Source organism: Sinohyriopsis cumingii, chromosome 3, assembly GCF_028554795.1.
Source record: "Sinohyriopsis cumingii isolate HCF-2022 chromosome 3, ASM2855479v2, whole genome shotgun sequence".
Taxonomy (NCBI): Eukaryota; Metazoa; Mollusca; class Bivalvia; order Unionida; family Unionidae; genus Sinohyriopsis; species Sinohyriopsis cumingii.
In genome coordinates this window covers 146,189,065-146,324,834 of record NC_142963.1, presented here as the reverse complement: position 1 = coordinate 146,324,834, position 135,770 = coordinate 146,189,065, and the positions used below count along the sequence as shown (strand labels likewise).

Genomic DNA, 135,770 nt, shown 5'->3' with positions numbered 1-135,770 from the left:
TATCAGTCACGGCTGCGCTGTATGACGAGTATTATCGTAGACTACATTTTATCGTTCCCATCCGAAACGGTCCTTTCTATATACGGTGGTCTGGGTGGAACGTAAAAAGATTATGAAGAAATTAGACTTCCCTTCTTCCGCAATTGACTAGTCAATACAAAATATAGCTGAAGAACTCTTCCCTTTTAGAAACATAGTCATTTAGATTTTTCTGTTTGTGCATTCGTCTGTGTGAACACACCAGGAAAAAACTAAACTCCTTAATGAATGGTTTGACTATTTTGAAAATACATACATAGAATTTTAGTCTGACGAATTTTTATCAAAACGTCGGTGATAAGGTTATTCTCCATATAGTTGATATTAATACCTAATACATGCAATTCGGAGGTGGGCGGGAGCGTTGCTGTTCATATTACTCCGCGTCAAGGCGCGGAGTATATTAATTTTAGAAAGGAGATAGTTTTTAACCGACGACTCATGCCACGGTGTCCTGATGTTTCGGTAGATATTTTATCCATATTAATACCGGTTGGAATATCTTATTTCTTTTGTAGAAAATTCCACATAGAAATTCCTTCAAATCGCGTCAGACTTTCAATGTTTCTGATAATGCAGATAACTTATAACCCCCATCGTGGCGAAAAGCACAAAAGTTTCGTACCTTCTATCCATTATGCACCGCGCGGATGTGAAGCTACGAACCAGTTATTGCAGTTGTGAGGAGAGTCCAACTCATTAGTTATTGTCCAACTCATATCACTGATTAAATAGTCTTGAGCCAGAGATTTTACGAGTTACAGACTCATTATAATGGCTTACCGTTTTAGAACGGTACCAGCACGCTCCCCGAAGCTCTTTTGTTGTTCTTGTTGTTGTTTTTGTGAGAATATATCGTTGCTGTAAGACTATCTTGACCGTGGGTCATATAAACTTAAGTAAAGCATAAGTAGTCTAGGGGGCCACTGTGGACTCTCTTGAAGCAGCAGGGAAGTTGTACAGACCATGGTGAACAGACAAAATAAAGCTTCCTACGCGAACTTTCTCCGTAGAAGCCTCGGATTTCACTTTTACAGCCTTCTACGGAAGCTAATTTTCGTGCATTTCAGACCAAGTGCATCGGGTGGTCGCGCCGGTGTGTTAGTAAATATAGCGTCCAGGACAGGAAAAAGAAAATTTGGGATAGATTTTTGTGTTAATTTTTTTGTTGCATGGTTGGGCTGCTTTGGCCAATTTTACGTCGCATTAAAATAATATACTTGAAAATAATATGAGTCGGAAAACTAGCACAGTTGGAGAGCCTCATTCTGCTAGATTAGCGCGAGAAGAATTAGCGGCACTAAAGAAATTTATCCCGGCAAAACAATTATTTAAGAAAAAAGTTCGAGAGCACGAAGACACGCAATATGGAATTACCGAGATATCGTCGAAATGGCTAAAGCCAGTCACCGAAACAGCTGAGCGAATCGCATATGGCGATAAAAAGGACGATAAAGAACTCAGGAAACGCGGAATTGTTCCCATGGTGAAAAATATTGAGGAACACACTCGATTAGTACCAGAACAGCTTGGTCAAATTCGCCAAGAACAAGCACAAGAACGAGCGCAAGCAAGGGAGCGGCGGGAAAGGTTTCAAGAAGAATTACGGCGTGCAAGGGAACAAAAACAGGCACAAGAGCAACAAGAACAACTGCAAATAGAAGAAGAAGAAGAAGAAGAAGAAGAAGAAGAAGAAGAAGAAGAAGAAGAAGAAAAAGAAGAAAAGAAGAAGAAGGAAATAGAACCTCGAGATGAAATAAAAAAAAAATTTACTGATAGTGGTTGGGTTGTGATGTTAAAACAATTTGATATTTTTGGTAATGATATTGATGCTCTTGGCGTGTTTGCGGAAGATTCTTTCGACAGTAGGTCGAGTTTTTTAACAAAAAATGGATTAAAAAAAAATTAATACACGAAATCTTTGGAATAGAATAATATTTCGAGCTAAATTTAATTTGAAAAAGATAAACAAAACTAACCCGTTTTATCCTCAATATTGGGAATCTTCACATAAAAGATTTTTGGATAAAATAAGTAAACCCGGGACAAAAGGAAGATCTAAATTTTTGGTAACGCCACAATCACAGGAATTGGAGGAAATATCAATAGAGGGATCTTATCCTTTCGCTCATTTTACCGATGACGCGATTAGGTATTTTAAAGTAGGAGATAATTTGATCAACGTTGCCAAATCTGGCTTCGGTGATAGAGAGAATTTTTTGCTTGGTAGAAGAATCGATAAATATACCAAAGAGGAATGGCCTTCCGCGGTATATTTTGCCACAAAGAAAAAAACTGTCGATTTTAATGATCCAGGTTATCTAAAATTTCTAGAAAAAATAAAAGAAACAGAAAAACCGAGGGAACCAAAAGAAGAAGAGGAAGAAGGCATATTGTCGTGGGATAGTAATTCATCGCCATCTCCAAAACCAAAGACAGGAACCGGATATACCGTTTGCCCTGACAGCGTCGTCAACGATGTGTCTCGCCTCGAAATATTAATCGGAGGAAAACGAGCCGGAAATAACTCTCGTGAAATAATCAACGAGGCCTCCGATATTTGTCAGCGATTATTCCGCGGTGGTGTCATCGACTCCTACATTTACAAGGAGCTCATTGATGAACTCATCGATTAAAACAACACAATTGAAATAACATGATTGTTCACAAACATCAGCGCAGACCTAGACAGGTCCGCATAGTTAACTCTCGATTGCCTGTATATAAATACATTCACGGCAATGGACTCGGTGACATCGTCAAAAGTCTCGTTACGCGAGTAGTCCCTAAAATCGGACCCACAGTTAAGCAATTCGCGTCAAAAGCAATAGGAAAGATTGGCGAGACTGTCATTTCTGGTATCGGCAATTTGGCCAGTAAAGGCTTCGATTTTGTCAGAGGTAAAATATCAAATTTAACACGTAAAAAACAACCCGTCAAATTACCTAGCACCAGCGAAATGCCCCCCGAAATCAGTAAAGCTATAAACGACGCAGCAAATAAAAAATTAAATGATCTAGCGCAGGAAGTTGCTAACACAAATCTAGCACAGGAAGTTGCAAATACAAGTTTCATATCGGGTAGCGGTCTTCGTTTTAGATGATATTCTTAATAATAAATGTTCGCACAAGTGTCAAACGAAGTGTTCGACATGGACGAGCCTGTAGGTAGAGATATATCCGTGCGAGATTTCCAGTATTTTTCGTATATTGCAGTTGAACCAAATACACCTAATCGCTTGGAAATTCAAGTCCACGATACAACAAGATATTTTCTTCCATCTGAGGCATATATCGAAGTTATCGGGGAAGTTGTTAAAACGGATGGTACCAATTATGGAGCAGATTTTAGAGTCGGATTCGTCAATAACGGTATTATGGCATTATTCAAGAGCGCCACTTACATGATCGACGGAAGAGAAATTGAGTCAATTACCAACGATATTGACTTAGCAACAACGATAATAGGCCTAGCTAGATACTCGGATGATTTTACTAGATCAGCTGGCCCTAGTATGATGTTTGCCAAGGATAATTCTGATCGTCCGGAAAGTAGACAATTTGATATCAGACAACCCAACGATCGCACCGCTCCTAATGTTGCTCCCGCGGATGTCGAAGATATGATCATTAAACCTTATCCTGATTATAATCTCGGATTTTACACGCGAAGATCTATGCTAGCACCAGGTAACAGAAGATTCTCTTGTGCTATTCCGTTATCCCATATATTTGGATTTTGCAGGCATTTCAGGAAAATTATCTACGGAGCAAAACACACCGTTACGTTTGTTAGAAAGGAAAATAGCAACGATGCTATCTGGCGAGAAGGTGCCGTCGATTACGCTACCGGCGTGATAGGTCCCAATGATGCCACGAATAATAACGGCATAGTAAGATTACTAAAATTTACCCTGTGGATGCCAGCGATAACTCCATCAATAATCGAGGAAGAAAAATTATTATCATTCATGAACCAAGGCGGTAAATCTGTCATGTCATGGCTGACAACAACAACAGATTCCACAACTACCAATATTAATGGTGATTTTACCTGGCGTATTGCATCGCAGCAAGGTACCTCTGCACCTAGGCATATCTTTATCGCGTTTTTGCGTACCAATAGATATCATCAATTATACAGTCATATGATATTTGATCACATTGGAGCGACAAATGTGTCGTTGAGAGTAAATGGCCAACAAGAACCATCCGAGGAAATATCAATTGATTTTGAAAATCATTCGACGGCTCGTGCGTATCATCGCTTGCTAAGTTTCATGGGTCGCGATCAAAATATCGATACGGGATTGCAAATATCGCAGCTAGATTTTAATAAATTTTATCCTATCTATTACTTTTCCCTGGAACATCTCGATTTGGTAAAACAATCTGTCGTTGATATCCATTTCAAAGCCAGAATTAACACAGGTGGACTTAATCACAAAGCAGTCGCGGTGATTCTCAGCGATAGAACAATGATCTTGGAAGGAATCAGCGGCAGAATGAGAATCATCGACGCTCCTGTTGAGAAAATGTAACTTTGAAGATTTTCTAAATTTAGATTAAACGATTATTAATATGCCATACGAACACGTCAGCGTAACTCTGACCCCGGGTCAGATGAAAAAGCTCCAATCAGCGATATCAAAGCGATGCGGTTTGAAATTAACCTTGAAAAACGATCAAATTCAGGGAGGGCCTAACAAACTATCGTTAACTAAGAGTCAACGTGAACGTTTCACCAAAGCCAAATCAGCGAATTCCGGCGTTCATGTGAATCTTAGTATAGGTGCCATCAGAGACATGGTCAAAACGGGCGGAATTTTCCCTTTCCTAGCTGCTATTCCTGGATTATTATCCGGGGCTCTTCCGGCAATTGCAAAAGCGATAGGATTAGGTGCGGCCGGAGCTGTAGGCGACAAACTAGTACACAAAGTAATGGGAGGGCGATACGGTAAAAAAAAGGGAAGCGGCCTCTATCTAAGACGCCCCCCATACCGATCCGGCCTAAGATTAGCACGGCCTATTCAAATTTAGATTTATTCAACGAAGCAAAGAATAAAAAAATAAAATTTTTCAGAGGCGTATTTATGCGGGATCAACTACCAGAAAAACCAAACCCTACCGAGACAGGAATAATAAATCTCGATTCAAATACCGGCCCTGGCACACACTGGGTCGCCTACGCGATTAATCCTCGCGAAGTTGTTTATTTTGACTCGTACGGATTAGCTCCACCAAAAGAATTCGTCAATTACGTGTCAAAGTTAAATATTCCAATTTGGTATTCGACACTTCCAACGCAGACGTTAATGGATCCACCGATATGCGGTCCTGAATCAATTAATGTCCTTGATGCAATTTCAAAATCATCCGGTCCGTATCATAAAATCGTATTTGAATATGCCATAGATAAATATCATGGTTGATATTTACGGTAGATTTATCTACAGGAAGAAGGAAGCAGAAGTGACTGACGTCGATCTATCAAAATTCGCAACTAGGGATGATATTAATAATCTTCTATCGCTGTCAGAAGTGGATCCTGGCGAAGTTGCTACTTTTCAGAGCCGCGAAGGAAGATTACAAACCAGCAACGTCAAAATAACTGATATAATCAAGCGAGACGAATATAACGATCGCATTAATCAATTTACTAGCCTGTCAGATTCGGTATCAAAATCCATCGCTGATATCGCCGATATTATAGCGAAGTTACCCCTGAAGGCTAATATCGCGGATGTGGAAAAAAAGGACAACGAGCTATCAGCAACGTTGCTTCTAAAGGCCGATAAAACATTACACGATGATCTTCAGGACAAAGTGACAAAAAGACTTAACAGGCTAAATAACGATCTTAAAAAACTCGACGATACTTTGACTAAATTTAGCAAAAAAATCGAGGAAGATATAAAAACATCCAGCGATATTTCCTCCGCCGCAAACGAACTAGCAAAGAAAAAAGCCGATCAAGCATCGCATGACGATCTTAGCGATAAAGTAAGAAAAATCAACGAGGATATTACTAATATTCTCGCCGATATTACCGAAATAAATATCGTAATGAGTCAGAAAAGCGATAAAACATCGCACGATGATATCAGCGAGAAAACGAAAAAAATCAACGAGGATATTACTAAAATCAACGAGGAAATTAACGTGGTACGTGAATTGGCGCTTCAAAAAGTCGATAAAACATCACACGACGATCTCAGCGAGAATGTGAGAAAAATCAACGAGGATATTGCTAAAATCAACGATGAAATTTCCAAGACGCGTGATTTGGCGCCTCAAAAGTTTGATGTATCGTCGTATGACGGAGAAATTCGAGATTTAAGTGCGAAACTTCTCGACGCAACTACAAAAATTAGCGATATTAACACAAAAATATCGTCAATGAATCTTGGGAGATCAACGTGTATTTCGATACCAGCGGAGGTAGAAACAAAAAATCTTCCCTGCCATGTACCATTTGTGGTAAAAATACAAGATGTTAGATGGACACCTGAGAATAACACATTTAGCTTTACCTCGCCAATTACTGGCGTATATCGAGTATATGTTATCACCTTTATGACAAAATTCAATGTAATAATGGACGATGATTTTGATCTTTGTGAATATTATCCTGGGTTTTTTGTTATTACTATATTTAAAAATACAACAAAAACTTTTAGGCTAGAACCACAAACTAGAACCATGATGATGGCCGATTGTCAAGTAATTTTCGAATATTTATCCGGAATACACGCAATTGGTTAGATAACCTAACTAATAAATGACTGCATCGGATTACCGATACAATCAGGCGCGTTTATGGCAGGATTCGTTAAGAAAGCTCCTCGACGAATATCAGATAAAAATAAAAAAATACCAGCGTAGATTAGTTGCCATCGATGTTGCTGTGTACGCGGTAAGTGCAATAGTCGCCGGTGCGGCAATAATCTTATCCGCGGTAACAACAATCGCGCCAATCGTAGCAACGATAATAATCTCATCGACAACGACAATCGCCGGTGTTCTCAATATTATCGCAAAAAAAAATATCATCATGCACGAATGAAAAATTTTCTCTATACACGAGTAAACTATCCCAGGTCAACGAAGCGTATTCGAAATTATCGTCGTTGCTTTCTGAGAGTCTCAACGACGGCGTCATATCCGATCTAGAATTTTCTGTGATGGTAAATATCTACTCCGAGATTGAACAAATGAATATCAATAATGTCCGAACTAACTCAAATCGTGACAAACACGACACCGCCGATAACAACGCTGATATCGGCAAGCTCAACCAGGCCAGAATTTAGTATCGATTTTCCAATACCAATCAGCGTCAAGGAAATTGCGCTGTCACAGTTACGCGTCTATAACAGCTGGCCCAATGTTAGGTCGAAATCATTCGGTAGATTATCATCGAATAATTCGCTTGTTTTTGCCAATAAAAACCGCCCCGATGGAACTCCCGATTGGATCGTCGTTGGCATACCAACAAGCAGTTACGAAATTGAGCAACTAGATAAGGAACTTACCAGTAGAATATCAAATATAACCGGCGATGCTACTCCAGGAATAAAAATATCCTCTCACGATCCAACGCTGTCATCGATAATCGAGGTAAAATCGCCATATATCGTTGATATTTACCAGTCATCGATTAGGACAGTTCTAGGTTGGCCCGAAATCGCACCTCTGGCAAAACCAGAAAAATCTGATTTTATTATTCCAGGTTGGCACGAAGAAGCTGCTCCAGAACTACCGGAGCCAAAAAAATCAGATTTTACCACCGACGAAGGATGGTACGGAGATATCAAACACAAGCCTCTGATCCACAGCGCCATCAACCTCATGAATAACCACAAATTTAACCTGGTAATGTTCGCTTTTACTTTTAGGGACGAAAGAATTCTCTCGTGGTTGCCTCTTCCTAAAATTCCCCCCAGTGTGAAAATCTTCGACGCTACCAACATTAACAGGACAATATTCCCCATAGACGGTATCTTGGTAAGAAAAACCCTCGACGAATTTATTCAAGAACATAAATTACAATTAAATTTATTGCGGGAATCCTTTCATGAATGCATCTTAAATAAATCAGGCTCATGTAGCGAAATTATAGGAGGCGTGAAGATTTTAAATCAACTCGCGAATGATGTTGAATATTACCATGGTATGTTCATTTTGGCGATAATCGACGATATATCAATTGCCGATTATGTTCTTCCTATTAGCAAATTCGAGTTGATCAGAAATTCAGGAAAAAAACAAAAATTCATGACAGTATTCGGATTAACCGAGGAAACGCTACCAAATTTCAAATTTCCCGATTATGATGTTGATGAAATGAGAAAATCCGTCACTGATACCATCGATGATTTATTTCCGAAATTACATGCCGCGTGGACTAAAAAAATACAATCAGAATCGATTCTCAAACATAATAATGATCCTGCCGGGCAAGGGCGGCATATCTCGCCGGGTATCGTTAACATAACGGAGGTTATCGCGATTTATCTTCACGCGGATGTTGTTGAAAACAGCTACAACGTTGATTCGTTTGTGTCAGAGCAGGCACAGCAGGGATTTATCTTATATTCGTTTTCACCTAGCGCATCTCCGGGTTTTTTGATAATAAAAGAGCCAGTAAATCCGTTTTACCTGCGATGCCACAATCGATTATTGTCGAGGATAAATTTCAAACTAACGGATCAAAATGGACATTTGCTTGATATACGCGGAGAAACGTTAAGTATCAATTTACTGGTGAGATCGTGATCTTTCCGCCAGAGAAAAACAGGCCAAAAAAATAAATAAAAATCAGGAAAATTTTCAAAATTAGTAAAATTTCTTAATTTTGATGGGGTAAATACCCGTCAAATCGAGTAATTTATATAATTTAGCAAATCTGCTGGGGTATTTACCCGTCAAATTGAGTCATTTATATAATTTCGTAAATCTGCTGGGGTAAATACCCGTCAAAATTAAGAAAATTGCACAATTTCAATAAATAAATTATTTCGGTAAATAATAAAAATAATTAATAAAAATCAGAGAAATTAAGAAATTTGTGTAATTTTATGTTTTTTATGGGGTAAATACCCGTCAAATCGAGTAATTTATATAATTTCGTGAATCTGCTGGGGTAAATACCCGTCAAATTGTGCAATTTATATAATTTCGTGAATCTGCTGGGGTAAATTACCCGTCAAAATTAAGAAAATTACACAATTTCAGTAAAATAATAAAAAAAAATGATAAAATCTTCAAGAATCTTCGATTCTGACTCTACTTTCATCGACCAGCTTTTTCAACTGCCTGACGCGCGAGCTTGTAATTTTTCTTGACTCATATTCGTCGGACAATCTCGATCTAACTTTTTCTACCAGCGTCGATAATTTAACAAAATCCTCAATTTGATCATCGCTGACAGTAGCAAGCGATTGATACATGGCAATTTGGATTTTCTTTATTAATTTATATTCTGACGGTAGCGTGTATCTGTATTCGAGCTTTCCTTGGACGATTGTTTCAAATTCGGACCGGATTTTACCCGCGTCCAAATCCGAAGATAAATTTATATTTTTTTTCTCAGATTTTCGATAGCCTCGATGATGTTATTTACATTTTCCTCGTTCATTTATATTATATTTGTAATCTTCAATTTCAAAAATCTTCGATTTCACTTTCCGAATCAGATATTATCGGAATATAGTAAAATTCGATCCACTCGCCAAATAGATATGAGAATGTCGCGTTGATTATTTTTTCTGTCGCACGTTGCACCGATGCTGGATTAATACTAAAATATTTTGCAGCGGCGTTCATCGATGTAAATGCAAGTTCCTCGCCTGTTTCTCGATTTACCGATTTAACCGCCTTAGATGGTCGCCGTCCGCCACCGGTATTACCAAATCTTGAATTTTCACTCGGAGTGACCGCTCGGAGATTGGATATCTTGTTGTTAAGTTTATTTCCATCGATGTGGTCAATAACAAGACCGATTTCTATTGGTCCGTGGAAACACTCGAATATAAATTTGTGATTTGAATAACTCGTGCATCTTCGTTTTTTGTTTTTGTTGATGGTAAATTTGAGATATCCGTGTTTATCAATTATACCGACTTGATTTCTTGTTCTGATATGTCTGACAATACCATCCGATGATGATTCATATCCCATGATCGTAGGATGAGATTTGAACTCGTATGTAATTGTTGTTGGAGGAATCGTTGATTTCAGATCCATATACAATAATCTATTTGTCTAAATCGTTATTAGCTTGAAATCGATTAATATAATCTTCTTCGCAGGTTATAACCGACGAGGATCTTTTTTCATAATATCGACGCAATTCTCGATAATTTTTTCCTCCACAAGCCAAACACAATCGAGTCTTACCTCGCGTGCCAACTTGACAAACTAAACACCGCTGTGGTCCTTTACTACCACGTCGAATTGCGTGTATGTGAGCGCCGCAATAATCGCCTCTGCAGGATTTGTCACATGATTTTGTTGAGCCGATTAATATCCATTTGCAATGCATTATTATAATTTAAACATTTGTCTAAAATATAATCATGGATGCATTTGATCTTGATGAGGCAGAATATATTATACCTGAAGTTGATCGTGCGAAGAGAGAATTTTTCGACGATGGAGCGATTCACACTTGGTCGACCTGGAAAACGAACTCTGTTGATGCTACGATGAACCTGGAACGAGCCAAGAAAATAATCGAGCACATAAAAACCGAACATAAGGAAGAGCGATTTATCTTTGGAATAAAATTTATCGCACAAATGCCCGATGATACTTGGATTATTCGCGATAAGCGAGATCCTGTGCGTGGCGGTAAGAAAAATGTTGTTCTCGATAAAAATTCTAAGTCTGGATTGTTATTGGGAATCGATGGTCCTTATTACGCCAGGGCATATCCATCTAGTGCAGTTGTTTACGGTATTTATCGGCTAAATAACAACCCGGACGTGAAAAATCTACCTGCGATGAAAGAATCGCCAATGATAAACTGCGTGGCCGAGCGTGTTATCGAGCATATGAAAAACGCCCGACGCGGATCTGGTCTGACCCAGTTGAGGTTGGATAAAATTAACGCATGGGCAAAGACTGTCGCTGATGGTGCATCGGTGGACGATGTAGCTGCGTTGAGCAAAAAACTTAAATTTCCTATTACGGTGAAAATGCTATCGGGTGAAATATTTTATTCATCGCCGTATAAATCTCGAGGAGCGCCAATCGAGATTGTCGATCACAATTCCCATGCGTGGTCGCAGTCGGTAATGATATTCCCGCGGGATCGTGTGGTTAAATTTTATCCTGTAGATGCCGCGAAGGACAATTCCGATGCCATGTTCAGATATATCAAAAAATTAAGCGCATCTGATCCAATATCGATATGGTTGTTCTCGAGCGAAGAAAGATACGATCAATTTATCTTGCCATGCGGTGATATTTACCGGGATGAGATATTACATGAGTCGATGAAAAATCTCGCGGTAAAATATTCATCGAATCCCGATCAATTACTGACAAATTGCTTTACAATTCCGTCTGTGGCCGCTCACGCTGCTAGAGAGAAAAATTCGTGGAAACCTACAAGGAACGAATTTCTCGCTGATATTCAACTTAGCTGTATCGAATACGGCCATGGCGGATTGTGGAATACCAAGTACGATTTCGAAGATACGATCTCCGTTGACATGAGCGCGTGTTATCCTGGAAGTTTTCTTGGACATGGCGATTGTGCAGATTATTTTGCTAAATTCGGCCATCCTACCAGCGAGATGACAAGAGTAGCGATTAACGGGCCGTTGCCTGATTTTGTCATGACCGGATTCGCTTGTGTTACTTCGTTCGAGTTTGCTGAAAATTTACATAAGATTTGCTATATTTGGTTTGGAAGGCATTTCTCCCAGCGTCGCTGGGTCCCTACGGTGTTATTGAGATATATGCTAGATTCATCGATGTTAGTATCGTTGACAGTGAGCGAGGCGATTATATCGTATAGGAAACAAACTAAGGTGTGGTTGCCAACGGATTGTGACAATGCGAAAGATATCGGAAGAAAGATAATTGGTAAATTTACTCAAGGTGGATCTGTTGATCATAAACATCGACACGCTAGATTATTTATCAACGACGCCGAGATGGATTTTATAATCGCCGATACGGTATCGCGAGGAATATTCTGCAATAGAGAGAATATTATCATTGACGGAGCGAAGTTAGGTACCGTAATTAGCTACCTTGACGGAGAATCAGCACAGTATACGCATTTACGGTCGTCGATGCTCGCTTATGTTAGCATAAATTTGCTATCGATGATAAATAAATTTTCTGATATCGCGGTAAGAGTCGCGACGGATTCATTTTATATCGATAAAAAATACCAGTGCAGGCTGGAAAATTTAATCACCGATGGTAGTTCATGGGGAACTTGGAGGATAAAAAATGAAGATATCCTAGATTATTGTGAAGACGCCGATGTCGAAGATTGCAATAAATTTCATCGAGATAAATTTGAGGAATCTTCGGTAGCCGCATCTGCATTTGACCCAATTTCACGCAGTAAATTCGTTAACCTAAATGGACCTGGCGGTAGCGGTAAAACAACGCGAGCAATAAATTTATTTGCAAATTCTGACATGATCGTGTTGACTCCGACTCACAGATTAGCGCGAGAAATAAAGCAGCGCGGAGTTAATTCTTGCACGTATCACAGTTATTTCAAATACAGCGGTGGATCATGGGATTCGGCACGCATGGGAAATAAATATATCAACAAGATCATAATATTTGATGAAATTTGCACGGTGAATTTAGATATTTTAAAATCGATCTTGGCTTGGTTGGAAGGAAAAAATACCGCTATGATAATGTGCGGAGATCACAGACAACCTGATCCTATCGATGGTGAATCGCCTCACGAATGGCTCAGAAACTTCGTTGATTATTATGAAGAAATCGACGCTGATTATAGATCGACTGATATTTTACTGACCGAATTTAAGAAATTGATTCGATTACAACCGAATAAGATTCAGTGTGACGTAATGAGAAGAATAATCGACGAGACTCCGATGAGCGATTTTCTAAATTTGTGGCGTCCCGATCATCTAATCGTTGCTAGTAGAAAAATTATTCGTGATATTATTCAGGAAATGTTATTCAAGCTGCATCGCGAGAAATTTCCAACACTGCAGGTACCGTTATGCTATAGGCCCGCCAATACTAGAAAACAAAATATCAGTGTTGCTTTGCCATGCGGAGAGGAAAAGATTTTGGTCTTGAATGATATTATATTCGTTGATATTAATCTTGTTAATGACGCGATAAACGCAGAAAAATCGCCATGGAAACTAGGATACGCAACAACGATACACTCGTCGCAGGGATTGACCGTAGATGGACAAGTTTGGATCGTCGATGATAGAATTTCCTGGTCAAATCTAGTGTATTTGGCCGTGTCGAGAGTAAGAAAATTATCTCAGCTAGGACGAATTCGAGTAAATCACATAAGTGACGCTGGTGGTAGTTGAGTATCTTCGGGGACTATCTGTAATTCTTCTTTGGTAAATCCGCGTTGAGGCGCTAACGAATCTAGGATATAAATCGCTGGTCTTCCTGACGATCTTGTTACGGCGGATATTTTATGTGTTGTAACGCTCCAGGTTGGGTCGGTTGCTCTTTTTCTGCCTCCTTCAGCGTCGCCTTCTTTATACAAATATCTGACTGTGACGCTACCTAGTACAGGTTGAATAGTGGAATCTCGCTTTAGGGGTATATTCGATTTTGTAATTGCAATTGCGGGTTTCATTGCTATTGTTCGAGTCGTCTCATTATTTAACGCGTTGATTACATGAGGCAATCTTGATACCCAATCGTGAGATCGATTATCTTGAATAAATTCACGCGCGTATTGGTATCCGAATAATCGTTCTGCGAGCGTTTTGTTGAATCTTTCGACGATAGCTTGATTGTGATGAACACCTACAATACCGCGACGGATTTTAACATTATTCTTTTTCATCAGTGAAGTAACCGCACCAAGAAATTCTCGACCCGGATCAACCTGGAGAAGATTCGGCCATGTTAACGGGGATCGTGAATAAATTTCGTTAAATGCCTTGGCAATTTCCGTTGCTGTTTTATTCGATAATGGCTCGGCTTCTTTGTACCTACTAGCGATATCAACGACTGTTAAAACATATTTGTACGTGACACCGTCAACGGTATCGTGAGGAAGAAACATAAGATCCGCTTGATGGACCTCATTAGGGATGCTGACAGTGAAACTTGCGTACGGTATTTTCTTAGGTGGAGGAAGATATATTTGCCAAATTGCCTGTTTCGATAGCCACGATTCAGCGACGGATTGTTTTACTTTAGCGGCTTTGGCGAGTTTGGCAATTGCTGATTTTCCTCGCCAGAATCCACGCTGAGAATAATATATCTGCTCCATTATTATTTACCAGCGCCGAATACTAATTTGCCTTTCATCGCGCCTTTTACCAGCCAAGTTGCCAATTTTTCTTTGAAACTTTTATTAGGAATCGCGTCTAATGCGTGAATTAGCTTGATATCAGCGAGATGTCTTTGTTGTAAATCTCCGCTGCGATACGCGAGGTCGTGATAGTAACAAGCGTTATCGATTGCGTTTACCGGATCTTCACCTTGCTTTGGTTGGTTATTATCGTCGAGTCTGATATCGAGCCTCGTTCCGGGTCCACAGTAATTGTACCCTGGCAGATGCTTCTCTCCGGGATATTTTGCCCAGGGCAGCCCAGGTAGATTTGTCAAGGAGGCGGCAATGTCTCCTCCGGTTCTTCTAGTTTTTTTTTTACAAATCTGAACTTGCGTGTCTTACAAATTTCACATTCTCCTGCAATTGCGTTCCTGTTGTTGCGTGTAATGATTTCGGTTGGATTTATCGTGGCTGTGTGCGTGCGGCACTTAACACAATATAGATCCATGTATTCTAGTAACATGAATGTAATTGATTTTTCAGCCACGAAGCGACGCGAGCAGGTGAAACACAACGCGGTATTACCAAATTCGATTAGAATGATAATTATTGGCCCGTCAGGATCTGGAAAGACGCAATTGTTGCTAAATTTGATCATGCGATGGCTAAAATGGGACAAATTGTATTTGGTTGCACCGTCCGTTGACGATCAACGTTGCTATCAAGTACTAAAAGAATTTAGCGATAATACCGACGAAGGCACAATCGAATTCATCACAGACATCAATGAAGCTCCATCCGTGGAAAATTTGGACGGCGATGTTAATAATCTTGTTGTATTCGACGATGTTATGCTGGACAAGCAGACCAACCCGGCTAGGATATTCTCGCGTGGCAGACACAAGAACACCGATGTTATTTACGTAACACAGAGATATACGCAGATTCCAAAGGTGATCAGGGACAATTGCAATATTTTATCTGTGTTCAATGGCGTGGACACACACACGCTGAGAAATATTCATCAGACCTGGTGCAACGGCGACATGGACATAAATAAATTTAAAAATTTATTCAGCCGCGCTCAGGCAACACCGCACGGTTTTATTACTATCAATCTTCATGATCCACGCAGTCGGTATCGAATTGGTCTCGATCAAATTTACTCATGAAAAAGCAGCCCAACCATGCAACAAAAAAATTAACACAAAAATCTATCCCAAATTTTCTTTTTCCTGTCCTGGACGCTATATTTACTAACACACCGGCGCGACCACCCGATGCACTTGGTCTGAAATGCACGAAAATTAGCTTCCGTAGAAGGCTGTAAAAGTGAAATCCGAGGCTTCTACGGAGAAAGTTCGCGTAGGAAGCTTTATTTTGTCTGTTCACCATGGTCTGTACAACTTCCCTGCTGCTCTCTTGAAGCAGTTAACATTACTGATATTAGTATGTGACTAAAAGAAGTTTAACATTATCGTTTATGCCTCCTTAGGTGAAATGGGACTTTTTACATTGCGCTTGAGATATATGGTTATGTATCTGATTTTAATAGAATGAAGAAAAAGATAAATACAATTACTGACCGAAAAAAAAATACTTGTTAAAAGTGGGATATTCACACATGCACAGACAGAGAGAGAGAGAGAGAGAGAGAGAGAGAGAGAGAGAGAGAGAGAGCAATTTAAATGAATTTAAAATGAAAAATAATCTCGGAAACCATATTTTGTTTTCTTTTGGTGGACACTCCACCAGCCCGGTTCAACTTATTCAATGACTCGTAGATCATGAAGTGTGAGAAATTCGGCAGTCCCCCTCCTCAAATGCAATGCATAAGACCTCACTGTGGAAAAACTGAGAGACATCGTGTACAATACAATGGCAACATTCAACTGTGAACATCTGGCATTAATGAGATGGGTGTCAGCAACATTTCCTACCATATTATTTTTGACTTTGTTCCAAAGTATTTGGTAACACTGCTACATTACAGCATATTAGTGCATATTTTATAAAGCAAGCGTTGTCATCTTTGTTGCAAAGTACTTAGTGACCCTGTTACATCACACTGTATTGATAGAAGTTTTGTAGAAATAGGTACAGATTTTGTAGCCTTTTGTTTACAATGCACTCATTTACCACCCACCCCCATATCATACCGTATTTATAAACGTCCTATAAATTAATGAAAGAAAATAAATTCTTTACAACTTAGGATTTGAAATTAGATCAGTTGATTCATGAAAAGAAATAAATAGCCATTGTTACTGCTGCAAAGAGAGAGAGTTGTTATTGTTGTAGGGTTTAACGCCATTTTTCAGCACACGGCTATACATGGCAGCCAGTATTAATGGTAGAGGAAGAACCCGGGAAAACCCCGGAAAAGAGAGAGAGAGATGTATGTAAAGAAGTCATGCAGTCCACTTTGTATTATTTAATAAGAAGAATATAGGTGCTACGTTTTAAATACCAAATTAAAATTTACTGATATTTTTATAACTAACAATGGATAAACACTTATTTTTTAACTGACAGATATACATCACTGTGGTCTGACACCACATACCTACAGACCAATGTTTAAGAGCAAATTAGATCTGCTGACTCTTATAAACACCCATGCTGACACACAAATAACAAGAGTATGCTATGTTATACTGATACTCTTTCTTACAAACTAACATCCACATTTACAAACCAATGTCTCATCTCTAGAGTGAGAAGTGTATTATATGCTATGATATGAGGCAAGCACTTGTACTTACAATCTATCACCGATATTTTACAGTCCAGCTATCGTTCTTACAAACTTTCAAATTGTACTGAACAGATGAAATAGTTTGGAAATGGGCAAAAAATAAAGGTGTTAAATTTGTCAAAATCCAAAACTAGTTGTATGCACTTATACCAATAACATCGAATTCATGATGACCCAAAGCATTCTCTTGATGGTTGTCTTATTCCTGGTGTGGAGGAGACCATGGGGTGAAGAAGTGCAAATAATATACATTCTGATTAATGCTTTGTCACTCTTATATTTTATAACCTCCTAACCCAATTTATTTTACACCTTATATTTTATAACCTCCTAACCCAATTTATTTTACACCTTATATTTTATAACCTCCTAACCCAATTTACATTTACCTTCCTCCCTTTATCACCCCCTCCCTATGAAAAGACTGGGGGGAAGTGATATGGTCAAAATGTAGAACACATTTTGGTCAAAGGTTTGATTCCATCTTTCATGGTTGGTACACATTTATCTGAATCACTGCAAATTTGGAACTGTATATGACCCCATACTTCTTTTCTCCTTATATTTTTGCTTGGATAGTGCAATGAGTCAATATGGTGCCAACTTTTTGTTATAAATTGCTTTTCTTTTGGTCCCCAAACTCATTTCTTTAATATTTGGCATTTTATATGACTGCATACTTGCTTTCTCCTTGTGCAACAGTTAACCAAAGGACAATTGCCAAAACGTTTTAAAAATGAACAAAACAGAGAATATGTGAAAAGCTTGCCACAACTAATTTCATGTAGCAAATGTTCAAGAACTTGATGTCAAATTCTTCCAGCATCATCCCATACATCATGACTGCTAAAAGAAAATCATCCTAGTCTAGAAGTATATAACAGGAAAATCGTGCATATGTATTGTAGGATTAATCATTCAATCTATTTACAATGGCTGTAAATTAGGTTCTTTAGATATTACTACAGGCAAAATTGAGATTTATGTCACAGGAATGTGGCAGACTTCATCTCAGTCGCCAGTTAGCTTTTGTCAACAGAGGCATATAACACATTGTTCAAATTTGAGACATGTTTATCTCGATTGTTGTTGTTGTTTTGGGTTTAATGCCATTATTGTGGACAGTATAACTGGTGGAGGAAGATCCCAGTAGGAACCATCAACCTACAAGAAGCTACTGGCAAGTTGTCTCAGATAACCACACTAGCCAAGCCCGAGACTCAAACTCATGCAGAGTGATTGGCAAAGGTGAGTGCTTTAGACCACTCAGCCATCCGGGACCTCTGTTTATCTAGAAATGTGCAAGAAATGAAATTCTCTAAACTCCTGAATAGCCGATTGTTCATAAAGTCTCCGTCCCCCCAAGGATATTCCTTATGGAGATTGGTTACATCATGTATATGACATGACAGGTAAGTTGTACCAAGTCATATTGTGTTATTTATATGACATGACAGGTAAGTTGTACCAAGTCATATTGTGTTATTTATATGACATGACAGGTTAGTTGTACTAAGTCATATTGTGTTATTTATATGACATGACAGGTTAATTGTACCAAGTCATATTGTGTTATTTATATGACATGACAGGTAAGTTGTACCAAGTCATATTGTGTTATTTATATGACATGACAGGTTAGTTGTACCAAGTCATATTGTGTTATTTATATGACATGACAGGTTAGTTGTACCAAGTCATATTGTGCTATTTATATGACATGACAGGTTAGTTGTACCAAGTCATTGTGTTATTTATATAATTTGCTCAGATTACTTATATAAACTATTAAACAGCCAATGGAAATTTGAATATGGAAAATGAATGTTGGTTCATAATCATTGTCATTTGTGTTACAATATGTGTTATATGTGGTGGACAAACTTGCTGCTATGATCACTGACAATAATGGGAACAGCTACCTTTTATATCATTTTATTGCATGCACAAAAATATACATCTTATTTACAATATGCAATATTGTTTTTACAAGAAATGACTGTATGTACATAATGAGAAACATGTCAATTACGTTGACAGAATAAGCTTTCAAATTCAATGATCATGTATACTGCAGTAGGAAAATTGGAATAATGGACAATTAATTTAACTAAAAGAGAATACAACTTGGAGAAACGGTTAAGTACAAATGAAAGTAAAATTATAGAGAACATTTGTAAAATAAAGACCCTTGTATGTAGCAGTATTCTAAAAGACCCAAAATTGTTCATTAAATGAAAGAATACTGTATTTATACCGCCTTTCTTGAAAACCTTCTAGGTTCAAAGGATAGAATTACCTATGAAACAACACATACAGCTATGATTAGATCAAAAATATTAACACATTAGAAAACGAGAAGGGCTGCAAATCCTGTTTTCCCATACAGAATACACCAGTGATGAGTAAAACCTTACAGGAAGAGGTAATTCTATTACCCTATCAAATCTGTACCAATATTATTGTATACATAATCCATTATGACCATCAATCAATAAAAATGTCCATTGTGGTTGATTAATTAGTGTTTAATTGCTCACCAGCAGGCAAGGCACTGGCATTCTGACATCTTTCTTTAGAAACTGTGGAACCAATAAACAGCTTAAACAATTATTTTCTGTGTATTTCTGTCTTTATTGAAACCAGTTCTGACAATCAATCACTCAGCCCTAAATTTGTTTTTGTTTATTTCTTCATTCATTATGAAAAGTAAACATTTTAAAATCACTTAATACAAAGAATTGTTTTATGCATTCTTTATTTTCCATATATTTTTCTAATTACATTAAACATTTTACAAACTGAAAATTATTTTACTTCAAAACTGCAAAAGAAAGTCTAGATAATATAAATAGGTTCTCAAACGTAATGTCATGGATGTTGTTTTTTCAATGTTCAGCAGCTGGTTCCATTACCTCTATAAAGGTTAGAATAGTTTATGAGTGAAAGACGAGAGAGAGAGGGAGAGGGAGGGGGGACTGTCCACACTTAAAATCTGCCTTGTTGTAACTTGAGACAGACCCAAATTAAAATTCAGTGTAATATACCCAACACATTGGGAATTCCTCAACTTCAGATGTATTACCATCTATGTTCGTGTGTGAGTCAGGTCAAACTAAGAACAACATAGAGCCTGCCATAATATAATGCACTGGCAGGTCAGGGTCTATGTAGCAAGTTCTACTTATTACTCCTAACCAGATGCATAGACCCAGATCTGCCAGCACATTACCCACTGACAGATCTGGATCTATGTGGTTTGCAGTTGGATACTTGTTACTGTACTTAGCGTAAAACTTAAATCTGCATAACGGCTGCTAGCTCTTTGTGACGAAAAACCTTTAATATGGCATAAATATTGATTTAAAGATCCCTTTAAATAAAGTAAGAACTTTCTGAACAATATGTAGGACATGAAGGACTACTTTTTTCATTCTGTTTTAGGAAGTAATAAAATTTATAGAACAGAAGTGAAATCGCTTACAATAAATATCAACGACAATTGGCATAAAACAATAGATATCAATTATAAGTGGCATAAATTGCATCGCTATCATCCTTCCAAAGCACTTTATTACTCCACATGAATTTCCCCAAATCTCCATTAAAGTTTGTGATTACTTCCCGTGTCTTGAAGTTGTCAGTGATTTCTGATAAACTCTCAACTAATAAAACTACTGGAAGTTCTATTAAATGTAATTTAAGATTGAGTTAAAATGACCAGTTAAACTTAGAACAGTTTCAAAATATATAATAAAAAAGGTCTAATTACAAAAATTCAATTTCACAAAATTAGATACTTTAATGCCCACAATTATTTCATCATATTATATTCACTGCTTTGCCCATTTTTTCCATGTAACTTTGACATAAAAAACTGACTATGTTGAAAATAAAAAAGTTCAGGAAAAACAGGCTTTATACAAGTGAATGTCTGCTCGTTGAGGGTTGAGGCCATATTTAAAGCACAGCCGTCAAACCCGTGACCTTGACCACAAGGCAAAATGGGTGAGCTAGACCATCAATGAATCAATTGTCTTTGTTTTAATTATTATGAGGTTTCTAAGGGTATGAACAGAATGCATACAATCGATGCCTGCCCTATCACTCCACGTTACACATAAAAACAACAATTCGGAACAATCAAACCCCTGTGTATAGTGCAGAACAGCAAAACATGAAATTTCAAAAATTCATTCATGACTAATCAGAGCAGGCAGACAGGGGCATCTATTCAAACAAGACTCTAAATAGCTTCTTTGATCTCATGGAACAAGTTCAGGCATGGGAAAATAGCATGTGTATAAGCACTATAGGACTCTTGCCTGAATTTATTCCACAATATTGCCCAATAAGCACAATCCTGGTAACATAGTGCCGATTGGATGGAACTTGTGTGTGAAGACTGAGAACATAGTTTGGAACAATGATTTAGAACAAAGATTTGAAGAAAGAATCATCATAGAAAAATAATACAAAACCCAAGTTTTAACTAACTTGTGGAATTTATCTTTAAAAAAATAAATAAGATTAAAAAAAAGAATTCATACTGGCATTGTTAAAGTCATACAAAATTTAAATTCTGTAACTACTTTCTTTTTATTATATCTTTTGTCTTTATGTAAAGGATTAGCATTTACCAAAGGTTATTATTCAATTAATTTTCCTTTAAATTAGAATTCATATAAAATAAAAAAGGTTATTTATAGGTAATAGTAACAAGGTGTGGAGATTTTTTTACTGGAGAATCAGACATGGAATGCTCTCTTCCAATAATTACAAAAAGAAACAATGCAAACCAAATATTATTCTCCAATCGATTTAAACCATGAGACATGCAAAGCACAATAACCCACGCAAGTATGCTCTGTCCATATGATATGAGAACATTTTCCATTTAACAAGAGTGAATTGATGTTGATGGGTTCATTCTCCCATCAATTCTATTCATTATCTATTCTTGATGAATTTTATTGATATCATACAGAGACAATTGCCTCCACAGACACACTCACACAGAAAAGATGAGAATTATACAACCACTAAACTAGGATATGTTACAAAAAGTTATTTTTAAAGGAGCTAAATGTGTGAAATGCTAAAATACTTCATATTGGCTAAACACCCTTTTTTAATATGACCAGTGTCTTGAGCGAGTGTAATCGTTCCTTTTTTGTAAGGAAACAATTATGGTAGAGACCAAGATATATGTAGCTCTGTACAATGAATAACATGATGATTGCAAAGCAATAGAACAATACATGTAGCTATAACCCCTGCATTAAGTCTTGGTCCTGTCCCAAATATGACAATACATATAGCTATAACCCCTGCATCAAGTCTTGGTCCTGTCCCAAACATGAAAATTAGGTGAATAATCATGTTCCACTGGCATCATAAATGCTGTTGAAACATGACTAAACCTAAAAAATCTCACAAGTTGACCAATAAACACAATTTACTAGGAAATATAGCCTGCGTATGATAATCCATTCGAGCTGAAATACCTTTGCACCAGTTTCTTCATCTTAGTAGTCCATGGCAGCACTTTCATATCACTGTAAGCTTGGTTTTATTTGAAATTGTAACAGCAATGATGACAAGTCTGTAAATGAATTTTTTTAGATAAGCCTTGGGGGTAAAAAATAAATGCTGATAACACTGTTACCACCATCATAATAGTTGGTCTATGTCCCTGTTTTGACTAAGCTGTACTTGGCAAAAATGACACCTGAATACCTGTAATACACACCTTGATAGGCATTACTGTCATACCTCCAGGTCTCTTTCAAGACAAGACAGATTCAGTTCTATCTACTTGAAGCTAATGCCAGATGAATTTAGAATTGTGTAATGAGATCAAATGTGCTTGTCTATTAAAACTTGAAAGATATTTGACAACTGCATTCAGTATCCAACAATGGTACATTTGAAAATTGCATTCAGTATGCCACAATGATAAAGTCGTCATATGTACATGAAAATGACAATACAAGAAATTGATTAGCAAAGAAGATTTACACTACTGTTATCCTATAACTCAAGTAGCTGCCAATGAATAATGTTTTTAATACTTCTTTGTTATTCATTCTGTTGTTGTTTATTCTAATCTTCGTGATTTATTCTTATTTAATTACTACATAATAAAAGACCCAAAAAGACAAAAATTGTGAAGTGGACCAGATTTTCTACTTAGAAACAAGTCACTGTCAATATTCGCTTATTTGTCAAGTCCAACTGCAAAGAACATAGATACTCACCTGCCATCACACAACACACATGCAGATCAGGACCTAGACCCAAATATGTTGGCACAATATACAATGGTTGATCTGGGTCTATGCAATTTGATGTTGGTTTCATTTGTTTTGTGGAGTTAAATGCTCTTTTTCAGCACTTGATAGGTTACATATAGTGGCCAGTATATCTGACGAAGAAACAACCCAGGAATACCCAGGGAAGAACCACTGACCAACATGTAGCTACTGGCAAGCTTTATCTCATACCCATGTTGGTCAAGCTGAGACATGAACTCAGGTGAGATGTGTGAGTGATCTGTAAAGTCAAGCACCTTCCACTACTCTGTCATGTGGGGCCCCATTAGTCCAAATAAGTACATGTGGTAAAAGTTGCTAAGATATAACACTAGGTATTCATGAGATTGGTGCTGGTTCAATCACGGATGCCAATATAAATCCACTCATTAAAAGCTCTGCAACTGTATGATACTGACTTTTATAAAAAAATATGCTAAGTGCTATCTACTTAAAAATATGAAAATCGATTGGTTTGGTGTTTTATGGCAAACAAACAAAATTAAGTTACTTAGTGCAAAGGTAACCTGAATAGAATGCCTTGCCCATGGGCACAACACGGTCGTTGGCTCAGGCTGATCAGATCATAGGATCTGAACCTGCACCAATTCAGTCACAAGTCCAGCACGCTAACAATAAACCACCATAGTGTCTTTGAAAATGAAAATGGAATCACATTTGTAGTAAGATACAAAGATGCATGGCACACAATATATTGCAAATAGAAATCATATTTATCCACTGTAGTAAATGACATTTCAGCTTTGACTCTCTACAACAAAATTTTGGGGTACGCTTAAGAGCATCAACCCTGAATTCAAGCAATTATAAACATTTCAAAATCAATACCATCGATAACACAGAACAAAAACCCTGTCTATGGAAAACAATTTGTTCCAATTAATAATAAAAAAATGGTATGGAATGAGGATAAAAATCAGTAAACCAAATTTCCTTAGAATGGAAAAATGCAACTGATATTTTTTCACAAACTCATGATGCAGAGATGTATAGGTGATATATAAAGCATGAAAAATGTTGGAACAATACATTACAATCTGATTGACAAACTCAAAATGATCAGACACTTATTAAGCAAAAAGGTTACAATACAAAATTACTTAACAAAATCATTCAAATGATAAACGCAAAGAAGACAATATGTTAGCAAAGGTCAAAATAGGGGGATTTTGACAATAACCTCTCATTTGGAGTACATAAATAGTAATCATGGCAAAACTTTTGACTAAAAAAAAATGATGGCAGTGTTTCGATATATAGTGTATAGTCAAATAATATTAATGCGTTACATACCATGACATGAGGTGTAAAGAAGCAATCTGCACTTATTTTAACATACTAACTTAACATTTAAATGAAATCTAAGAACTGGTCATGATAATGTTCTTTAAACTTTCTCGTTTTAAGAAAATAAAACAGGATAAAAAAGATAAAAATGTTTTCTTTTTATATTTTTAAAAATGATGTGTTTATATGGAACAATGCAAGTGTTTCAAATAAATAGCATAATAAATTATACAAAAAAAGGTCATTGCTAAACTGCAGTCTTTGAAAGATGTTGCCTTACACATTACAGGAGATAATATAATTTAAGCAACAAAATTCCTATAAGTATCACATTTCAGTAAACAAAGTAAGACACTTCTTCACACTATGACAACATATTAATGCAAGATTTCTACTGTCTACTAAAAATAAAAAATAAAATGTATCTGGTAAATGTGAGAAAGATTCTGAATTCATACAAATCTCTTAATAAATATTGTGATTCTGCAAACGCGACTACCAGTAACATCCATAAAGCCATTGGCAGCTTCTCAAAAAGATATGATTGTACAGTTAGTAGTGAAGGTCGTTTCACAAGGTCCCCACTCTACAACTTGCTCTGTAGAACATTACACATATATACTTCTGATGTAAACTAAAAGTTTGGAGATCAGCATTACACACACAGATTTTATATATATATATATATATATATATATATATATATATATATATATATATATATATATATGTAGTTATATAGTTATGAAATGCTACATATTCCAGCTCATTGATGTTCTCATAATAATAACTTTAATAACAGTGGATGCACTGTAACATTCTTTAATACAGTTATGGTTCAAAAAGCAAGGTTAGAAGAACAGGCAATCAGGGGCCAGAACTCTTCCAATTGATATTTTGGAACATTTTGAAATCATCAAGGCTCATCATTATAAAGGTGCATGTCAAATTTGCCTGAAATCCAACAAAGCTAAGTAAAAGTATACTATGAAAACTAAAGTCAGGAGGATGGGCGTTCAAGGACCTTAACTCATGTAATTAATGTTGTGGAAAACTGAAAATCAACTCGCTTGAAGATTTCATCAAGTGATATGACATATCTACTTGAAATTCAAAAGTATTGAAAGCAGTCCTTTCTTGCAAAAGCAAGCAAAGCACAAAGCTATATTCACAAGTTTGCTTTCTTCTCATGGTTCACACAGCAAGTTGTTTAAGACAAAGTTTTTAAGTGCTATCTGGTTGTTGTTGTTGTTGTTGTTGTAGTGTTTAACGCCATTTTTCAGCACACGATAGGCAATACATGGCGGCCAGTATTAATGGTGGAGGAAGAACCCTGAAAAACCCAGGGAAGAACCACCGACCCACGAGAAGCTACTGGCAGGCTTTCCCACGTACCCACGAAGTGCTATCTGGACAAATTTAATAAATAGTTGTTATAGGTAATAAGAATTTCCCCATAACCTACCACATTCCATTTTTATCACTCTGCATTCCACCAATTTGTGCATAAACTCAACAGTATTATAACCCATGACCATTTCACATTAACCCTTTACCTCATACAACCGTCTTTGGACGCCTCTACAAAAGTCGCATCGAAGCGCCTTTTGACGCTTCTACAAAAGTCCCATGGAAGCGCCTTTTGACATCGGCTGTAAACATCAGCCATTTTAAGCCGGTTTTCGTAACGCCACCTTCGGGGAAAACCCCTTACTAGATACTACATTCATTTCTGTGAATGACAATTACGTCAGATCACGTGGTCACTGTTTATGTACTGGTCGATATATGCTATTTAAAGTAACTGGGTCGTAATCTCCACTCTCCAAAATGGCGGTCGCGGATTTCATTCAGTACTTACGAAGTTTTCATGATTAGAATCACAACTATGAAAGATTCAATAACCTAGGTAAAGGCTCTGATATTGATATAGGCTGCAATTAGTTTTTATAAATTATCAAATTTAGATGACTTAGTGATGAAGACACAGACGAAAAACTTGTAAATTTCAAGTGTGAGAAATGGCAGCTACGGTTGGTCACGCGGCCTCACTGACATGACAGTGAACGAGTTCTCTCCAGATTTTAAAGCACATAACAAATTATTCCGTGATAAATAAGTACACAGCTATAACAATCGGACATTACTCTTAAATTGTCAACATATAATAGATGGGAGAGATTTTAAAGCACATAACAAATTCTTCCGTGATAAATAAGTACACAGCTATAACAATCGGACATTACTCTTAAATTGTTCCACATATAATAGATGTGTACCAAAAATGTAAAATGGTTAAAATTGCTGTTAAACGTAACACCACTACATTGCTTAACAGTTCACAGGCAGGCCTATGCGTATGCGGTCGACTAGGTAACAGGTGTTCTATTTATAGTGCACTGCACTTTGTCACTATGCTCTATGAGGTAAAGGGTTAAACACCCTAAAAGTCATATTGTGTAGTAACTGCTTTTCATTGGGTTACTAATTTTCATGGATTTTGTGGTTGCTGCCAACGATGAATTTAAAGACTCAGGGAACATGATCTGTAAAAACAGCAGGATCACCTTCACAAACCCACATATTTAACAACAGACAAGAAATTTCATTGTTCACATGACTACCAAAAAACTTGTACTAATTAAATGAATTTTACAGTATTTCACTTCAAGAGGCTTGCATTCTTTAAATTTTTAAAACACAAACGATTAAATTTTATGTACCCCATCAAATATTAAACAGCTCTCCCCCATTATAGCATGGTAGCCAGGTCTATAGATGCCGATCCCTTTATACTGCAATATATTCAGCCCTGTGATACACTCAGAACAGCATGTACTTTAAGTAAATGTATGTCACTGACATTTAGCATGCAGTTCCAATATTTTCTTGTGCAAAATATGCAGTTGACTGTGAGCAGTGAACTCACCTACCACCTCATAATATACTTGAATATCAAAATCTACACTGTACTAGGTAATTATGCTTTCCAGCTGACAACATTGACCCTAATCTTGCAGTGATAGCATGTATCATAACATTTAACTGTATATCTCAGATTTATGATCGAATGTGAATATCATGCATTTACGTTGGTTGCTTGCTGATTTGTTAGAACCTACACTGCTTCTTCTGTAAAGATAAATTAAATTAATTAAGCTGCGAGGTGTCCTACATGATGAAACCCATTCACACTACAATAAACAATGTACAGATCTGGCCGGAACATAAATGTGATTATTAGCGAGGTTGGACTTACTTAAGGTTTACAGCAGGATATGTACAATGATTCCGATAACTATGACCTCCTCCTAACACTTTTTACACTGACATTTCCAATGGAAAGCTGAAATAGGGAATGATGCACTCCAAAATACTCAAATTCCAATAATTTAATTTCCTCCTACCTGCTTAAAACTTTTCAGATATTCTCCCTAATATGAAATTTATTTCTTAAAAAAAGACAAGAAACAAAAACATAATGTATAATGTATCCCTATTACCATAACTCTGACCCTTTTCTGCCCCTACTAATCAGCAACAACATTTCATGTTCACAAGTTTTGCCCCCACTCATTAACAATATTTCAAATCCATAAGACAATCTAATTGCATAAGTGCTTATTGCCAAAAAATTTTATGAGTCAAGCAAATTTAATCAACTAAAATTTTCCACTTAAAGAAAAGAATATGTTGGACAATTACAGTTTATGACAACTCCTGCAGATGATGAAAAATGTTGGACAATTACAGCTTATGACAACTCCTGCAGATGATGAAAAATGTTGGACAATTACAGCTTATGACAACTCCTGCAGATGATGAAAAATGTTGGACAATTACAGCTTATGACAACTCCTGCAGATGATGAAAAATGTTGGACAATTACAGCTTATGACAACTCCTGCACATGATGAAAAATGTTGGACAATTACAGCTTATGACAACTCCTGCAGATGATGAAAAATGTTCAACAATTACAGCTTATGACAACTCCTGCACATGATGAAAAATGTTGCATAAATTCACAAATAATAATAAGAATGATGATGACAGTAACATTAATAGCAGCAGCAATATTCAGCATAACCTAGTGTCTCAATGTGTCCATGAATAGACACGTCTTAACATGTCTCAATTGTAAAGCATGTCTTACCATATCTGACCTATGTAAGCATGTCTTACTATGTCTCAAATGTAAAGCATGTCCTACCATATCTGACCTATGTAAGCATGTCTTACCATGTCTCACCTTTGTCAACATGTCTTACCATGTCTCACCTTTGTCAACATGTCTTACCATGTCTCACCTGTGTAAGCATGTCTTATCATGGTTATGCTGGTCAGACACAAATAAAATCCAAAGAATATGAATATTTTAGGGAGAAAATGTGAGAAATGTTGAGCTAATGGACCGGAGCTAAATATTTGTGAAGTGCCTACAGCCCATATATGTATTTACCTCACTATACACATTTTACATTATGATGCAAGTATGTAAATTACATTCCTCCATGTACTTGTATTTAAAATAGATTTGGATATATTTTACATGTAATTAATTTAAATATCCATGCATGAGTTGATTAAAACAGCAACTATTACATAAAACTGGCTTAACAATTCAGTATGAAAATTTAAAGATGATACTTCATTGGCAAATAGAATATTATTTCAGCATGAAAATAAAGGGTATATTTTCCTTTTATTTACTGAGTTACTGCATGATAGAGTAAACTATCATACATTTTCAACATAATTTTATCTTAAACTATAAAACTGATTCCAAGGCACACAAGATCCATCAATTAGCATTCCAATACATTCTCAGACCATGCTGAACATTCATTTAAGTCAAATAACTTGTGAATAAAATACACTAAGTAATTCCAAGTTCGACTAACACTTCAGATCAAAGCTGATTTTTATCGCTCATGCAATCAACACCAAGGATGTTGTAGCAAAAACAATTCCACAGGCAGTGCATATCTTTTAAATAACAAGTACTCCCTCAAACCCAAGGAATATTCCTATCATTAATTTCATAAGAACATTGCAAGAACTTCTTATAAAAGAAAAGTAATTTTTAATAACTGTTTATAACTTATATTGTTGTCTTGCTGTATTAATTAAACAGACTCATCTAACATCCATTTATTGCATTATTGGCTTAAACAACGGTTTGCAGATTTTTAATGCTGTTATGTTTATTGACTTCACCATATAAATTACTTTACAAAATATTCCCAGCCACTTCCTATGGATAATAAAAATGTCAGGTGCATGTGTATTTTCTGATTTGTGGTCCTAAACTTCATGTGTCTATTAAAATATATAGCACAGGATATACTTGTAAAATAGGTCATCAAGGAATGAAAATGATATCCACACTTTTCCATTTAAACACACAAACACCTCTTGTCTCTCAAGTAGAATGACACTACTTGCTTATTAGATCATATATTCATGTGTCCTCTATTCCGACTGAAAAATAAATCTAGTACTGGCCAACAGTATATAAAGTATATTTTTGAAAATTTTTAATTTTGCTCCTAAATTTTCATTTTCCAAGTTCACAAAAAAATAAAACATCAACGACGTGTATGCTGTTCATTATTTATCATAAATTTTTATGGGGTACCAATTTTTCATGGTTTTTGTGGCTGCAACAAACCACAAATTTATGACAATTTAATGACCAATGATGCTTTTGTGAAAAATAACTGGAATCCTGCCCAATCCAATGAATTTTCTTATCAACGAAAATGTCATTTTCAGAAGAAAAACAAAATTGTATACAAAAATAAATGAATGCACAGTATATATACATACACCAAACATTTTCAAAAAATTTACATAATAAATTATTCAATTAGAGTTTCAAGATAGAGGTTACTGGTAAGCATATTAAAATGTATGCCATTTAAATTTCCTTTAAGAGAAAGCACCCCCAAAAGTATAAACCTGTTCTTTAAAAATAACACATGAATCATGAATGCCCCAAAACAGCATTACTTTTCTAAGAAAATTCATTCACTTGGCTAAATACAACTGGATTACAAGTAGATTCTCTAAAATAAAATAATCTGTTAATAAAGAGCAGGTCATTAAATGGACTGTGTTCCATGCTACCCAGTGTATCACTTGCATCCATGTTTTTGTTTTCCCCTGATAAGACTAGCAAAAACTGCAAACTGGATGCTACCACTACACTGGCAGAAGAACAGTAATACCTATGCATCACCATCTTACACAAGACCAAACAAAGTCTTGCAAGACGGTTGGTCTATAAAAAGAGCTAATTCTAAAATATAATCTGGTTGTACATAACAAGTGATCTTTTTTATCAGGATTTACTACATGTAGAATGATTAACAAAGGCTGCATAACCCTAACTTTGTACCCTCTAGATCTCATCTTAATTATGAAGTCTATTACTTATCCACTGTGTTAAAGGTTTTCATTAACAATTTCAGTTATTTCTAAAAATATGATCATCAGGGGACAAAAGCATCTTTGCTGAATTGTATATTGTTTTGTCAGATAGTGAAATACATGTCTGCTAGCTTCATAAAAGGACCCACAGTCTGAGTTCTATACACTGCATACAAATCATGAGTGACAGCCCAAGTTCTATATATTACATATGTCTGCTAGCATCATAAAAGGACTGACAGTCTGAGTTCTATACACTGCATACAAATCAGGAGTGACAGCCCAAGTTCTATATATTACATATGTCTGCTAGCATCATAAAAGGACTGACAGTCTGAGTTCTATACACTGCATACAAATCAGGAATGACAGCCCAAGTTCTATATATTACATATGTCTGCTAGCATCATAAAAGGTCTGACAGTCTGAGTTCTATACACTGCATACAAATCGGGAGTGACAGCCCATGTTCTATATATTACATGTGTCTGCTAGTATCATAAAAGGACTGACAGTCTGAGTTCTATACACTGCATACAAATCAGGAGTGACAGCTCAAGTTCTGTACATTGCATACAAATCAGGAGTGACAGCCTGAGTTCTATACACTGCATACAAATCAGGAGTGACAGCCTGAGTTCTATACATTGCATACAAATCAGGAGTGACAGCCTGAGTTCTATACATTGCATACAAATCAGGAGTGACACCCTGAGTTCTGTACATTGTAAACAAATCAGGAGTGTCTGCCTGAGTTCTATACACTGCATACAAATAGTGACAGCCTGAGTTCTATACATTGCATACAAATCAGGAGTGACAGCCTGAATTCTGTACATTGCATACAAAATCAGGGTCTATTGCAATAATTGCTGTGTAGCAAGGAAGACGGAACACAAATGAATGTAATGTCTCTGAAAGCTGATCTTGTAGCCTGTCATCCATTCATTTCAAACAATCACTGATAAATGTAAACTTGACGAAAGATGGCTGATGTTCCATGGTATACCATTTACCCTGCTGTAAGGATGATACAGTCGATGACTCCAGCAATTGTAAAATGTAGAAAAAGATGAGACTAGGATGATGTTCAATGTAATCTGCAACCTAAATAATGGTGAGAGAATGCAAACCAAGTAGAAATGATGACAAGAACTTGCTGATGTCTCAACGGAGCTGCAGTTTATATGGCATTTTTAGAATAATCCCATCTTGTGAATCTTTAGAATCTTTCCCAGTCGCTGCTTGGCTGTAGCTTGGCCTTTCTTGGGTTTCTTATCTGTAATAGAAAAGTACACAATGATTTTTGTTCATGCCTCAGTTAATCTACTGATGCTGCAGGTCTCTTTCTCTCAAATTTAAAACATTGTTTGCAGGTTGCTCTGTCTCCGCCTCTCAAATGGATAACAGTTTTAAACATGACAGAAATTTTTTGTTTTGGCTGAAATAATACTCTTACATAAATTTTGATGTGGAATTAGAAACATGATTTCAAAGACATCTTAACATTAGTTTAAACCACACCATGGTTCATACAGTACTGGAGAGTGTTTATGGAGTACTTCCAGAGGAATTTTCAAGAAGTATGCAACTTTCTCCACATGTTACTTTCTTTATCAACTGCAACAGAAAAGGAGGTAAAATGCATAACTGCACATCAACAGGAAAGGAACACTATTCGACCTGGTACTACCAGTGTTACATATCGTTTCATCCAATAAATTTCACCTCATTTTACTTATTACTTTTGGAAAACACATAAAAAACAAATATTATGAATTGTGTTCATTTATGAAACTTTCACTCAAACTACATAGGTTTTTATATCTAAATCATTCACCTTGTTTTGTGACTCGTGTCTATTATCACCCACGTCAAGACAGTAATTTGTGACTCGTGTCTATTATCACACAAGTCAAGATAGTAATTTGTGACTCATGTCTATTATCACACAAGTCAAGACAGTAATTTGTGACTCATGTCTATTATCACACATGTCAAGGCAGTAATTTGTGACTCATGTCTAATATCACACAAGTCAAGATAGCAATTTGTGACTCGTGTCTATTATCACACAAGTCAAGACAGTAATTTGTGACATGTATATTATCACACAAGTCAAGACAGTAATTTGTGACTGTCTATTATCAAACAAGTCAAGACAGTAATTTGTGACTCGTGTCCATTATCACACAAGTCAAGATAGTAATTCTATTATCATACAAGTCAAAATGGTAATTTGTGACTTGTCTATGATCACACAAGTCAAGACATTAATTTGTGGCTCATGTCCATTATCACACAAGTCGAGACAGTAATTTGTGACTCATGTCTATTATCACACAAGTCAAGACAGTAATTTGTGACTCGTGTCCATTATCACACAAGTCAAGATAGTAATTTGTGACTCAGGTCTATTATCACACAAGTCAAGATAGTAATTTGTGTCTCTTGTCTATTATCACAAAAGGCAAGATAGTAATTTGTGACTTGTGTCTATTATCAGACAAGTCAAGATAGTAATTCTATTATCATACAAGTCAAAATGGTAATTTGTGACTTGTCTATGATCACACAAGTCAAGACATTAATTTGTGGCTCATGTCCATTATCACACAAGTCGAGACAGTAATTTGTGACTCATGTCTATTATCACACCAGTCAAGACAGTAATTTGTGACTCGTCTCCATTATCACACAAGTCAAGACAGTAATTTGTGACTTGTGTCCATTATCACACAAGTCAAGACTCATTTTTATTATCATGCAAGTCAAGACAGTAATTTGTGAGCAAATTTTCTTAATGTCAGCAGATTCAGATATTTCAGAGCAATCACTCAGGGTATGACAAATATTGTGCCCTAACCCCAGGGGCTACCAAAATGCTGAGTCTGGGCTAGTGTCACACATTCTCAGCCTTCTAATTATCATTCAAATTAGCCGGCTCAAATTCTAAACTACAGTGTAATAAAGAATAGCATAATTCTATAGATTCTCAAGTACAATAATGAGGAAAAGCAACAATTTATCCCAGCTACTAATATCACAAGAATTTTTAAAAATAACATTAAAAATATATCAAACAGTACATGTAATAATCATTAAGGATTAAAACGGGGGAAATGTTAAAGCCAGCAGTTTCATATTTATGAATATTTAAGCTACAAGTTTAAGCTGAGCTGCCTAGTCCTTTTCTTTGTATGTTTTGTACAGTTTGGCACAATCCCCCTAGTAGTTTAGGAGGAGTAGCAATAACAAGCTTGCAGTAACAAGTTACCAGATAATAGACACAAGGCCATCATATATGTTCTTCTCATCAATTACCACAAAAGCATACAATTCTAGATATGTGCAAAATAATTGTTGTCTTTTATAACAGGTTATCTTAGAAAAAGTTGTCATTCAAGACAGGTTTCAGGTTTCACTGCAACCTGATTCAAATCAGATCTCCACTGTCCCCTGAAGATCTGACGATAACCACTTAGGGGTCATGTTTTGGTGACCTTCAAATTAGCCAATGGAAATGCAGCTTTCTATATTCGGAAAGTGAATCAAATTGTTCAGCCACACTGCACACTCTCCAAATCTGAATATATAAGACTTCATCTGATTGGCTGATAAAATTAGCAATTATGGTAATAACATAGGTCATCAGAACATGACCCCTAAGTGGCCGCTGTCAGATCTTCACTTAGGACAGTGGAGATCTGATTTGAATCAGATTGGGTTTTACTGTAAATGGATTGTGATAGTACAAGCAGATACTAGAAATAAAATATACTTACTTTTAGTAGGGCTTTCTGGAGTAGATGAGGAAAATGATTTAAGGCCAGGTCGGAAGGCAGAAGCTGTGGATGAATAATGACATGGATGACTTACAAGCATCTAACATGTCGCTGTTATAAATAAAAACTTGTGGTGACAAGTGAAGTTTGGTTAATGTAAAGCAAGCAGAAGCAGCAAAGCAAACTGGATGTTCAAACTCTTGTCTTTCTATCCTTAATGATGCAAAAATAGATCCAGAACAAGCAGACAATATTGAGTATTTGACAATTTTATCCTCAATAATGCAATGTCCAAAATAAAATTCAGCAATAATGACCAGTATTTGAATGGTATTATAACTTTATGGGGTGTTCTGAATTCAGAAATAATTACAAACAAAAAATAAGGATATATAAGTGGTGAAAACTGTCAGCTTCCCTACAGCATTTAAAATAAGATCTTCTGAACATTTACCCGACTATTTGACTTTTATAACAAAAGATGGAGCAATGATGAGAACTCCTATGATGTTGCAATCCTGTCCCAAATCAGATTAAACTAGATGTAAATACAGCGCAGCTTTCTACAGACTGACACGGAATAAAACAATTTTGTCTGTTAAGTAAGGGAACTGGTTAAGAGAGGTAGAATTTCAGATGACAAGTGGCAAGAGGGCTGAGGATAATTCAAAATGCAGGTGCTGGATAGAACAATTTTGCACAATGGTCAGAATTCTGCATCAAGCACTCTGCAAAACCTTGTGTCTGATGAAAATTCTGATTCCAAGGGTGGAATTTTCCTATCCAACACATGAATTTTCCTATCCAAAGCTGATACATAATGAAGATCTATTTGTCTCTTATTCTCAAACACAAAATGAGGGTCAAAGTCAAAATAGCATCTGTGCATACTAGTACAACTAAAAAAAAGCAAAATGCCCTTTTCATACAATGCAGCATAGAAAGGTTTGCACAGAAAAGTGTCAACTTTAAATGGCATTTAAAAGCATGCTAGAATTCAAAGAACACAGGTTGAGACCATGAAGTTAATGGCAACAGACTGCATCATGTACCAAAATAAACTCCAATAAATGAAACTGAAAATGAAAATTCAAACTTCATCTAAAATAAAAAAAAATTTCATAAATAACAACAAGAAAAATTATAAACAAACAAAAATAAAGATTACAAATAAAACAGCTTTAATAAAATGCAAAACTAAACTACAAAAATCTGTACCTATAATTAGGTCAGTCAGTTCAAATTGTCCTGCTTGTGGGACACTAAATTCAACAGATGAACACTTTTGAAAGAACACCCAAGTTATGAGGAAAATCATGGAGTTTTTGCCAGTTTATGTGCACTTTGATTGCATTACAAGGTTATGTTGTGAATGACAGAAGTTACATTCTAAAAGACAGGAACAGTCTCCATGATTGTTCCACACCCAAAAACACAAATCATACACACTCAGGGATGTGGGAAATTCTGGTTCTGCTTATACTGGCTAGAATTGAAATCAGGGTAGAAAAACTCAATATATGTTGTTAAAATCTAACAAAGTTTCAGTTGAACACAGCAAAAACAATTTTCAATAAACTTAACATAGTACCTTACATTTTTTATGCTAATACCAGCACAGCCATCAACATTGCCATCGCAACCAGAATCAAAGTACTGAAGATACAGATGGAGTGGAGGATTTTCTACTATTGCTTCAAGCACAGTTAAACAAATTCCAATTCGTATCAGTACTAATCATTTACCTATATCTGAGTTGCCTCCCATCATATAAATTTACATGAAACGCCAGTAATCCTTGATTTTCTCACTAATTTTAGTTAAACCATAGGGTTTGTTACAATTATTAGTGACACAAACTATATCCAAGTACATGTTGTATAATCAAACATTAATATTGTTGCAAAATATATCAGATGGGGTTTGGTGCTGAAATTGTTAGAATTTAAATACTCTTTATAATTTCTGGGGTTGATTTTTTTGATCCCATTATCTGTTTGTTGCCAAATAAATATACTGGCTATAATTGATGACCAACAATGTGAACTGGCATTCTTTGCATTATTATTAAAATATTTTGTATCTATCCAATACGAAGTTTGAAATTATTATTTTCATAGGTATCTATCCAATATAGAATTTGTTTTTATTTCCACAGTACTATTACATGCAACTACTACAACTGAACAGGTAAACTTTAAAATTAAACATTTAGATCTTTGTACATTAGATGTTACATTTTCTAGGAACATTTTTCAACTGCAAACCTCATGAATGAAACATTCATAAATACTTATATTTCATTTAATTTTGATCTTAATGGAGTTTAAAACAGTACCCATTTTGCATGAAAACTCAACAAAATATTATTTTAAAATATTTTTTTTACTGAAAAGCAAAATGTTTTGGGTCAATGCAAGCTGTACTAAAATAACAATTTTACAAAAATGACAAACACAGGTATTTTGAGAAAAATCCTGGAATAATTTCATTTAAAGTTTTGAAATACTTATAAGTATGAACCAATACCAGTCAAAACACTTTTCTGCAACTGAAGTTTAACATTTTGATTAAAAACTGGTTAGAAGACAATTTCTACTCAAACAAATGCATGTATATGGTAAATCATGCATAAGAAAAGAAGAAAAAAGTCATCAATTACACCAGTAAAGAATTTGTGACACTAATGCAATCAATTACACCAATAAAGAATTAGTGACAGGAAAGCAGTCAGATAATTCATGCAGGCACATAATGAAAGAGTCCTTTTTCATCATATGACCGTCAGAATTAAATTGTTCCTTTAGTTTGGGTTTTTTGCTGGTTTTCAAATGAAATAAAAAAATGTTTTTATTGTTCACAACTCCTGATATTAAATTTTCTAGAAATATCTTTCAACAGCATGTACAACTAATTGTACAAGCGACAATGGTTCTGTAGTACATGTACAAATGTACAAGCAACAATGGTTATGTATTACATGTACAACTGTTCAAACAACATTTGTTCTGTATTACATATACAACTAACTGTACAAGCAACAATGGTTCTGTACTACATAAATATCTGTATAAGCAATAATGGTTATGTATTACATATACAACTGTACAAGCAACAATCAATTATCATCAGCAAGAGCCATGCACCTCAATGTAGTGATCATTCAATAACGTGAAATTTACTGGATTGTCCTTAATTTTTCAAACACTTTTTGAGACATTTGTCCTGTGATTATTCTGAACTATCAGAAACACTGAATTTGTGAGATCTTGCTACAGAGAGGACAGAATTTCTTCATATAATGAGGGGCATTGGCCAGTTGTCTTCCCAATTGCACTGCCTTTAGTACCAGAGGAATTAACTGATTGATGTCTCCCACTTACCTCTGGTGAGAAGTCAAGTAATTTAGTAGGGAGAAATAACCATACCTGAGTAGGTAGGAGAAAGACATGAGGACTTGGAAGTTCCTGGCTGAGGTTCAAAATTCTGATCCTTCTCCAATTTTAATTTTTTCTTATATATACGTTTTGCTTTCTGAAAAAAAAGAAAAGGATTTTTGCATTTAAGCCTTAAATTTTGTTTAAGAAGAGCATTTAAATACCTATGGACATTTTTATGTCAGTACACTTTAAGCTTTAAATTACCTGAGCTAAAGCAATATGTGCATCATAAAAAGGGCTCCACTCTACAATTTGATCAGCTGGGCTTTAAAACAGAAAAATTTCTGTTGGAAAACCTAAGCTTGGAGAATATGGGAATTCAGGGGCAAGAACTCTTCTAAATGATGACTTGGAAAGCTGGAATCCAATTCATAGAAGGTGCACAGTAATGTTGGATAAAGTCTGAGCTATGTTGGTTACATGTAATATCCCATGTGAAGACTGAAGTAAATTGTCAAGAGCCGTAATTTCTAACCAAAATGAAGCTAATGAGACAAAATCCATATAAGGCACATCAAGATTGTGAGAAAAGGTAATGGCAAGCTCTTTCACATATCCACACTGGCTAAGCCGAGACTTTAACCAATGCAGGAAAATGTGAGATGTCAGTGATCTGTAAAGGCGATCATCTTATACCACTTGGCCATCTGGGGCCCTTACGTTCTTAAGAAATTCACAAAGGATGCACGTGGCTATTTCTAGCAAGACTGATTCCCTAACTGGTCAATACTCCACCTTTTAGCACCAACAGTAGTCTGAATGAAAGAGTCACAGTTCATTTTATTTCTTAACAATTCACACAACATAAAACTCATGCGGATTCACATGTGTTGACCTCCTGCATAATCATTCACAAGTGCTTCACTGATGGGATGAATGAACAGCCTAATGAAAGAATATAACTCTTACATGCAGTAGTTTGCAGGAAAAGACTGCTTATAAAATTGATACTTTGATACATGGCCCAAAATTTTGTTACTTATTCTGTTAAAAACAACAGCATAATTGTAGCAATTAACAGCTTGGTCATACAAATCTGTAGAATATAGAAATCTGAAGCTTTTGCTATATGTCATCTTGAAAATCGCTTCCATCCTTCCATCACATGTGTAACAATTAAATATTTGTACAAAATAATTACTTCCGGAAAATTTCAGACAAGAATTTCTCTTACAGGTGCATTGGCAAGTTTGGCTGCAGATGCTGCTAAACTGTTTTCTATAGACTCTCTTCGTGCTCCTTCCCTGTGTGGACGTTCTCCTAGGGGCACAGAAATATTGACTCGTGCTGAAATATATTATCAACAGATATGTACTTAATGTTTATAATGTTGTTTAAATAAAAAATTTGTATGGTCATCAATGCTGCTGCCAACTAAGCCACCATTACTTGTCTCCAAGCTATAATATTTGTCATTAAGTTAAAACAAAAACATAAGGATCTTCTTTGGCAATCAAGTGAACTTATGATTCATATTTATTTTACTTAAAGTTCAAAAAACCCACAAGGATCTTCTCTGGCAATGAAGTGAACTCCTGATTGATATGTATTTGACTTACCTGCATATCATGTTTATGCAAATTAATATTAACACCCAAGCAGAAAAAACACCATCAGACACACATCATACATGAATGCACAGCATAAGTTCCCAAACAGGAACCACCACTATGTCTGACTGGGATGAAGAGTCATCTCCCCACTGATGGATGAATTTGAGTTGTGCAAATTCAACATATACAAGGTTGCTCAGAAAGCAATATATGTGTAAATTAGGGCTTTACTGTAAGATCCATTCAGATTTCTAACATTTTTTTTCCTCCAATAATTGTATAATACAGACTGTATGTTTTAATATAAAATTATTATCATTCAAATATGAACAAGTGTTTGTCTCTTACATATAATTACAAATGCATTAATTCTGTAGCTTCTTTGTAAATGACATTTAAGTTTTGGCTAAAAACTGGCCAAAAGTAAAAGTGCTTCCAATCTTAAAGGATGTTCATTAATTTGATAGGATACCTTTCTTCATATAAGGCATTTAGTGTTACTGAGTGTTATAAAACATGTCTGATATAATGTAAATCAACATAAATTCTTGTTCACCTCTTGAAAGTTTGAAAATGATCCAACTTTTACAATTTTTGTGTAAAAAGCATCATAGTGAGCTTACTGAGGTAGCTTCAAACAAAATCTAAAGCATCTGAGGTAGCTTACTGAGGTAGCTTTACATGGAAACTAAAGCATCATAGTGAGCTTACTGAGGTAGCTTCAGACGGAATCAAAAGCATCATAGTGAGCTTTCGGAGGTACCTTATTTACCACATATGTTGGGACACCGTATTTGTTGGGACACCATAAATTAATTTTAAAAGTAATTTTTTTGTGCACTGTATGTTCTGGGACACATCGTTTTTTTCTAGTCGTAAGTTGTTGGACACCTTTTAAATCATTCGAAAATTACATGTCAGAAATTGCAATCCAACTGAAATTTTATTTTTTAAATATAAAACTGTACTTGAGATAAAACTCTTTAAACCACTGCAGCAGCATCTCATCAACACAACCCTTTTCCTACACACGTATGGTCTACTATTTTGGTACATGAATACTTTTTTAACTTTCTCATACCGTGAAAAATTGTTGGAGGCGACACACCACCTGAAGTGGAAACTGCAAGAACAAAAGGAAGATTTTTTTCAAATCTGCACTAGTCTTGCTAATTCTCACACTTTTGATGCCCATCTTATCATCAGTCCATCCAGGAATGCGATCAAAGTACACTAGAGTTTCATCCATGTTAATGATCATATTGTCGGCGAAAAGATCTGTTTCTCTTCTGGCCATCACGAATTCGTCATGTGATTTAATTTTCTCCAAATCTTCTGGATGATGCTGGGTCATCAATGTTCGCGCACGAAGCACTATAATATTTTGCAACTTTAAAAACTGTTCTGCTGTTTTACTTTATTGTCAAACTTTTTGTGAATACTGTTGAAAAGGAACCAAAGTTAGCTTCCATATCTGGGCTGTCTTTGTATATTCAAAGCTAAAAAAATAAATCGGCACACTTAAAAGAATCCAGTAGTCGGCATCTGAGGTCAGTTTGCTTTGCAATAAAATAACTTTGTATTGATATCCTTTAAAAAAATACAGCTTCCGAGTCCAAAGTCGGCTTTCAACGTCTGCTTGCTTTATAATAAAAATAACCTTTGTCTTTGATGTCCTGTCGGCAAGTTCAAAGAAGTTTACTGCTGGCTGCCAGTTGTGTTTATTTACCACCAGGGCTTATATGTGCTTGGCATCTTTAGTAATAATTAATACAAAGGTGCACTGATGTCTGCGGGTAAATATTAATGATACTTATGTGACCCGCGCTGGCGAAAAGATTGTCACTTGCACTCAAGTGAATGTGTTTTAAAATAATGATTTTTATTTGCGAGATACTGGCATACAGTATAGTTCTCTTCTGGCCTTAACAAATTCATCACATGATTTTATTTTCTCCAAATATTCTGGGTGACGCTGGGTCATCAACATCTGTGCACAAAGCACTATATTGTGTCACTTTAAAATTTGTTCCACTGTTTCAATTTATTTTCAAAATTCCCGTGAATACAGTTGAAAAGGAACCCAAGTATGCTTCCATATCTCGGCCGTCTTTGTATATTCAAAAAAAAAAAAAAAAAAAAAATCGGCTCACTTCGCAGAATCCATAGTCAACTTCCAATGTCGGCTTGCTTTGCAATAAAATAACCTTTGTATTGATATCCTTTACAAAATAAAGTAACCGGGGTCGGCTTCTGAGATCGCCTGCTTTGTAATAAAAATAACCTTTTGTCTTTGATGTCCTGTCGGTAGATTCAAAGAAGGAGTTAACTGCTTGCTGCCAGTTGTGTTTATTCACCACCAGGGCTTATATGTGCTTGTTATAGTAAGGATAATTATGTAACCCTAGCTGGTGAAAAGACTGTCACTTGCACTCAAGTGAATGTGTTTTCAAATGATGATTTTTTTTGCGAGATATTGTCATACAGTAGACCTGGATATAATTCAATCTTGATTATTTTGCACCCAACACCGTGTCATGCGTGAATGGCGTCTTCAAGATATCAGTTGACTATTTCCCTCTTGTATGCGATTTTGTTGGCTCCAGTTTTCAGTCGGATAACATGTTCAAACCTTTGAGCACAACCACACACAATTGTTTCTCAGTGTTCATGTCAATGAACAACATGGTGTGTGGTATCGGACATAATTGATACACGCTACAGTATGGAAGCCTACGCTACTTATATGGATTTCGTGGAAGTATTTTATTCTTTAATGCTCATGTTGAAAAAAGGAATAAATGATAACAACACAAGGTTAGTTTCTTTCTTTTTATTATCAATTAAGCATTTTATTTACCTATTTTATTGCGACGTGCAGTTGGGGGGGGAGCACAAATGCAATACAAATTTATTTCGTTTCTTAAGTCTTGGGACATATCACCAAAGTGAAAAAATGTTTCACCATAAGTTCAGGGACAGGAAAAAAAATAATTATTTTATCGTGTCCCAACATATGCGGTAAATACGGTAACTTCACAAAGAATCTAAAGCATTTGAGGTAGCTTACTGAGGTAGCTTTACACGGAAACTAAAGCATCATAGTGAGCTTACTGAGGTAGCTTCACGCAGAATCTAAAGCATCATGGTGAGCTTAGTGAGGTAGCACCACACAGAATCTAAAGCATCAAAGTGAGCTTAGTGAGGTAGCACCACACAGAATCTAAAGCATCTGAGGTAGCTTACTGAGGTAGCTTTACACAGAATCTAAAGCATCATAGTGAGCTTACTGAGGTAGCTTCACACAGAATCTAAAGCATGATAGTGAGCTTAGTGAGGTAGCTTCACACAGAATCTAAAGCATCTGAGGTAGCTTTACATAAAATCTAAAGCACCATACTGAGCTTAATGAGGTAGCTTCACACAAAATCTAAAGCATCATAGTAAGCTTACTGAGGTAGCATCACAAAGAATCTAAAGCGAATGAAATATCATAAATGAGGTGAGTTTCTCATCCTTAGCATGTTGAAGTCTCTAGTTAGAATAAAGGACTATACATAACTATTATTCCCCATAACACAGCGTCTAATCTATGAGCTGTATGAATGGCACTGACATGGGTGAGACAAAGTTTAGAAATACAGTGACTTTCTCCCTGTCAGCAGCAAGGAAACTGTCAAGTACCTTTGAAAATGTCAGGCCTCCCATAGTGATTTTATGGGACATCTAGTCTAAAAAATACTGGAAAAAAGATAACGACTTTATAGGCTACAATGAATGGCATATTATACACCCAACCCAACTGAATAAATCTGGACTTGAGCTACCCTGACTTTTGAAATGCTGGCTCTGTGACAGAGCTCTATTGCATGAAAATGATTTCCTGGAATCCAAGACCCTTTCTTTTATTAACTGCTTAGTGCTGAAGCCATCTTGGATATTCTTGAGAAAAAATGTAAGGTAAGATGTGCCATTTTCATTTCAAGCCATCAAGAGATCATACGGAGTCTTCAGGAGCAAATCCAATGTCAAAACAACCATCTATTTAAAAGGAGTAGTTGTAAGAGTTTCAAGATGGCAGCCATAACAAATGTAGTACTGACACCATTTTTCTTCAGGACCAACAATACCAACAATAACAAGATTTTCAAGATGGCCACTGTGGCAGCCATATTGGATGTCTGAGTGGCACCATTAAAATTTATGACCAATCAGACCTTGTAATGAATGTGTGTGAGAAGGTTCATGTCACCCTCCTAGTAGTTTAGAAGGACTAACAACAACAACTGTGCTTAGGGATGGACTGATAACTGACAATGGACAACAAAGCTATTCTGGTCAATGGTCAGTAAACAACAACAAAAATTGGAATTTTGGGGTAACTGATGACCATTCATTGGACAGCAAAGAGGTTTTACAACTGTTCTTCCCTCTCCACATGACCTAATTAAAATTAAATTTCTGACACAAAATCATGATAAAACTTGTAAGATTATTTGCTCCTCCCACCCCTTTCAGTCTCAGTCAACTGTGGAAAGATATTCTGCATACTGGCTTTAATTAAGAAGTCAGACAGCAATCAATTACTTTTCAAATTTAGCCCTCAAGTACATACTGAAGGAGGGAGTAATTATGTTGGATAGGGGACTATGAAGTCTTGGAAAAGCTATGTAAAAGTAACAGGTACAGCTCTCCCTCATTATAAAGTGACCAGATATAACACATAACCCCATGGCCAAAATCATATCAATGTATAACTATATAGTCTGAACAAAGACAAGGAGAAGCTTAGTGTTATTACTTTAATTCCTTTTCAAGGCATCATTATTAAACAAATTTTGATAGCTCCAACTATCCAGCTGTTCTGTATATTAGGCTGTATATTAGGCTATTCTCAATACACTTACAATGCTGTAAAATTGGGGTAAAGCCATGTAAAGAGTTTTTACAATACACTGTGGTTCTATACAATTCACATAATGTGATCGTTGGTTCTGGACCCTGCCTAATGCATTCTTGTGAGGGAGAGCTTTATTACATTATTACTATTAAAACTTACAATGCTGTAAATTGGGGTAAAGCCATGTAAAAAGTTTTTACAGCAAATCAAAGTTTCCATAAAGCATACCTTTAGGATTCCATGATTCGTCTTTATCTTGTTTCCCTCGTCCTTTAAACAAATGTTCTGCTTCATCATCAGACATTTCCAAAGTAGGATAAACTGAAATAAGGTAAGTCAACAATACAACTTCACAAAAATACTGATGATAGTTTTTAAGGCACCATTATTTACTCTAATAATAAACCATTATTTACCTGGCGAAGAAAACATTTATGTTATACCAAAGTAAAAAATGGCACAGAAAGATGAAAATCTTTTCATAATGCACCAATTTTTAACCATTTATTCATTAGACTTTCCCAATTAAAAGAACAGTAAACAGACACAGGAATATTGATATGCATGTTTATGCTTTAGTAGAGAAAAAACCACAAATTTTTTAATGTGGGAAATAAGGAAGAGAAGCATTGCCTCGGCAAATACAAAGGGACTTCCACTGGCTGAGTGTAAGAATATCCAGGAGTCCACAAGAAGTCTGTTTCTTCTGTCCTTTTGTTTAAAACCATTTCAGATATTCTTGAGACACTGTAACATACCAAATTTGGTAACAAAAAATATTTTCTAACATGTTCAAAAAATACCTGTTATGTGCAGTATGACTATTTGTGTCACAGCGTTCATCACTGAACCTGACATCATGGATATCATGGATAGCTTATCACTGTACTTAGTCCAGACACTCTCAAGATATACCCAGTTAAATCTACAATGAATATTTTTGAGAAGTAAAAAGGTTGTGCTTCATGAATGGGGAGTTATTACTAATCCAATGCAATTCATTTCTCTCCTAAGTTAGGTCATGTCATGCAGATGGAAACTAGAGAAGGCAGACTCAACCTGCCAGTTAGATAACTTCACTATGTCCTGAACTGAGGCATTAACTTCAAAGCCAGGCTTGTGGAAGTCACTTGTATTTCATGAGCTGAAATCTTCATTAATGTCCTGGATCCAAAGAGAGTTCAGGAACACTGATTTAATAACCCCCATTAGCCAAGTGGCCAGAGCTTGTGGGGTTATGTATTCAGGAACACTGATTTAATAACCCCCATTTGCAAGTGGCCAGAGCTTGTGGGGTTATGTATTCAGGAACACTGATTTAATAACCCCCATTAGCCAAGTGGCCAGAGCTTGTGGGGTTATGTATTCAGGAACACTGATTTAATAACCCCCATTAGCCAAGTGGCCAGAGCTTGTGGGGTTATGTATTCAGGAACACTGATTTAATAACCCCCATTAGCCATGTGGCCAGAGCTTGTGGGGTTATGTATTCAGGAACACTGATTTAATAACCTCCATTAACCAAGTGGTCAGAGCTTGTGGGGTTATGTATTCAGGAACACTAATTTAATAACCCCCATTAACTGAGTGGCCAGAGCTTGTGGGGTTATGTATTCTGGAACACTGATTTAATAACCCCCATTAGTCAAGTGGCCAGAGCTTGTGGGGTTATGTATTGCATTCCTACCTTCAGTTGCAGGAGTATTCTTTCACAGTTGATACGGTTATCATCCAAGCATCTCAGGTAAAATCCGAGGGTACATACAGGGTCCTGAATCTTTGCTTCTCTTGACAGACTGATCAAGGAGAGGGAAGGAATAGTTATTGTTGATTGACTAGTGATAGCAGAAAGGAACCAGGTTATGAATGAACCATCAGAATGGACCGGCATGTAGTTCAGAACTTTAGATATTATACGTAGCTCACACACCCTGCATGTTAGTTAGAAGCATCATGCTATATCAGACCTGCCAACGCTGATTAGTAGGTCTCATTAAGGCAGTTGATTTTTTCCATAAGATTGACCAGCTTTCAGTAAGGTGTCCCAGAAGATCAATAACTGCTATTGTAAAGCTGGAAAACGTAATTAAAGGTTCAACACATCGACGATAAACATTATGTTCAACTGAAAAGTTTGTAAAGTACACACAGACTTTATTTACCACTAGTACAGTTGCACAAACTCTAGTTCGAAACCCTATGCAGCTCGATGGCTTGTTGCTATCTCTCAAATAGACATAATTCTTGGAAATTCTTTTCCATTTCACATGATGATGGCAATCAAATCTCCCACCACAAGACATACTCAAATTGGCAAGTGATGTCCAATAAACGTAATTGTGTCTTTTCCAGCTTTTATTCACAAGAATCTGAATACTCCTTTTTATTCTTCTGTGTTGATTATTAACACTTTTCTAGAAGCTTATTTTCCCTTTCATCTTAAACATGCATTTCTTTCTGGATGCCATTTTTAAAAATTCTATAATCAAAAGTTTAATCATGCAGATGATTCGCATGAATAAATAGGTGCAGTTTAAGGTGTCTGGGGTGCAGCTGTAAAGTGAGTCTGGTTCCCTGACTAATTTCACTAATTCTAAGATGAAACCCAGATCGAAATAAAACACGGATGAACCAATTATCTGGATTTATCGGAAATGGTCATTTTTTTGTAGTTTTTGATAGTATGCCATAAGTGGATATTTTAAGGGTAAGTTTTGCAACAATTACGGCAAAATAGTAAGAGTTGGCAGGTCTGCTATGTGTCTGCTATGATGCCCCAGGGCTAGACATCACTATAAACTGCCACACTGCAGACATCGTAGAGATGTGACCAATTTGTTTTTAAAGCAATGTTAAAAATCCAAATCACACATACACGCCTAAAAAGAGCCAGGAGTGAAGGAGTTCTGTTTAGACATGGATGGATTGGTGGTGATCTCAACTGCTTGAGTGGTGTGAGGTCACTATGACCTGTCTTGTTTTGTCTCTTGCTAAATCGAGCAGATCATTGATCCAGGATATTTGATCTTAGTGGAGCAATCAGAGCTACTGGTTTTGCAGTCTGTATCCCTCCTTTCTTAACTTTCTTCATAATCAACACTGATGGAGGAATTATTCCAAACATTACGTCCCCCTACCGACTGAAAGATCATGTACAGCCCTTGCTTATGGGGTCATGAAAAAAGGAAAAAGAAATGTTTCATCTTAGTTGGGCAATCAGAATTATTGGAGTCTGTACTCCTCAATTCACAATCAAAACTGATGGAAGAAAGGTGTATTCCCACATTGCCTTCCAAATGATTGAAAAGGCATGTATAGCCCAAGATCCTGGGGCATGGAAAAATGGAAAAGAAATGTCAAGCATCATACTGCCCCAAGGGGCACAGACCCAATGGAAGGTTCGTGGAGGGACCATTCTGTATGAAGTAAATGTCCTTCCTTGATAATAAGTCATCCAGGACACTGAACCTGTCAGGAATGTGTTGGACTTCAGCTGTTGTTGTTGCTGTTGTGGAGTTTAATGCCATTTATCAGCACATGATAGGCTATACATGGCGGCCAGTATTAATGGTGGAGGAAGAACCGGAGAAAACCCCAGAAAGAACCACCGACCTACAAGAAGCTACTGGCAAGCTTTCTCATATACCCAAATTGGCCGAATCTGAGACTTGAACCCACGCAGACAGAGGTGAGATGGCAGTGATCCGTAACGGAGAGTGCATTAGACCACTCGGCCACTCATGGCCCCTGGACTTCAGTATTACCTGATTCTGGGAGCCCCCATGAAGGTATTCCCATACAATGCACAGGAATGTCACCACAAACAAATTGTTCGACATTATCAAACCAAGTTTCTTGGATAGGTTCCACCCATAACTGAAAGGCACTTAGAATGGTTTTCATTTCCATGATGGGCCCTCAAGAATCCATGTACCACTGACCATTGGGTCCAGTAGTAAACTGGCATTTTAACATGTCAACCCCCACCACACGTATGCCAAGGAACTGTAAGAAACTTCCTCACTTAAACAATATCTTGTTTGATGCTACCCTGTACAAGCTATGCTTCTGATACATTTGGGAGAAAGATGCCAAGTTAAAATGTGTTATGAGTTCTGTATCTAGATGGACAAAATGTTGGAAAGGGAGACAAGGTCTTATTTCTCTGCAATGATTATCCACCCTGAATGATGAATGAGGAAAGTAATGTTGTTTCATATCACTTAGTCTAACATCATACTGAAGGAACAACTTCAATGTCTTTGTTGGTGAATTCTCCAATGCTTGAATGATTCTTCTGAAGCATTTGGGAGAAAGACACAAAGTTGATATGTGCAGAGGGTTCCATACCTGGATGGATAAAATGTTGAAAAAGGACAATGCCCAACTTCTCTATACTGATTATGCACCACACACAAATTTAGGTAGTCCATGTTGTGAACAAAAAACTAAACTTATTGAATGTCTTGGTTGTGAACTGGCAGGAATGAAATGGTCTCTGTAGCAATTGTCCTGAATTCTTAGCGAAGGCTAAATGGCTTACGATGGGGCCATATGAACTGATATCTGGAAGTATAGATCAGACATGTCAGGGCTGCTCATGTACTTGTTGCATCTCTATCACATGTCTCAACTGCTGTTAGACTTTGTAACCAGAAATGTTCTGGAACAGAAGTCATATCTGTGCAGTTTTGTGCTATCTACATTGCCCTTTATGACATCAGAAAAACTGAATTTTCTTGCATAATCACTTGTCTCAACTGCTGTTAGACTTTGTAACCAGAAATGTTCTGGAACAGAAGTCATATCTGTGCAGTTTTGTGCTATCTACATTGCCCTTTATGACATCAGAAGAACTGAATTTTCTTGCGTAAAAACAAGCCCTTTCATGGTATTGCTTGAGACTCCCTTCAAGAAGGTACAATGACAAAAGGGGAGGGGTTCCAATAATGAAATCTTCTGGCCCACTGACAGTCTGAATCACCCCTCATTCTGCATGAATGGGATGTCCAAATCTGACTAAATGGGAGTAATCAGGTGCTTCAGGTGTGGGTGTGGGTGACAGTGTATCACTGACAATTAACAGAAGGCCTAGGGAAGAAGAAACTGAGTTCTTTTATTTCTCCTTCCTGCATGTCAGCGAAAATAAAGGCATATGACTGTCTATAATTTGCTTGGCCCAGAAAGAAAGAAAACATTTTATAAACTGCCATTGTTGAAAACTTCCACTGTGAATTCTATAGGAAAATCACTGTATGTTCCCTAACAGTGTCATGCTAAGATAGGAGACTGCTCTGAAAGTCAAAGGGCAACTCTTGTTCCTTTTGCATTTTCACCTCCTCAACTTGACGCCCTAACAGAAGTGGAGAACAGAAAGGGAGGGAGTGCATAAAAAAAACTAATGACTGTTAGTGGCTTTTACTGCTAGCTAACAAATCAGATGCATGATGTCAAGTAAAAAGGAAGTCGACATAATATTCCTAACTTTGGCACAGCATTAAAGACTTGTCTGTGTACCTTATCAACATCTATACCATGTACAAGTAGAGAAAACACCTCTGAACGTGACTTTCTACCATGGGAGTAAGAAAGTTGTATGCAGCTGACTCACCAATAAGAAGTTCTTTCATTACCAGGATGGAAAATGCTCCAAGAGATGCCCGGTAATATTTCTGAATCTTTAACAACTGTAGCAAGATTCTGAAATGATGACCTGTCATCATCATCATCTAGCATTTTTATTTCATCACCTTCATCACTGGGAAAAGATGACGTATCATCAGGATGCATCTTCATTTTGCCCTTTGGAAAAAGACATCAGTAGTGATCACATTATGGAATACCAGTCTGACACAGCCAATGTGGCCTACCAAAGGCAATATATGCTTTGTGGTCTGACAGGTATTGGTACAGGCCACTAATCCATACCATATTGGTCACATGACTTCACTGTGGTTAGTTCCTCGTCATGACTTAATTGCTGAGCTGCTTTTGAGGTAAGGCTCTCAACAAGAACCAGGGATGAAGGAGGTTGTCCAGACAGGGTATGCCAATGACCAAGGTTGCTTCATCAGTGTGATGGATACAATCTTCCTGGGCACAACTGTCATGAGCTCTTGCAGACTGATGACCCAGAGTTTGTCACAATGAAGAAAGGAAATCAGAACTATTCTGCAAGTCTTGCCTATCACCTTTTAAATTACCTTTAGGATCAGGACCACTGGGGAGGATACATAAGCCCTCATGACTTCCATGCTGTTTGACAGTGCCACCTCTGGGTCCAAGAAGAGACAAAGGTAGGGCTCTACATTGTTTCTAAGAGCTCTGTCATCAGTTGGTCCCGAGGTCTATCATCATTTGGTCCTGAGGTCTATCATCAGTTGGTCCCACAGGGCTCAAACTCGATGAAAGATAGATGGAGCAAAATACATATGAAGTAGTTAGCGTCTTCTTAATAATGAATGTCGAGTGCCCAGTACCCAACTTATATGCCGATATGCCATCTGGCATACCAATGGAGGAACTTCTATAAATCTTTGGTGATTTCATTCCCCTTCATTTGAGAAGGTACTGCATTACTACCAAGTTGTCTGGCATTATCAGAACCATATTTCCATGTACATGTTCCCTCCCAGCATCAAAAACTGAGTGGAGAATGTCCTTCATTTGCAAGAAATTTATATAAAATGCCTTTGCCTGTGCAGAAGCAATGAAGCAAGTGCTCACACTGCCCCTCCATCTACCTGACAAACTTAATCTGTTCAGGTTGTGACATTCAGCTTGAGGGTTTCCATTAGTATTCCTGCCACTATCCACTCCGGGTCTTGCCAATGACGCAAAAAGTGGCAGCCTTTAGATGATCTAAATGACTGGGCCCCAAGTGGCCGAGTGGTCTAAAGCGCTCACCGTTATGGATCACTGCCATCTCACCTCTGTCTGCATGAGTTCGAGTCTCAGGCTCAGCTAACGTTGGTATGTGAGAAAGCCTGCCAGTAGCTTCTTGTGGGTTGGTGGTTCTTCACGGGATTTTCCAGGGTTCTTCCTCCACCATTTATAATGGCCGCCATGTATAGCCTATCTTGTGCTGATAAATTAGAAACAACAACAACAATAACAATCTAAATGACCTAAGATAGAGTGCCACTGTATGAGAAAGACCATCAGCAGGGGTGCATATAATGGTGGCAGACACATATCTGCACTAAGCAGACAGAGTTGAAGAAAAACTCCAATACATCAACAATTTGAGTAATGCCTTTGGAGTGCAAAATGCATCTCTTATCAAACCCAAATTAGGTGGTCTACACAGGTTACCTAATATCTCACCTCTGTTCAAGTCTTGGACTTGGCCAACATGGGTGTCCAAAAAAGCTTCCCAGTGGCATTCAATGGGTTGATGGTTCTTTCTAGAGTTCTGTTTAGGTTCTTCCACCAGCTGCCATGTATTAAAGGAAGTCAAAAACGCATCAACCATCATATGATGTGTGACCCATATCATGCTTATTCATGACTTTGGTCATTCAGCACACCAATTCTAAATCCATGACTTTGTCTTGTAGTGAGGGAGTATTAGGGGAAGTAAAAAAGTTTATTTCCTAATGTCAACGTGACTGGGTTATGTATTTTGCAGCAAAATATCTATAATTTAATTTTTAGGTATATCTGATCTTTGAAACCGTCCCAGTGATTCCATGGACAGAAGCCAAGGATGACAAATGTCTCGTAGATGGTTATCCCAAGAGCAACATAATTACAAAGTAGTGTGAATTTCCATCTAACCTTTTAGAAGGTGTGGGAATAAACACAGAGATGGATGGATGGAAGGTATCATATTAACAACCTTTCTAAAATATGGGGAAAACAACAACAAAATCTTTGAATTATTATCCAATATATAATGTACCTTTTACAAAGAAATTCATTATTGTACTAATAAATATAATGAATATAATTCTTACTCCAATCAATGTGTGCAATATTCACTAAAATAATGTATACTGATTTCTGCCCCAGACCTGTCGATTGTTCACTTCAAAACAGACAAACAACAGGTTAATGTGGTGTTTGCTGCAGTTGGATACATGCTGTACATGAAAAAGTGCAGTGAATTTTCTCTTATGTCGAAATCTTTACTCTTTTAATGAATCCATCAGAGTATTTCAGATAATTTACTCTTTTTCCTGTTTGAGTCGAGAATAAACTGCAGAAATCAGTATACATTATTGCAGTAAATGACAAAATGACACATCAAATTGTGCTTGGACACTATGCAATGACAAAGTCAGAGGCAGATATTCATCTGCTGGGACATAATGAAATGGCAGGTCTGGAGCAGACTCTCATCTGTTGGGATGTTATGCAATGGTAGATCTGACAGATTTTGTCCACTATGCAATTGCAGGTCTAGGGTAGACTCGCATCTATTGTGGTGTTGGACAATCGCAGGTCTGGGGCAGGTGCATCTGTTGGAGTTTTATGCAATGCATGTCTTGGGCAGATGTTCATATGTCAGGGCATTTTACAATGGCATGTCTTGGGCAGATGTTCATATGTCAGGGCATTTTGCAATGGCATGTCTTGGGCAGATGTTCATATGTCAGGGCATTTTGCAATGGCATGTCTTGGGCATATGTTCATATGTCAGGGCATTTTGCAAAGGCATGTCTTGGGCAGATGTTCATATGTAAGGGCATTTTGCAATGGCATGTCTTGGGCAGATGTTCATATGTCAGGGCATTCTGCAATGGCAAATCTGGGTCTCTCCAGTTCATAGTTGGGTGTGTACTCAACGCAAGTAATGTTAGTATGAAGGGCCCTGAATTTTTTATTTAAGTTGCCATGTAAACAATGGATAAAGAGACTCACCAAACTCATCATCTTGGTAACACTTAGAAAGGTGTTCTTCCTCATCCTCAAGGGCTGCTTGACTCTTTGCCCTAAGTGATAATCGTCTGTCTGATCGGGAGAAGAGCTGCAGATCTCCCATACCTCCTCCCATTCGGCTCATAGACAGCATGCCTTGTATAGCTTCCCTCATGCTGGGAGAGGGGGCATTCCTGGTGTAATGTTGAATCATTTTATTATTCCATGAATGTGAACATCATCATAGTTGTGACAAATTACATTAAAACATATCATTAATCATTTTTGCCTACCAACAGAACATAGAGATAAACAGGTAAATAACCTTTTTTTTAAAGTTTGCCTTTCACCAACAGTAAAATTTAGTATGGTACATATATGGCAAAATAATGAGTATGTGTGTGTGTGTGTGTGTGTGATTTGGATTGTTAATGTAGCTTTAATAATGTTTCAGTCATACTGCTGCAATGTCTGCAGTGTGTCAGTTTATAGTGATGTCTAACACTTAGGCATTGTGCTGCAGACATGTAGCATGATGTCCCACCCAGTCACATTATCCTGACACCAGGCCGACCAGTTCTAACGCTAACCTCTTAATGCTGAACATCTGTTAGTACCATTTTTATAAGTCTTTGGTATGACTCGGCCGGGGTTTGAAACCTGCGAACTCTTGCATCCGAGGCGGATGCTCTAACCACAAAGCCACTGGAGCGGTTGGCATAATAATGAGCTATCATTAGTATTAAATTTAGTTGTATAATAGAACTTTGATTATATGTCAGGGTGTGGGATCAAGGCCTTGATGGATATGAGAATAGATGGATAACAGAATATGTACATTAAAAGTATTATACAACAGACCAGGTAGTCATAATATCTACCTATGTACATGTACCTGTTTTTAATATTTTGACATACAATACCCTTATGGTTAACAGAGACTGACGGTTAACAGGGTGACAGATGATCGAAGTTCTACTGTATAAGTCTCAACCTTTCCAAAGCATATATAAAAAACTGCAAGGCTCAAGATAATATTCCTTCTTTCACAGGAAACACTGACTCATAGTAACACTATAAGTTTTGATGAAATCAACTGTTGAGCTGACCAACCCACATGTGGAGGCCATGATGCAATATTGTAATGTATTCAAAGCAGTCATTCAGAACTACCTCAGCTATTTTTTTAAGACTATTGTACATTTCTTTGCCTGAAATTTTCCCGCAAAAGCCCCCCTATTCTATTAGAACTATCTTGGCTATTTCTGTAACTGGGTTGATTTTAGTACTGACCAAGATGTTAGGAATGAAAACAAATAGTTCTATCATTTTCTAACTTCTCTGTCAGCCCTTGCTTGGTAAATAGAAAAAGTCTGAATGGGAATGACTGACATCCATAGAACTGATCACAAAGTTGAAAATGCAAAGTAGTGTTGAGACAATTACAGAACCAGATACTTGTATGCTGTAGTACTGGGTGAATGGATACTTGTGTGCTGTAGTAGTGGGTGAGTGGATACTTGTGTGCTGTAGTAGTGGGTGAACAGATGTGTGCTTAAGTAGTGGGTGAATGGATACATGTGTGCTGTAGTACTGGGTCAACAGATACTTGTGCACTGTAGTAGTGGGTGAACGAATACTTGAGTGCTATAGTAGTAGGTGAACAGATGTGTGCTGTAGTAGTAGGTGAACAGATACTTGTGTGCTGTAGTAGTGGGTGAATAGATACTCGTGTGCTGTAGTAGTGGGTGAACAGATGTGTGCTTAAGTAGTGGGTGAATGGATACATGTGTGCTGTAGTACTGGGTCAACAGATACTTGTGCACTGTAGTAGTGGGTGAACGAATACTTGAGTGCTATAGTAGTAGGTGAACAGATGTGTGCTGTAGTAGTAGGTGAACAGATACTTGTGTGCTGTAGTAGTGGGTGAACAGATACATGTGTTCTGTAATATTGGGTGAATTAATTTGTGTGTGCTGTAATGCTGGGTGAACTGAATGTAACCTAAAATCAACATCTTCCCTAGAAAGGCACTTTAATTTCAACAGATGAATACTAATTTTCTACATAAACCCTTTAGAATTTTATCCCAAAGAAAAAATTGAAATAGAATTAAAACTGATATTTGTCTGATGAAATACATATCTCCATTCAAGTCATTATTTCTTTTTCAAAACACATTCCAGTTATCTTCAGGTATCCATAAAGGAGGAATTAAGCTGCTTCATGTTTTCTTCTGCACACATGTTCTACATAAATAAATGGTAACTATAGCTAAGATAGTTAAGTCCCTGCAAAACATCTTTATATCAGACCATGAGGTGGGGTAGGGGGGTGGGTGGGGATGGGTGGCAAGAAAAAAAACTTGAACACAGATTTCCTCATTTATATACATTTGTGAAATCAAAATATAAAAAATGACATTTACATTTGATTTCATTTTCATCTAAATGTTTTTATAAATTTTATACATGAATGATTAATTCATATCTATTTTAGTTTCAAAAACCAGAGTTTGTTCCCTTATTTCTCAAATTTTTGCTAAGAATGACATGAACAAGGTATTGAACTTTCATGCATTGACATGTTTAGACATCTGGAGAATTCTGATGCTACTGGAGTGGCCACATTAAAAGTTAATCATGAGTCTGCCATTTTACATGAAATATAGGGTAATGCTGAATAGTTATCAAATAAAAAAATTTAAGTGAATATTTTTGAAAACATGTTCACAGCATGAAAGACATCGCCTGCACTAGAATGTAAAAATTTGAAGAAACCACAGCCATAGCAAATCTGTTGATAATGAGTATCAGCCTCATTGCTACCAAAGCAGTGGGGAAAGTAAATGTCATGTCTTGCTTTTTTGACTAAATTAGGACTCCACAAATAATGCATTATCAAGGAAACAAACCTTTACTCTCACCTATACAATTCTCTGAATTGCATCTCTAGCTTGATTTAGCTTACCCTATGTCTTCATCGACAGTAAAAGCTGTCTCTGTCCCATATCCACTAGCCTCCAATATATCGGCAATACTGCCATTCAGTCCACCCCGAATAGTTGGCATGTTCATCCTGAGGGTCTGTTGTATGGTCAGTGGATCTGCATTACTGAGGCCACCAGCAGGGACTCGGGGGGCCCCTAAGGCCTCATCTTTGCTCCCTGTGGCATCACTCTGACTAGAGGATAGTCCACTTGGACTTCCAAATGTTTCTGACTCCTCCGAAGTTTCACTCTTTGGTGGTTTCCCTTGAACTAGAAAATTAAGATAAATATGGCAATCCTATTCATCAGAAAAATTCAGACTTTATAACAAATTTAAATATAAATGATAATTCATAGCTATGCTACTTTTTTTAATAAAAAATTATCGCTAAAGCTACTTTAAAAAAACAGTAATTTAGCAACCAAGATATCCCCCACTTTTAAGTCCTGCATACAAGCTCAGGACCAAAGTAATGATTAGTATCATTCATTAAAACAGAAAAAAAAACACAAAAAAGTTGTTGGAGCAAACAATAGTGCAAATTCATGAGAACAAAATATCCATGTTAAAAAGTGATAGCTGTGAATGCATCAGAAAAATAACTAGATTTGTGTTCATGAAACATTCTTGCCTCCACTGCAGAGGTGAAGACACAAATTTGTATGCCCACATTATTAAAAATGTCTGAAGTGGAAATATTGGTATAATTACAGGAGAATCTAATGCGGTAAACAACATATGCATATAAATAAACTTCAAATGTCTGCTTGAAATGGTTTTAGTTTAATTGTGCTAACAAGGTTTATGTCCCAAAAATGTTTAATTATCAAAGTTGTTTAAAAAATAAGACAACCTAGTGGGCCTGATATCACTCAACTGACAATTGCCATATGTCAGCGTGTGAACACAAAGTCACACATGTACTGAAACTGCAGCGGGGAAAGAAAAGCCTGGAGCACATAGTTACTACCATTTCTATTAATTCTGGTATCATTTCTCCTCTTTCCAAGACCACATACAAATTGATCACTTTCTTGGCATACAAAAATGTCATTTATATAACCAGACTTCTCTTGGGTCTCTCCAAGCCCACAGGGACCAGGCCCAGATTCATAAGTTCAAAACTCATTATCAACCCTTAAGGTACATACACTTGGCATCATAATGAAAATTAATCTGTACAGTCAGCCTGAATTCATGCATCTCTCCTTCCCACCTAGGTCTCCACCCATCGAGTGTGTTTGTATGTGTTTGAGATTTTTAATGAAGCTTTAACAATTTTAGTCATATCACTGATATCTTCAGTGTGGCAGTTTATAGAGATGTCTAGCATTGGGGCATCATGCTGCAGACATAAAGCATCATGTCCCACCTAGTCACATTATCCTGACACCAGGCCAAACAGTTCTAACACCAACCTCTTAATACAGAGTGCCAAGCAAGGCAGCTTCAAGTACCATTTTTTAAAGTCTTTGATATGATTCAAGTGGGGTTCAAACCCACGACCTCCACATTCAAGCCAGACACTCTAATCACTTAGACCACCGGAGCGGTCCCATCCCTGGAGTCATAACTTGGAAACCATGGAGATCAACACTCAAGGGAGTTGCGATAACTCAGTGGTTATGGTGCCAGACTCATGACCAGGAAACTGACCTGGATTCTCATTAATATATGGTCTATGTTGTCCTTAATCTAAACACATCTGATTCATGTCTGTTCAGAGATATGGCCTTTAGGGTGTTCACAAGAGCAGCCAATCTGATGCAAGATCACATCATTAATATGTGTGACTATCACAAGAGCAGCCAATCTGATGCAAGATCACATCATTAATATGTGTGACTATCACAAGATCAGCCAATTGATGCAAAATCACCTCATTAATATGTGTGGCTATCACAGGATCAGTCAATCTGATGTAAGATCACCTCATAAATGTGTGGCTATCAATATTTATCAAAAACATTAAAAGGTCTTGGTGGTGTAAGCTTACATATCTAATCAGAAATATGGTCTCTAGAGTGTACACTAACTCAGTCAATCAGATATGCAAAACCACTTCATTACTATGCACAGATATCTCTCATACTTGGTGGGGGCCCTGAGTGGCCTAGTGGTCTAAAGTGCTCACTATTACAGATCACTGCCATCTCAAATCTGTCTGTGTGGGTTCGAGTCTCAGGTTCAGCCAATGTGGGTATGTAAGAAAGCTTGCCAGTAGCTTCTCGTGAGTCGTTGGTTCTTTCTGTGGTTTCCCTGGGTTCTTCCTCCACCATTAATACTGGCCGCCATGTATAGCCTATCATATGCTGAGAAGTGGCGTTAAACCCTACGACAACAACAACATCAAGTTTCTTTAAAATTTGCTAAATGGGTTCATATCATCAAGATCTTTGACTCTGATTATGAGCATGAGATTGTCCACATCAATTATGGCTTTATCATTAGAACAGAATTGTATCAGTATATAGTATAATAATGACACGCTGACAGAGGTGAGATGCCAGTGATCCATAATGGAGAGCACTTTAGACAACTCGGGACTACCAAGAAACTGGATAAGACGTATAGTCTTCAGATTTCGAGAGGTAAGATGTTTACACAATCCAATGCAAGGCTGGTTGATTGAAATTGGTTAATGCCATTTTTCAGCACATGATAGGTTACACATAGTGACCAATATATTTGGTGGAGTAAGTACCCTGGAACAACCACATGGGAAGTTACTGGCAAGCTTTCCCACATGTTGGCTGAGCCCAAGACTTGAACCCACATGGACAGAGGTATGGTATTTCATTATGGGCTTATACTGCTTATCATAGTACCTGTCTACAATCATGATAATATTACCCTAAGGTGGAACAAATTCTGATTGCAATTCGGTCTCAAAAGTGTTAACAATTCGGTCTCAAAAGTGTGAACAAGCTCAGCCAATCAAAATATAAGATCACCTCATTAATATGCACAGATTTTGCTCATATTCAAACTAATCCAGCATCTTGATAATATAAAACTATTTAAAAATAGTGATCAAAATATTATAAGAAATACAGTTGCTAGATTGTTGATAAGCTCAGCCAATCAGATTCACCATCACCTCATTGAAATTCATAAATTTTACTCACAATCAAACTCAACCAAGACGTTAATGATGTAGACCTACTTACCAAGTTTCATCATAGCCTATCAAGAATATAGTTTCTAGAGTGGGAAAAAAATCTTTGTATCAAATGCTCATAATAAAAACATCCAACATCTTGATGATGTCAGCCTTTTACCAAGCTTGATTAAAATTGGGTCAAAATATTTTAGAGTGCAGCAATTAAAATGAGAGCATCTCATTATTATGTATAGATCTTGTTCATGATTTTAAAAAACCAACATATATCTTAATGATATTAAGGCAAAATCAAATCAGAATTAAAGCTCTCAAAGATTTAATAAGCTCAGCCAATCAGATGCAAGACCATCTTATTATTAGGCATGGATCTTGTTCATTACTCAAAGTGTCCAAGATCTTGATATACTTTAAAGTTTACATAATTAATATGTGCTGATCTTGCTCACTATTGAAGTAATCCAATATCAAGTCTGTATTTCAAGTTTGGTCAAAATCAGATCAAAAATAGGGCTTTCAGAGTGGAATCAACTTTGTCAACCAGACACAAAATTACCTCATTAATATGGGTACAACTCACTCATTATTGAACCTGTACAAGATCTTTATAATTTAAGCACATACTCCATGTTGGATCAAAATTGATTCAGATATATGGCATCCCAAGTGGTAATACGGTCAATCAAATACAAGATTACCTCATTAATATGCATGGATCTCACTCACTATCATACCCATCAAAGATCTTGATCATATAAGCTCATTATTTCAAGTCTGATACAAATCAGGAGATAATGAGCTCAGCCAATCAAATGCATCTATTTAAATTTTTAACCAAATCAGACCAGAAATGCGGCCTCCAGAGTGGCAACAGCCAATAAGATGCTAGATAACATAATCAATATGCGTGGATCTCACTAATTAATGAACTTGTCCAAGATTTTTTTTAATGTAAGCAAATATTCCAAGGTCTGACCATTAATGGATTAGAAATATGGCCTCCAGGGTTTAACAAGACAAACCAATCAGTGGCCATGTCACCTCGTTAATATACAGACCGCTCAGTGGCTTAAGTGGTTAGAGCATCCGCCTCAGATGGAGGTACAAAACCGGGCCGAGTCATACCAAAGACTTATAAAAATGGTAATAACAGCTGCCTTGCTTGGCACTCAGCATTTAGAGGTTAGTGTAAGGACTGATGCTAGACATCACTATAAACTGTCACAATGCAGACATCATAGCGATAGGACTGAAAAATTGTTAAAGCTATGTTAAAAATCCAAATCACATCCTCTCATTAATATATAAGAGTCATCTTGCTCATTACGAAACAAGTCTGCAATTTTGATGATATAAGCCCATATTCCAAGTCTGACTGAAACTGAACCAGAAATATGGACTCCATACAGATGTATATTTTCCAAATAACTGAAATGGGTATGTGGTTACTAATGTATAATTGCTGGAAACAAATTTAACCAAATCTGTCTGCAAACACAACCACTCTCCCATAAATGGACAACCAAAATGCTAAATGCCCCTATCTTGGGATCAAAAACAAATCTCACATGATAATTTGAGCCTGAGAGATCCTGGTTTGATTGTTGATGCTGGCATATCTGATGTGGGTTCTGTTTTGATCTTCTTAGGATTTTCATCCACCACCAGAGCATCATCATCATCATCACCGTCATCCTTGTCACTACCCTCATTTCCATCTCCCAGTAGCTGGAACTCTCCAGCCTTCCTGCCCTTCAATTTGTCACTACCCTCATTTCCATCTCCCAGTAGCTGGAACTCTCCAGCCTTCCTGCCCTTCAATTTGTCACTACCCTCATTCCCTTCTCCCAGTAGCTGGAACTCTCCTGGTTTCCTGCCCTTCAATTTGTCACTACCATCATTTCCATCCCCCAGTAGTTGGAACTCGCCTGATTTCCTGCCCTTCAGCTTGTCACTAAAAGCAGTATCAATACATGTAATTAAGATTCAAGCTATAAACCTTCTACAGTGGATATAAATTGAATTTCTCTTTTCAAAAGTGAAAGAAAATGAAACACTATATTCCAACTTGTTGGAAATTAAGAATCTGCTCTGAAGGTCATTTGTTCTATAAACATGAAACATTTTCTTTAACACACAATATAAACAATTAATTTCATTTAATAGTTTAAATCAAAGGACAAGCAGTATAGTCTGGGGGCTGGCAATCAAAAGTCAGGATTCAAAAGTCAAAGTTTAAAACTCAGTTTGGCTACTGCTGTTCTGCCCCTGAGCAAGACACCTCAGCTCAACCCAGACATAAGTGGGGGGGCTAACCGATTACCCTATCAAGTATTGATTATGTCACATACAAAGAGTCATGTGCCAAATACACTTCATACAATAATGACCTGTAGGGCCACTAGTATGTTAAGAAAGATAATTTTCAACTTAATTCAAACATGGCCAAGGATATTAAAGTTTTCACAGCACACTTTCCTAGCATCGGTGAATGTTATTTTTAACCCCTTCCCAAAAAATGACTGAATCTAAATCACATAGTTTTGACTTGTCTTTATCTACAATCTACATTTTAAGAAATGAAAACTTTAAAAGGATAAGCTATTAAATAATTAAGACTCTGAATGTACAGTACAATGCTGAGGATCAGCTTATGAAATTTATTATTAATTTTCTTGACTAGTCTATTTATATTTTGGGATGTCATAAGAGACTGGGTGGACATTGGAGGCCATATTAAAGAATAAATCTGATTAGGCTCTTGTGCAAAAATTTCAACATACCATTTTCAACTAAGGGGCATGGGGGCTCATCCCATAATCTCAAACGTACCTTACAATTTTCCCATTGGAAACCTTTAGTTTCAGGCTCAACTCTTTCTTCTCCAACAGGTCAGGGTTGTCTATCATGTCCTGTTTGGCATCGAAGTATGCTCCAGCTTTGGGTATCCTGACCTTCATCAACTTTCCTGGGCTGCTGATCTCAAGGTCATCATCATCTTCCTCCTGTACAACATATGGAGAAATTTATTGAAGCAGAGTTTCAAATGGGATGAATACAATAACATTAAAGAGAAAAGGATCTTTCAATAACACTTAATATAAAACCCCAGTAAAAATGTATCCTTTAAAGTGCTTAGAATTTTGAATCAGAGCATAAAATATGATTCCTTACATTTCATTTACGTAGATGTGGCATCTTATAATTTCAAATTTTTAAACCAAATTCCTGTACATACTTGCTAAAAAGTCCAACTGCATCAGGTAAAATTTACGCTTTGATAAATAACCAACCAATGATCATTTAATCCACACAATTCCAGTTTTCCTTCTTTCTGTGGAATATCATTGTGGATTTGGGAATATTCTGCCACTTTACCAGAGAAAGAAAAAGATTTTGCTCCAATGATCCATGGATCCCACAAGTCTTTTTAGAGGTCCTTGCACATCAATATCATAGTTAAAGCATAACTCTGACTCCCAACTATGTGGGCAGTCAACTCAGCTTTTCCAGCTAAACTTTTAACTTGGGTGGATGATTTGTGTGGTGGCAGTCATACTCCTCAGGAATTATGATTAGGCAATGTATTTGTAGAAGAAATATATTAATGGACATAAGAAATGCAAAAAGTGTTCAAAAATATGTCAATTATATCAACATGTAACACATCTGTCTGAATATAAATAAATATCAAATAGCTTCAAAAAAGTCTGATACATTATGTCATCAAAGAGGACAAATTTAGGGTTTTTCTTCAAATGTGATCAAATACAGGAAAACAATCACAATATTTAATTGTTGCATTTTGAAAGTCTGTCATTATAGACTGGTGGATGGTGGATTACAATGTGTGGCATACTTTATGATAATACATATTCTTCCAATTTTGTAGAGAGCATTTTGTTATGTTACCAAGTATATTTGAATGCAAGAGTATATTTTTGGAGCAGAAATTGGTATCCTCCTTATCAACACACAGTCTGCATCTGAAATAAGTTAAATATATCATTTCTGTATATTTTCATTTTAAATTAGCATTCATGAAAATTCTTTTTAAACCTTAAAGTTGTAGATATTCTTCTTCTGTTCCATCTCCATTTCATGAAGTTTTTCCTGTGTGTGTTGGTGCAGCAGATCAATATCCTGCATCTGCTTGGGAGGAACTGATATCTTTTTCTTTCTCTTTTTGGCCTTCATCGGGCTGTTTTTCTACAGAAATAAAAATGGTAAAATAGTATTATTATTTTGTGAAAGAAAAGAAATAGTAAAAGAACAAAAGAATATCATCATTCTAAAAGAATTAAATCAACTAGAAATGTATTCATGGCACTAGATGGCATTTCCACAGCACCTGAAAACTTATCTAATCACATAACTTAATCAAAGTGTGATAGATGGATGGACAATGGTAGCATCAAAAGCCCTGCCACTCAAGTGGTGAGTCATAAAAGAATGGACAAGATTTTGTTCACAGGACTTATGACCTTTCATGGTCAAGATAATTCATCAACAAAAGTACCTTGAAGGGGCTGACAATATACTGACCAAAACAATTTCCAGGATTTTGACCTTTTCATACATGCAAATGCTGAGTTAGAAACCATCTCCGATATTCTTCAGTGGTGATAAGATTTTCGAATCAACTGCTGTGGTGGATATACTGTTTTCATTTATGACCATTTTAAGTCCTACTGATAAGTCATTTGGTGAAAATCCCAAAGTCAATATGACCATCAAGTCAGGGGGGTGTAGTGACAACATTTTAAAGACAGCTTTTATAACATCCATTCTGGATGCATCACCTCACAATTTTCATTTACGAACAACATGGTATCACAAGAAATAAAACACCATGTTGATATGGGCATCTATTTAGAAGAAACAGAAACAACAACATTTACAAGATGGCCACCATGGTGGATATATAGAGGGTCAGTTTGTATCAATTTGATTTTGAACCAACTATAGTCTGACTCTACATCCCCGTTTGTACCCCTCTACCGATTTCAAAAATGAGAACGTTTGTCACGGAATTGGGTAGAAGTTATATCAATATGTATATGTTATCAAAAATGTACTCGGGTTTCGTTGCCGCGTACAGCGTCACCTGAGGGTGATATATTTTTTCGGCTTAGTTATTTCGAAATCCTGAGTGAAACTCAGACCATGCTGCATGAACAAATTGCTTGCAGCGGGGAAACTAAGTACCTAGCTGCGCATCTGTCACAGCTAGTGTACTTATAGAGCAAATTCTCGAAAAACATCACATTACGCCAAGTCTTGTCAGGACGCTCACCCCTTTACAGGAGCAAATCTCCAGCTGTAGAGGTAATGAAATTCTTTATTATTCGTCTATTTGACAGAATTGTTTTATATTTTAGATGTTTTAGAACCTTAATGTTTCAAAAAGACTTTTATCTGCAAACATATTCATTGAATGCAGTAGCTAACGAGCAGGAAACATATATTTATTCTAAATTCTACGGAGAGTCAATACTTAGGTTATACAATGCTATAACTACTATGGTCTGGTTTGAATTAGCTATTTGTTGCAACCGAACAGACAACTTGTATTTAATTATACAATGTTTGCATTAAACAATTAATGTATTGGGTAATGAATTCATGTGCGCGCATGCGCTACATATGACTGAAAAAGTACTTAACTGTGTCATGTGTACTACATGGTTTAGTTGTTATCATTTTAGCTGCCTAAATGCCATGCCGTGTACATCGTTTGATGTGGAGTCACCAGCTGTAGAGCTGCTTTATACATGCCTGCCATGCCTTGTACATCGCTTGATGTGGAGTCACAGAACTCTGTGGGGGTTACTGTGACGTATGTGCTGTGTTTGGTGACGTTGGATCGGAAGAGGGGACTGGTTTTCTCGGTGCGAGGGACCAGGGCTTCGCGACCAACAAGTCTGTGATGTAAGGGATCTTTCAGCAGAGAGGAGCGGACCATGCGTGGGTGTTTCTCTGGCCATTTACTAGAGCGCGTGGAACCAGAGTTAACATCTTGGTCGTCAAATGGGCACCAAGATAGTTGTAGTGTTCCATGTTATTTCCACAACTGCATTTATGTCATTCATCCCTATTGCTATGTTGTTATATGAACAATCGATAGGATCATGTCATTCATTCCTATTGTTATATCGTTATATGAACGATCGATAAGTTCATAATGTCATTCATCCCTATTGCTATGTCATTATATGAACGATCGATAGGTTAATCATTCCATTCATTACTATCGTTATATGAACGATCAATAGGATCATGTCATTCATTCCTATTGTTATATCGTTATATGAACGATCGATAGGTTCATAATGTCATTCATCCCTACTGCTATGTCGTTATCTGAACGATTGATAGGTTCATCAATCCATTCATTACTGTCGTTATATGAACGATCGATAGGTTCATCATTCCATTCATTACTATCGTTATATGAACGATCGATAAGTTCATGTCATTGATCCCGGTTAAATTGTTATATGAAAGATCGATACGTTCATAATTACACAGATTGTTATATCGTTATATGAATGATCGATAAGTGAATAATTACACGTATTGCTATATCGTTATGTGAACGATCGATAGGTTTATGTTATTCGTTCCTATTGCTATATCGTTGTGTGAACGATCGATAGGTTTGTTGTTCATTCCTATTACAATACCGTTGTGTGAACAATTGATATGTTTATGTTGTTCATTCCTATTGCAATGCCGTTGTGTGAACAATCGATAGGTTTATTCCTATTGCAATGCCGTTGTGTGAACGACTGATAGGTTTATAATGTTTTCATTCCTATTGCAATGCCGTTGTGGGAACGATCGATAGGTTTATAATGTTATCAACTCCTATTGCAATGCCGTTGTGTGAACGATTGATAGGTTTCATCATTTCATTCATTCCTATTTCAATGTCTGGTTACAATTGATAGGTTCGTAATTTGCACTGCTTTTCAATATCGTTTTATGAATGATAGGTTCGTAATTTTCACTGCTTTTCAATACTGTTTTATGAACGATAGGTTAGTAATTTACACTGCTTTTCTAAATCGTTATTTGAACGATACATAATTACATTCTTTTCTGAATCGTTATTTGAACGATACATAATTACATTCTTTTCTGAATCGTTATCTGAATGATACATAATTACATTCTTTTCTTAATCGTTATTTGAATGATACATAATTACATTCTTTTCTGAATCGTTATTTGAACGATACATAATTACATTCTTTTGTAAATCGTTATTTGAACGATACCTTCAAGACTTTTTATATTGAGGTGTAGGTCACTTTTATTTTGTTGATCAGTGATAGGAATTTGCGTTTGTTTTGAAATTTCATTCATTAAATTAATGTGAAGTTTTGTTTACTTCGTTGAGTTAATTGTTGATAGTTCCATGTTAGGAACTTTATAATTTTCCTTATCTTTTGATTATAATGGTGTCAGATTTGTTATATTTAAATTGCGTTTATAAATAAACATCTTGTAAACACAGTTGCTTTTGGTGTCTTCCCTAATCCAGCCCCAACCCGGCTTCATCCTGTGACAACGTTTAATGTGATAAAAAGTGCATAGAACTAAGTCAATTGAATCACTGATTTATAATTTCTAACCTGACTGTGACCAAAATGGCTCTAATGCTGGCATCCCCTGCACCATTTCATGCTTAACGGACTTTCCATACTAACACGGCGCCATATTGCGTACACTATAGGCCAGTTTATTTCCATCAGACAACATAATGACGTAGTTCATCCTGTTCGGCAAATGCTGAATAATTGCATAAATTACAAAATGTTGACAGTTTGGAATTATATCCCTCTGCATACATGAACACAGAAATTAAACCGCTTGTTAAATCCACATGAAAAGCATATTTGTCATTTTCCTTTGCTTGATTCGACATTGTAAATATCGGAAGCAGACAACTTATGTATGTACATCTGTAGTCATGATACACCCCTTTGCTGAATATGGACTTGTCCAGAAACTGGAAATGGATCCGAGCATGTCCGTTTATTGCACTGAAAACTTCCATTAAGCATGAAACGCTCATAAGTTGACAGTGTTAGGGCCACTCTACTCAGAGTTAGGTTAGAAACTATAAATCAATGAATGAACTGACTAAGTTCCTTGCACTTTTTATCACATTAAAGGTTTCCATTATTAAAATCGGTAGGGGGGTACAAATAAACAGGTTTGTATTTCAGACTATAGACACAAGAGAACTCTTCTGGTTAAAACTGCATTTCGAAATGACTTTCTGTTTCAGAAGAGTAGCAATAGTAATATTTTAAAAATAGTGGCAATATTTGAAGATTTATCGATACAGTTTTAATTTAGGACCAACAGAACATCATAAGAAGTCATCTAGTCAAATCCAGATACTGATACAATTTTCCATTTTAGATGAGTAACAATAAGACCTATTTCAAGATGGCTGCTAGGTGGCCATACCATGTATCAGATAGGCACCATTTCTATTTGAGTCCAAGTAGACATCACAAGTCTTTTAGTGCAAGCACAATGTCAATATTACCATTCATCTAGGAGATATAGCAGGGGTGCACAACTTTTTTTGGCGAAGGGCCAGATTGCATTTTCTAAGACCACTCCAGGGCAGCAAACACTAATTTTTTAAATATAATTACTGTTCATGGGCCAAATCTCTGTGTTGTTTTAACTGGCCCTAAGGGCTGATCAGAACGTGTTTGCAGGCACCGGCCCATGGTCATGGGGTTGTGCACCCCTGAGATATAGCAATAACAAGATTTTCAAGATGGACATTGTGGCAGAAATATTGGATGCCAGATTGGCACCAATTTTTATTTACAACCAACTGGATATCATAAAAAGTCTTTCCATAAAAACACCATGTTGATATGACCATTCATTCAAGAGAAGTAGTTATGACAAGAATTTCAAGACAGACCATATTGTGTCCATACTGAATGTGCAAGCAGTATTATCTTCAACTAAATAAGAAGTCTTCTGATGAAAATATCATGCCAATATACTTTTCATTCTGCAGCCGTTTTTCAAGATGACTGCTGTGTGCAGCCATAATGGATGTTTGAGTAGCACCATTTTCATTAAGGGCATACTAGACGTGATAAGGAGTCTTTTAATGAAAAATCCATGTTAATATGACCATCCATTTGAGAGAAGTAATGATAACAGATTCTTCAAGATGCCTGCCATGGCAGCAACATTGGATGTGCAAGTGGCACAATTTTCATTTAGGACCATGTAGATATCATAAGAATTCTGCTAAAACCCTATGTCAATATGGCGTTTCATTCAGGAGCCTTTCAAGATGGCTGCTGTGGTGGCAATATATTGGATGCCTAAACAGCACAATTTGCATTTAAGACCATTTAAACAACACAAGAAGTCTTTAAGTGAAAAGACCATGCTGACATACTGATCCATTCAAGAGCAGTGATAACAAGATTTTCAAGATGGCCATTGTGGCAGCCATACTGGAGATCAGACCAACACCATTCTCATCAAGAACCAATTACACATTATAATGAGTGAAACACCATGTCAAAATGACTTTCCATGCAGAGGAAACATCAAAAACAGGTTTTTCAATATGACTGCTGTGGCAGTCATATTGGACACTGGATTGGCACCATTTTCAAATACAACCAACTAAATAATATATGAAGTCCCAAGATGATATGACCATCCATTCAGAAGCAATATTAAATATTTTCAGAATGGTCACCGTGGTGGCCATATCAAATGACTAAGTGGCACCATTTTCAGTTAGGACCAGCTTGGCATAGAATGAATGTGTGTGTCCTCCAAGTAGTTTAGGAGAAACTGTGCATATGGACCATCCCATGACCAATATGACTAATATCACAGCTAGACTAAAAATGTGGAACCAAAGGCAATAATGATTTTCTCACTGGAATACATTAACCTACTTAAGATACATTGGTTTATTAAAGAATCATGACACTGCAAAGTTGTTAATCTTCAAGCAGACAAGCAAAAACTGCAAAATTAGCAGAGAACACTGCTGCCTTGCAGCATAAAAAGGCTTCTCTGAAAAAGTCAGAAAAAAGAGAGGGTCTTTTTGAAATTAACCTACCCTGACTTGCCCATGTCTCCGATCGTAATCATTATTTGAATATGAATTAATGTAAGATACCCCTGAGATGGCCATTCCAGAACACAATGTCAAGGACTGATATTCAAACTAATAAATTTGGAACAAAAGTCCTACAAACAGGTAGAGCTGTCTTTTCTTTTTCATATTAAATGTAAACAGCATTCACCTGGCTCACATCTGCCTAATAACCACACAAAAAAACAGTTGGCCAGGAAATCTGATGAATGATGCTTTCTGTTAAAATTTCTTCTAATGTTGCATAGGTTATGAAAATGATTGTTTCAAGGTTTCTTAAAAATTCTCTGTTTCCATTAATAATTGACAGCACATCTGCATTATTTTTGTCCAGTATTAACAACCATCATGCTTTTCATCCAATTCTGCTGTAAAGCACTTCAGAAGAAGTCGTTTAAATGTTTTTGTTTTTATCAACAGTGGCCACATTTTGTTTTTGTTGTTGTAGGGTTTAACGCCATTTTTCAGCACACGATAGGCTATACATGGCGGCCAGTATTAATGGTGGAGGAAGAACCTGGGAAAACCCTGGAAAGAACCACTGACCCACGAGAAGCTACTGGCAAGCTTTCTCACATACCCACATTGGCGTGGCCACATTTTATGGCAGATCAGCATCATTTGTATAAAACTGAAACCTCTCAATGTTGGGATTCTATATTAAGGATTTGTCACATTGTTTTGAACATTTTTGGGGAAGAAGACCTTTTGTTTTTGTTTTTAGTAACAGGGCTGTATTTAAAAGAGGATCAGAATAAGTTGAACAAACTTGAAAACCCTCTATGTCAGGACGCTTTCTATAAAATTCCGATGGTTTCCATATTTTTAGCAATCATATGACAGTCAAATCTGAGGGTGGATTGACATCATTTGTAAAACTTGAAAGGTATTCATGCCAGAATCCTTTCTATCAAGTTTCCTTAAAATCAATTTAGCAGTTTTGGAGAAGCAATAATTTCAACGTTTCCTATATTTTTGTAACAATGGCCATATTTAGTTCCTGACTGGTATCATTCATTAAAATATGAAAGCTCTTCAATCCAGAACTGTTCTGGCCAAATCAGTTAAATTCTACTCAACAGATTTGGAGAAAAATGTTGTCTAAAAGGTTTCGTTATTCTAAGTAAGATGTAACCATATCTGGCTGTGGATCATCATTTGCTTATATTTTGAAGGGCTTTATGCCAAATATGGCCAAATTCTATTCTGTGTTTAGGAGAATGAGTTGTTTAAAAGTTTTTCTTTTTTTAAGTAATACTGGCATAATTTGTAAAACAATTTAGGATCTTTATGACAAGATGCTCTGTGCAGAGTCTAGTTGAAATAAATCTTGAAAGAAGAAGTTGAAAATAGTAATTGTTGACAAAAAAGAAAACATACAGATTCTTCTATTTTACTAATGGTGATACTTATTTGAAGGCAATCAGAATCATCTGTTAAAAATGGAAAGATCCCGTACCTGTGTTTTTTTCCCCAGAAGTTTAACAGTGATCGATGATGGACACACAACAATCAAGGCCATACTGTAAGTTCACTTGCTGTTACAAATATGTAAGACACACACACACACACAGGTACTTACATCTGACAGTCTTGATTCCACTGTTCTGATCTCCTTGTTCAAGTCCTTCAGAAGTTTTCCATATTGAATATGCTCTGGGACTTCATGCTTGGCATTCTTAGCAAACTGTTAACAAATGTTTCAAAGTACTGATTACTAAAAATCTAAAAAAATGTTGCCCAATTTAAAATATTTCAAGAAATATCGCAAGTTCCAACAGAGTAAAAAGCTACTGGCACACGTGTTTTTTTATTCCATTTGAAAAACTCAAAAACATTTTAATTATTTTACATAATTTTAAAAGATTCGAAATGTAATCACTTGTTACTATTGTTTAACCATACCTATATTGTTTGACTGAAGTAAAAATTCTTAATCTATAGTAATGTGCCATGTCTGCAAAATAATCCAACACTTTCATACTGACTACTAAAGATTATTAACCTGTCATGACCAATTAAGTTCAATTAAAGCAAATAACACCTATTCAAATGTACATGCAAATTAGCCATCTAAACAAGTGGATCAAATGTCTACAACTAGATTTCTCCAATGATAAACCCATCCTTGATGATGAGCCCAGCTCACACTGTGATAAAATTTAAGCCAATTTTTATATCAGAAAGGACTATCCATTGATAATCCCACAATAAAAATTTAAGCACATGGTACAACCCCTGGGCTTATCTTGGAGAAAATATAGTTAGCTGAATGACTGTTCAGGAACAATAATCTCATGGAATAGATGTTTAATTCACCAGACTTTTTCATCTACATGAAAAGAAACCAAGTCTTGTTAACTTGACTTTCATTTATTATTACATTTTTGCTTTTATACGTTAGTGATGAATGTTTTAATTGATGCTCATTCAGATCTATTTTATCCAATAGTGTAGTTAAGCCATGATTATAAAAATTATGGTAAATCATTTTTGTAGCATGACTATATGATGCAACCTTACAGTTTTTATCATCAAGGAATTTTCAAGGATTCAAAATGTTTTCAAGGAGTGCTCTTTCTTATTGAAATTGGGTCATGCTCCCATTTTGACTTTTAAACACAGGTAATTCCTAGTCTGTTCACATTCCTAACTAAATTATTCATCCAGTTACAAATGTTATTATTGTGTCACTAAAGCAAAGGTGAAAAACTCTTGTCTCGTAACTACTGGTGTCATGTCTCATTTTATGCACCCAATGTTACTCCTTTTTATTTATCTACGAACTGTTTTTTTGAATATAAGAAAGTAATTTAATTAGTGACTTATTTTATTCAGTTTTAAGATAAATTTAAACAGCTTTAGGCAAATTTAAGGAATTTATAAAATTAGTTACGAAATTTAAGTATTGTTTTTGAAGGTTGTACTAACATAAAAGTTGTATTTCATTCTTGCTATACTTTACACTCTGTAAAATTATTGGGCACTTTTTGGAGGCAACATTTTACACAGAAGACACAGGTCAGTGCTCATAGCATTACCTGCAGCAGTATGTAGATACAGGATATACCTAGGATGAAAGTGACTCAAACAACTACTATCATCTAATCCTGTGTTTTTGGACACCATAAAATAATGATATTTTTGATGTCCCCAAACTTCAGAACAAAAAAAATAATTATCAACAAAACTGCTTGAAAACTTCTGGCTGGGGTGCAGTGAGGGCAATATTTACTGCTACTTTCATTTCTGATGTCAGCCATTAACAATTGCGCTGAAATGTAGATATGACAAAATCAATGCCTGGTGTCTATGCATCAATTGCTTTTGACATCTTTCATGAAAATGTTGTTGTAAACAAGAAAATATGTACACCAAACAGTTTCTCAACACAAGTGAAGTTCAAGTTGTCGGATCGATGGTCAAAGTCATTTTACTGTTTAGAAGATTTAAATTGTTTCAGCTTAATCAGAAGATTAAATAAACCATCGATAACTAACGAAGCATTCATGCAAAGAAACCAAAGAAATATTGGTTCATTTATATTTCTCAGGTATAATCCTTTGTTTGATCCACTAATGTGCACTGCTATTTTTATAGAGACTTAACAAATAATGAATTAATGCTAGCACTGTCACACACCACTGATAATGTGGTACATGATGTAAACATGTGCCAGACCACTGATAATGTGGTACATGATGTAAACATGTGACAGACCACTGATAATGTGGTACATGATGTAAACATGTGACAGACCACTGATAATGTGGTACATGATGTAAACATGTGACAGACCACTGATGTTGTTGCTGTAGGGTTTAACGCCATTTTTCAGCACACGATAGGCTATACACGGCGGCCAGTATTAATGGTGGAGGAAGAACCCGGGAAAACCCTGGAAAGAACCACCTACCCACGAGAAGCTACTGGCAAGCTTTCTCACATACCCACATTGGCTGAATCCGAGACTCGAACCTACGCAGACAGAGGTGAGATGGCAGTGATCCGTAACGGAAAGCGCTTTAGACCACTCGGCCACTCGGGGCCCCCCAGACCACTGATAATGTGGTACATGATGTAAACATGTGACAGACCACTGATAATGTGGTACATGATGTAAACATGTGACACACCACTGATAATGTGGTACATGATGTAAACATGTGACAGACCACTGATAATGTGGTACATGACGTAAACATGTGACAGACCACTGATAATGTGGTACATGATGTACACATGTGACAGAACACCGATAATGTGGTACACAGTGAAAATATGTCACAGACTATTGATAACATGGTATATGGTGTAAACATGTGACAGAACACTGATAATGTGGTACATGATGTAAACATGTGACAGACCATTGATAATGTGTTACATGTTGTAAACATGTAGTATGTGGTACATGGTGAAAATATGTTACAGACCATTGATAATGTGGCACATGTTGTAAACATGTGACAGACCACTGACAATGTGATGCATTTTGTAAACATGTCAGACCAATGATAATGTGGTACGTGGTGAAAACATATCACAGACCACTGATAATGTGGTACATGGTGTAAACATGTGACAGACAAATGATAATGTGGTACATGATGTAAACATGTGACAGAATGATAATGTGGTACATGCTGTAAACATGTGACAGACCACTGATAATGTGGTACATGGTGAAAATATGTTACAGACCATTGATAATGTGGCACATGTAAACATCTGACAGACCACTGATAATGTGGTACATGGTGAAAACATGTCACAGACCATTGACAATGTGGTGCATGTTGTAAACATGGCAGACCAATGATAATGTGGTACATGGTGAAAACATATCACAGACCACTGATAATGTGGTACATGGTGTAAACATGTGACAGACCATTGATAATGTGGTACATGGTGACAACATGTCACAGACCATTGATAACGAGGTACATGGTGTAAACATGCAGTGGTAAATATTAGTGTCATGCATTTGTGAAAGAGTTGGTTCATAATCAGCTGGGTAAACAGTTGTCTGGTCATTGTGGTAGGAAGCTCTCTCTCTCTCTCCCAATCTCTTTTGCCTGAATAATGAATATCAAAGAAGAAACAACTTTTAATTACAAATATCTGACAACATTACCTAAATAGAGAACATTTAATTTGACCAACGGGAATAAAAAAAACAAAATTCCCAATGGCAGACTTGTGTGTGTGTGTGCGTGTCTATATATATATATATATGCAATGGGTGTTGTTTACCTGCGGACCTGGGTTTGAATCTCTGTAGAGTATGAATTAAAAAGTCTCTAACCTGTATGATAGTATTATTTGTAATTATTTGTAAATATATATATATATATATATATATATATATATATATATATATATATATATATATATATATATATATATATATATATAAAGATTACACAAATCTCTTATCTACTAAATCAAAATAATTTCTTTGATTCACACTATTCACTATCAGATAAATACATTCAATGTTTTCTTGCATAAAACATCTTAATAAGTCAAAACTGGGCAAATTTTTAAAATTTTCAACCTTTTAAATTATCTTTGGAACTGAAGTTTATGCATAGCTGTTGTATCAATTTATCCTTTCTTTTTCATGACTACTATGCTTCTTCTCAGGGAAAACAGCTTCATAACTTCCTTCCCACTGATCAATGTCAACTTGAAAATAACAGTGTATGTAAGGCAGAACTGAAGAAATATTGATGGGAATTTTTCCACAAATATTTAAAAAAACTATGATGAAAATCTTAAGAAAAAGAACAATTATTATCAGTATTTTAGAGGAAGTGTATATCCTGTTTTCATTTATCAAATACCATGAGACGAATTAAATTAACTGATCCTAAACTGCAATGATCTTATTTTGTGTATCCATAAATTCAAGTAAAAGATAAAATTACTGAACACAATTGTCCAAAACTAAGGGTGCATTAAAACAATTGCAGATAAAAGATAGTGGGTGACAAAAAATTTACAAGTGTCCAAAATTATAAATCAAAGACAACATTACAATTTTTAGACAAGGACAGTTACCTGTAATGAAACCTCCAACATTACCATCAGCTCCTATCTCACAACCAGGTAATGCAGGTGAGACAAAAGAATGCTGAGAAAAGTATGCAATAGAGTCATTGCAAACTGTGTTCTTTTATGAAACTAGAAGTGTGACAAAACTTCAAAGTTTTAAGACAAAAAGGGGACACAACCCATGAATGGTGGTCAGAAAATGGTAAAAACTAAACTTGACGTGGGTGTTCCTGATGTAAAGCCTCATACCTAATATGCTTTCAATCCATTAAGTCCTGCAGCATAAAAAAAACAAAATCTGCAAAGAATGGGGTAAGATTAGCCTAACTGACATAGATAAAAACAAAATCTGCAAGGAATGGGGTGAGACTCGAATGATTGACATGGATAAAACTGACTGACCACTCCATATAAATTGCCGGGGCATAAAAACCACAATGAAACAAAATCTGACCAAATTTTAATAACAATGAGACCTGTTCTCCATTAATAACTTTATTCTTGTGACACTGGTATCCTCCTAACAAAGTGATCCCTTTGCTGTTACAAACCTTGCCATTGTAAATATAGAAGTTAAAAAATGACAATGTGTTCTTCAAGACAAAGACGGAAGAGAAACTTCTAAAACAATGCCCTGTTTTGACTACCTATTTATAAGGACTTATAATCATTTGTTATACAAGTCACTGAGTTAATGTTCCTGTACAGTACCAGTCCTTTAAACTCATAAAACTTTGGGATCTGTCACCATTTTACAAACTGTCAAGAAAAATAAATCAAAAAATACTTATTGCTTCCTGGTTTTGCTACTTACTTAAAATAAACGTAACAATGTAATATGTCAAAATTAATGAACAAACCCAAAATCAACCAATTTTTTCAAGTCTCTCTTCTACTTAAAAAAGTCTATATTTAGTAACATAAAACTCTTCCACACCCCTACCTTCTAGGATGATTTTACTTATTTTAAAAAAGGAAACATATCAATTTAAGTTCATTATATTTTTTTATCTGGTGGAAAGTATAATTTAAGGTTTGTGCATAAGTGCCGATATTATATAAACTCCAACCCATAAGAAGAAAGTGGACGTAAACAGACTTCAAAATATAGCAAAAGGAGGAATAGAAATTAAGTCTAAACAATTACTGGAAATGAACACAATAATACGTACAAATCACAGTCATAATGAATCATAAATGTGATTGGGTTAAAATATATATCAATATCAATTTTTATATACAAAACATAAAACTGCTATAGCATCATGCCTAGTATCTTAAAAGAATCCCAACTAAAAGAGTATATCAATGGCTACAAAAAAAAGTTGTTAGGATGTAACAAAAGAAATTGAATAAATCTATAGAAAGGGGTCTATGCCATATGGAAATTATGCCATGCAAATGTATTAAATAAAACAAACAAATATTAATGTAAAATTCAAATACAGAGCTTCACAAAGTAACACTAAGTTCATTTTCAGGACATGTATAATGTTGGAATTTAAAAATTACAAGAGAGATTATTATGAAAAAAATTATATATGATGATGATGGTACTGCTGATGACGATGATGATAATGATGGTGGTGATGATGATGTTGATGCTGCTGATGATGATGATGACAATGACCATGATGATGATGATGATGATGGTGCTGATGATTTAGTGGCTCTATTTAGGTCTGAAAAGAACAAACATACCAAGTTTGGCTAGAGTTTGTTTGTGTGGTACAGAAGAACTGGAAACCAAAATGTATGTTTAGTGAGTACCAAAGTAAAAATGTGAAATCATAAATAATCCTTGTTTAGTGACCTTAGCCTTCAAGCTAGTAACACCCAAACAAATCACCTTATATCTTGAGTTACTGTAGAGCAGACAGTGTTAAGTCCGTTGCAATTTAATTCTGTTCAAATGAATCATGAATAAAAATGTATTTTTCACAACAGTGACTTTCACCTTGAAGAATATACTTCTTGCGCCAAAGGAAACAAACAAAAAAAATCTCATTCTTTCATAAAGATATGTGTAATGCATTGCTGGATGTGGTGTATGAATGGGGTCATATCAACATCGGATATTTGGGTCGTAAAGAAATTAATCTACATCCCATATCATGTGTATTGGTTGAAATAGTACAATTCTGTTAGGTCTTCCAGTTGCACAGAAATAACACAATTTCTGAGTAAAGAAACAAGTGCTGTCTTGATCTAAAACATCTTATTCGCTCAAAGTAATAGAAATAGCATAGTGGATTTTCCACTAAGTCTGCTCCACAGTAACTAATGTGTTTTCTCATTTATGTACCAATCAACATATGGCTCAGAATCAGTGAAACTTTAAGTAATTACCTGCACAACATATGGTAGTGTAATTCTACATAACTACTTGCCAACATCTGGAGTGCAATTCTACATAACTACATGACCAACATTGGATAGTGTAATTCTATATAATTACCTGCCCAACATCTGGAGTGTAATTCTACATAATTACTTGCCAAACATCTGGAGTGTAATTCTACATAATTACTTGCCCAACATCTGGAGTGTAATTCGACATAACTACATGCCCAACACTGGATAGTGTAATTCTACATAATTACTTGCCCAACATCTGGAGTGTAATTCTACATAACTACATGCCCAACATTGGATAGTGTAATTCTACATAATTACCTGCCCAACATATGGTAGTGACTTTCGTTCCTAAAACTGAACAATTTGCTTAAGTGGTTATTTTGTAATAGATCTATAGAGCTGGCTCTCTTGTGAGATGCTCATGCACACAGATTGTTTTCCATTAACTGACCATCAACAATTGCCAACCCAGCAAAGGATTAAGTAAAGCCAATATACTGGATTGGTTTATTTTTTCCACTAGGAAAACTTTATAACGTTTTCCTATTTTCATTATTTTTATTTTTACCTTGTTATGTAAGAAAAGCAATAAATGTTTTGCTGATATGAATGTCTATTGAATCCCTTATGCATGTTGAAAACATTCCCATTTGATCTTGGCTTCAACAACCCCCTTTGGATTGGGTCAACATTGATACTAGAAAAAACATGGTCCCTATAATGAGATCTTTTCACAAGAGCGTATGTTATTGTCTGGAAATGAAGTGCATAAATAAAGATTTTAATATCAATAATGATCTTCAGGTTACCAACCCCAAAGTGAATGGGCTTCTTTTCTTGTACGAATAGTATCCGCATACTAAAAATCCATTCCAATCTGTCAATCGAACCGTAGGTTATTAACATGTGGAAATCAAATACAAAAAAAAAAAATCTTGTTATTTAACAACAGTGACCTTGGCATTCAAGATAGTGAGCCCAAAATAAACAGGCATCTTCCTTTAGTTGAAACACAAATACTAAATGTCACTCAAGTCAAGCCATTAAAACTTAACCTATTATGTAAAAATTAATCGCAAAATATATTTTCAGTAACGATTACTTTTTGTGAGCAAAGGATCCAAAAACCATATGGCTATCTTTGCTTTAGTGGAATACATAACAAACTTCATACAAATTTGTCCACCACAAATTAAGTTATTGTGCATAAAACAAAATGGATGAATACCTGCCAACACATCAAAAAACATAGCAAACTTTCATTGGTGGGGTATATACATCACTTTATGCAAAATTTGTGCCTAAACGGCAAACTCCACAAGAATGTCATTAATTATTCAATGCAGAATAATTGGCTTGACCAAATTCCTAAATATTATGTACAACAATTAGAGAACTCCAAAGTTCAAGATGTGTCACATCCTTATATCCCTTCCAGATCATTATGCATATTAAGATTCCATACGGCTGTTTAAACTTCAATTAATTAGACATCCATAACCTATGCAACATATAATATCCATTACTAATGCTGAGCACAGCTGTCCTGATAAAACATGAGTGAAACATTCATTTACTGTAATCAAATACTGCCAAAACAATTAGGATATAAATTGCTATACATAATGTGATAACAAAAAATCAATTCTGACTTCAAAGCCTTTTTGCGATGGCACAATATCAGAGCCACAGCGCTGAGCCAATACAACTAATGTGAGATAAGCACACCTCTGGATGTCACTAGAAATAACTGCATACTTTTGGCTTCATGCACTGGTCGCAAAGTTTTATAATGAATATGGACTGGCTGTAAGTCTTACATGAAATAAACACTAGTTGCAAAGACATAAGTGAGAGAACACAACATGTTTACATAAATAATGTTCTGTCTGAACCTGGAACAATTAGATATGGAGTACCACAAGGTTCAATTCTAGGTCCATTACTATTTATTTTATTTATTAATGACCTATCACTTTTACTAAGAGACTCAATATCATCTACAGATCTCTATGCAGATGACACAACATTGTCAGACATTCAAAACACAAAGTATGAACTCGAAATTTCTTTACAGAATGCCTTAAACAAACTGGAAAACTGGTGCACATGCAATGGCATGGTGGTAAATACTGGTAAAACTAAAATATTACTTATATCAACATGGCAAAAAAGGACAAATCTTGATAGTGATGAATTATGTCTGCAGGATAAAAATTTGCAAATGGTCTGTCATGATAGACTACTAGGTGTTCTGGTAGAGAACCTATCATGGACTGAACATATCAAACATATCAGTAAAATAGTCAATTCAAGTTTATGGCTTCTCAGTAGGATGAGACATTTTCTCCCCGAAAGGCACATAAAACTATAAGTTACATACAACCCTATTTAGACTACTGTAATACAGTATGGGGTAATTCAAATGATAAAAACATAGCAAAGCAGGCACATCTTCAAAAAAGTGCACTGGGGCTAATATCAATCCAGAAAGAATGCAAGGAAAATTTAGCTGGTAAGTTAAAATTATTACCTATTAAAGACCGAATCTGTTTGAGAAAAGCCAAATTAATGTACAGGATATCCCATAATAGTGCTCCTGAATATTTACAATCACTATTCCAGTATCGGCTACCTGGTAATACTCCCCACCTGCGATCCATGTCTACCAAACAGTATAAAATTCCCAAACCAAATAAGGAGTTATTAAAAAAAGTTTCCAATACTCTGGAACTCTGCTCTGGAATAGTATTCCAGTTGAGATTAGAAATGCCCACTCTATTTCCTTCTTCCAAACTCAATATATCCAGTGGCTTCAGAGATGCAGCTAAAATAAATAAATTCCTTTGTATGAGGGCCTCAAGGTAGATTTGTTCTTAGCTAATTGTGATACCCTCTTTTAATGAGGTCACTATTATTATTATTATTATTACTTACAATGTATATGCACTAGTTGCAAAGACTTACAATGTATATGCACTTGCTGCAAAATCTTACATGAAATATGCACTAGATGCAAAGATTTACAATGTAGATGTACTAGTTGCAAAGTCTTACAACGAATATGCACTACCTGCAAAGTCTTACAATGAATATGCACTAGCTGCAAAGTGATGTAATGAACAAAGATATTATTATCTGAGCAATTTTGTAACATCTGTCCCACACCAAATGGTATTGATGCTGATAATGAAGATGAAAATGATGACCATGATGATGAAGAAAATGTTATGATAAAGATAGACCTGAGTGCTACACATTGCAATTGGTCATCTTAATTTTAATGCACTACAAAGACTTCACATACATTCATTCCCTGGAACAGGGGATACAGTTAATTTAATTACCACTAAAATGTAACCTCTACAGAAATGATGAAAACATTTGTCTTTTCTATCTAACATATAGAAAAATGAAGAATCTCTTTCCAGTTAACTCCAATTGCCAGATGGCTACCTATCAACCAGATGTTTACCAACACTGATGCTCACATTTGTGTGGAGGTTGTGGGAGGGTTTTAAAGAAATGCAATCTGGAAAGAAATCTTGGAGAAACATGATCTACTAATTAGTTTGCTTTATCCTTTGAATACAATCATAATAATGTTAGGGGGAGGAAATGCTGAGCATTCTACCTCTACCACAGGCCCCTTTCAAGGGAAGAATGATTGGATTCCCAGCAGGAAGGATAACCCACCCTTCTAACATGACAGCAACACAACAGTTGGTGATATAACCCATGACAACCATAATGGATAAAAAGAAAATAACGAATTCTTCTTACCAAAACAAATTCAGGGCTAATCCAGCAAAGCACTAATCCAATGCCCATGAGGAGATTGTGCCGATAATCAACTGGGTCTGGTGATTGTCTGGGACCCACAAGATTCAAGTCTTGTTTTTGCAAAGCTTTATCATGAAGATAACAACTCAAGAAGGTTGACTGTGTATGCTAGCATGTGGATTGAAATGTTACTTAATGCTTGCTGACAGTTTTCTCATAAGCTAAATTCTTCACCAGGCATATATCTGAGCCTTTGATACTTCAGCCATGATGCAAGGCCTTGCGAGGTTATAAATTCTTTCCCAGCCTTTACTAGAAGAGACTTATTTCCCATTATTCTTAAGAAAAGATTGAAAGCACTGACAGTGTATCAATTAAGAGATATGTGAAAATAGCCATTTTTGATTGTCCAAAGATGGCAACTTAATATAAGCTACTAAACCTGGTGCATCATTCAGACTAGAGAAACATTCAATCAGAACTGGAGATAGTTCAGGCTTTTTGAAAGGGCATGCAATTTGTTCTGCATTCTGATGCTAAAATTATCAGAAAGTATGCCTTGTATGAAAGCAGTTTCAGCAAGGTTTTGGCTACAGTCTCAAAATGATCCAAGTTGAGCTATGTCAAAACCCATTCAAGATTCCATCAAGGAAACAAGGTGAGAAATTCTGACCTAATGAGGTCAAAATTGGCAAGCAGGTCTAACTAGCAGGATTAATACCTTTCCTATTGCATCCAACACAAAATATTCTCCACTTGATATCCTAGAAATTGGCTGCAACTCTGCTTGAAAACTTGTCCTGGTGGAGAGATTATTTGATATAAACCAAATGCGAACAGGAAGAAACTGAAGACTTTTGTGAAGAAGAGAGCCTCAAAAGGTCCCATCTCTGAGGCAATACTCAGGGCCGGTTAACCTGCAGATTGATAACATTGTTGAATCATAATCACTGAGGCCACATAAGGACTTTCAACATGAGCACAGCAGTGGAGGTTATCACTTTCTGGAGAAGGGGAATCATACTGAAGAGTGGGAAGGTGAAAGTGAACAGATGATCCCACTTCAGACTGGAAGCATCTATTGACTCTCTGGTCTGGCATTGGGTAAATGTATAATGGAAGCTATCTGTTTAGTCGTGTTGTTGCAAACAAGTCCACCAAAGGTCTCCCCCTCTCCCAATTCTGAACAGGGAGTCAGCTAAAGATTGGTACTGAGACCATTCCATTAGTGCCATGCCTCTCCTGAACAGTCTGTGTGCCAAAATATTCTTCTTGCCAAGGATGTGATGATGTGATGAACACAAAGAGTAATCCTTTCTGAGGTTGCCCACCAAAGGAGGTTCCAATTCTCCCTTCAATATGGGGCATGTGTGCCTCCTTGTCACTGGAGGTAAGCTATCATGACATGTTGTCACAGGAAACCATCACACAGGAAATCCTGATTTTGTCAATGCACCCATGTAGGGCTAGATTGGCTAATTGTTTATGTGGAGGGAAGATTCTTCCAGTGACCAAAACCTTGAGGAACTAGTCTTTCTGGGAGTTCCCCACCTAGAATATGACACATCTGTGAACTGACAGGAGTGGGTTTTGAGGGTATGCATTGGGACTGCAGTCAGAAATTGGTCTCAATTTGCCAGCCAATATAAGTTTTGTTTAAATCTGGCTCTAGAGAAAACAGAGCTGTCAGGTGAACCCTATGCAGTTTCCAGTTTGCTAGAAGGAAAAACTGGAGGGGGTACCAGGTCAGATGCAGAGTTCAAGGTTTCCAAGAAACAATAGATATAGGCAAGCTGATGAGGTCTTTTGGCTCTCGGTACCTTCAACAGGGCCAGAATTCTATCAATTCTATCCTGTGAGTGTTGAGATGAGTAGGAAGAAGACCCCTTCCTCTCCCCTTAATGGTATGTCTGCACAACGAGAAGATCCAAACCAAATCTGACCAAAGACAGAAGAACAGACACCTGTCTGTCCAAAGATGTGCCAGGAGGAGGAAATGGAATTTACATAACACTTCAATATCTGTCCCTCTTTCGTCCTGCTCCACTCAATCAAAATCCTTCAATGATGTTGCCTCAAGTTGTAAAGATATTAACCTGTAGATTGTTTCTAAGCTTAATATGTACCTTATCTGTGTATGTCAGTCTGTGATGAGAATCCCCCTTTCATAGTCTGTTGTCTTACGGGGACATGCACAGCAAGCTTAACCAGTTTGAACAAGTTGGGAAGAAGTTCTTTATGGTTGTCATGCACAATTTTCATCAATACTCTCTTGGATATCTCTGCTCAGAAACAAGAGTTTTCATAAACATGAGTTCTGCCATAGTTTCACTTTCCTGAATCAGTACTTTGCCACTACTAAGCCAGATTTCTTATGGTTCACAAGGTTTTATGTCCACCAATGCCATAGTTTGCTTGTTCAGACAGAGGTAATTTGGTCAAATAAATATCCTTAATGGTTACAAATAGTTTAATATCTGTTATACTTTACCTGTCACTACTGTAGAGCTTACCTTTTAAAGAACATAAAAATACAACTGAATCGTGGGTTATCTGGCATGCTATCTGTTTTTGTCCAGCCAGCATGTACATCCGACTCTTACATAACAACTTTTCAGGCTCAAAATCACTGTTATTTCCAGTAAAGCTTTCCCAGTTTGAATAATTTCATCCACTTCGAAACATTCAAAGTCATTGTCCTCATTTCTATCATCAGGCTGTATTTGCCAAATGAAGTAATTATCTGGGTATGAATCGTGTTAGGAATCAGCGATTTTGAGTTATGCAGGCAGCCCATGTTTTAACCAACATTTGTGCAACATTTTGCTAAATGTTTGGTATTACTACAACATAATGATTGCACCATGGCCCAATACAACAATAAAATTTAACTTCACAACCATCCATTTCAGGCTGATGTGTAAACAGTTGCTTACCTGAAAAATGTATGCTGCAACAAGCATTTTGAAGTTGAATTTGAAATGCAAAGAACATCAAATTTTCGGAAATAGCAACCCAAACATGTCAAATATAACAATACCAACAGTACAAGAATACCTTGTGCAAGAGAGACACATATGCCTATCCCTGCTGACTTAAAATCTTGTACTTGGCACATTTTGTCATCACTTTTATCTGATTTGACAAGAATGATGAAAATATTGGAAAAATTAACAACCTGAAAGTGTACAAATATAATGACCACTTATTACTTAACCATGCAAAAAGAAATACAGTGTGTGCAAAACTACAACTAACAAGCACCATGATACAAGTCTAAACTACGCAAAAAATTCATATAATTACTGATAATAAAACAATTTTTTTTTACATGATGTAACCAATACATTACAACACTTTTTGGATGGTTGGTTAGAAATCACAAAGACACAATGATTTTAGGATGTTTTGCAGTACTATGTTGATAGCACTAAGCAAAAGCTTAAAAATACATCCAGCTGATTGGTAACCACCTACGTGGTAAGGGGAGGTAATAGGAATAAACTTTTATTCCTTTATCAACATAGCATTTAGATAGAAAAGAGGAAATTTTTCATATTTTCTGGTGGGCTGCATTGGAGGTGGGGGGGCTTGAGGAGTTTATTTTCCAAATGTTCATGTGATTAGGGAATGTATTCAAAGGCGAAATATTCATACACATGTAGCTACAAACAGCATCACCAACAATGGAACTTTTTTCTTGATGTATCTGTCTTTGACATGCTTGTGAGGTGAAACAAGTTTGACCAAGACATGCTACTGGGAAGAACCACATTTTACGAAAAGAATTTTATCATGCATTTATTTTTACGTATCAGCCGCATAATATCTTCCTCATCCGACATACGGAAATATTTACATCGCTCTTTGAAGAAAAAATTGCATGCATCATGAAAATACAAGTATGAATTTACATGCCTTCAGCAGTCATGAGTACCATTTTGCATTGCTGCCACCCCAACCCACAAAATATTCTGATGATTTGATACACTGCATTTTCATTTGACAGTTTAATGAGAACAAAATTGCTAGTTCATTATATTAAATTTATCCAGCTGAGAAGATGGTAAGAACATTCTTGTACTGATATATCCACAACACACCTCTTTCCTCAACTGAATAGTACCTAGCAATCAGGATTGTTGACTTCAAAAACTTGACAACGATGAAATGGTGACTTGCAATGCAGGGTCCTCCTACTGATGTCAAACGGACTTCAGTCAAGAAAACTCCCTAACTTGTACACGGCCTAGGAGGAATATTCATGATATGTACAATGCAACTTAAATATCTTGGTAACCATTGATTCCATTGGGTCAAAATATTTAGATACTGCATAAATCGTCACATAGAATAATTAAGAGATATTTGATATAGTGAACTCAGGTCCACCATTAAATGATGCCAGTAAATACATTGATTAAAAAAAAAAACAAGTTTTATAATATAAATCAACAGCAATTATTATATGTGAATACATTTTTGTTCTACTGAACTTAATCATTCATGGGCAAAACAATCAATTCATTAACGCACAGAATTGTATGAAGACACTCATTTTAGTGCCATATATACTTACTTAAAAGTCAAGACCAACAGCAAATAACATAAACCTTGATCTGCCATCACATAATGAGCCAACAGATCAAGGTCTATGTTGTTTGTTCTACTGAATACTCCTAACAAATCATACACTCATATCTGCTGGCACACTATTCAATGGCAGACTCAACTTACAAGCAAATATAAGTGGTACTGGCCAAATTTGCATCATTTTCACTACTAAAAAGAATCAAAATGTAATTTTGCCATTTGATTTATTGAGATCTATCATTTTTAAATAAGTTGTTATGGTAAAAAATTTCTTATAATCTAAAATATGCAAAAAAACAACACATGACCTTGAAAAAAATTATTTCATCAAATTTGGATAATCAACTTTGGGCTTACTGGTATGATCCAATCTCATAACAATGCATAACATACTGATATGACCCAATCTCATAACAATACATAACATACTTGGATGATCCAATCTCAGAACAATACATAACATATTGGTATGATCCAATCTCATAACATTACATAATATACTGGTATGATCCAATCCAATAACAATACATAACATACTGGTATGATCCAATCTCATAACAATACATAACATACTGGTATGATCCAAGCTCATAACAATACATAACATACTGGTTTGATCCAATCCCATAATACATAACATACTGGTATGATCCAAGCTCATAACAATACATAACATACTGGTATGATCCAATCTCATAACAATACATAACATACATGTATGATCCAATCTCATAACAATACAAACAAGTATGTTTTATCATGAAGCGATGGTAAATGTGTGAAGGAATATGATGTGACAGAAAAGAAGTTCTAAAAGAAAATTAAATACTCTCAATTTTCCTGACACTTCTTCACTTTCATAAGATGACTATGCAATTCCACTAATTAATGAATATATTTTTACAGAGTATGGAACATTCAGAATTTGTTAAGGGACATCCATGTTTCTGATAAGGGAAGTCTAGGAATCTGGAAATGAAAACAAGGAATGGAATGTCTGGGATATGTCAGTCCACTCTTATTTTTCTTTCCTTCCATAAATCAACTGGTTAGACAGCCATTGGGATAGCTCTATTCTGGTGTCACACTACAGAATTGGTTTCTACACGAAGGCGGAGGCAGTGCTGGCTCAAGGCAGCATGCAGTGGCAGTAGTAGTAGTAGCAGACTTTTAGTTAATGCACTAAGACAAGTCAAGTAAGTGAGGAGCTCTGTTCATCAACATACAGCAGAGAAATGTGTACATAGTTAAGTCTGGTAATAACAGACAGACCTGTCAATGGCCTCTTCTTATGAATTTAGAAGGTTACAACCTTGTCTTTGAGAATCTTAGGATTTAATATTTGATTTACTATTGCCAAAATTATACTTTAAAATCGGAATGTTATTCTGTTTGTTTAAATATAGCAACCCAAAACTGTAATAACAAATTATTCTTTACTATATTATTTTTGGAGAAAAACATATTTTTGTGAATATATGCATGGCTTCCTATTTAAATTTGTCAAAATGCTGTGCTTGCTAAAATTTTGTCCTTTACAATATTTTGTTGAGAAATTGTAAATAACAATTTTTCTGGCACTACATTACATGGACATCCATGATATCATGGATGTTTTACTGCAGGTTTCAAACTGCAACCAGTCAGATTGCATATTACATTTGCAATGCATTAAATAAACTGCCAACTCTGCAGATTTGTGAACAACAGACAAGCAGAGTTATGTATAAAGCACCTTTTTTTAAAAAACTTGAAAGGAATTATTCCCTTTGCAGGACCCTCAAGTCTTTGACTAAGTGACAGCCAAAACATTTCCACACTTTAAAACACAACCCATCAATACTTTCATCAAGGGCAGAAAAAAGTCTTAAGAAAATCACTTAATTCTGCATAGATACATTGTAAGAAATCATTATCACATGTAATCCTAAATATGCAAACCTTAAATCTCTCATCTGACAAAAAAATGGAAATCATTCCATTTCAAGAGGCCTATCCAGGCGTACAGGATAATGTTTAAGAAATGTTACACAATTTGACTGAAAGCATCAGTGTGTTTTTTTTTCTTTTCTCAAGATTGCAAGATCCCTTCATTACAAAACATTACAGATTTATATCACTTTACACAATCACTGGACTCGACCTGAAGGGAGCAGGTTCAATTCCCACCACTGGATCAAAATAAATTGGCTACTGTGGTGGTATTTGAACAAGGCAATATATTCTATTTGCCTCTATACAAAAAAACAAACTAAAAGTGTTGCTGCATCATCTGACCATATGGCATCAAACCAGTGTATGTTCACTTTATTTGTGTACTTCAAAATTTCATTTACCACTGATACAACTTTAGTAAATTTAAAACTAAAACCACATGGCACTGTGTGAAATATAAAAGGGAGGGTGTGAGATCCATAATCTTCCCCATACCACCCAAAACAGACAAAATCCATGTTAGGGAAACAAGTATGGAATTCAAAGTGAAATATGTTGGATGTGTTTCCAATAATTTTAAAAAATAACAAAACTTTCTGATTTACTTGTTCAATAATTTTTGGCTTTGTTTTTATATTCCTGGAGTTGTGGTGGATAATTCTCAAAAACAAAGTGCACTGGCTGAATTAACACTGTTTTTTCACAGTTGTGAAGAAAAATTACAATTATATATGCAATTTAAAATTACGTCTTTCATTGCATATTGTGCTTAAACATTCTACAATAAAACTTAAGCAATCCCATGGTACAATCTAATTCTTTTTTTCTACAATAAAATAATCAGAAAATGCAAATTTGTGATTACTAATTTTCCCTATAAAAAAATTAACAATGGTTTCAGTCTGGCATTGACAGGTATCACTCTCATCTAAGGAAGCACATGATCATTATTACAAGCATGATACTTGACAACTAAAAGCTGAGAAAATTTCACAAGACAAAGATGGAAAACATTATACCCAGACAAAATGTTCAGAAGAAAGATAGATAAAAGAAACTCACTAGTACTTTGTTCAGCTGATGCAACAATGTGGAAAGAAAGAGAATGCATTCCAGTAACTATATTGAGTAACAGATACACATAATTTTCAGTTATTACCTTGAATTTAAAAAGAGCTAAGGGCTATTCCACATGTATTTTTGTGATGAGCAATACTTGCAATTTGACAAAGTGCAGGAGAACAACAGCAGATTTATTTAATCTTGTTTGGTTTCCATTGGTGCTGTGGTGGGTAAGCAAAGTTTGTTCAAGCAAGGTAGTTTTAAATGAAATAGCCCTTTGCTACTACAACAAAAATAAAATATATTCTTACTTATCTAAGATTTAAAAAGAAAACAGTTTGAACTGAACTTTATTTAATTACTGCATCATAATAAAACAAATTCACACGTATGGATCAGTATCCTTCCGAGCAGAATATACCATGTTGACTCACTTATAGGTCAAACAACAAAGACCCTGATCTGCCATTGCAAAATGCTGTGCCACATCAGGGTCTGCATCTGTTTTACTGATTACTTTGAACAGGCTGCAAAGACCTAGATCTGTCAGTGCATAATGTGATGAAGATCAAGGTCTGTGCAGTTTGCAGCAACATGTAAGTGAGTATATACAGCAGTGATTATTAAACAGTAAATCATATCTTCAACTTTTAAACCTACCTGATCAGAAATGGAGATATATGTGATTTGTCTAAATGACTCGAGAACTCCCAGCTAAAGAATATTGTAATCCATGTGTGAACTGGCAGCTGTGTAAATATTATGAGGGCTTCTCTGATTTATGGTTAGACTAAGTGTGTGATGATCTTTTAATAGAAAGGAAACGGGGATTTAATTAATGAAGTAAAAGGAACCATTTTAGCAGCTTCTAAGCAATAAAATGCTAGGTCAACAATATGGTATGTGTCACAAACCTGTATGAGAACAATAATACTCAACCATTTATACAAAATGGAAGTCCTGGGCACTGCAATGAGACATTGATACTAACTGCTTATAATCAAGACATACTTAAATCTGTTTTGTGCTGACAAGCCAACAGATTTGTGACTTTTTAAAACAGTGAAAACATGTTTTAGACATCTGGAAAGAACATTCAAAACATTATGAAACACTAAAATTGGTGCCATACATGTCCCAAATGCAAGCCATCCACAAAGTCTGGTCATGGTTTGTGGCAAATGGATTTTAGTTATTTTGCGTAAACCATTTTCCTTCATGGAGACACTCTGGCCTTGATCTTTGACCTTTCAATCTCCTCAACATTTATCTTGTCTCAAATGCAAGCTATCTACAAAGCCGAGTCAAGTCTTGTGGTAGAGAACTGGAACAGTTTTGTGGAAATCATTTCACCTTGGTAAAAGAAACCATTATACTTCTTAACAGTCACCGTGACCTTCACCTTTAACCTTTTGACCTTAAATTAATTGCTGTCTTATATCAAACACAAGCCATTTACAAAGTCTGGCCAAGGTATTTGATATACAAGTCAAGTTATTGTGTGGAAACAGTGTTTCTTCTTCAGTCCCTGTGAAAATGACGAGTACACTTTCAACCCCAAAATCAACAGGTTTCTTACTTTCCTCTGACAAAAGCTACTTAAAAAGTTTTGTTACTGCTGATAGTGGAGAACTGGGTAATTGTGCAGAAACAAAATAAGGAACAGACAGACTCATGGACACTGAAACATGACAAGATTATAAGAACTGACTCTTTTGTTTTTTTGTGCAATACAAAATAGGTAGGAAATAAATATCAAAATCTTCAAAAGTCATTTTTCATCTACACTTTAATATATATCTTTTATTAGTGGATGATTGGAATTGTGCAAAATGTATCATATATTAAAATCTGCCCTTTTCATATATTAAATGTGTGCCATTTTCAGAATATTATCTCAGAATTCTTCAGAATGAATTGCCACTAGCCTCCATTAAAAGAACTTGTTTACAATCTTCCAAAAGTGTTCAAAGTTGCGTGATTTCTTCACCTTCATAAATCAAATTCAAGTCTCACATCTTCAAAAATCTGCCAAAGCCAGCCTGAGCTGCCTCACTGTCTTTGGGGTAGGTACTTAGCTCCCATTTCCTTGGCATGATCCAGCCAGTATTGTCTTAAAATGCCATTAAAACCAATGAAAACAAAAAGCAAACTACTTATTTTATCGTAAATTTACTGCAGGTTAAACTGTTGTAAATCTTATGCTTTTTTTTACTTTCTTTAAAATTTAGATGACAAAATTCAATCTAAACATTCATGAATTTTGCAGCTTCTTCAAAGAATAATTTGATTCCAAACAATGCAATATCCTTCTGGTGAAGTGCAAATGATGTACTCTACTTTACATGATTATCCAGTATGTACTACTTCATGTACTATATTGTTTACAAATGTCCAAAATGTGTTCTCTGATGTAATCTGTTTTATATCAGTGTCAAAAGTATATTCTCTGATGTATTCTGCTGTATAATCTGTCCAAAATGTACTGTCTGATGTTTTCTGTTGCATATCCCAATCAAAAGCACACTCTCTGATGTATTCCACTGTGTATGACTGTCAGAAAAGTGCTATCTGAAATATTCTATTGTACATGAGCATCAGAAATTTGTTAATGTATTTTATTGCACATGATCATCAGAAAGCAAATTTTTAGTAAATTATGTTTCTCTGAGAATACTTACCCGATCACATTAACGTTTGGGATATAAGCCTGCTACCTCTCGAATCCAGCCCTACTAAAAGACGAAAATTCGTCTTTTCTGTCTATCTCATATAGACCAAAGGGCAATAACTCTTGCCCCTTACCTCCCCTGAGCGATATATATTATACGAGGATAGTGGGATGGTTGGGAGGGTTTTTAAGTAATGTGATCGGGTAAGAATTCTTGGAGAAACATAATTTACTAAAAATTTGCTTTCTCCTTCAAATACGTTCCCCGATCACATTAACGTTAGGAGAATAGGTAATAGGAGGAGGGAATGCTGAGCATCCTACCTCCACCCCGGGTACCTTCTAGGGAATGATGGCTGGATTCCCCATTTGAAAGATAACCCGTTCTCCTAATTTCATCAGCAACACAGCCTAGGGTCCCGTGATGTGTGACCCCTATATACGGTTAAGAAGATAGTTAATGAAATCTTCTTACATACGAAATTTCACTGGCGAATCCAGCGAAGCTGATAGGCTGTGCTGATTGTTTTAAATGGGTCTGGTGGTCATCTGGGCTGCCGACACCGGACCTACCAGATTCAAAGTTTGCCTCTGCGAAGCGAAATCTCTGAGATAAAAACTGGAGAAGGTTGACTCTGTATGCCAGCCAACAGCTTCTATTATATCTCAGATCAAAACATTGCGTTCAAATGCAAGGCTCGCTGTAATCTTCATGAGGCGACTCTGATCATGTGAGACCTCAGAGTACGCTGAGCGTATAACCCACTTGAGCCAAGAAGCAAGGGCTTGAGGGGTGATATCCCGTTTACCAGCTTTGACCGGAAGAAAGAGGCATTTATGTGTGTCCCGACATGCCTCTGTGCGTTTTAAATAGTGCTTGAGTGCACGAACAGGATCTTGCATGACTGTTGCTCTTGACTTATCTATGGAAGAGAGAGAGTGAATGATGATTCTTTGATTGCCAATGGATGGTATCCTATTTTTGGCTACAAAGCCTGGTTGTGTCAGGAGGACCACCGAACCATCTGATCTGAACTGAAGAAAGTTCGGGTCACTGGAAAGGGCATGTAACTCGCTCACCCTGCATGCTGAAGCTAAGGCTATCAAGAAACATGTTTTGTATGATAGCAGCTTTAACAAAGTGTGGGCTAAAGGTTCAAATTTGTCTGAATTGAGCCATGTTAAAACCCAGGACAGATTCCATTTTGGAAACAGGGTGAGGGATTTTGGTCAATTGAAATCAAAATTGGCTAAAAGATCTGACAGATCTTTGTTATGCCCAATATCACATTTACCCTGATGGCGGAATGTGTCTGATATCATGGGGCGGTAGCCTTTGATAGTAATTGGAGCCAACTGTTTCTCCTCGACAAGCCAGAGAAAAAAGTCGGCCAGTTGAGGGATTGAGACACTCAAAGGGACGATGTTATTGAAATGGCACCAGTCCCTGAAAACATACCACTTTCCCTCGTAAGCCTTCAGAGTGGAAGGCCTTCTTGCTCTTGAGATTCTCTCCACAATCGAAGGTTTAAATTGTTTGTCTCGCAAGGCTGTCCGGACAAGAGCCAAGCGTGAAGAAGAAGACGGTCCAGGCAGGGGTGGAACACCCGTGACCGTGGTTGTTTGAGAAGATTTGGGCTGGTTGGAATCTTCCTGGGTAGATCTATTGCTGGATCAAGTAGATCGGTGACTCAGGACTTGTTCCATCTGAGAGGGGCAATCAGAATCATCCGACAGTTCTGACCCCTTAACCTCTGGATTATTTTCGGTACCAAAACCGTGGGAGGGTAGGCGAATGCCCACAACCCCTCCCAGCTGATTGACAGAGCATCCATGGCCCAAGCCTCTGGGTCTGGAACCGGAGAGACGAAGATGGGCAACTTGCGATTCCACCTTGTCGCAAAAAGATCGATCATCGGACACCCCCAAAGTGTGAAAATCCGAAGAAAGACTGACTGATGGAGTAATCATTCCGTGTGAATGACTTGACCTTTCCTGGATAGAGTGTCGGCCAAGACATTGAGTCTGCCGGGAATGTGTCTGATTTGTACGTTGATGTGGAGGTTGTCACACCAACGTGGAAACTGCCAGATCAGAATGCACAGGTCTGGTGATTTGGTGCTCCGTTGTTTGAGGAGGTAAGTCACCAACACAGAGTTGTCTGCCATAATGAGGACAGTTTTTCCTGAGAGTTGATCCTTCCAGAAATGAAAGGCATTGATGACAGCCCTCATTTCTGAAAGGTTGATGTAGAGAGTCCTCTCCCCTGGCTCCCACGTGCCGCTGACTGTACGAAGTCCGGCAACAGGTGGGCACCCCAACTGTAGGTACTGGCGTCGGTACATACCGTTATCTCCGCTTGGGGTGTCTCCAGAGGAATCCCCGTGGACAGCAAACCAGGGTTGTGCCACTGATGCAGGAATGATTGTATCTCGGGCGTGATCATTATTGTTTGATTGAGGGGACTTGAAAAGGGGCGCCATTGTGCCAGTAACGCCATTTGTAAGGAACGCATAAAAAGACGGCCAAGCGGGATCAAGTCTGCCGCCGCATTGAATAATCTGAGGAGTTGCAAGAATTCTCTCGCTGAAATCCACTTCCTGTTGGAAATGGATTTGATGAGTTCAACGATCCGGATTACGCGAGCGCGAGGAAGCCGTACCAGATTCAGATCGGTGAGAAACTCCATACCCAGATGGACAAAACGCTGGGATGAACGGAGATCGGACTTTTTCCAGTCCATGAGAAAGCCTAGATGATGTAAAAGTGCTAAAAGATCGTTTCTGCCTTTGAGCAGAACAGAACTTACCATATGTTTCTGGAGGATGTCATCCAAGTACACTGCCGTCCCTGTAGATGAAGTCGAGCGGAACAGGGTGACGACGCAATCCATAACCTTGGTAAAAGCCCAAGGGCTGATGTTGAGGCCAAAGGGTAGGACCTGGAACTGATAAACCACGTTGCGGTAAGCGAATCAGAAATTTCCGTGACGTGGGGTTGATAGGTACGTGAAAATATGCATCGGTCATATCTAGACTGACGGCATACTCGTCCTGCTGGATGACGGATTGATCTCGCCGTTTCCATCTTGAATTTCGGTGGTAAAATGTATTGGTTGAGGCGACTCAGGTCGATGATCGGCCTCAACTTGCTGTTTGCCTTCTGGATACGAAACAGCCTGGAATAAAACCCCGGCGATTGCATTTTTTTTTCTTCACAATCTCCACCACCCGTTTTTCTATGAGCGACCGTATCTACTGTTGTAGAAAGGCATCCTTCTCCCGATCGGACGTTATGTCCGTGAAGAGGGGAGAGGAGGATGGGGGGGGGGCGGGGGGCATTTGGATAAATGAAATCCGAAGCCCCTCCGAAATGACCTGGATCACCCAATCGTTCTGAGGAAAAAAGGTGGTCCAGTGGTCCTGAAATTGCAGGAGGCGGCCGCCCACAGGTAGGATGTATGCGGGAGGTGGTGAGGGTATGTCAACTTTTAGAGTTAGGAGGCTTGAAGACGGAGAAACTTTGTTTCTTACTGCCTCTGTATGGTTGCCTCCTAGCTTGATTAGACTGTTGTCTCCTGGCATTGGGTTGGGATCTGTACCGCACATTTGATTGTAAGGATCCCTTGTCCCTGGTCTGCCAATCATCCCTCCGCTGTGGCAGGTGATTTTTCTATATGCCTGCAAGGGTTGGGCAGCGAGTTGGAGTGGCAGTTCCTGAGCTGCCTGCTTCCAAGCTTCTTCAATTTTTCCTCCAAAGAGTAAAGGCGACCCAAACGGAGTTATCCGTAAAGCCAGAGTATGATGGGGCTTGAGTGACGTGGACCGCAGACATGCGACACATCGTATCAGGTCTAAGTTGGCAGAAGCAGTCAACGCATTAGCCATGGAATGGTGAGCTGCCCTGTTAATAACTCTAGCAATCCGGGCCGTCGCTTCCCAAGCGTGGTCATTGTCGGATTTTTCTGCGAGTCGGAAAATGGCTAATGAAGCCAAGTCTAACAATGAAGATGTAGCGACTACATTCCGGACTAGCTTTGACGTGGCATGGAACACATTTTTGTCCACTCTGTAAAACAGTGGAGCGGACATGTGAACTGCTGCCATATTTTTGTCCAGGGCTGGAAGATCCATACTGAAGGCGTCTGAATGAGTTTTGTACCAGCGACACGAGAACATCGCTGGTACTTGGCTTTCTTTGGCTTTTTGGATCACCTATTCGTCCTGATAGACGATCATTGATCTCCTTAATTTTTATGCCGACTGGGGAAGGAGCCAGAAGGACAGCGTCTCTTCCTCCCCGTCAAGATCTACAGACGCCTTAACTTTGTAGTCTTGAGTGGCGGTAGGAGGTGGAGGGCATTCTGAAGTTGCCAACACCCTATAAATTTCTTCCACTGCCGCCTTGAAGCCAAACTCAGTCTGTTCCATGGTTGGATCTGTGTACGGCTGATTTGCAGGAGTTTCGTCACCCTCACTGTGTGCCGAGTCGTGTTCTGGAATAGCTTGCATTTCTGGATAGAGCATACCAGGTGGTATAGATGACGTGATTCCGTCATCCTTGACACTGTCACTAACTCTCCCTTGTGGATAAGCTGTGAACATATGGACGGCTGGCCCTGCCGGCTGGTTTGTCTGGCTTGTGGTCGGCCTGAATGTTGGCGACGGTCCTGCTATCACTGGTACCGGCTGCTCCAATGGCCTGGCTGGGCGGACAGATTTCTCACTAAAATCTCCGCCATAGTATTGGTATGTTGCCGGCGGTACAGCTTGACAGACGGATTTATCACTAAGATCCCCGTAAATCATATTTGGTGGGACCGTTTTAGCAATAGGGTCCCCATGCTGGGACAGCTGGATGGCCGGTGACATAGAGGTTGTATAATGAAATGGATCGAATGGATCCGATAAAAACCCCATGCGTCCTTACTTACAGGCCAGAAGGCCATGATCGGACATGCAGGGGGACTTACACCCACTGGGCAGCCTAAAATTGGGGGAACATTCCCCCAAAGAGGCAGAAAAAGCTGTGGAAGCGAGTGAGGGAAATAAGGGTAATATCTGGCCTGATGTCAACAGCTGCATCATTGTTTCCTGGACCAAACGACGCATCTGTTCAAAGGTGGACTGTTGTACCCTGTCAACATTATTTTCCTCCATTGCCGCTGACGTTACTGTGGCTGACGGTTGCAAACGACGAACTTTAGGTGGAGGGGGGACCCCAACGTCCCCCACAAGACTCGCAATGGAGGCTGTCTTCAGATGTATACTGAGGACATCAATGCTATCTTTCTTCGACTTATTCCGTCTATCCCTTCCTTTTGCTGCCTTCTGGACTACATCAGCCCATGTTTGCTCTGTCCAAGTATTACACACGCTGCATGGTATAGATGATGTACACTTGGTACATACAATACAAGAGTCATGGTTGTCTTCTTTTGCTTTGAACATTATGCATTTCATGCATTTGGTTGACATTTCTACTGAAACGACACAAGAAAAGAAAACAAAGCACAAATTAGCAATTCAGCATGTTATTAATTCGCTAATACCACAAACATTACTAACGGAGTAAGTGAAATTAGTCAGTGTCATGTTAACTCTTAATTGACAACACGAGTTCAGCGATAGCGTGTGTAACATGGTCTTCAGTAGATGAAATCCGTAAGGGTGACAAAGTCACTCAATTTTGAAAAAACTGTTAAAATAATGTATACAACCTGTAGAAGAATGATTGTCCAACGCAATAAATCCAAATTTAACTTCAGATGGTCCAATTTAACGTTAAGATGGCTTGGATTGTTTGGAGGTATAATGTACGTGTTATCAATACAAGCGAAGCTTAAAAACTAGTGACACCTGGCGGTGGTAAGGGGAGGTAAGGGGCAAGAGTTATTGCCCTTTGGTCTATATGAGATAGACAGAAAAGATGAATTTTCGTCTTTTAGTAGGGCTGGATTCGAGAGGTAGCAGGCTTATATCCCTAACATTAATGTGATTGGGGAACGTATTTGAAGGAGAAATACTCTGATGAACTCTATTGTGTCTATCAGAAATATACTCTCTGATGTACTCTACTGCGTAAGACTCAGAAATATACTCCCTGATGTACTATTTTGTGTATGACTCAGAAATATACTCTCTGCTGTACTATTTTATCTTCAGAAAATACTCTCTGATGTACCCTATTGAGTATTACTGTCAGAAATATAATCTCAGATGTGCTCTATTATACATGTTCATCAGAAATATACTCTGATGTACTCTATTGTGTATTACTGTCAGAAATATAATCTCAGATGTGCTCTATTATATATGTTCATCAGAAATATACTCTGATGTACTCTACTGTGTATGACTGTCAGAAATATAATCTCAGATGTGCTCTATTATACATGTTCATCAGAAATATACTCTGATGTACTCTATTGTGTATTACTGTCAGAAATATAATCTCAGATGTGCTCTATTATATATGTTCATCAGAAATATACTCTGATGTACTCTACTGTGTATGACTGTCAGAAATATACTCTGATGTACTCTACTGTGTATGACTATCAGAAATATACTCTGATGTACTCTACTGTAAATGACTGTCAGAAATATACTCTGATGTACTCTACTGTGTATGACTGTCAGAAATATACTCTCTGATGTGTTCTATTACATATAACTGTCAGAAACTTTGGAACATAACATCACACATAGTAATGACAATGATAATAATATTATCTTCAATGAAGCCAATACTGTCATAAAAATAATATCTATGTCTCATCATCTCCTAAATACAAACTGGACAAATATGGCAAATACTACAGAAACCTTGGATTTCTCAAGATAAATGTAACTACAGCATACTGTAATGAAAAAATGAAAACTCAAGGAATCATCCAACTCCCAATACATGACAATAGTTAAGAACTTTGTACATGTCTATACTTGCAAGATGCTTACATCTTTTCTCTGTGTCCAGGACTTCAAATGCATAGCAAGAGCCTTGGCTCCATCTGTAATATAGTGTGGAGGAGCCTTCCCATCTTCAATATAGTCTGCAAAGGAAGAAATTTTACATTACAATGGCTATTAAGCTTTATCTTCACTGGGATAAGTAATTATTCAAACTTGACCCTAATAACAATGTAGTAGAGTTGAAGAAATTGAAAGAATGTGAACAATTATTATCTGTAGAACAAATGCATACCCCTATATACATGTGATGAATAAATTTGTCCAATACTCTTATTGCATATCCATGTCTTTAACTGTGAATAATAAATCTGTCCAATACTTGTACTGCATATCCACAGCTTTACCAATGATTAATAAATCTGTCCAATACTCTTATTACATATCCACATCTTTACCAGTTAATCATTTGTCCAATACTCTTTCTGCATATCAACATGTCTTTACCTGTGATTAATAAATTTGTTCAATATTCTTATTACATATCCACATCTTTACCAGTTAATCATTTGTCCAATACTCTTATTGCATACCTACGTCTTTACCTGTGATTCATAAATCTGTCCAATACTCTTTCTGCATATCAACATGTCTTTACATGTGATTCATAAATCTGTCCAATACTCTTTCTGCATATCAACATGTCTTTCCCTGTGATTAATAAATTTGTTCAATATTCTTATTACATATCCACATCTTTACCAGTTAATCATTTGTCCAATACTCTTATTGCATATCCATGTCTTTACCTGTGATTCATAAATCTGTCCAATACTCTTTCTGCATATCAACATGTCTTTACCTGTGATTCATAATACTGTCCAATACTCTTTCTGCATATCAACATGTCTTTACATGTGATTAATAAATCTGTCCAATACTCTTACATATCTGCATCCCTTTATCTGTGATTAATAAATCTGTCCAATTCTCTTTCTGCATATCCATGTCTTTACCTGTGATTCATAAATCTGTCCAATACTCTTTCTGCATATCAACATGTCTTTACCTGTGATTCATAAATCTGTCCAATACTCTTTCTGCATATCAACATGTCTTTACCTGTGATTCATAAATCTGTCCAATACTCTTTCTGCATATCAACATGTCTTGACATGTGATTAATAAATCTGTCCAATACTCTTACATGATATCTGCATCCCTTTATCTGTGATTAATAAATCTGTCAAATTCTCTTTCTGCATATCCACATGTCTTTTCCCTGTGATTAATAAATCTGTCCAATACTCTTATTGGTTAAGATAGGAAAAAGAAAAATAATAGGTTTCTTATTTTTCTCTTAATAATAGTCTATCTACAGACATAAATCTCTACTTAGCATGATGGAAAATAAAATATATTAATAAAAGTTTCTACCACTTTCCAGACATAACTACAGAAGCATTTAAGCAGCAATCATATGGTGTTCCAGTTCTGCATTCATGCTGTGAACAGGAGCATAAGTCTCCAAGAAATTTTTCTATAACCACCACAAACATATACGTCAGATGTGAAAAACTTTGAAATTTGAACCAACTTCCAAACAAAGGAATTAACTTCATTGATGATCATATTTAATGGACTGTACGTCACAAAAAATGTTTTAAAATCCCTTCTTTATTTTAAATACAATGTCCATTACCTCTCAAAATATCGAGAATGTGCTTGGCTGCATACCAATTGATTGTTTCAAAACTAGGAAAAAGATACTTTTCGGGGGTGTGCATTCTTCTCTCTATCTCATATACTCTGAAAAATTAAAAGCATAAAATAATTAATTCCCCTACAAATTAGAGTGGGGTCTGATGAAACATATGCAAGTTTATCTAATATATTTATTCTACAAAGAGGATGCAAATATTTTTCGCCATAAATGTGGTTCTTTTAATATGTGTGTGTCTGTATATATGTATGCATGTATGTATATGTATGTATGTTACTGAGCAGAACTAGCATTGAACCCAGTATATCACCCAGTAGATTAGTATATCACCCAGAAGATTATTATATCACCCAGTAAATTAACATATCATCCAGTAGACTTCCAAAAACATGTATGTGCACTTAAAGGTAACGGCATAACGCATGCTGATGTGTGTGTGTGTATGTGCAAGATTTGGATTTTTAACATAGCTTTAAAAATTTTGCAGTCATATCACTATCATGTCTGCAGTGTGGCAGTTTAGAGTGATGACTAGCACTGGGGCATCATGCCACAGCCATGTAGCATTATGTCCCACCAAGTCAAATTATCCTGAACCAGGCCAACCAGTCCTAACACTAACCTCCTAATGCTCAGCGCCAAACAAGGCAGCTGTTAGTACCCTTTCTAAAAGTCTTTGGTATGCCTCGGCTGGGGTTTGAACCTGCAACCTCCTGCATACACAATGCATGCTTGTACCAAAGAATCCAGTGGCATTATCTGTAATAAGAATGCTGGACCTCAATATTTTCAAAGGTCAAAAGGAGAGTACTAAACAAGAGGCCCAAGTGGTTAAGATATTAGTCATTTTGGAAGCTGATACATGTCGACTTGTAAATACAATTTCACGTGTTTTAAAACTGTTGAGGGGAAACAAAAGCTTGACATACACAGCTGCTACATTGTCCATCAATATATCTAAGTTCCTGCTATCAGCACAAAATGACAAGTCATTTAAACAACCAGCATCCTCTCCTGGACCTCTCCCTGCCCATTGGGTCTTGGCTCTGATTTCAATTTCCTCAATCTGATCAGTCAGAATCCTTGTTTACAAGCACGGATCTCACTCATCTGAGATCATGATGATATGAGCTTACACAGCAAGTATGAACAAAAATATTCAGAAATATGGTCTCCAGAGTGTTTACAAAGTGTTGATGGACTGGTAAAGGCTTGGTGATGGATGAGCCATTAATGTATGTTGAATAAAATCACTTGAAATTCTAAATGCTTTATGCTAAATTCTAAAGACGCTCCTCATGTTCAATGCTTCTCTGTGAAGGCACTAGTATGTTATGGTCAACTCTGGAGATTATGCCCCAATGAATCTCTGTGACCTCAACGTTTGGTCATGGTATGCAGTCTTGAACTAAACTTAATGCGTAGAAAACATCATTTTTTTCATCTGACTTACCATGCCAATGACCTATGATCTTTTGAATCTCAGAATCGATAGGTTACTTTATTACCCTAAATGCAAGCCATTCACAAAGCTTGGCCAAGGAACTTACTCCAGAATAAAAGTTATTCTGGAAAATCAATTTCAGTAACCCTGACCTTTGGACCACCAAATCAACAGGTTCTCTCTTACCGCAAGAGCAAGAATTTCACAAAGTTTGGTTCTGATCTGTGATGCAGACCTAATATTATTGTTTGGAAACAATTTTTTTTCTTTCAATCACAGTGACCTTGACTTTTGGCCAGTTTACACCACAATTGATAGGATTCTTCCTTACCAAAAGTGCAAGTTATGCACAAAGCTTGGTAACAATAGATGGCAAGCTATTGTGCAAAAACCATCTTCCTATTTTTAAGTCACAGTGCCTTTGATATCTGACCTTTGGCACACAAATCAATGGGATTTTTCTTACCTTAAGTGCAAACCAACCACAAAGCTTGGTAACTGAAGATGGTGAAAAACTTAAGTTATTGTTTGGCCATGAAATTGATAACAGATAGATGGACATTATCATAACATAATTAACCAACCCCTCACTTAAGTTCGCTCTGATAACTCGTGAACCCACTTATAATAGGCAGCCATGTATCACGTATTTTTAAAATTTAGAAAATGTGAAATATAGTCTATCATTTGTTTAACCCTTTACCTCATACAGCATAGTGACCAAGTGTAGCGTGCTATAAATAGTACACCTGTTACCTAGTCGACAGCATATGCATAGGCCTGAACTGTTAAGCAACGTAGTGCATGTTACAGCAGTTTTAACCATTTTACATTTTTGGTACACATCTATTATATGTGGAAAAATTTAAGAGTAAAGTCTGATTGTTATAGCTGTGTAATTATTTTTCACTGAAAAATTTTTTGTGCTTTAAAATTGAGAGAGAACTTGTTTACCGTCATATCAGTGAGGTCGCATGACCAACTGTAGCTGCCATTTCCGATACTCGAAATTTACAAGGTTTTCATGTGCGTCTACATCACTAAGTCATCTGAATTTGATAATTTATAAAAACTAATTGCTGCCTACATCAATATCAGAGTCTTTACCTAAGTTATTGAATCTTTCATAGTTGTGATTCTAATCGTGAAAACTTCATACGTACTGAATGAAATCCGCGACCGCCATTTTGGAGAGTGGAGATTACGACCCAGTTACTTTAAATAGCAGATATCAATCAGTGCATAAATAGCGACCATGTGATCTGACGTAATTGTCATTCGCAGAAATGAATGTAGTATCTAATGGGGGGGGGGGGGATTCCCCCAAAGGTGGCGCTACGAAAACCAGCTCAAAATGGCTGATGTTTACAGCAGGCGTCAAAAGGCGCTTCCATGCGAATCTTGTAGAGGCATCAAAAGGCGCTTCCATGCGAATGGAGTAGAGGCGTCCAAAGACACTTGCATGAGGTAAAGGGTTAACATTCAAATATTGTGATTTGTAACTGAAAACTATACATATACTCAGCTAATCTCTGAGAATGGAAGTTAGAGTAATGAATTTTGCACATTTTTAATAAACATACATTTCATGTTTTCTCAATAAATAACACAATATTTGATGATATATTAATAAAAATGCTGTTGGCAACACCATTAAGAAATACCAACCAATTAATGTAGTCTTGTCTAGTGGTATTCATTTTTTTTATTTTTTAAACCAATTTATACAGTGTAATCATCATAAATGTTACACTGGCTCTTCTATTAAACTGTGAAAAGAGTCAATAGTTTGTGCTTTCATGGGAAACTGTTTAAGTGCTTATTATGAGTTAAGCTTGATTTATTTTGATGAATGTTGAAACTTAATGGTCCTTTTGGCACAAAGACATGAGCTAATTATCAGACTAATTGTCAGAGCCAATTAAAACACATGAAAGGTGTCAACATCAATGTAATATAAGTGTGTCCAACCAGCTTAATTTCCTAATAAAATCACACACCATAAAAACACCTCCCAATTTTTTTGCCTTTGTCTAATCTGTGGATTGTTCTTAACAATTTGCAGTGATGCATCTAGATGTAATGTTCAATGGCCATGTAACTCCCCTGTGCTGATTGCTTTTGTTAATAAAAACAATATATAGCTGTACTATCATATGGTATCAGAGAAAGAGTATGTTGTTACAATTAAAGCTGCTATCTTAAGAAATTCATTAGTATAAGCCTATTGATATATTGATGAGTATAGCTGTGAAGCTCGATTTGCAAACAATCAAAACACATTCTAACCTTAAAACGAACTTTACTGACCCATGAAATTATGAGTGATTTATACTAAAGGTCTCCTGTCAATTTATGGACTTTAATCAACTTCTTCACCTATGATATGATCAGAATATGAAAATATTAAAATACATTAGATGAATATTTGTATAAGACAAAGGAGATTGTAACTGACATGTATCAACAAATGTACACAATTTTAAAACACATACAACACCCTTTAGCCAAAATGTGTCCACCTTACTATCTTGCGATTTGCCTATGATTCAATATAAGTTTATGCCTCCCCACTCACTAGCAAGTTATCGAGATATATGTACTGCCATGAAGTAGGCATTTGAAAATGAGAAGCTAATCACTAACCAGCCAATCGCTGATTGTAACTGACATGTATCAATGAATGTACACAATTTTAAAACACATACAACACCCTTTAGCCAAAATGTGTGTCTACCTTACTATCTTGCGATTTGCCTATGATTCAATATAAGTTTATGCCTCCCCACTCACTAGCAAGTTATCGAGATATATGTACTGAGATGAAGTAGGCATTTGAAAATGAGAAGCTAATCACTAACCAGCCAATCGCTAATTGGTTCCTACTTATGTGAACACAGATGCATATCATTATCAAAAGTTTATTCATTTCCTCTACTTGATTTTCCACAGCCTTAAATTCAAGTCAGAAACCTTACAAACATGTGTAAAAATGTCTGCTAATTATTATTTTCTGAAGTACACTCACTCTGACTGTAAAGGAATATTATAGCTATGAAGAAAGTTTCCGCCAAAGACAAGGGAATCAATTGGGGTGAAGACAGCGTGTATCCAGCCCGTGGGAATGAAGATTGTCTGCCCTTGCTTTATTGTACATTTGTAACAATTGTCGACCTGGTCACCCAGAAACATCTCACTCTGGTTTGATGAGGACAGCCAGCTCTCATACAGCGCCAAGTTGGCTACAGTTGGTCTGATCATGTAAAATATCTTCTCACCCTGTAAGATACCCAATAGGACCCATATTAACACAGTGTGATTCACATCGAAGACTAAAGATTTTACTGTGGGTAATTAATGCAAACACTTGCAGTACAGGTCTCAGTATAGAAATTCTATTCAACTGAAGTCATGACCTTGTTAATATTTGCAGGAAATGTTTAAAATTTAACTGAACTATACAATCATCAAAGAAGTCCAAGTTTTACTGAAGATGGATATTTTAATGGGCCCCTCCCAATAAGAAAAATTTCACTTTTACATTCAAGCAGAAATCATTATTTTAGTATTAAAACTATTCTTCCATATATGTAGTTCAACCTCTTCAACCTCACTTCCCACTTAAAATAATGGAATAATCCTTGTTACATATATTCCATGGAAACTTAGGACTGTTCCGTTTTTGAAAAATTCATGCCAGCCTACTCTGATTACTAGAATAGCTCAGATATGAAAATGACACATAATTATAACTTGCAACTATGGATGCCTTCCCGGAGTCCCTTGTATATTTTACTTAAACAGTATTAGGCTACTGAGGGCTGTTCCACTAAAATATACTTAGGACCCATGGAAGGCACTTTTAATGTGGAGTAGTCACCCATAAATGCAATTTAGAATTTTGTATTCTTTTTAAATGAACTCTGTAATCCGAGTACCCTGACATATATTTTTGTTTAAAAAGTGCCTTCCCTTGGTACCATGTATGTTTAAACAAAACAGCCCTGAGCTCAAATGGCAAACTAGATTTTCAATGCATTAGTACAAGCTGATCAGGAATGGTGAATGTTTAGAACAACCAATTAACAATCTCTGCACCAAAGTCAATCTCATGCCAGCCAGAGTTTTTGAAATTTTTCAGTAAAAATAAAAAAATGGAATCTACCTAGAATGTAAATACAGACAAGGTAACTACTAACACTATCTGCCTGCCACCAAGTTTCTCTGCCAAGTAAGTACACTGTATACGGTACCAAACAAAACAAGATACTGACACTCATTAAATTCCTACCTTCATTTTACCTGGATGTACTTAAAAGCAAATCACACTACTGTTTATGTGAATGCTAAAGAGTATCACGTGGCAACAGTTACCTATCTTGGTTTCTGGAGGTCAGCATCATGAATTGTAGGATGTATCACGATGGCCAGTGAGATGGAAAGTAGTCATATTTTTAGTACAAAAAAGAGAAGAGTAATGAATGGGAAAAAATTAGATAAGCAAAAAGCAACGTAACCATTTATTTTGCAAGTTCTGCCATGCATTGATAAACAGTGATTTTTCAGCTACTTTGAGTGCAAATAGATCACTTTGTTATCAGAACTGTGTATTTAAATTAAGTTTTTTTAAACACAGGTTTATGAATATATGTGGAGCATACATCTTTTACAATTCTTATTTCAACACAAATTACTTTTGAGAAAAAGAATATACAACTGGATTTTTGCCTTTTCACATAACGCAAAATATGGACAAAAAAATAAAAAAAGAAAACTATTGCAATCTACATATTAATTTATGGGCTAAAATACATGTCTAGTTCCATGTTACTGTGTAAATGGAATATAGATGTATAAAGGGAAAAAGGTCCTTTCATACCCTCATTCTGTGGAATAAAAGAACATCAGAAATACTTTTACTTTCTGTTGACTTCAACAGCTGTTTAGAAATATAAAAAAACTTTAAAATGTGATCTCAATGATACAGGGTAAAAATTAAAAAATGTGCCAGTAGTGCTTGTGAATTTCAAATGTTTGGTAGTCATAATAAGATTGAGGATTCCCTCTGACCTGTCATTTGGTAATTGGCATAGTTATTAAAAAACTACTAAATGAATAAAATAAAATGCATAGTAAATTGAGCAAATCAGTAAATAATAAGATCAAGGCTTAAATAATATGAATTAACAAAAAAAAATGACTTTGGATGTTTCCAAATAAGAAAAGGATTGCTTCCTTTCATTGTTAGTGGTCAAAGTCATTCCTGTATCCAATTAGCCTTGTTCCTTTCATAAATACAATTTTAACTGAATGTTGAACATCCAGTGACAACTTCTTCATTTGGATTTGATGTTAAATAATGACATGACACTCTGTCCACATTTGCCACACATTCCTACTGCACACCATACAATAGTAATGATGTTATATCTGCATGTACGGTGAAATAACTTTAAGTTTATTATATGCTCATTTTTGTCTCTGTTAGCTTTACATGTCTGAATCATTCAGCATTTTGCAATACTGAATACCTTAACACTGCACGACACATGCATCTAAAAATAGTATTGCGTATTAGGAACTATAATGCAAACAAAACATGTATACTCATATAGTAGACACTTTAGGTTTTAGTCTACTAATTTCCTCAAGATGTATTTTCTCAGTTCTGCGAATTCGAATTAAATGAGCTATGTCATGGATTCTAAACTTGATTACACACCACGAAATTCTAATGTAATTCCAAACGTAATCACATTCTCTTCACTGCACTCAGAATGAAATGAAGTGATGTTCCTTAGCATCGGTTTTGATAATTTCAATTGAAAGAATTCATATTATTCCCACATTATGATTCCAAACATTAAATGACAGAACAGAAACAAACATTCAGCCAAGTCAAGGCATGCCCCTCCCTGTTCAAATCACATTTCCTTTGTGCAGAATTGACACCGCTAACAAATCCAGTCCATAACCTGTAGAAAATAGTAGAATAGACCAAAATAACACAAAAACATCTATTCCAGACCAACTGGAAAAGTTGTTGGGAAGCACATCCATTCACAATATAACTCTCATTTTCAATTTTAAGTAGACCAAAACAACAATTCTTTTTTTAAACTAATGTTGCGCATACAACGAAGTTCAAAGGTCTTTGGGCGGTGCTATGTGTGCATTAATATTGTTACTATGTACTGATGAATCTACAGTTGTATATTTATTAATATAAATTCAATTAATTTGTTTCTTGAAATGTATATTTTTTATAATTAAGGTAGAATAACAAAATGAATATATAATAAAAAGGTTACTGCATTTGTATGGGAAAATATGAACTCGTTTTCTCAGATTAATACTCCCAAGGTTGTGCAGTTTTACTCTTAAAATTTTTTTCATATTTTCCCATACAATGCAGTAACCTATAAGTCCAGTAAATGATAATAAATTACAATATTCGTGCCATTAATTTGAATCTACTAGTCACTGCCTCACTATACCCAGGATTGGGAGAATTTCAAACGTAGATTCTGAAATTTTGCATTTTATATTTGTCTAAATGTTGCAGAACAAAGATAATCTGACAAAATTGTTAACTTTAATTACCTAACATTAATTGGCATTTAAACCAGGCATGTAAAATGCCCTCCAGGGTGCAGGATAGATAGCGACTGCACAAGCCCGATTGAAATAAAACAAAAACATTTATTGTATATGACAAAAAGAAAACAAACTCTGCCCAATAACATTATTATTTATGTAGATTTTTGCTTCATTTATCAGTCAATTACTTTCTAAGATTATCCACTGATTGATCGTACATGCACATTTCCCACAATAAACAAGGCCATGAATATATTATTATTACAAGTCAACATGGATAAAAACCTTTCAAACATGCCTGTAGTTGTAGTACCCTCTATTCAAAGTGACATTTTTAAGGTATTAAATGATACATAATAATTAATCATACATTTTATGAAAAACATGAATTTATCAATTTCCACATTCTCTGTATTAACATACCTGGTGATATTTATAAAATCATGGTCGCGTTTATATTACAATCTGGTTTATAAAATTTAAGTAAACAAATACTGTCAATTCACTATTTTTCATTGAGTACCAAATTTTTGGGATTTCATGGCTGCAGGAAACCCCAAATTTAAAGATCTAATGAACAATGATATTCTTGTTGAAACAACAGGAGACTCCCCCACCCTCATGATTTTAAATAGAGATAAAAATGACATTATCACAAAACCTCCAAAATTGACTGCTATGAAAATAAATGAATTCACAGTAATTAATAATTTAAAACATATTATCCTGTATACATTACTACTATAGAATACGACTGTATGATATTACTGTACAATACTACTGTATAATACTACTATACAATGCTGCTGTATCATACTACTATACAAAACTACTGTACAGTACTACTATACAATACTGCTGTATATTACTGTACAAAACTACTGTACAGTACTACCATACAAAAACAACTGTACAATACATCAGCATTATACAACTAAACCATATTACTGGACAATACTACTGGACATTACTAATGTACAATACTACTGACAATAATTGATGAAAATGCATGCTAAATAATTTGAGATTAATGAATCAGATACTGAACAGTGTCCCATTCAAAATAAACTTTTTATTTGTCACAAGATGCTGGTCATGCTGTTTGTGATTTGAATTTTTAATGTGGCTTTAAAAAACTTTCAATCATATTGCTACAATGTCTGCAGTGTAGCAGTTTATAGTGACGTCTAACACTGGGGCATTATGCCACAGACATGTAGCATGATGACCCACCCAGTCACATTATCCCGACACCAGACTGACCAGTCCTGACACTAACTTCTTAATGCTGAATGCCTAACGACACAGCTGTTAGTACTTATTTTGTGAATCTTTGTTATGACTCTGCCAGGATTCAAAGCTGTGACCTCCCACATCCGTGGCAGACACTATAGCCACTAGGCCACTGGGACGACTGATAGTACTGTGCCTGTTTCCTCATTACAATTCAACAATTCGAGACATAAGAAGATGGATAAACATTAAGAAAAAACCCACATTAAAATCACTTATACTTAACAATACAATAGACAAATCTTTACTTGTATCGAATCATACATACAGATTTATGTGAACTAAACAGAAAAAACTCAAAAAACTGACAATTATTGGAAAAGTTGAATCTTGGCATAATTAGAATCCCCTTGCAGTGCTATCTCAAGAAATGCATACTCACCCTGAGTACATGATACCAAACTGAAGTCCCTCCAAAGTCTATGTGGAAATCAGTATAGCTGTCCCTCACTCCCATCAGACAGTATTTTTGAACTTCAGGCTTGGTATATGGGCAGTCTTCAGGCAGCTGATCTGGCCACACGCCACTACTTACCCAACTTAGCTCCCTCACTATGGCTGGGGGAACAACCAACTCTGTCAGTCTATGAAAGACAAATATTTTATCACAGCATTAAACGCCAAGCTTGAACTTTGATAAAATCTAGAGTGCTGACATGGGTATTAGTAATACAGATCTATTTATTGAATACTATCCCAATCAATTAATTTCTATGTTTATAATGAATAATGCAAAATGGATGTGGATTAGCATGTGTGTGTGATCTGGATTTTTAACATAGCTTTAAAAATAATTCAGTCATATCGCTACAATGTCTGCAGTGTAACAGTTTATAGTGATGTCTAGCACTGGGGCATCATGACACAGACATGTAGCACGATGACCCACCCAGTGACATTATCCTGACACCAGGCCAACCAGTCCTAATACTAACCTCTTAAGGTGGTGCTCTACAGTTTCGTATTTTGCATAGGGTTATGATTTTAAAGAAAAAGAATGTCCCCGGCTTTCCTCACTGGTTATACTGGCTATTTAAAAAAGACCTTGTATATCTTAGGTATAATTCAAAGAACCTTTAATTCCCTTTATTTTGGTGTATGATTGATGGGTATACTATGGGTTATAGAGTATAGAGCTTGGCCTTACTCCAGATGTGCACCTTTCAAAAAAGTGCTAGCTCTACTTGGTCATTTTAGGGGCCCCGAGTGGCAGAGTGGTCTAAAGCACTCTCCGTTACGGATCACTGCCATCTCACCACTGTTTGCGTGGGTTTGAGTCTCGGATTCAGCCAATGCGGGTATGTGAGAAAGCTTGCCAGTAGCTTCTCGTGGGTCGGTGGTTCTTTCCTCCACCATTAATACTGGCTGCCATGTATAGTTTATCGTGTGCTGAAAAATGGCATTAAACCCTACAACAACAACAACAACTACTTGGTCATTTTCACTTCCTGAACTTCAGAGGTAAATTGTATAAAAAAGAGCTGATAACTTTTTTACATTTTAAATATTTGGTAATTCATTTATTGCACTTTCGGAAGCTGGTATTGTCTAGTCTGGCAAAATTCATTTTCCCTATTTTAATAGCTGCTATGTATAGTGTACTTTAGACTAATTCAGGCTGATTTTTTAATACAAGGGAGCAATCATTTTAGTTAGCAGTGTGCTTAAATCATATAAAATTTCCAAAAGTACAATATCCAAAGAAATATCATCCACATTACATTAATGTATCATAGAGGTATGCCAACATTCTCTCCAATGTGTATGTTTTAAATGCGAACTACTTAACCTTAAATAAGTCACTCTCTCAAAAGTACATATTAACTGGTGAGTGCCCCCTAATGATGAGTGCCTACCAAGGCAGCTATTAATACCATTTTATAAGTCTTTGGTATGACTCAGCCAGGGTTTGAAACCACAACCTCCAGCATCCAAGGTGGATGATCTAACCACTAGGCCACCAGACAGGACAGGGAAAAAATCATTTTATTATTTTTCACTTACAGACACAAAAATGTCAAGAATGCCATATGTCACAGCACTGACCAGCTCATTAAATTAGCATGTCAATAAACTGTACTATAATGTACAGTACCTACTCAATGTACAGTACCTACTCAATGTATATTGTTTTTAGTGTCACTTATATCCTGGTTTATGCCTAAATCTATTTGATGCAAAAATTAATCTATTATCAGTTACCAAATATCTTTTTTCCATATATCATTTTAACTACATGTAACTTGCTGTTTTATTGACACTGTTACCAAATATCCTTCTTCCATATATCATTTTAACGACATGTAACTTGCTGCTTTATTTACACTGTTACCAAATATCCTTCTTCCATATATCATTTTAACTACATGTAACTTGCTGTTTTATTGACACTATTACCAAATATCCTTCTTCCATATATCATTTTAACTACATGTAACTTGCTGTTTTATTGACACTATTACCAAATATCCTTCTTCCATATATCACTTTAACTACATGTAACTTGTTGTTTTATTTACACTGTTTCATGCACTCAGGAGTTACCATATTTTAGGTGATACAACTGATTCTACAAAGTGATTTAATCTATATAAAAAAATACAGCTTTCATGAATATTTATAAATACATTAAGCTCAAAACCAGTATATATTCATATAAATGTCATATATTCATTAAAATATGACAATAATAAAGGTTAAAATTCAAAACATAACTGAAATAGATCATCATCAATCAATTTTAGTTTTGTGTTTTGGCTTTTAAAAAAATCACAATTTTCCAAGCATTATTCATTCCATATTTGATTTTAGCCTTTCCTTTTGATTATAACTGCTGGATTTGCCTTCTGTTTTCCAACAGAAATCCATGATAATTAATCATTTAAACCCAGAATTTGGCTTGGTTAAAGCAGGAATTTTGTCTAAAGGCAATGCTCTACCCCTTTCTTCCAAAAACTTAATCCTTTTTAACACCTATTACAACATAATACTAGTATGATTTCCATAACCAAGGAAATGTATTTATTCAAGATCGCTAACATCAAACTACCACTGTATGATTATTGCAATTATTTTCAAATCATTATTCTGAGACTTTTTAAAAATATATTTTTGAAATTTATTGCAGTGGGTCCAATGATACGAAGTTAAAATTTTCCATGAACATGCAGTGACGCCATGATGTAAAGAGGGTCACTACAACAGCAAGGGATTTTTGTTGTTGTGGGGTTTAACGCCATTTTTCAGCACACGATAGGCTATACATGGCGGCCAGTATTAATGGTGGAGGAAGAACCTGGGAACACCCCGGAAAGAACCACTGACCCACGAGAAGCTAGTAGCAAGCTTTCTCACATACCCAGATTAGCTGAATCTGAGACTCGAACCGGCACAGACAGAGGTGAGGTGGCAGTGATCCGTAAAGGAGAGCACTTTAGACCACTCGGCCACTAGAGACCCCAGGGATATTTGTTGTTTTAATACTGGTATTACATTATAAAGCATTGGATATTTAATTTAGAGGTAAAAAAATGCAATTACTGGTGACTTTTCCAACTTTCATGCATTAATGCATCAACAGACAGCAGTAAGCTGTAGCAAATATGGAAGAAGTTGCTGATAATATGGTTACAAAATTGTTCTGATGCTCAGTCCTTGTTATCATCCAATGAAACTATACATCTGAAATTGGTAAAATTATTAAGAAAACAGGAAAATTAAATACATTTATTGAGTTTTAAAAACATTTTATTAATTTATAATAGTTTCATATAAAAATTCTTAATGACAATCCATCCATTAACATCCATAAAGCTTTTTTCTTTAAAAAAAATAAACATTATAATTGATAAAATACACTGCAATCAGCAAAAATTTCAAAGGTTTCCCAAGACTTACAATTCATAAAAAAATTATAATAACTTTATGTCCTAACTTTTATAGGTCATAAACATTTATTTTTGAAAATAATTAAGTGCTTTTGAAGACTTATTGTGTCTTAAGAATTACTGTCATTATGGTAAGTGTTAGTATGAATTTGTAATGTCTTAATTTTAACAACAACAAAAAACCATCAATGGTGGAACAGCCATAAAACAAACCATGAAATACAAGACACAGTGACCTAGCTTTCACTTATGGCTCTAGCAATCCTCATGACACAATTATGTAAGTTTTATGGAATGCCTTAGAAAATGAGCTTAAAGTAATGATTAATACAAATCACAAAACCATGAAAGATATAACTTATCATCCTAATTTTCACTGGAATATTAAGTAGTCCAACTATCCTGTTTGTTAGAAAATAATCTCCACAACATCTTGAATCCAACTTAAGATGAAACATTTTGTCTTTCCCATCCACAAATCATAAAGACAATGTGAAGAAACTCTTCCAGATTACCTCCCCTTTGCCATCTGCACCTCAGATGTAATTTAGTTAAAAGCTAGAGCAAAACATTAACAAGGATGCTTGAATTTGCAGAAATGTGTGAAGAGGTTTATGTGATCAGGGAAGCAATCTCAAAGAACCACATTTACTAAAGAATTTACATTTTCTATCAAATACACTTCTGTATCATTTTACTGTTAGAGGAAAAGGTAACAGGCGTAACAAATGCATAAGTATGCAACCTCTACCATGGAATCCATCGTGGGAATTGAGACTAAAATCTCAATAGGAAGGATAAAACCATTCCCCAAGCATAAAGGCGGCACAACTTTAAAAGAGGACCAAACCAACAATTACATGAGCCAAATAGTTTCATGACTTAGGGTAAAGAAAGGTAAATAAAATTTATCAATACTCAATGCCTATCTGTGATACTATGCAATGTTACAAACACATTTCCGTGCCAAAGAAGCACTACTGTAGACCTTAAAGGCCTGGGCTAGAAGAGATTGTGGGTACTTTGGCATCAACAAAATGCAATAAATCTCCAAAGCTGCCACTTTAAATCTCCTCAACTGCCAACCATCACTTTAAAATTGAACTCTCTGTTTTAGGACCCAAATCTGTTAGCTCACCAAAGTTTTCCCCCACATTTTAAGGTTGGATTGCAAAAGACTGCTGTCAAATGATGATGTTTGTGTAAAGTCTGTCTATCTGTCCTTCTAGAGTCCTTTTCTTATGTGAGATTTTTTTCAGTCTATATTTGAAAATATCTTACTTGGTGCCTGAGAATTCCAAGCTGATTACATTGAAGATTTTGTCCCTGTTTGGACTGTTGTAATACTCTGTCCACTCTCTCATCAACATTTTGTAGTCTTCCTGCCTGGCCACATCAATGACATCAATTTCTCTCATTGACCCTACAATTGTAAAGATTATTCTCTTATTCAGTCACTAAGAACAACATGCATCTTCAAACAATTGATTCTGCAATGAAACATATTTCTGAACTTCAAAATTACTTAGGAATGAGTAGATGAATTAATAACTTGCAATACAATATTTTGTTGAACAATGTCTAAAGAAGCATCTGAATCTGAAGATAAAACTAAAAATATGGGATTTGGGGGCTGATAATCCAATCAGGACTCCTAGTACAATAAACAGAGTACTTTCAAAACATGGCATGTGCAACATGGACTTTTTCCAAGTCTGGGAGTCTCTGCAAGTCTGAAACACTTTTTAAGGATCAAAGAAAAACTAAAATATTGTTACTTTTATTGTCTCCAGAAGTTATGGTATCCATAAAAGACATACATCTAACGATTTAAATGACAATCTCATTACTTATCATTTGATTTTGTAGAAATACTGCATATAAATTAGGCTGATACCAAACAGCAACTATATATAAATATATAAATATATATATATATATATATATATATATATATATATATATATATATATATATATATATATATATATGTTTGAGTGATTATCTAGAACCAGGCCTTGCCTTGGTGCCTATAAGATAATTTTCATGGTCAGGCTACAATTCCAATTCCTCATGTCAAATTCACCATCATCCAAACACAAGACAAACAGATGTCAGAATGTATTGATCCTGCATAAGAATGATTAATAAATGAGGACTTGAAAAAGAAAAATAGAACTGTAAGGAGTTTAAAATAAAGTGGTTTGGTAGGATGATGTTTCAATCTCATTTAAGTCTAAATTTAAACTCAGATACATGCAGTCAAAGATGGACACCAAACATTACATGACCTTACTTCTTGTCCTTTTTTTAAATTAATGCAGCTTATAAATACTAGCATAAAGCAACACATTCAAAACAATATATTCTTTTTGACATAACATAAATCTGTTTCTTGTTTCTATACCAGTCATGAAACAATGTTTTAAATATGGTGACTGTGATTTAGATTATAATTTAATAATGTGTCTTTTGAAGACAGTGAGCAAATGAAAATGTTACACTGTACTATTACCACCAAAATTTTAACCAAAATAAAAAAGTCAAAGCTTGGCAACCGCTTCGGTGGCCTAGTGTTTAGAGCATCCACCTCGGATGCGGGAGGTCGTAGGTTCAATCCCAGGCCAAGTCATACCAAAGGCTTACAAAAATGATACTAACAGCTGTGTCACTTGGCACTCAGCATTAAGAGGTTAATGTCTGAACTGGTTGGCCTGGTGTCAGGATAATGTGACTGGGTGGGACATCATGCTACATGTCAGCAGCATGATGCCCCAGTGGTAAAAATCACTATAAACTGCCACACTGCAAACATCGTAGCGATATGACTGAAAAGTTGTTAAAGCTATGTTAAAAGTCCAAATCACACACTCAAAGCTTGGCACAATTCCAATCTTCAGCATAATAATGCACATAAACAAATTATTTTGCAACTTAAGCCAGAAGAATGAAATGGCAATAACAAAAGTCACAGTAATGCATTCCTGCAATTTACATTCAGCATATCTTTAACCCATCAATCATTGGCAAATAACTTCTCTGGAAAATATTGTGATACGTTATTTGGATGGACTTCACAAACTTAATTAACAAATAATAATCCATCTATGGAAACTACAGGGCCCCTTCCTTGATCTATAAATTTAAGTACTTAAGAAAACCACTTATTATAAACCATGAAAATTAACAAGAGAAATTAGCAATGGATGCATCACTGCCCCACCTGCTACTACAATCTTCTCCACTTGAGATGGATACCAAACTTTTATGACAGGAGACTTTCAGGGGCCATAACTCCTCTACAGGATAATGTGGAATGCATGAAATCAACTCTTTCAAGGTCTCATCAATATAAGCGACATTCCAAGCAAAGATAAAGATATGAAGGCTTACTATTTTTCATGAATTTCATGATTGATATCAATCATGAATTTAAATATCCAACAAACAATTACAGAAAATATAAGGATGTTTCCATAATCCTAGAGTTTATATGTTTATGAAAATTAAATTTATTTTGATTCCACAAAAAGTGGTACCCATGACAAAGAGACCAACTAGTATTGGGTACATCATAAAGGGCACTAGTTTGCTCTGTAAGGTCTTAAACAAAAGAAATTATGTTGGAAACTACTGTTAGGACATGATAGGTTGTACAAGATCCATGCCACTTCTAAATGATAATGAGCAATACTTGGAATCCCAATTCCTTTAAAGGCTCTACAATACAAAGCAAGATCCAATGTAAAGATATGAAGGTGATTGACAAGGACCATAACTCTGTATAAAATGAAATGAACAAGAAGACACAAAGGTCTCTGGAACCACAATCTCATTAAGCTGCATCAGAGTAATTTCAATGATTCTAGAGCTCTACTGATTACGATCAACATTCCATTTACAGATAAATGCCATAAATCTATTCAAAATGACAAGAGACAAAAGTCATAAAATGAACCTAGAGTCAATGTTACTTATCAAATTCCAACAGAATATACAAAATGGTTCTTTAGCTAAGATGATTGCAAGCAATATTCCAAGTTTTCAAGTGAAAACAAGAATATGTTTCACAAGGGGCATAATCCTGTCCAATGCAGAAAATATAACTAAACCCATTATAACTGGCCAAATTTTGTCTACATTATATCTTGAAATTCAAAACACTCACAATACATTGTTACTTACCTTCAATTCCTTGTTTAATTTTAAATCTTGTAGCTGCTATTCATGATGATAAAATGGGTGATAAATACAACAACAATGCATGAAGCTATATGATGCAAATGTAAAACTAAAATGATCAATTATGATTGATCATCAAACGATTTTTATAAACAAATCGCTGACAATAAATGTCTGATCAATTTCCAAAACTGATGGACAAACGTGGCTTTGCAGTCATAAAAGTGTCACATACCAACATAGTTTTCCACATCCTGTATACTGAAATTTGCTGGTGGCACAGTCAACCCAAGACCATCTTTCTTTTCCACTAAAACTGGAGTATCAAATCCATTCTTCTCAATGAACTCCTTTGTGAATGTATTGCCATTAGGGAGTTTTATTAGAGATGTTTCATCAGCACTGAAAGAAGAAAAACATCAACAAACTGACTATACACAGCGTAACTGGTTTAAACATTTGCCATACCACATAGGAGCTATAAACATTTGCCAGGTCACACCAGAACAACTTAGAGTTCTCTCCCTGAGTGTTCAAGCAAATATTTAACCTTGCTCATGTCATGAAGCAGTTTCAGATGAACATTATCAGAAGTTTACCCTATGAAGATAATATATGCAAATTATCATGTACCACATCGAAAGCTGTCAAAATTTTAGAAAATGTCTAGTGGATACCCGTTGATCCCAATGACTGGGTACTGGGTACCCAATCAAAGTGAAATTGTATTAAATGTGAACCTGGACTACTCTGTTATAGGTTTACACCTGCCAACTCCCAGACAGGTATAAGCATAATTATTATTAATATAAAAGGCAAAAAATGTACTCTGATCATAAAAAAGTAATCTATATAGTGCATGTCATAATTTCAGAAAACCATAAAAAACCCATATATATTTGCTACTTATCTGGATCTGCAGTTAGTTAAAATTCTTGTGCAAGATCGGGTACCCAATTAACTGACTGTTAGGATGGACAGTTTTCTAAAATTTTGACGGCTTTAGTACCCAATGGCTCATTTTATTACCCTGGTTATTATCGACGGATAGAAACAGAGTACCTGGATACCCATCATCATCTTTAACGACGTCAATCTATTCATAAAGGCATATGCTGTTCATGTGCCGATCTTCTATATAAGCAACAAAAGGCATAGCCAATCACATGGTTTACAAAACACTTGTCCATTTCACTAAGCAGGATTATGTAGCAAGTAGTGTAAGAAAACAGCCAATGTAAGCTATTTCATAAACGTTAATATCATGTCGATTTGACCTAAATTACTAGTTTTATATCTTTCTAATGATGAAAGCATATTAAACAGCCTCTTCCTCATAAAGAAAGTCATCCAATATCTTGACAATAATAAACCCAACAGATACAGTATATGGTTTCAAGAGTGCTAAGAAGCCTAGTCAATTATCACTTCTAATATGTATTAATCATTAACATGCATTGATCTCACTAATTTAGTCCGAAATTCTGACGATAGAAACACAGCCAATTAGATGCAAGATTATACCATTAATATGTGTGGATCTCACTCATTATTATACCCATCCAAGATCTTAATGAGATAAACCAATATTACAAGTTTTATCAAAGATGGATTACAAATATTACTTCCAGAGTGGTATTAAGTTCAGCCAATCAAACGCAAGACCAACTTCTTAATACGTGTGCATCTCATGCATTAGTGAACCTGTTCAAGACCTTGTTGATTTAAGTAAATATTACATGCGCTGTCAAAATCAGATCAGAAATATGACCTCTACCACAGTAACAAGCCCAGCCAAATAGAGGCCAGATTACTTCATTGATATATGAGGATCTCACTCAACTCATCCGAGATCATGCTGATATAAGCATATATTCCAAGACTGATCAAAACTGGGTCAGAAATGTGGCTTTCAATGTGGAAAAAAGGTCTCCAATCAGATGCAAGATTATCTCATTAATATTCATAAACTCTGGCATTATTGAACCCAGCTAGGATCTTGATAACATAAACTAACATTTCAAGTTTGATCAAAACTGAACCAGAAATATGGCTTCCAGAGGGACAACAAGCTTGGATAATCAGATGCAAGATCACCCTCATTAATATGCATGGTCACCCTCATTAATATGCATGGATCACCCTCATTAATATGCATGGGTCTTGCTCATTATCAAATCCATCCATAATCTTAATTATATAGTTCCACTGTGCAACACATCAAAATCAATCAGAATTATGGCTTTAAGCATGTAACAAGCCCAGACAAATCAGATGCAAGTTCACATCATCAGTACCTTTGAATCTTGCTCGTTACTGATCTCATAAGAACTTATGGAACTCACTTGAGAGCTTAAAGTTATAAGCATATATTCCAATTTTGATCAAACTGAATCAGAAATATGGCCTCCATCATGTTAACAAGGTTAGCCAATCGGGTGCTAGAAGATCTAATTAATATGCATGGGTCTTGATCAAGTCTGATTCAAATTGGATCAGAAATATGGACTCCTGAGTGGTAGCGAGCATTTAGTGATGAGCGGGCGCAAGTCCATACCATAAACTTCCTCGGCCTAACAACCAAGTTAGTGGGTAAAAAGCAAGTACCATGAAGACTCCTTGGTTAGCATGCCAGACTCATGATCAGCGGGGCATGGTTTCAAATCCCACCCAGACCAAACTAAATTGGTAACCATGGCAGAGATGTCAGAAACGCTTAATAACAGGTATTTGGATGCCAATTTTTGATCTGGGACGCATGAAAATCACTGAGGCGGGAGTCCTCTGTACGCATGTAATAGGTGTGCGGCAAATTTCAAAGATTTGCCAGTCCTGCTTCAGCCACTTGCTTTGTGGGAAAATGTGTTGATCAATTAGCTGTGCTGATATTTACAATGATAGAATTCAGTGACTGAAAGACCCCTTGATGTACATACATGTTGCCATTATAAGAGTACATCAAAAAGAACATGTGGCAATAGCTGGGTGGCAAGTTCAAAGGCTTTGAGTGGTGGCCGGATGGGAAAATGTACTTATATTTACAGTGATTGAATTCAGAGTCAGAAAGACCCAGAGATGTACATGTGGTCATTTATAAAAGTAAATCAAATAAGCAACTTTAGCTTTCGTTATTGTGTTCATTTCCGAATGTATCAGAATAAGCAGTGCACGTGACCTCAGAATCAAGACATGTTGAGACTTAGACAAAATGCCATTCGTCAATTTGGATAAGTATTTTGGGGTTAAACGGCAAACTTACGAAGATTGTAACAAGATTCAGAAGAGATCTAAAGCTGCTAGAATTGATAGTTTGGATAGGACAGTAGCTAAGTGTAAGAAAGTGTGTGATGCCTAGCTTAGTGTTTGGAATAAGTCCTTACTTGGATTGACAAAATTCAGTATCACTCTGATGGATGAACAAGAGCAATTTAAGAGGTACAATGACTGACCATACTTTTTTAAAAATGCCCCTCTCCTTAGCCTGGTTAGTTCTAGTGTTGTAGTGAAATGTATTCATCAAGACATCAGTAGCTAGGCCAAATGTTGATACCAATTACATTGACAAACAAACTCTTGCCCATTCACAAGCATATGTTTTGATAGCTGATTGATCATTAACCCTTTTCCGAGTAAGGTAGCAACTATCAATTTCCTGCATGATATTCTTTGATGATAAAACATACAAACATGTGTTTTAAGACCAGAATTGGTGATCTGGATATATATTAACTACCTCTTATACACTATATCGTCATAAAAATAGTTTGAAACTGTAAGTGAACCAGTAGGCCTAACGGTAAATAATGGCGGACCTCGCTAAGTCTGGGATTTACCAGTTTATTAGATTGTCTGTTTTCATAAATCATCAGGCAAATATTTTCAGAAAAATATAAAAATCATTGACAGCAAAGCCAAGGTATTATTTTATTAAAGATTTAACTTTAAAATGCAAATTATGTAGGTCAGAAATGTATGGGACAATGCTATGTTGTGGAATTCGCGATGTGCGCTTTAAGGTCTAAGCTGTTTTCTGACTTGACACGTATTTGCAAAAATATGGGGAAAAAACAGCAAATCAGATACTATTTAACCATAGACTAAAATTACTACAAGGACGTAGACAAATAAATAAATCATAAATTTGCAATCCTATCAATGGACTGTTGTAATGAAGCTACATTAAAGTGAGTGATTACATTAAGAAAACCTCTCCATCTAAAAATAGACGCACTCACGTCTGTGTTGATTCTGTAGGAAAGAAGGGACTACAACTTTTGATGGTAGGATTCCCATTTTTACCAAAATGTGAGTCCTGGACTCCTAGTTTTAAAATCCTAGCGAGACTTCTGCCATGATATGCCTCCATGCAAGGCACATTAATACCATTTCCTCTTCATGATATAATCTTTCAGGAGTTTCTGTACTGTTAAACATCAAGCCAAACCAAACCAAGATTGTGATATTTTTATTTAAAAACACTGATATTAAACTTGACATCTTAAACTTGATCCCAGATATGTTGAGAAGATTTATTGCTATTTATTATATACTCAAATATGAATGTATAAATGTCCTACTTCCTGGCTTTCTTAATTCTTTTATCCTACTCCATATTTAATAAGTTAATAACCTCTGCTCTATATATCATTCCTACATTATACATTATCTTGTCCTCCAACATTACAAATGTAAAGCTACCTTGGAAATACCCTGTTTTTGAGCTCCTTGATGAAAGCCACTGTTCCAGTCTGTATGGCCTACAATAAAAAATAACAATGATACATGTATATCAAAACTGACACAAACACTCAATAAAAATTATTAAAATAAGCAATACTGAATCACCAAGACATTTCTTTTTTTATTCAGTTCTAACAGATGACAAAAAAGGCTGGGCATGTGCTCATTTATTAAATTATGTCAAGGTTTTAATTTCACAAATCTTTTATTAAGCTGCACATTTTTCAACATGCTCAGGCTGTACATCTTCAAGTTCTTCTGGTTTAGGTTTACATATTTTCATAATTTACAACAGTTTCGTATTTTGCGTAGGGTTAGAATTTTAAAGAAAAAGAATTTCCCTGGGTTTCCTCACTGATATATTGGTTGTTTAAAAAGGTTTCTGAGAAGTTATTTAAAGAATTTTTTTCCTACTTTTAATAACTGTGGCCATATTTTAATGCTGATAGGCATCAACCGTACAAGTTTTAAAAGTCTTTAAGCAATTCTAATGGTGACCATATCTGTCCAATCCTGCTGAGTGCTTTTGAGAACTAATTTAAAAGTTTTTTTCTTTCATTTTAAGTAAATGAAACTGAATTTGATGGCGGATCAGCATCATTTATATCAATGGCAAAGGATTTCATGCCAGAATGCCTTCTTTCAAGTGACCCAGATGGCAGAGTGGTTGAAGTCAGTTGCCTTTAAAGATCACGGACATCTTACCTCTGTCCACATAGGTTGAAGTCTTGACTTGGCCAACAAGGGTATGAGAGAAAGCTTGCCAGTCAATTTCCATGGGTTGGTGGCTCTTTCCAAGGTTTTCCCACATTCTTCCTCTACTAGATATACTGGCCACCATGTATAGCCTATCATTTGATGAAAAATGGCATTAAATCCAGCACAACTTTCTGCTAAAATATGATCATATTCTGTTCAGCAGTTTTAGAGAATTTATTCATTAAAGGTTTTTCTATATTTTTTTAATGGTGACCATAGTTGAGGGAAATCAGCATCAGCAACATAAACTTTAAAACCCATTATACCATGATGCTGTCAAATTTTGTTGTAGGATTTGGAAAAATCCTGTAAAAGTTTTCTTCAATTTCGAAGAACAGAGCCAGATTTGATGGAGATTGTCAAATTTCAAAAAACAAGACTCCCTCAAAGGGACTCTTGCACTACTGGTTGAACAGGTTTTTTTTAGGAATTCAAGATAAAACCATTTTTCCCTTTTACCTGCTGAAACCATAACTGATAATCTTCAGGAATAACAAGATTTTCAAATTAACTGCTAGATGGCACCTATTTCACTAAGGGCAAAGCAAACATTAGAAGCACATCAGTGATAACTGCACATCAATATTACCATCCATTACATATCGGTGATAACTCCACATCAATATTACTATCCATTACATATCGGTGATAACTCCACATCAATATTACCATCCATTACATATCAGTGATAACTCCACATCAATATTACCATCCATTACATATCGGTGATAACTCCACATCAATATTACCATCCATTCAAAACCCACAATACTGTGTATGACTTTAGTTTCTTAAGAAGAAACAATCCGAGAACAAAATGAAACAGTGCTCTGTTTGTACCACACTGGGATGAAGAAACAAAAAACATGTCTGGCTATTTATTTTATTGGTGTCACCAAGACATGCTGGATATGCCAGGACTCCTATTATATCTTTCAATGCAATTGACAACACCTACCTTGATAATATTTTCATCAGATTCTGAGTAGTCATGCCGATGGCAGTTCCTTTTCTTCTTCACTGAAACAGATGAAGAAAAACTGACATGATTGTGCAACAATTAGTGTTCTGAATTTATGAAACTGACAATATCCATAAGACAGCTACAGTATGAATTCTGACATTTCTACTCAATTCATATTAGTCTTTTTTTCACCTATTCAACACCTGAGAAAAGGATGGCACAAAATCAGTCAAGAAATACATAACTGTAAGCTCCCTAACATGAATATTTTACCTAAGAAGAAATTATTCATGCCAACACCTGTATTAAAAAAGTACTAGAGTTAGCTCCCCTGTCCAACCTGTGAAAAGTCTTTGATATAGATAATTGATTTAAGCTGTTTATTGGGTATTGACAGCCTTCTACTTTTTCCACTTTGGTGATAATGAGATAACAATTTATATCAATGACTTTGTCATGGCTTTTAATGCCAACATAACTCAGCATGTATTATGGTTGCAATGAAAGTAACAGAAAGTTGCCAAGTACCAAAGGTAAAAAGAAGCTGTAATTAAAGTCACTGCTTCAGATGTAAATATATTCTTACTACTAAAATACACTTTAAATACTAATTCATTTTTCAAAATGTATATGCAAATAGTCAAAATAACTTCATGAAGAATATTCAAGAGCAAAGGTTTCATATCAATATACAGCTTGCCAATGTTGCAGACAATGCTGTTTGGAAAAAGTCCATGTTCTGTCTTGGCCCTCTGTCCTAACATTTTCCAAATAACGTATTTCAATTTTGATTTCCATTACTTACCAAAATACCCAATTCCTTTAAATGAGACTGTCTTCAAATTACAATGGTATTCTTTATGCATAAAGCAATGTCAGTTGTAGGGTTTTTATAATAAAAAAAGCATTCAGCAATAAATACAAAATGTGTCAAAGCAGAAAAACATTGGTACTTACAAACAAGAGGTCCATGGTACTTACAAACAAGAGGTCCATGCTCTACCTGGCAATTGGGACAATGGTATATCTCAATATCTACAGCCTGATGTTCTTTAACGCCAACGCAACTGTGAATGAATAAATAACAAATAACGATAACTAGATATGTCCACCCAGCCCCTTCACATACAAGGAATATACAGCGCTGCATTTGGGAGACTACCATACAAGTGCATGATGGACATACATAATTTGTAACAGAAAGCCCAATGTGCCTGAGCTAAAAAACAAAAGTTTAAACTTCAAGGACAGTTGAAACAATCAGGATTGTCTGAGGCAGGGAATCAGTATCAATGTGGAGTGGTCATGTATCCCGTTATATGGGTAAAATGCTGTGTCAGCATTTAAATACAAGACTGCTCATGACTCTGTCTGTCTGTCCCTCTCTCTTTCTCTATACATATATACATGCACACACGCCACACAGAGAAAAAAGTATAGTGTAAGAAGAGGTCATGTGTGTTCAGTGACAAAACAATTCTCAGAGCATAATGTAACAAGTGTTAACTTTAGAGACATGATCAGGAAGGTGTTTTTATATGCAGTGCTTACATAAACAATAATCATCTACAATGAATTAGAGTGATATTTTATTTTATACAGCTTATGTCCCAAACCTTGAGCCCTAAGGTCAACTGGTGGGTAACATCAGTCTGAAGAAAAAAAAAGAATCATACCAGTGTTTTGTCAAGGGTCACCATATGTGGCCAAAAAAAACCCATATGTGTTTGTTTCCATTCTTTGCTGACTCTAGCATCTTTTTTCCACCAGGAAAAAAAAAAATAATTTAAATTCCCAAAAAATTGATTTGTGCATCTAAATAAGCTGGTTTAGCCCAATACTTGAAGCATTCGGTATATATATATATATATATATATATATATATATATATATATATATATATATATAATTTTATTTTTAAATTTTATTTTGTTAAAATTCCTGATTCCTGAAATTGATTTGTGCCTCAAACCAAGCTGGTTTAGCCCAAAACCATAAACACTCAGTACATTATATATTCTAATCATTATAATATATATTGCTAAAAAGATAACTAATTTTAAAACCAGTGCCATAGGAAAAACATTTGAGAGAGGGTGGCCTTGGGATAAAGAATAAACCTCCAAGGCCACCACAGTTTTCCAGCTACATTAGTGATTAGAGAAAAGCAGCCCCCTGCCCGATAAAACAATCACCCAGCTCATATGTCTGGCTTTTGGTCTGTGCTGTTATCCAAATTCTTTTGTAAGTCTTGCACTGCATGTTTTCCCAGTAATATTGCACTTCTGGAACGGCAAGTTGATCCTCTACCATGCCTCAGTGCAGTGTCAGCTTTTAGTGTGTGCTAATATGGAGTGCCCAATTTGCAGTTGTCCAAACAGTGATGACTTCAGAAATGTTTGCTATGTTTTGATGCAAACAACAAAATAGGAGACTTGATCCTGAAAAGTCTTTACCTGATGTTCAATTAAAGTCAAGATTTTGTTGAAACTCAAATATTTTATATATACTCATATCTGACAAGTTTAGAGTTTAAGGGATCATTAAAATGCTTGTGGTCTTACTCATGATGCAAGGTATGAAACAACCAAACCTTCTTTCATCCAGCTTCTATGAATGTAAATATGTTCTAACAATTATTAGGTTGTGCAGTATTACTCTGAAAAAACATATTCATATACAAATGCAGTAACCTATAAATACGGGGGCACTAAAATGAACTGAATATAGGACTATACTTGGACACTAAAATGAACTGAATATAGGACTATACTTGAGCACTAAACTGAACTGAATATAGGACTATACTTGGGCAGTGAACTGAACTAAATATAGGACTATGCTTGGGCATTTGAACTGAATATAGGACTATACTTGAGCACTGAACTGAATATAGGGCTATACTTTGGCAATGAAATGAATTGAATATAGGGCTGTACTTGGGCAGTGAACATTTATCACATTTGCGACTGTCACAGGAGTTGTAATTTAGAAAAAAGTAAGTGCTGGCTTTACAAGCTAAGGTCACATGCACTGGCAGATAACACAGAAATAATCACTCATGGATTAGATCTGGCTTATGAAAAAAGCATTACAAATCAAATGAAAACTTTTATTGCATCAAACAGTGCTTATATAGTAAGCATAAAATAATATGGATTATTCTGACTTGCATCAAAATGGAAGTGATACACTTACAAGGAAACATCCACAATAAACATCATTGATGGCCACTTTACTTTGTGGTGAGGAATATTTAATATTTTCAATTATTTATTTACAAAACTGTAGTCAAGTACCGTTTAATGAATATCACAATGAAACTGTACAGCATATATGATTATATCTATTTCTAAATGGAAACTGTGGCATGAAAACATAAAAACATTTGAATTTACAACATTTGGTACATATTGCAAACATCTCGAGTTTCTAATATTACCCCAAGATTTAAGCATTTGTTTTATGTCATGCTTATGAAATGTCCCAAATTCCGCTTTAATCAAAAATCAAACTTTCTGTATAAAAAAAAAAATTATTAGTGAGTATATTAGGTCATTTGCCTTGCAGTTTACTATTGCTAATAAAATCCTCCAGACAAGTTGAAATGTATTAGCAAGAGAAATAACTCCTGTGTTGTTGTTGGCAAGAGAAATAACTCCTGTGAATAAAGTTCTTATTATTCATTGCTAAATAAAAAAGATGTATAAGTTAGGAATTGCAAAAATCTATTACAGTGACGATCAACAATCAAAATATTTCACACGAATAAAATGACAAGAGGCATAAGAGGGACTAATATTGCTCAGCTAGCTCACATGGGTCTAAAGACCAATTTAGTAGTAACAAGGCAGATAACCTGCACTCAAAGATGTCCATATCTGAAATTTCCAGTTGTTTAGTTCAGACTGGTGATACCTGACATGTTTTACTGTTTCTACCTTAAGTACATTAACTTCAGCTGAAATAGAAGCTGCAATGGCATCTTTATATGACTGTGAAATATGTTCAAGTTAGGACTTAACCCATTAAATTTGGTCTAGAATCTTTAATAGCAGCATCTGATGAAAATCGAGTAAAATTTTAATGTTTTCCACCTGGTTGCTCTTGTAGCCACTGGCACTGTTGTTAGATATGCCAGCATGACCACAATTTCGGCACATTATATGCTAAGGAATATTCCTAACAAGTTTAATAAGGGAATAACAGCTAGTTTTATTTTTTTTATTTATGAAAACAATCCTCTACGAATTGGGCAGGTGCTATATATTTCAATCTTAGTAGAAGATACTCCTGTATTCAGCTAAAACAAAGAGGCAATAATAAGTAAATTAGACACGTGTAAAAACTTGCTATCTTCATTTACCAATAAACAGAAATGGCAGAGTAATGGGGATGACAGCAAAAACTTTTATACATGAGAAACAGCCATAAATATCAAACAATTTGCCAGGATTCAAATTAATTTTACCAGATATGCTATACTTGGGTGCAAATTTCACAATACAGAAGTCTGGTCTCCCAATACTTGGTAATAAATGGACCTGGTAGCTATGCTTCCCAAGACTGGAAATTAAGAAATCTGAATCCGCATTCATTTATTCACCTAGGTGATTACCAATGTTATGGATGTCAGAAAATAAATCAAAAGTGGCTGAAAACCTGTTTTTATGTAGTATTCACTTACCCTCCCATTTCTTGGTTCTCCCTACAGGTTTCTTCAGTAACACAGATGCCATATATGAGTCTATTTTTTCCCAGTCAAAAAGAGTGATTTTGTTTATCAGCTGCAATAAGTGCCAAATTATTCCACAAATTTCTTTAACTTTGGTCATTACATCCTTCTTAACCCATGTTGAGAACAGTTACACCATTTGCAATACTTTATTCAATTTTAAAGAAAAATGTTAAAGCTGGGCATTGCAAATATTGGTTAGCAGACATCATAGTTTTTACCTTCTAAGCATCACTTAAAATATAGTTTTGCAGCAACCAGAAAAGGAGAGCATGCTGTCTCGTTGTTTACCCGAAAACTTTCTGTCTGGTTTGAAACGTGAACACAATGACAGGGTTAGAGACCACCTGGCGACACTCATCGAGCGACTCGGGTTAAAAATAATAAATTACTGAAATTACCAAGTTTTTGCATTTTTTCTTTCGCATCCTTTACGTTTTTTGTTTTAAAAATCGATAAAGAGGTATAAAAAACGGCAGTGTAACAAAAACAAACGCTCTAATAGTAATAAGTCCCCAGATTTGTGGTATTTTGACATCGAATGGACTAGTGCAATCCGAGTCCGTTTAAATATTAAAATATTTTATTACATCCCTAAACCTTCCAAATATAGTAGCGGCTACTTATTGGTAGCGTTGGTTGGTGTCAATGTTTGACTCAGGCAAGATTTGATTTAGTCATCTGTTTTGGTCCTCCAGCGGAGGCCCCAAGACCAAGATTCAGACACTGACGCCATCCAGTCTCCAAGGGTTCATGGATATTTTGCACAAAGCAGAACAGCAATTTTGACTGTATATTTTACCTGCCATGAAACCAATCTTTGCAAACATCACAAGCTATCATAAATTCTGTCTCGTCGTACGGTTGTCTACATATACAATATACTGTGTTGTCTTCCTCGGACGCCATGTTGACAGAAAATCTACATGGGACAAAGGAAGTGGCACTGCGCATGCGCAATGCTCAAAACGGTATTCTACATGTCAAAACCTAACCTACTTTCAGTTTCTTACGAAGGTAAATAATGAATTTAATGACGAAATGGAATCTTGAAGTATTCATCTTGTGTCAATGTAGACGTATTGATTAAGAAACGATTTTGCAAAAATAAAAATAGTTTTTGTCCAAAATATACATGATTTCACGAGAGAGAGAGAGAGAGAGAGAGAGAGAGAGAGCTTCATGGAGGAGTGCTTTTCTTTCTTTCTTTTTTATTTTTAAATGAAGGATATCATGGTAACCATTTCCCCACGGGATAACAATAAGAAAACTAGTCTACCCGTGATGACAAGATTCGGTGAAATGCATCGTGAAGTATTGGAACTTCACATAATATATGTACACAGTTTTGCTAAAAATTTCAAGGAGTTTGAAAATGACGTTAGTTTACATTAACAAGCCTAACCATTTTTTAAAAATGTCATGTGCTTATATTGATAGGAAAATATGATCGATAAAATTGAATTTTTAACCACAGTCTGACTTGTAATCATTCAAATGGAATGTTATATTCTATTCATACCCTCAGTAAAAAATCAGTCAGATGCACTGGAACTATTGGTGGGGGGGGGGGGGGGGTCGAGGCATTTATTCAAATTTGTGATCAGTTAATAAAACCAGATTTGTGCCTTCTCTATATATTGAGTCCATAAGGTGAGTTTGTCTGGAATGGACGCTTATTTCTCATGTTGCTGGTAAGGGTTGTGGGATTATACGGTAAAGTTTTAGTTTTGATAATATGGATTTGGTGTCTAATTAACCTCTTTACTTACCCTTACACTTCAGTTATTCTGCACCTAAGTGTCAGTTAGTAAGTGTTTATATTGGTATGTAGGTGTAGGTGCTGGTCAGTAGAGAACTGGGGACACGTTTTATTTCAGGTCGTTGTCAAATACAATATTTTAAATACTAGAAACGTGGAAAAACCCATTTGTTTCTAATCATTATCACGAAGAAGCTGTTATGTATATTTGATTTAATTTTGATTTGATTTAATTTAATTGTTTTTTGTTAGTTTTAATTTTTTATTCCACTACTTACTATATTGTAATGTAATTTTATTTACTGGATTTGATATTTTCCAGACATTCAGTTCAGTTTTTCGAAAATCTAATATTAGTACTTTATATCAAATGCTGACCTAGTTCCTGACCTTATTTCATGATTGGAAGTAATCAACTTTTATTTATTTTTTATTTAATTCATTCTTAGTGTGGGATTTATAGAGTGAAATCGAGGCTGTACTGGGAGTATCTGACTTTAGACATGTAAATAGCTTCGACGTTGTTATTTCGAAATTCTGGTTTTACCGAAATTGCACAGTAGCCAGATTTCATAGTGATGTTAAGAGAAATAATTTCAGCTGGGCTTTTAAACACTTAGACGTCAAGGTGTTGTTGTGTTGTTTTTTTTGTGACCAGTTTGAGTTGAAATTCTATTTTATGGAATTATTAATTCTTTTGCCTGGAAATATTTAAGTGCTGATACAGCGTTCTTGGACAATGACATTTATTGAAATTTTATTCGGAATTCAAAACTGGAATATTGTTTTCTGTGGTTCAACAAAGAACTGTTGACACTTCAGTACTATACTGACTACAGTATACATTCTATTACCAAGACTTCTAATTTTTAATTCTTGGATTATTCTTGGATTATTTTTGGATTTGATTCTTAAAACTGTAAGTTCTTTTCCTCATTTTTATCTTGTTTTTCTAGGGAAATAAATTATTTGTTAAATTTTACAAAACTTGTTGTCTTCACTTTTTTCTTTTTAGTGTTTATGAGAGCCTAAACACGTATGAAAGCTTATATTTTCTTACTAAACTTAATAGTTTTGACTTTGTTTCATGAAAATATACAAAGCGTAAGCAGCATTTAGTAAAATGCATGAACGATTTTATCAACCACATTACTCACTCATCCACCCCAAAAAAAGAAAAATTATCTAAATTTCAAAACTTTCCTACATCAAAACAAAACACTGCTACTTGCATGACAGATTTACAGCTCGGAAACTTGATAACATTTATTTTAAGCTAAGTATATATTTTCAAAATAAATATAATTTATATTGGTTGTATTTAATTAACAGACATATACTAGGTGCAAATAAGTAAGGTCTTTCTTGATTTTGCTATTTACGTGCAGTCTAATTTTGTTCTGGCTACATCATAAAATGCATTCATCTTCGTTAACCAAGGTTCCGATGTGTTAGCCCTGTCTACAAGTATCTACATCATTTTGTTCCCATACTGTGTTTGCTTGTGTATTATGTACAAACAGATTAATACAGCCTAACCTGTATTAAGGAGCCATATGTTGGAAGTTAGACAAGTGGTCCATGAAAACAGTTGGTTGTTTTATAGAGATTAATTTTTCTCTACTTTTGTTCTAAACTCTTTAAAAATACAACTGTTGAAGAAAGGTGCTTGCTTGATGAGGGTGACCTTTAAAGCAGGTTAAACTATATTTGGGTCTCATTTTCAGCATGTGTAAGAATGCTCAGTACATATGTAGCTGCCGATCATTGTTTAAACTACATTCAGTTTCAAATAATTAATTCTTTACCTTTAAGTTTCGAAGTAAGTATCCATAGCATTGATAAAGAAAGAAAAAATGTCTTTGGAGTGACGATGCTTCAACACTCACCTTAATTTTTTATATTCATATCTCATTAAATGACCTTGACCTTCGACCACAAATTTGATAGGTTTCTTTCTTTCCCTAAGTGAAGTTATTTTCAAAGTTTCGTAACGGATAGGTTTGGAGAACTGTACTTCCTCTGTGTAAATGAAAGAACATATGTACATGTGTAACAATACACTGCTTATTTAAATGGTTACGACGCTGTTCTTGTCGTAGGAATAGACAAATCACAGTCATCTTCTGAGACCTTGACCTTGCATCCTACAAAGCGATAAGGTTTCGCCATTTAAAAAAAAAATGATGGATGGTTGTTATCACTTCAATATCACATTCGATTAGAGGAATACATTGTGTATACTTGTCAGCAACAATCTTTATTTATCAAAAATACGCACAAATACAAGTATTGTACAAAGAACAAGAGGCACACGCGGTCTGATATCGCTCAAGTTGCTTATATAATCTAACAATTTAACAATAATTTAATAATTGTCCATTTCACTAAGCATGCTTATGTAGTATTGTAAGATTACAGATAAACTATCTCACACGCATATGTTGATTTTTATCTAAAATGTTTTTACTATATCCTGATAAATGTTTGTTCTTAAGATGATTTCATAGTTGCTGTGCAGTCTCTTCCTCATGCCAAAGTCATCCAAGATCTTGATGATAGAAGTCCATTTAGCGAGTTTTAAAGAAAATGGATGAAAAATATCAAGATCTAGAGAGGTAACAACCTCAGCCGATCAGATGCAATGTATTTCATTATTATACACGAATCTCCTTTATTACATAGAATATGTTTGTGGCAAATATAATATAAACTTATCGGGAGTAAACTTCGATTGGATTTAAGTCTTTAGAGTGGTTACAAGCTCATCCAATCAAATGCAAGTTTATCTAAAAAAATATTATGAATCCTGCTCTTAATCAATCCCCTCCAGCGTCTTGCTAATATAAAACCATGGATCCAGTTTGATACAAAATCTGAAAAGAAATATAATTACAATAAGGTTGACAGTCTTAGCAAATCAGATGTAAGGTAACATCAAATAATGGATCCAGTTTGGCTTTTTATCACACTTCCCCAAAACCTTAAATGAAACAGCAGATAACCATGTTTCATCCCAATTCTATAACAAATGTTTCTATATAAATATACACACAGATCATAGACCATAACCATCTTCGCTAGCCAAGGTTCCGATGTGTATGACGGATCGAACAGATATTTCAGTGATTTGTCTCAGCGACAACTATTGGAGTTCATGAATTGTCTCCCTTTTGATTGGATGCGGAGGTTTGCCGCCGCATCCAATAAATTCCCTGGTCCGAAACACTGAAGTATCTGTCCGATCCGCCAAGGTATAAATAGGGTTAACATATCGGAACCCTGGTTAGCTAAGATGGGTCATAACACAAATCATCAACATCTTACAAAGGGTCACATATACTATTTTGCAAGTTGCCAAATGTCCAGCCAATTATATTCAATATCACATAATTAATATACATGAATTAAGCATATTATCGCAAAATCAGAACACAATGCAAGATTACGTAATTAAAATACATGTTAGGATTATGTATCAAGAAATGTTCATAATATGCAATTTTTATTGTCGTAACCCAAATTTGTTTAATTAGAATAAAGATTATGATAACTGGTGCCGCAATACTTTTTAAATTGAAGAAATATAATGCGGTATTGTTTCTTATACTCTACGCTAATGACTTAAGTTCATTACTGAACACACGTGCTTTGTGAAGAAGAGTTGCAATCAGCAGCAGAGAGGGTGAAAAGACCTTTTGCTGGAACGTCATTTTTGACAAAATAAATCTTCCGACGAAAACGAAGAAAAGAAAAGGCCAATAACGTCAAACCAAAGCCTCTAACTTACCTAGAGTTTCTCTAATTGTTTTTTTTTTTGTTACTTTATTTTTGTCGTTAGTGTTTTTAAAAACGTATGCGCATTTTGTTAACCCGCCGGGCGTTTCATTGAGGTCGCACCCTCTCTGCTGCTATAAATGTATGAGTAATCAAATCATTATTAAATCAGTCTCTCAACCAAATATTTTATCAATACCCATACAATATCGTGATCGAGGTTCATGTAAATTTATTGTTTTAGACTGTGCTTTTGAAAAGAAGTTTGTGAACCTAATCATGTCCATATCCCCACTACACCAAGTCTGGTGAATATTTCGCAGAGTATGTGTATCAACTCCATTAAACACAACTAAGATATTACAGTTACC

The 135,770-nt window shown here is 36.0% G+C and overlaps 2 protein-coding genes across 5 annotated transcripts in view; both read right to left on the bottom strand.

The window, feature by feature from the left end:
- LOC149804083 (P-selectin-like) overlaps window positions 1-39 on the bottom strand; it is a 50,517-nt gene extending 50,478 nt beyond the window's left edge. For all 4 annotated transcript variants that reach the window (XM_089954012.1, XM_089954013.1, XM_089954014.1 and 1 more), the window contains exon 1: window positions 1-39. This exon is cut by the window's left edge and continues 118 nt beyond it. The gene's annotated coding sequence lies outside the window, so the exon portion shown is untranslated.
- Window positions 40-19,200: 19,161 nt separating this feature from the next.
- LOC149804082 (histone lysine demethylase PHF8-like) lies at window positions 19,201-130,785 on the bottom strand. Its single transcript, XM_089954004.1, has 21 exons — window positions 130,663-130,785; window positions 126,083-126,192; window positions 125,120-125,181; window positions 123,361-123,419; window positions 118,898-119,064; window positions 115,762-115,903; window positions 110,976-111,177; window positions 105,729-105,979; window positions 101,236-101,342; window positions 99,582-99,676; window positions 71,740-71,844; window positions 64,049-64,198; window positions 62,822-62,994; window positions 61,558-61,943; window positions 56,849-57,137; window positions 53,882-54,072; window positions 45,245-45,337; window positions 39,738-39,850; window positions 38,552-38,657; window positions 35,124-35,186; window positions 19,201-32,617 (listed from the first exon to the last, which is right to left on the bottom strand). Exons 1-21 carry the CDS (start codon window positions 130,767-130,769, stop codon window positions 32,535-32,537), a joined length of 3,054 nt encoding a protein of 1,017 aa, XP_089810130.1. The 5' UTR covers window positions 130,770-130,785; the 3' UTR covers window positions 19,201-32,534.
- Between the last annotated feature and the right edge of the window lie 4,985 nt (window positions 130,786-135,770).

Coding starts and splice junctions, on each gene's coding strand:
- LOC149804082 (XM_089954004.1), bottom strand. CDS start 130,769: ATGGCGTCCGAGGAAGACAACACAGTATATTGTATATGTAGACAACCG. Junction 99,677..101,235: donor CATTCTCGATATTTTGAGAG/GTAATGGACATT, acceptor CTTCCTTTGCAG/ACTATATTGAAGATGGGAAG. Junction 61,944..62,821: donor TCCAATGGGAAAATTGTAAG/GTACGTTTGAGA, acceptor TACTGCTTTTAG/TGACAAGCTGAAGGGCAGGA.